Source organism: Phyllobates terribilis, unplaced genomic scaffold, assembly GCF_046119375.1.
Source record: "Phyllobates terribilis strain yellow unplaced genomic scaffold, ASM4611937v1 Scaffold_1__5_contigs__length_1240528914, whole genome shotgun sequence".
In the NCBI taxonomy this organism is placed as follows: domain Eukaryota; kingdom Metazoa; phylum Chordata; class Amphibia; order Anura; family Dendrobatidae; genus Phyllobates; species Phyllobates terribilis.
This window is the reverse complement of record NW_027362761.1, coordinates 537,302,393-537,424,288: the sequence shown is the minus strand read 5'-3', so window position 1 is coordinate 537,424,288 and position 121,896 is coordinate 537,302,393. Positions and strand designations below refer to the sequence as shown.

At 46.9% G+C, this 121,896-nt stretch overlaps 1 protein-coding gene across 2 annotated transcripts; it reads right to left on the bottom strand.

Moving 5' to 3' along the window:
* Positions 1–4,555: 4,555 nt before the first annotated feature.
* LOC141268775 (von Willebrand factor A domain-containing protein 5A-like) lies at positions 4,556–65,157 on the bottom strand. Of its 2 annotated transcripts, none has more exons than XM_073680351.1 (18): positions 64,843–65,157; positions 34,306–34,466; positions 22,373–22,575; positions 20,307–20,529; positions 17,461–17,630; positions 17,227–17,341; positions 16,835–17,004; positions 15,623–15,711; positions 13,885–14,029; positions 13,176–13,255; positions 12,821–12,935; positions 12,171–12,329; positions 11,929–12,032; positions 9,984–10,186; positions 9,728–9,886; positions 8,825–8,967; positions 5,531–5,657; positions 4,556–4,764 (listed from the first exon to the last, which is right to left on the bottom strand). In XM_073680351.1, the coding sequence occupies exons 2-18, from the start codon at positions 34,457–34,459 to the stop codon at positions 4,655–4,657; spliced, it is 2,469 nt and encodes an 822-aa protein (XP_073536452.1). In that variant the 5' UTR covers positions 34,460–34,466; positions 64,843–65,157; the 3' UTR covers positions 4,556–4,654. The 2 variants fall into 2 exon arrangements, with proteins under 2 accessions (XP_073536452.1, XP_073536453.1); XM_073680352.1 differs by having other exon boundaries at positions 34,306–34,373; positions 64,843–65,155.
* Between the last annotated feature and the right edge of the window lie 56,739 nt (positions 65,158–121,896).

Sequence of the window (121,896 nt, the reverse complement as noted above, 5' to 3'; positions counted from 1 at the left end):
AGCGGTTACTGATCGGTACCATCACTAGAGCGGTTACTGATCGGTACCATCATTAGAGCTTTCACTGATCGATATCATCATTAGAGTGGTTACTGATCGGTATCATCATTAGGGCAGTTACTGGTCGGTATCATCGCTAGAGCGGTTAGTGGTCGGTACTATAATTAGTGCGGTTACTGATCGGTATCATCATTAGAGTGGTTACTGATCGGTATCATCCTTAGAGCGGTTACTGATCAGTACCATCATTAGAACGGTTAGTGATCGGTACCATAATTAGTGCGGTTACTGATTGGTATCATCACTAGAGCGTTCACTGATCGGTATCTTCATTTGAGCGGTTACTGATCGGAAGCTGCTTAGTAAATTATGTGACGGCGCTTGATTAGTTCAAAGCACAAATACAATAAGACACAAGATCTTGCACTTTCACCGTGAGGGGGGGCGTGGAGGGTTCTGGAATTCCACAGCACAGAAGTTTGGACCCAACTCTTTCTAGAATGTCAGATCATTTAACCTGGCATTAGAAGCACTCTGTGCATTTTTGGTAATAGGTGATATTTAGTGAAATCATCAGTCTTGGGCTGTCCATAGTTTTCTTAAATAAAAATGGCAGCCCCAGACTTGTGATAAGAACTCTTTAGGGCTCAGACATCAGTGATATTTGTCATACGAGTACAGTCTGAGTTTCGTCATTATGGTTTTTAGCAGAGTTCTTCAGTTTGGTCAATGTCACACATGAATATCAGAGTTTCATCAGTTTGTCTCAGATAAATAAAAACAAAACTGATGGAGGTTTCTCAAGCTTCTCCTGTCGGCCTGTGAAAAACAGACAGGACAAGGATGACTGACTGCACCAATTTCACAGAGTTGGCCCAGCACCCGCTTGGAAGGTGAACGGGTTGCTGTGAGATGAAAATATTAGACATCTACGACTACAATAGGGACGTACCTGACCGTTACAAAGCATAAGCGGAGTCCTTCTCGTCAGGAACCGGATCTGGACTTTTCTCATCTGCCTTTAGTACTTTGAATGTACCAGGCTATCAGAGTGTAAAAAGGAGTGGAGTGACTCATAATAGGAATACAGTATGATATATGCATTTGTGTGAAGATGCTGCCAACCTGCCACCTCAGAAACAGTAGATGTAGGAACCTGGAAGAGAACTGGAACCAAAATGACACAAGACAAGTTGAACAGGATGAAAGCAGAAGTTAGCGTCACACGGGACATATGATCTGTTGTGATGCAGCAGAAATATAGAAAAAGTCACAGGGACCAGGGCAAGGTTAGTCATCACCTTGACTTGTAACAAATCAACTGTGAGAACAAGGCCTGCTCTGACTTACACATTGCTCCCAACTGTCCCGTTTTCGGCGGGACTGTCCCGCTTTGAGGGCTCAGTCCCGCTTCCCTTCACTGCTCAGCTGTTCTCCCGGTTGTGGAGGGTGGTGAGGGGCTTGCGGCGGTAGAGCAGCGAACACAGGTAGGAGCTGGCTGCTGCAGCTACCACGTGTACCCGCTGCTAAAGAAAAAGCATATTCACTCCTTTCCACACCCATGGGAGTGGAGAGTAGTAAATATTCATTCTTCTTAATAGCACACACTGTAAATCGCAGCCGCCGGCTTCCTGCAGCGGCTCCATGATCCTGTATGCCCGCTAATAGAGAGAATGAATAATCACTCTTCTCCGCTCCCATGGGCATAGAGAAGAGTGAATATTCATTCTCTTTAGTAGCGGGCACAGAGGATCGCGGAGCCGCAGCAGGAGTGAGCCGCAGCTTTGTGTTCTATTAAGGAGAATGACTATTTACTCCTCTCCATGCCCATAGTCCCTGCGTGGAGAGGTGTGAATATCCCCGCAGCTCACCTCTGTATCTGGAGGCGCATGGCGCTACATGCGCTGCATCGTCGTCCCTTTCTCTTCTTCAAAAGTTGTGAGGTATAGGCTCACAGCCAAACTCTACGAAATGGTGTTCAGAAATACAAGGCCATCATCGGAGGTGGATGCAGCAAGTGATGCAGAGACTTTACAGACTATAGGAGTTCCTGATTTTCGAGACCAAGATAATGACAGTGCAGACCTAATTGGAGAAACAGAACTTCGGTCGTGTGAGCAGAGGAGAACATGAGTTGTCTATCTAGGGCAGGGGTGAGAAACATTTTTTTATACCAAATGCATTTTGATACCATCCTTCAGGGACCGTACAAATCACACGCTACCACCCACAAAGTAGGTACTGATGCTGGCACTGATGTCAGGATGTAATCTTTCATTGCATGCGCCTCTAATGAACGCTGTGTGCACGTGCTCACGGAACAAGAAGAAACTAAAAAGTTGGCGGCCGTCAAAACAACTGCCGGCCCAAGCATTGCGGTTCCTGGGAAGCTGGGCTTGGGTTCCCTACCCGTGACCTAGGGATTGAAGGCAACAGGAGCATGTCAGTGGCAGAAAGAACCGTCTGCTGCCCAGACGCGAGACTTGCGGGTTAGTAGGAGTGTCTAGCTTGGCTTCTGTTAGGGCTTAGGGTGGTGACCGCCTTTACAAGTTGAAGCGGTCTGAAATAAGCCCATACGGATTTGACCCAGACACTATTGGCTGAAAGTCCATTGTATCCTTAAACTATAATATTAAGGACTGAGGCTCGACTGGATACCTGCTATGTAGATGAAATGCCTAGCTCAGAAAGGGGGCCCACACACCTGTTTGTACAAAGTACAAGAAACTACAGCAAAACCAAAGAAATTAGCTGGATCATAAGTTGGTATATGTGCAGGTGTCTGAACAGTCGGGCCGGTGTCCTGCTCTGCCCTTATCTACATTGAGGCCTGCTGACACAAGGTGAGGTTTTAATACTAGAGACAGGATAGGACAGTCCCGATTGGGTTCACCTTGTCGTGGTGGGATGGATTTTACACTTTTTTGATCAAAATAGTGTTAACCAAGTACACTATGTTATTTACATATACTATTACCATTTACTTACTACAGGGTTTATGAGAACTTAGGTTTTTTTCTTCTTTGGCTTTGTCTGTGAAAGGCCACAGTGTGAACGTGCTTACACATCGCACGTATACCAACTTATGCCCCGACTCATTTCTTTCGTTTTGTGTCAAATTAAATAGTAAAAGCGTGCTGATAGTTTTAGGTCATGTTCACATCCAGTGCTCTGGTTCCTCTTGATTATATAACATATTATACAGGACCTCTTTCTTCAACAGCTCCACACCTCCATGTCTACGAGTTATTGCAGACTAGAGGGGGTTTTCTTTTAGGTTTCTGGCTTTTTTTGATCAGCAGAAAGATAAATTAAAATTGGGTGTCACTCGACCATCCCAGGTTCAGCGTCCGCTCTGTGCTGCTGCTTTTGGCTCCCTCAGAGACATCACAACTGCAGAACACATCACCACTGCAGCCAATCACTGAACTCAGTGATTGGCTACAGCAGTGTTTCGCTTTTTAGTCGTGACGCCACCACTGCAGCCAATGACCAGACAAAGGAGCAGAGGTGATGAGCCGACACTGGACCTCAGGATATACGAGTAAAACACGATTTTATTATTTTATCCTCCTGCTGGTCTTAAGAAACTAGAAGCATGAAAGTGGAAAAACCCCTTTAAATGCCTTAAAGTGAATAGTGACAGTCTGTGGACAATAGTGCTGCTGGTTTTCAAATCCTGCAAAACCTCTTTTAAAGAAACAATACTAGTAAATGTCTTACGTTCCTAAAGTTCCTTCTGTGATAGCACAAAATAGTGATGGCATATGCCTATAGGGCAGTAAAGGCAATGGGAAAAGGGGGGGGGATGCGGCTGCATACTGTGAGGGGGAAGGGGGAATTGGCAGGAGGACATCTGATTGCTCTGAGCACACAGCTTTTATAAATCACAAGGAGCCGCACACTCAACAAGTATTTGAAAAGAAGACAAAAGATTCAATAAAAACACAAAGTTTGATGCGTAACGTTCACCGGCCCATTATGTTTTATTAATCTAACTACAGGTATAGTTCTACTAAATCAGACAGAAATCCTTATAGAGTGACCTTCATTTTAATTTTTATTTAATAAATTAAAACACATGAAAATAAGCAATTTTGTAATATATCTTATCAGAGAAATCTGCTTCTTTCTCCTCCTGGACTGATCTTTTATTCTCAATTCAGGAGTTGAAATCTGTATTCAGGAAAGAGACTCTCCCATTATTGAGATAAGAGATGACAGTTGGTACTTGTTAAATTCTATGGTGAGGGGGAGGAGTTAGAGGCAGACAGACTTTCGTTTCAGGAGAACTTGCAGCAGAATGTCTGCCTCTAACTCCTCCCCCTCCATAGAATTATAGAAGCACTAACTGTCATCTTCTTTCTTCACCGACTACAGATTTATCCCTAATTGAGAGTAAAAGATCAGTCCACGAGGAGAAAGAAGCAGATTTCTCTGATAAAATATATGACAAAAGCTTCTCATTTTCACGTGCATTATTGATTTATGAAAAACAAACTAACGGTTACTCTTTATACTTCCTTTTAAAACGTTCCAGTAGAAAGGAAGGCAGTTCTTACACCCAACATTAACATAAGAGAGTTTCCTTCTGGAGAAGGATTATATAGAAATGATAAACCGCTGCCGAGACTCCATGTAACAAGACCATTAGTCAGGAGGACGATTCGGCTGAGGGACATGAAATATTCATCCAAAGACTGAGATCTACAGAAGATTTCAGCAACTCGTTAGCAGCTTTGATAAATTCACCCAGAGAAGAACCTGCAACATTAGACATAAAATATATGAAAATAATTAAAATAAAATTCACCAATGCTCATCATCAGTGTCGGACTGGGATGCCAAAGGCCCACCAGTAACATTGACTCTGGGGGCCCACTATTCAACTACATGCAAGCACCACATTACCGTCATTCACAAATGTACCTACGCCTCTATATAATAAACTGCTTTTGTATGTACACAGCGAGTTATGTATATTCTACTCATACAGGAGGGTGGGGGGGCCTACCAGGGGATTCTCCGATTTCTCTGTGGGCCAGTCCAAATCTGCTTATGATTTACTACGCACATACCTATTTACACATGAATTTATTAGGTCTGTATGCATTTGATTTCATCAATCATATTTGACTAGAGATCTGTGGAAGGAAACAATCTTTAAAGAGAAGCTGAGCTAGGACTGTCATGGAGACATAGGCCAAGAATAACTTCTTATTAGATTTCTCTTTTCTTTGCTTTTAATCACAGAAATTGTGGCCAATAAGTAGCAGAAATAAAAAGGATTAAAAAATAAAAATGCTACTACAGGTGCAGGTATACAAAGTGGGCAGACAGTTACAAAGATCTCAGCAGTATGCCCCCTCCGATCTCACTAGGTCCATGAGCGTCAAATCTGCAGCATTTTCAAATACAGAAACGGTGCCGCTTTTCGTACCCATAATCACTAGAATGACATAAGGTGTAGCCCCAGGGCCAGTGCCCCCATTGCCATTCCTCTAACCACTTTCACTTGCTTGATACCTACCGGCTTTAGCTTTCACCAGGGCAATGGCCTTTGACTCCAGTAACTCCCATTCATCCCTCTGCTCCAAGCAGGAACTGTGAAGCCAGACCAAGGCCAGGATTGTGGCCCAAACCGACAGATCCATATCCTGTAGGGGAAAGTATTACCATCATCAGATTATTATATGTGTGATGTGTAGCGCTATATGCCATTATCTTCAGTGATGACCATGGTCACTATAGAACCACCAGAGATCTCAGAAAGTCAGTTGGATCATGACTTCCATTCCACGAGAACCTGTCACCAGCTCAAACATGGAGACTTTTTGCTCTTGTTTTATTCCCACTAGTCAAGTATTCCGTTTTTGTTTTTAAATCCTACACAGTTCCGAGGTATGGACTTATTTATTTAGTGTTGATTTTTATAGCTTTTCCAAGAGGGTGTGACTCATAGGATTTTTAGGGGGCGTGTATTTGGCTGCTCTGTACAATTACCCTGAGCCACGCCCCCTTAGTAAACACCATAAAAATTAGCATGGAATAAAAAGGAACATATCTCTGGAACTGTATGGCACATTTAAAAAAATACAACAAAAATACCCGAACACTAGGGAGCAGCGGGAAAAAAAACAAACTAGTAACTTATGACCTGGAAACAGGTTCTCTTTAAAGGGAATACTGCATGACACTTCGGAAATCTCATTCACTTTGCTTGTACTATAAAACGCTGCATATTTTCCACAACATCAGACTAGGAGCAGGGACAGAGGGATTAGTTGTGCCTCGCCGGAATCCAATATATCCTGTATTCCGCACAAATTGGCTGTGGCAGCGATAAGAGATGCTTTGTTTCAGACTAACAGGTATCCAGCAGACACAAATAAATTCATTGTTATGGCAGTTCAACATCTACTGATTACCAAATATTTTAAGTTTGATATATCATACACGTACAAGGTTGTCCAATGGGGGCGAATTTTTCGCCCTCACTGGCTAATATTTTTATGGCTCAGTGGGAAAGACAGTTTATACATAATTTTTCAAATCCATATTTAGAACATTTGGTGTTGTGGGGGAGATACATCGATGACGTTATTATTATATGGCGAGGTTCCACCAATGTGTCCCCCCACACTCCTTTGTCTGACTTCATCAATTATCTGAATGATAAATCAGGCAAACATTAGATTCACCTTTGAGGTTCATGGTGGAGAAGCTCCTTATTTAGATGTTGTGCTGATAGGTAGTATAAAATCAGGCACTATTCACACTACTCTATTTAGGAAACCAATAAGTGGCAATTCCATTTTACATGCAGATAGTTGTCATCCTCCACATGTGATACAGAATTTGCCAATAGGCGAGTTGGTGCAGGCTAAAAGTATGTGCTCCACGGATCAAGCATTAATTAGGAGAGAACTAGGGAGTCTCTGCTTGGTGATGAAAGCTGTGCAGCTAGGGTTAATGCACAGAACCCACACTATATGTGGTTGAAAATGTAACAACATTGTCGCACTAGTGTGCCCCGTATGATATTATATTCTTGACATGTAAATAAAATATTGAAGATTTTAAAGAAGAGACGCCTGGTGCTGGAACTTTTTTCTCTTTGTTATATTTTCCACAAATCTGTGAGGGTATAAGCAACAAGAACGCAATGTATGCATATAGTCTTCAAATGAATTGGGGGAGAGTCCGCGTGACTGATCAATTTATATTTATTGGGTGCCGGAGTCTATAGTAAATGGGGGGCACAGTGCTGGCTAATCAGTTTATATTTTGATTGATGCGTGGCTAATATATATTAATAGTGTAGTACATGGTTGTAGTCAGGGGCTCAGTATGGGGGGGGGGGGGGGGGAGACAAATGTACATATACAATATATGTGACCTTGTTATTTTCATGGTGGCAGTGATCAGTATGACAAAATGGGTCTTGGCTGGAAGATGTAGACATGAAGGTCTGACAAGATGGAGAAGAAATAGAAAATGGCTCTGATCAGACGAGACGTCAGCTGTCACTGGATGGAAGTATTTATTCTCTATACTGTGTGACGTGGAGTAATTCTGTTATTTGTAAAACAACTTCCCTTAGGCCACATTCTCACATTAATGTACTTTCTTGTTATATATAGCGCCATCCCTTAGTATAGAGTGTACGTTCTTGTTATACATTCCAGAGTTTCCTCTTATGTATAATGCCGTCCCTTATTACACAATATCCTCTATTTATGTATGGTGCCGTCCTTTATTATGTAACGTCCTTTTATGTGGAGTGTCGTCCATTTATTACATAGTATCAGCTAGTCATCTATATCACCATCCCTTACATTGAGTATTCTCAGCGCCCTTTCTTTATTACATAGAGTCCTCTTTTGTTAGATGTAAAATGACAGCTGATGGAGCAGCATCTGACTAGACCAGTGCATCAGCTGCCTGCATCACAAAAGAAGCTTTCCCATGTTCCAACAACAGTCATTTCAGTTTATATCTAACAAGATAAAACATTATGAAATAAAGACAGGGTGTTATAACAAGAATCCGATATGTAAGGTACGGTACTGTACATAACAAGAGGGAACTATGTAATAAGGGACGGCACTATATATAATGAGAGGAGAGTAAATATATATATTATATATATATGCTGTCCCCCTTATTACTGTGTAAGGGGTGGCAATATATATATCTATGCTGTCTGTGTCTTCCCATGGACCACACGATAATGTCCATGTGTCATTTTGGACACCTAACACCTCCACTGTGATTACAGGTTACTGACTGGTTGCCTTGCCAGGGGACTGGTGAACGCCTCCCGTCACCACCATCTTAGTATTCCAGTGAAGCCCAGCTTTATAGGAAATCATCATTTCCCCCATATGCTGCAATATTGTAGCAGGAATTATGAAAGAAAGTACTAAACCTGATGTCACAGAAATGGCTCAGTCTAGCAGAGGGAGGTACTACTTAGGAAAATGGACAGAACGCACAGCAAGCTCTACCTTCCAGTCAGCCATAATGTTTCAGCTCAATCCCAGCTATACAGGGTGGACTCTGTTTGGCTGCCCAAAGTTCTGACTTTACGGTTGCTTATTTCTGCCATCCACTCAAATAAAGATTACTCATTCACCCCCCCTCCCCCTCCCACCTTGATGGATGATTTGTGCTGTGGCCGTTTGCCCGAATAAGTACCGAGACCGCGCTCAGTCCAGCATGAGCTACAGGTTTATGTGCACTATAGTTACAGTATATATCAAGGTCACACTATATCCCATAGTTACGGTATGTACACCTTGCCATATCGTGCAGTAGTTACCTTTTGAGGGCAGCTTTCTTGGAAATCTCCTGAAGTTCCTAGGATTGATGCCAGCTCAGTGCCAGGTTTCCAGGAGCCATCTGCATTCTGCAAAGAAATCAGCCTGAAGAGTGCGGGGGTCTCCAACTTCTCAGGACTGTCATCTGTCATCAACAGCAAGATGGTTACATGTTGGTTTACCCCAAAACTGCACAATCTGGGCCAATAAACCTGTATAAAACCCATCTGCTCTTTGCTCCCCCTGGTGGCAGGCTTGTACTTAGGGAATTTCCATATTAAAAGAAGATCTCTCACTTGTCCTAAACATTTTTTTTTTTTTTTTTTTTTAATGGCAGAAACGGCGCTCTTCTCTTGAATCCAGCGATATTTTTCTTTTGTTCCTGTGACACACTCATTCTGTGATCTGGGCCCCTCCGTTCCCTGTATGTAAATCTTGTCTTATTGGTCAAGTGGGCGTCTTCCCACGCCCTCTTGACTACCAAGGTAAGATTTATACACAGGGAAGATCTCAGGAACCAGGAAGAGAAGAAACAAAACAAAACTAATCGCCAGATTCAGGAGAACAGCGGCATTTACACCAGGTAAGAACATTTACATAATTATGGCAAATGACTGGTCCGGCTTATGATTACTGTAATAACATGGAGTGGCATTATATGCTGAAAATTGTGGAATAATAATTATTAACTATTAAAGATATTCTCATTAGAATTTAAGAAAAAAAAAAAAATCTTAATACAGAAACAGTCATCTTCATAAAAACAGTGCCACTCTTCTGCAAGTGCTACAGGTGGTATTGCAGATCATCCCCTTTGAAGTAAATGAGGATGCATTGCAATACCATCCAGGACCTGTGGACAAGTGTGGCGCTAGTCCCCATAGGCGGCCAGGTGTCAGACTTACCAGCTGCTTGTCCTTCACCCTCTATCGTTAGTGTCTCGATCGCTGGCAGTGCCGCACATTCTGCAGTCCATAATATTGGACCTGCCATGTCACATAGTACCATAGGGACGGGCGCATAGTATGCTGCACCTGGGGGACAAGACATGGCACAAGCCATTGCTGGAAAGCAACAAAAGAAACCAAAGTCACTGATTTTAACCTCCATTGATCCATATCCTGCTGGATAATGTAAAAGCACAGGGCTGCTGTACCCTACCAACAGGAGGGTTGTATCTGCGCACAGGAGGAGTCTCCACGGGGGCCTTGGTGTCCTTGTTAACAGCCACAAAGGCCGTGAGTGAGGAGATGACGCCGGACTGTAGACTCGTCTCCAGGATCCTCTTCTTCACCTCCTCAGAGTCCAGGTCACTCTCCAGCCGGGAGATCAAATTCTTAGCTGCCAATCGATGGACAGTGGGTCTGTACAAGGGAATTCGAGACTAGATGACAAAAAGTGTAGGTACTACTTAAAGGAATTTGTTTTTCATAAATTAGTAGAAGTGACGACGACAAATGTTGTAATCGGCCATTATTTCTTGTCCACTCCCACTTTTTCTAGCCTAGGCCATTTGACTTTTTAAAACATGGCCATATCCTTTGGACTTATTAAAAATGGCTGCACGTTGCCACCAGTCTCCAAGTTCTCTCCCCCTGCAACATCTATACAGCGGCACATGCATATATAGATGTCACGGTGTTATTTTTAACCACCATGCACACATTGTGATGATTGATGGCAGAAACCTTATTTGGCATGATTTGCTACTTTATTGGCAATATTTAGCCATTCTATGTAAACTAAAGTAAAGCAGGTTACTGTGCACTTCCCCTTGAGAAAACAGGCAAAACGCGCGTCGGAGCAGCGTGGAGCGCTCTTGATCCTTGAGACATCATGGGTAAGCCATGTATTAGACAGTAATTTGTGCATCTTTCCTAGGGCATTCATGAATTGTCTTCATGGATTTCCTTTTCCTTTGTCCATATATTTAATATTATGAATCTGATGTGATTTGTTTTTACCCTGTGATGTACTATGGGCTATTGAAGTTTCTCCTGTTCTTTTTTTTTCCTCCTTATTAGACCATTACTATATGTACATATGACATTTTTAAATATATTTTTACAAAATATTTTATTTTAATTCATTCTGGTGGTTTGTAGCTACTTGTCCTTTTTGGTATACTATAGAAGTCTATGCAGAGAAGACAGGGAAAAGCCGGAGGGAATCAGGAGAAGAGACAGAGAAACTGGTGAGGCTTCTAGAAAAGGAAGACATTTCTGATAATATGATGTACATGGATAGCGTTAACACAAAAACACATACACACACTTATTCTGAAAAGTTACCTGAAAGTTCAGTTACATTTTAAAGGGAATGAGCAATCAGAAAATGAACTATTGCTTTAGTTTTTTTTCTGTTAAACATATTAAACAATTCATAGTGATTTTTTATTTTGATAAATATCAAAATAATTATTTAAGATTTAATATTAATGAATTATCAATTGTAATTGCTAAAACAAACAAAAATAGAAACCTTTCAGTTTTCACTTTGGCTGCCAAACTTAGTCTGATACTTCCTGTTCTGAAGAGATGACTTTTCAGCAGTCTCTATCTATATATCTATATATATCTGAATAGGTGATGTCACAGGTCACCTTCTCGCCCTCCCTGTGCTTTGTACAGAGCATGCCTAGAAAACTCCCCATTAGAAGTCAATGAACTTCTCTAGCAAACCATGGCCCATAAATCTGCTCTTACATCTCTCCGTTTGTTGCCAACTGCATAAACATGCAGAAAATAAAAGGAAAAAAAAAAATAAATAAAAAATTCCAAAATCAGAATAAATCAAATAAAAAAAAAACAACAAAAAAAAAACACACCAGTATCTGCTATTCATGAGCATTCTTTCTAAATGCATATTGCTGTTATAGGTTTTAGGACAGCTGCATAGAAAACAGGCTGTGAGTTTTAATGCTGCTGCTTGATCCAACTGTGATGCATCCTGCAGCACTCACATCACAGTGAGAATCAAGGAAAGTGTTTGAAGGACAAAACGAGCCCCATCCGTTTGATGTTGGGTGAGTATATGGAGCACCATTATGTATACCACGGCTACATCCACGTAAGCAGCAATCAGACTCACTGACCCTGGCGCTTACCTTTCTTTGACGTTGGCCTTTAAAGAGAATTTTAATTGATTTGTGAGGGTCTTGTCTTTATACTTGTACTGAAGAGAAACGTCACCTTCGTCTTCCTCCTTCAGCTTCAAGACGTAAAAGAAAAAAAAAAGTGGTTCAATTCAGAGTTTTGGGCTGATAGCACCTCCTGTATGTCCCATTAGGGACTATGGACCCATTACCAATATAAAGTCCTCATCTCCTCTTATCAGCATCCCACTTACCTTCCCCTTTAACACGGCATAGATGATAGATCGCTGACCTCGAAAGATCGCTGTGGGGGTCTGAGAAATTAAATTCACTTCCACATCGGGAGGAAGGGTCCATTTTATGGAGACATCTTTTACGGTGGCCTGCAAGGCACACTTCAAGGCTTTGAGAACCTGGAGATGAGAAACACAGAACCAGTATCAGAACTAGAGCTTGAAAATACAATCCACTTTCTGCCCTGTCCAATCAAAGGATCGGGCTGCTGTTCTATGCTTTATACTGCAGCTGCGCTTCATCAAGCACCATTATGATAAGGACTTAAGCTTAGGTGCATTTTTTTCTAAAACCACCTGATACCCCATCAGAGGCTCAGTGTGCTCCTCTATTCTTTACATTGCAGCACGGTTTGTTTAGATTGGCTCCTGTGTATAACCAGCAGGAATTTAAATATATTGGGAGCTAATTTATATTATCATTACCAATGAAGATGGACAGGTCAGAGATAGAGCATTAGATGCATGTCAATCAGATCAGGGGATGTTCCCCATGCTTTACACTGCATCTCCACTAATTGAGATGGGCTGCAGTGTATAAGCAGCAGGAAGTGAACACACAGGGAACTATTTTCTGTTACTACTACAAGTTGGACATATTAGAGATTTACCTTGGGCTGCAACCGGTCTTTCCCAGTGATAAAGTCATATGTTCCATTTGCCACCCGTGAAACCCCTTTAATGAGCGCAGTTGAGGCCCCTTCTCCAATGCCGAATGTGAAGCACCTGATCAAAAGGAAATGTTCAATTCATACATGGTTCATCCTCAAAACCAGGCCCGAGGTGGATTTACCTTGCCAAGAAGAACGGCTCCAAGGAACAGGTCTACATCAGTGGACTCCAGTGGTTGCAAAACTACAACCCCAAGGTAAAGGCCTTCGGGGCATGCTGGGAGTTGTGATTTTGCAATCGCTGAGAGCCATGGTTTGGGGGTCGGTATTATACAGGCTGTGGATGTCTCATTACCTATGACTGTGTGAATTTCGCTGGACTTCGCTTATCACTTCTTTAGTGTTCCCAACTTCTCCATCAGTGAAGATAAAGAGCTGCAGAAGGAGAAAAGGGGCAATGGTGACTAATGCCGGACAACAGTCACATCCATTCGTTCTAATGGTCAGCGAGGTCTCCAGTTATCACAGTCACAGCTTTTTATGGGAAAACCCCTTTAATTTCTGTCAGTGCTTCAGGAAACTCTCTTCGGAAAAGTTAACATGTATTAGGTAGTTTTTAGCTGCAACATCCTCTGCTGGTTCTTTTCTGATACAGATCTCCAAATCCCGAGCCTAGTCCTAGAAAACACACTGGCTTTTCACAGCAACCACTAGAGGGAGCTCACTGCATACTATGATCGATTATATGCATTGTAGTATGCAATGAGCTCCCTCTAGTGGTGGCGGCAGGTAGCCAGGAAGCAGCAGGGGTGGGGGGCTTGGACCAAAAATCGGTAACCTTTTGAAGGTTTCAAGCCACTTTAATATATGGCAGGAGGTGTTGAGCCACACCAAATCATAAAAGTCAAAAAAACTATTAAAATTACACCCTTACTCTTGATGCTAGGCATTTGATTATGGTACTAGCATCAAGGTCTATTCATGCTATGAACTCCCTGGTCCCTCTAATGCCTGCGCTCTTTAAAGAAAGGCTCACGGATGCCTTATTGGCAAATGAATATTACCTGTCTGGGATGATCTGGTCTTCCTGCTGTTTTGTAGATTTTTTGTAATGGTTCGAGGATCTCAGTCCCTCCCAAGTCTGCTTGCATTTGGTTCACCTTTTCCACAGCATCATCTAGTGATTGCTGTGTGTATTCAATGCTTTCTCTATGGAAAGAATAAGACTTTGGTATGCCACATCAAGTATGGTTACACCCACAATATAGCCCTACAAAATCTTAGCCAGAGATGTCAGTATTCCAGAACGAGCCTGGTAATCTCTTTACAATGTGCAATGACAGTGCGCTCTCCTGCCAGCTCGTTACTTCTCATCAAAGAGAGCGCACTGTCACTGTGCACTGAGAAGAATATGGCAAAGTGACAAGATCCTACATCAGAATCTACAACAGACTCATGCTCAGTAGTGCAGGGACTAGTCCAGCCCCTGAAACGGACGATGTCACTGATGACGCTTCATTTCAGAGAGGGGACAGGAGCTGTGACAGTGACCGCAGCCTCTGTCCCCGGATAATGACTTGATTGAGAATCCCAGTGCATGCTGGGATACTCAAACAAAGCTTTAATCACACAGGAAGTAGTAAAAAAAATTAAGCAGTTCTCTCTCTGTGCTAAGGATAGGGAATTTTTAAATAAAGTATATTAGAAAAAAAGATTAGATCATAACATTAAATAGAGATTTAGGACTAAACAAAATTTTAGTTTCAGACCAGCCCTTTAATATATGCGAATTTGTTCTGGAATATGACTAGTGTGTTTGCCAAAAGGGTCACAACATAGTCAGATCTAGGTCAGCCTTTTTGGACCTCATCAGCACAGGGTAGGAGTAAGGTTTAGCTCAAAACTCCTGGGCCCAAATGCAAAAAGTAATTTTTTGAGACAGCAGGGTACAACTATTATAGCTACAGCTCAGGCATAGGTGATCTAGTAATGTGAACGCTCTAGTTGTATTTCACATTGCTGATCAGATTACCCTGTCCTGTGCCGGCGAGGCCCATGAAGCTAGGGTTCACCGGTCGCTGCTGGGGTTCTTTCATTGTCCAAGACATGTTGAAGATTTTTTTTGTCACATCTTACTCTTCCTTACAGGAGATATGTCGTATGGTGACTTTCTTAATAGGCGGACACGTAAATAACACTTTAGGACTGGTTTACTTGGGTGGTGTAGTTGAGGGGGAGGGTGAGATGCACTTGCTTTTTTTTCTCCCACGAGGAGAAAAGACAAACTACATTTTCATATTTTCTAATTCTCCTCAATATTGAGGCTGTTAATATCTCACCTCAGTATCATTACCAGAGATATTGGTACTGTTCCATTCACTAGACACCGTACATTCCCGTGTTACATAAAACTTTTGGGATCCCAACATTGGGTCTGAATTTGCTAGTTCTCATGCCACCAGAAGTCCAAAAGTACCCAACAGGTCTTACTAGGAGACCTGACCGACAGATGCTCTAGCTCCATGAGCCTGATGTTAGTAACCAGCTGACCTCTATCCACTCAGTAAACCAGATGGAGGGGGTCTAACTGGGAGGTCAATCCCTCCAGTGGCAAAAACCCTATTCCTTAGGCCCAAAACATAGTTAGAACTCCAGCTTCCATAAATCCAGCTTGGCTCACTTGCTGCAAGATTCAGTCCCGATGTAGACATCCTAGATGCTTCACCTGTCTTGGAATTGCGTGACTGGCAAAAAGATAATGAAAAAAGTACCACAGAGATATTAAATCTACAGTTTACTTACGAGAAGAAAGACTCAAAGTTGGACCCAAAACCGTAGATATTGAAGTAACATCCAAGGGGCAAACTCTTCAAAAGAAGAACCAGGGTCTCCTGGAGATGGTTAAAGGATAGAAAAAAAAACAGGATTAGCAGCTCATGTGTCCTGATACTTTGGTGCAAATATATCAACCTGGATTCTTGATTGTTTATCCAACTTAATATTGCCTTAACTACAATAGTAGCAAACCTTAAGTGTGTGTGCACACATCGGTATGGGCTTTGAACACACTATACTTTATGCTGCGTCCAAAGCGCTGCACGAAGTTGAATCCGCTTGTGTTCATTGAACCAAGCGGATTCACCGCAATCAATACATTGTATTGATATAATTTATCTTGCGGAGACTAGCGACTCCGCAAGAGAAATTATAGGGATTTCTACAAATCCCATCCACTATGCTGTAACATCTGGCTGCTGTGGTTTTCACGCTGCGCAAGTGCGCTGCGTCCAATCCGCAGCGATTACTAATCGTGGGCACGTACCCTAAAAAAGGAGTTTACCATGATCATAAACCATCATATGTAAAAGATCCTGATTTTTCTATTTTAGGCTTACCCATGTAGCCTGATCAGTGGTCTACACATTTGCTTCCACCACATGTTTCATCCATCAGCATCTCCTGATCTTGTAGAGCATGCGCAGTGTATGTTAAGCATCGCTCATGACACTTATGTGCCAATCAGAGTATTCATTTGATCCGGGCACATAAAATTATTCAATGCCTACACCCTGGCCCAGATCGCTTCTTCAGTGAGTACAAGCAAGGAGTCACATTAGATTTTCTATCATTTTGCTACTGCAGACTGTCTGTAAGTACTTTATCAAGGTGAGTGGTCTACAAAAATGGTACAAAACCCATCAGAGCTGCTTAGACAGCCCTTTTCTCCCTCCTCCCTTCGCTCAGTGTTAGAGATAGCACCAGGAAAAGGGGGTTATACACAGATCTTTATAGTGTGGAGAAATGAGGAAAGCACATGAAGAAAAATAAGTGCAGGATAGAAGCTGTGTTGACATAGGAGTAGTGAAGAGCACAGCACCCTGAATACACACAGACCTCCCCCAGTCCGTATAACTGGGAGAGACGATCCCAAAAGAGAAAAAGGTCAAACTTGGATTAGGCGACCATAGCTTTTAAAGTATATTTAAGTTCTTCTCTGCTGTCATGTGCACAGACCTTAGCACTCTGAATACGTGGTTGAGCATTTGGTTCTGAATTCATTGGACACTCCATACTCCCAGACCGGTCCACCACAAAGATAAACTCTCCACATGCTGATTGTTCCTGAGTCTCCGGGAAACCAGGGTAGAAATTCAGCATAACAACAGGGTCACCCATGATGGAGCCTTTATGATGAAAAATCAAATTATTGGTTATTTTATGGTTTACGGTTCAGGGATTTAGAAAAAAACAAACAAAAAAAAAAAAAGCCACATTGGAACTTCCAGGAAAGGAGTCCCCAGATCCACACCCCAAGTGTAGTCTCCCTAAATCTCCTTTTTATTCTAGAGGAATCCATCTTGAAGAATAGCGGAGAATCATTGTTCAGTTTTCCTTCCGTGACCCACCTGCTTCAGCATCAGAAATCCCATCCTCCATCGCTACATTTGGCTTATTCACCTCGGAGAAGTAAGCCAGAAGCTGCACGTCTCGGTCAAACTTATGTCCCTCAGCCAATGACACCTGCGGGAAAAGTATGAAACGGAGAGAAGGGTTATGTTCATGGCAAATGTATAAAATTAAGAAAACAAAATCAGTAAAGATCTACAGTACATGGATATTGTCCTTAGTTATAAACTCACCTCAGCCTCGGTTTTGTCATCTTTGGTATATTTCAGAGGTGTGAGGTCACAGCTAGACTCAATCTTCGTTATACCATATGCAGACCGAAATTTAGCCGTCAGGCTCAGTGTGTATGGGATCTGACTTAGCGGCAGCTCTGGCAAAGTGGCAGTCACATTTACTTTTTGACCTACAGAAAGAGGAAAATAAAATAAGTTAAAATAAAAGTGCATTGATTATTCTTCAATTTCACAGCATTCCCGGCTTGTTTCAGGTCTACACAGAGCTTGGTCTATTGTTTTGCTTTCTGATGTCTTAAAGTTGTCTATACTAAAATGTTAGCTAAGGTTACAGTCGTGTGACATGTCCAAATGCTGTCCATTTCTTTCCTCGGACAGCACACTGACCCACAGAGTTTGATTGATCCATATACATGTAAGGAAGTGGAGGTGCTGCCCACACCCCTTGAAGATGTGACGGCTATATAATGCATTGTACGCTGTTAAACCGGATATTGTCTATTTGGTGAAATGTTGAGGTGTTAATTTTCTGCCTAGCAACAGCTAGTTGCTACAGATAGAGTTAATAGCTGGGACTAGCCCAGGATAGGAGGCGTTATATTGGCACTAGCTGAGGCAGATTTCCTGTTATGACTCAGATAGAGCCCAGCAACCAGTAGTGAAAGACCCAAGGTCTGATAGCTTGCAGACTGACATGCTAAAGAGTGTTGTGTGCAAGGAAGAAGGACATCATATACTGCGTCCTGAGGAAACGTGAGGAGAGATATTGACGGATTGGAGCCCAGACCAGAGAGGCCATTTAAATGGTACAGTACTTCGCCCAGAGAGGAATAGAAGGACCACTTAAAAGGGGATTGAAGTCAGAGGGAACTGTATCAGAAGGACGCTAGCGAACAATTCTATACATTGAAAGGAAGCCATGGTCACCATAATGGGACATGAGTTGTGTTACAGAGAACAGTAAACTTTCAAGGTTCTAGTGAGGAGTTGCACAGACGTACCTCGAGCAGTGAGATCCTCATTAGTCAGTTGGGAACTTATAACTAAGGGGCCATAGCGTTACACCTCGAGCCATGCGGCCCACACATGGGAAGACTGAGCTTCCCATAAGAGTTTGCTGGACAGTCATGATATGCAGGATTGTGAAGTGCAAGGAAAGATGTGTCATTAAATGTAACAGAGAAATGTCCATGCATGATTAATGCAATTGAAACATTCGACCCATTATCTGACATACATAATTCCTAACAAGTTACTGTTCAGTAAAAAGAAGTTTAATTTTTGGACTCGTCTCCCTCATTCATCTCCATAACATCTGGTCCTGGCCTGCCAAGCACAACAGCAGCAGGCGTTCTGCAGACTCGTATCACCCAGGTAACAAGAACATACACCTAGCCAGGACCACCATTTACATGTAGTGTGGTGGGGCGGGGAAGACTAATAGCTCTCTCACAATTACCGCCCTGCACCACATTACATACACATCAGTTTTAAAAACGGATTCGTGTGTCTGCTCCAGGAGACTCAGTAAGTGTCCGATTCTTAACCGATTTTATGGATCAAAAGGAACACAGTTTGTACTTCAGAGTTCCATCCGCGTTTAACTGATACATTAAGAGTCAATGGATAAAAAAAAGGTCAGATAGTTGTGAAAAAAGGGATTAAAAAAAAAAAAAAAAAAAAGAAAACAGAAGCTAGGATGACCCTTGAAAAAACAAAACCCCCACTTTGGTCTGTAACACTCAAATGGATGTGTAAATGCAGCCCGATTATCAGACGCTGGTTCATCTGATAGCTTCCTTCCAGGCTCACCTCAAACATGCTGGCTCCACATGGAGAAGAAAGGATCAGAGCTGAGCAAAGAAATTCGAAGGACCTCTGTCCAGTGTCCACATTAGTAGTTCATGGCCACCTTACCAGATCCCTGCAAACCTACAACATCCCTGTCGACTCTTCTGATTACTAAGTCCTCGTGACGTCATGTGTTCATCTCACCATAATATAATGGCGCAGGACCTACTAATGAGGAGAAGCGCCGTGGATGCCGGAGATCTCTGGTCTGGCAGCCAAGGACTATTGATGTGGACGCTGGACCAGGGTCCTACAAATCTTTTTGCTCAAGTGTAATCAGTCATTTAACTAAAATAAATGATATTAGGGGACGGTCAGGAAGCCCACCACAGGTATTAGACACTTGTCATCCAAAGCAACAAATTTTGGTGGGACTTTTTTTTTTTTTTTTTTTTTTTAATATATATGGTGGCTATTTCACCAAATACTGTAGAGTAATCTGAAAAGTGACTTTCCCTGCACTGCTATAATAAGAGCTCTGTTCGGCAAAAAAACAAACAAATAAGAGAGTATAAGTTGGTATACCTGCGACATATAAGAGCATGTTCACACTGTGGCCATTTTGGGGTCACCTTGTCGCTGTGGGATGATTTTTAGGCTTTTTGTTCAAAAACACTGTTTACCAAGTATCCTATGTTATTTATATTATTAGTATTTACTTACAGCAGCGTATATATGCCCATTTTGTTTCCATCTTAAGTTTATTCTGTTCAGCAATGTCTAACAAGCTGTCTGATATTGCTAATAACAACCAGCAGAATTGTAAGTGCAGCTCTGGAGTATAAAACAGGCTGAAACTCAGTACAAAATAATGTAATCTATGTCTCTGTAGAATAATTCTATAGAAAAACTGGAATATTATTGCGTTTAGATTACTACATTCACATATATAGAAAATCCCCAGAAATGTGATCTCCAGGGTATTTTTTTGGGTTGTGCACATTCTATCCAGCCATTACTCGGACACCAGTTTCTCTCTGGATGTGTAGCTGTACCTTTCGGGGTGTATCGGGGATTGAGGACTGCAGGTAAAACAAAGCGCACAGCCCCATCTGCTTCAATTTGCAGCTCTTGAACAAAACTCAGGGTCACTTCTGCTTCCTGACCGGATAGTAGATTCCCCACATTGCAGCTGAAGATGTCTCCAGAACTCTCATCTTCTTCCAGAAGAAAAGCCTGCAGGCCCTGGCTGATGGCCTCATCGTACGTTTTGTGAGCCTGAGGATTATAGACAAACCAGTCTGAAAAGGTTGTGCAAAATTAGAAAAATGAATAAAATTTTTATTATATGTATTAAGAGACAATTATTTGAGGTCTGAAAGCACGGTTTCTTTTTTAGTATTTTGACGCTTTATCATTTGCTGCAAATAAATACAAAATTTTTAGCTTTAAATTTTGGAGACATGTTGTCAGTTTATAGACTAAAACAACAATATACATTTTACTAAAAAATATACCTATAAAGAGAAAAAATCAGGAAAAATGAAAATTTTGCAGTGATCTCTTAATTTTTGCCAGAGCTGGCTGTATGTATGTATTTTAGAGGATTTCTTCCAAAAACACAGCCACATCTCTCTACAGGTTGTCCTCTTGGGACCTCTGTCAATTAAGCAAAGTGGAGAGAGTCTACAAGTGTCTCTTGCTCTGGAGGACCCAGCACATTGAATTGAATGAGAAAAGTGTAAGGCCTTATTTCCCCTGCGGGAGCACTGCGGGCACTGCAGGGAGACCAGTTCCAGTTTCTGTATAAAAAGCAAAGTCAGTTCTGAGTGAGAAAAAAAAAAAAATTAAAATAAAAGCGTAAAATTTGTCTAATAGGAAAGTAATGGCCATGGTTTTAGTTAAAGGGATCTGACAGTTTAAATGCCTCCGGGATCAAGCTGTACAGGAGAATAGTCGGACAGGTGGGTCCCCTGCGGCTTCTCCCTGTCCACTGCCAATAACTGACAGGTCTCTCCCTCTGTGCATGTACAGGTAGAGAGACCTGTCACTCACAGGGAGAAGGCGGAGAGATGCCACTGTGGACCAACCTGTCCAACTAGTTTTCCTGCGGCTCGGTCCCTGGCAGCATTTAAAAGAATGTTTTTTTTTGAGACACCGCAGCGTTTCAGAGTTAAAACAGAGTTGACAGAACTTATACATGCTGGATGTAGATCGGGCAGCACGTATCAGCTGTCAGGTTCCCTTTAATAACCATCATCACATATACACATTTTTTAGAACTCATTAAATGGAATTTCTCAAAAGCAACCTGAAGACCTTCTAAAGCCAGCCGTCCATAATAATATTATTATTATTATTATTATTATTAATTATTATTTTTATATAGCGCCAACAGATTCCGCAGCGCTTTACATACATTATCATCGCTGTCCCCATTGGGGCTCACAATTTAGATTCCCTATCAGTATGTCTTTGAAGAGTGGGAGGAAACCGGAGAACCCGGTGGAAACCCACTCAAACACAGGGAGAACATACAAACTCCTTGTAGATGTCCTTGGTGGGATTTGAACCCAGGACCCCAATGCTGCAGTGCTAACCACCGAGTCACCGTGCTGTCCAGAAAAGATTGGACTGATCATTCAACACCAATTTTCTCCATAGTCCCCTACAAAAAGCCCCATTCACTTATATAGGCAAGACTCCATTTGTCTGATCCTTGTTCCTCTTAATGGAGGGGAGTGGGATCCATTAGACAATTCAGATCAGATCAGATGGGCAGCTCAACGCACTACAGCGGGCAGTAGGCTGTGGCTTAGAAAAATGGGTCCCTGGAGAACTTCACTTGGAGCACAGCTAGAAGGGTTGCAGAGGTAGTATTTGCACCCTGCACATAATGCCAGAGGGGGCATAAAAGTTTTTCTGCTACATAAGATGACACCAGTATTATACATGGCACTTGGTAGGTTTTTGTATTGGCGTATTAAAAAGGGGTATTCACACTCCATTCAGTTTCACAGATATCTTTTGGCTCGCGTGTGTAAGCTGCTGGTGTTGGAATCCCCCTTTAAAGTTACACTTCCGACCTACAAATATTTTGTTATTGACCATTTAAAATTACCTGTTCCTTCTCCTGGAGGTCGGCTACTATGGTCTTCCCCTCCACTGTGGCTTCAAAGCTGTAGACAGCAGAGTCTTCATCCATGGGGAACACAAAGACCGCCTCCACCGCCTTCTCCTCCTCATTCTTGTACTTGAGCGTTGCAGACACATCAGCCACAAAGCCTTTCACCTGGACGTCAACTGAGATCCCCTGCAGAGGAACTGAACATAGAGAATAGGAATTCTTCTTATGCAAGTCATGTACCCTTCAGAAGTGGATATTGTACTCCAGTGCTGCAATCATAATACTTCAGGCTTTATAGATTAAAAATTCCAACATGTCATACTAGTTTAATATCTGTATAAAGCTTGATCTGGAAATCTACTGTCTGAAAAGTGATTTATTTTTCATCAGGCACCGTATGGTCATTATATGTCAGAAATACTAACTGGAGAGCTCAGCGGAGAGGGTGCCAGTCTAAAATGTTACCGACTCTCCAAAATCCAGGGGCATAACTAAAAAGGCTAGGTCCCATAGTTATGGTATGTGCACACGTTTCAGGAATTGAAGCAGAAATTTCCTGAGCATTTTTGCTTCTCCCTGGCAGAAAAAAAAAAAAAAAAAAAAAACACACATGCAGATTTACATTGGTTTTTGACACGTTTTTTCCATGCGTTTTTGAGCAGCAATAAATGATTTTTGGAGCTAAATAAAGTTGGTGGGACATTTCTTAAGCCCTTGGATTGCCATAAGAGCTGGGGTGAGTTTATTGGTACATTTAAATTATTAAAGAACGTGTCTGTTGTATTTCAAATAAAGTGTTTACATGTGTGTGTTTCTTTACTTTGTTTGGTCATGAAAAGGTCTGATTGACACCTTGACATAACCAAACTAAAGAGCTGGGCGTCAGCTAGTCCCATTCACCCAATCTTCATTAGCATTTCTATTCATGTAATTTATGCAACTGCTGTGAGCTTCAGAGGCTGCGAATCACCCGTGGACACTGACATGCGGCACGTCTTTCAGGATCGCAGCATGTCAACTTCTCTGGCGGAGAAAATCACCCCGTCAGTGTACATGCTGCAGGGGGTCACTGGGGTTCATCAACTGATGAGCCCCGGTGAGCTAGAGACTGTGGGAACATTCTTGTGAATGTTCCCACGCTAATCATCAGCTGATTGGTCAGGAGACCGATCAGCTGATTGCTGCCAACACTGATCACCTGATGGTCACGCGACCATTAGCTGATAGGTAACGTCTCCCATCACCTGATGCTCGCGTGACCCTCAGGTGACCAGTGATGTCACCGCAGGTCCTGGAAGTACACTGTGGGGCGCGAGCCTGTGCCCTGCAGTGTACCGCGAGCCCCTGAAGAGTAAGCATCACCGAGGAGAACACCAGGGGTCGCCGGACAGGTGAGTATGAAGGTTTTGTTTTTTTAAATTTTCACTCTTTATTCTTTTTTTTACTGGCGCTGGCACGAGGGCTGGGAGGAGCAGGCTGCTGCTTCTCCCATCTATGCTGCTCTCACTGTTATCAGCCAGAGCAGTGGTCGGATGACTGGAGTAGCACCCTCCTCTCCCAACCCGGGTACGAGCTGCGGCGCGATTTTGCGCCTATTGTTTTACATTGAAATGCAGAAAATCCGCATATATAGATATTATGGTCGCAGAGTGCATCTTCATACAGTCACCACTGTACTTACGAGAGCTTCAATCAGCAAGATATCTTGAGTAAACAGTATTTACTTCATACTGGTTCAACATGAGATACAATTCAGTGTCATACAATCCGTGTGCTGCTGACATAACACATTCAAGAAAAAAAACAAAGGAAGTAAGAAACAACCAACAATTGAGAGCTTTCCTCCCCACATTACAGCAAGCATATAACTTTACACACTATCGCCATCTGCTGTCTGGTTAGTATAAAGTCCTCCTTTCACTTATAATAAGTCCTAATCTGTTGCATATGCCAACACCATTTCTCAACAGTAAAGACTTATTCAATCAAACCCAACTTTTTTATTAGTCTCTGGTGTTTATCAGCATTCAACGCCTTTGTGAAGATGTCTGCTGTCATTTCTTCTGTAGGACAATACTCTAACTTCAAGACTCCTTGTTCCTGATGATCTCTCAAGAAATGATATTTCACATCAATATGCTTGGTTCTTGGATTGACTCTTTCCATCTGAGCAAGAACAAGACATCCTTGATTGTCCTCTTTCAGTTTTGTTGGTTCCAACTGTGGTTGTCCTAATTCTGTCAACAATTGTCTTAACCACAGTACTTCTTGACTCGCATGTGCTGCGGCAACATATTCTGCTTCTGTTGAAGACAGTGTCACAATTGAATGTTTCTTACTTGTCCAACTTATTGGTGAACCTGAGAGAAAAAAATATGTTCACTGGTAGATCTTCAGTCAGTTGGATCTCCAGCCCAATCTGCATCAACATATCCTGTTAAAATGCAATTATCACTTGTGGGTAATTTCAGCTTAACATTGCTAGTTCCTTTCAAATAATGCATTAACTCTCTTCACGGCATTCCAATCAGCTTTATTTGGTTTTGATACCTTTCTACTCAGGATTCCTACTGCTGCTGCGATGTCTGGTCTTGTAACGGTCGCTAGATACAGTAGTTTTCCTATTGCTGTTCTGTATTCTTCATTATTTGGTAGCATATTTTTTTCACTGTTCATCTCTTTGAGATAATTAGTTTCCTTTGGAGACTTTACTGTTTTTGCATCCTTTAATCCAAATTTTTCTGTTATGTTTTGAATCATGTGATTTTGATTCAGTAGGAAACTTCTGTCTTCTTCTCTTTCTACCTGTATTCCTAGGTACTGTTTCACATTTCCCAAGTCTTTGATTTCGAAATGTTGCTTCAGGATTTTTAGAATGTTTTCTTTATCCCTTTCTTGTTTAAAGCAAATCAAAATGTCGTCTACATATAGGAGTACATAAATCCATCTATTAATCAGCCTTTTTGTGTACAAGCATGGATCAGCTTTGCTTCTTTGAAATTTTTCATTTGTAAGTACTTCCGTGATTTTGTCATTCCACGCTTTAGCTGCTTGCTTTAAACCATATATGCTTTTCTGAAGTTTGCAAACTTTGTTTGGATTTCTTTCATCTTTGAATCCTGGAGGTTGTTCCATGTAAATGTTTTCTGTTAGATCTCCATTCAAAAAAGCTGTCTTTACATCCAGATGTCTCAGTTCCATCTGTTTCATTGCTGCAACTGTAAGTAAAGTTCTTATTGTAGTGTGTTTAACAACTGGAGCAAATGTCTCATCATAGTCTTCTCAAAAATATGGAGAATGCCCTTTAGCTACGAGTCTTGCTCGGTATCTTTCAGCTGTGCCATCTGTTTGGTATTTTACATCCTATGGCTTTTCTTCCGTCTGGCAAATCTATTAGTGTCCATGTATTTGAATCATGCATGGATTTAATTTCTGTTGCTTTTATCCATTTATTAGCTTCTTCAGGAAGTTTAGATATGTCTTCCCAAGAGGTAGGCTCATAGATTTTTCTTATGCTTGTCTTGTATGAGAGACGTTTTGGTGGTTTTCCTTTGTTCTCTCTCATTGAACGTCGTGGTTCTGTGTCTATTTGTAGTTGTGATTCTTCACTTTTAGTATTTTGTTCTTCATTGATTTCTACTTCTTTCTCATCAGATATTTCTTCAGTTATGTCACTATTGTTTTTCTCATTTTTTGTTTCAACTGAAATCATAATGTCTTCATTTAAATCTTCAATGAATGTCACACTGTTACTCACCGTAACTCTGTTTTGGGATCTAGGATTCTATATCCTTTGCAATTTTCACTATATCCAATGAATATTCCTTCCATGGATCTGTTTTGAAGTTTGGAAAGTTTTTCTGTTGGACTGAATATAAAAACTTTACATCCAAAAACTTTTAAATGATTGACACTTGGTTTCATACCTTGCCACAGTTCATATGGAGTTTTCATCAGTTTTCTGGAAAAAAGTCGGTCCTGTAGATATGTAGCTGTCATTGCTGCCTCACCCCAACATTTCTCTGGTAGTTTGGAATCCATCAGCATACATCTTATCATTTCTGTTAGAGTTCTGTTTTTGCTACTCCATTTTGTTCAGGTGTGTATGGAACAGTTTTCTGGTGTTCTATTCTATTTTGTCTTAAGTAGTCTTCTATTCTGTGACCTGTAAATTCACCTCCATTATCACTTCTGATGACAATTGGCTTCCTTTGAAATTTGTTACTTGATCTTGTTACATAGTCTACAAGTTTATCAAAAACTTCACTTTTGTTCTTAATTAAGTATGTGACTGTGTATCTTGAGTAGTCGTCTATAAAAGTCAACATGTATCTATTGCCTCCTGATGTAGTCACTTTCATGGGTCCACATACGTCAGTATGCACCAAATCAAGTGGTCTTTCGCTTTTCATCTCACTTTCTTTTGGAATAGATATCCTTGTGGCTTTGGATTTTATACAACATTCACATCTTATAGTAATTGAGCAATCTGATATCTTTAAATCTTTTGTCAATTCTTTTCTCTTTAGTTCCCTTATACTGTCAGGGTGTCTATGTCCTAGATGTCTATGCCACATGTGAATACAGTTTTTGTGATCATGTGTACATACCTTCATCTGTTCCTTTGGCGTGTCAAAATGATATAATTGTTCATCTGCCTTAACTTTGGTTATCACCTTGTTCCCTGCAATAATTGCACACTCATTGTCTTTGAATTTTACTGCAAGTCCTTTTGCTGTTAAACATTTCACAGATAATAATCCGCCTTCCAATTTTGGAACATACAACACATCCTGTACAAGTATCTTTGAATCTTGTCCGAACTTGTTTGAACAATTTAGCATACCTTGTCCGATACCTTCTGCGGTTATTTTGCTTCCATCTGCAAGATAAATGGCTTCTTTCTTATCTACTGTAGCATCGGCGTCTCTGCCCCTTTCTAGGCAGAGACGCCGTCCCTCTCACCTCCCCGCTCCTGGCGCGGCGTCCTCCAGCGCTTCTCTCCCCGCTGCTTCCGGCACGCGCTCCTTCCCCGGCAGTATGCTTAGGGCGCGCGCGCTCCCCCTCTCTTAAAGGGACCGCGCGCGCCATCCTAAGGAGTCCCCGGCCATATAAAAGGCACCTCCTCCAAAATGGAGGTGCCCGAGCAATGTTGTAGCACTGTTCACTACTCTGCTTCAGCCCTCAGGTCCCGTTGCCAGTTACCTGCCAGATACCTGCCAGTCTGCTGTCTAATTCCTGCCTGATATCCTGCTACCTGCCTGCTAGCCTGAGGTCCGACGGTCTGCCTTCCAACTCCTGTCAGTCTGTCTAAGGACCAGCTTGCCCGCTCACCTGGGAGCGCTCATCTGCTGCCTGTCTGCTAGCCTACCAGGAGGCTCTGCCGTCACGTGCTGTGACCACCCGCCTGTCCAGAGACTCCTGCCCGCTCACCTGGGAGTGCTCATCTGCTACCTGTCTGCTGGTCTTCCTGGAGGCTCTGCCGTCACGTGCTGTGACCACCCGCCTGTCCAGAGACTCCTGCCCGCTCACCTGGGAGCGCTCATCTGCTACCTGTCTGTTGGTCTTCCTGGAGGCTCCGCCGTCACATGCTGTGACCACCCGTTTATCCAGAGACTCTCGCCTGCTCACCTGGGAGCTCAAGTCTATCATCTGCCGCCACAGGTCGTACCAATCCTTTATCCAGAGACTGCCCCGGTCACTTGCCGTGACCTCCTGCCCGTTCATCCAGAGACTGCCCCGGTCACTTGCCGTGACCTCCTGCCCGTTCATCCAGAGACTGCCCCGGTCACTTGCTGTGACCTCCTGTCCGTTCATTCAGAGACTGTCCCGGTCACCTGCTGTGACCGCCTGCCCGTCAACCCTGGTCGCCACCCGCTCCCTTACAAGGACCGCCCCCTTGCCCCCTTGTATAGTAGCTCAGAGGTTCCGCCTCCCAGACCCGTTACATCTACATCAAGATCAGTAAAGAAATTCTTGTCATTTGTCATATGACTTGTTGCTCCTGAATCAATAAACCAACCAAGCGATGATTTCTTGTCTGTTACTTTAAATGTGCCATTCCAATTATTCTCACATGAATCGGAAATTGTGTTTTTTACTTTCTGTGTATGCTTTTTATGTTGTAATTTTTGTTGTTCTGCTTTCCATATGGTACAGTCTCTTTAAATGACTTTTTTTTCTTACATCTGAAGCATTCTCGTCTCTTTATTATAGGGTTTTTTAAATTCTGTAGCTTTAAGAGCGTTTTCACTGTCCTTTTCAGCAGAAAAATCATTTCTTTGTTCTTTTCTTCTCTGATATTCATCTATTAGTCTTGTTTTCACAAAATCTAATGCAATATCAGTTTCTGGTCTCGTCTCAAGGGCATTTATCAAGGCTGTATACGAATCTGGTAAACTGCACAATAATATAGCTGCTGCATGACTTTCTTTAATGTCTTCACCAATAGATCTTAGCTGTGATATCACTTCCATCATTGAGAATATGTGCTTCTGCATGTCGTCATTTGCACTTAATCTCATACTGTAAAGCTTTCTTAATAAAAATAACTTGTGATTCAAGCTAGGTCTTTCATACAGTTTTCTTAATTCTTCCCACATTCCTTTAGCTGTTTCTTCATTTCTTATATGTATTAATTGAGCATCATCCACTAATAAGCTAATGGTGGCTCTCGCTTGTCTATTCTTCTTATCCCATGTCTGATTATCTTGATCTGGTCTTTCTGTAACAATTAATTCCCATAAATCATCCTTAGATAACATCTCTACTTTGAATTTCCACTATTCAGTTTAGCTACTGTGAATTTCAGTTCTGTGTTACTCATCATCTTTATATAGTCTTACTTGTTTAGAGAGTTGTACTGAAGATATTCTCCTGTTTTTTTCTTGCCGATAGTTCCTGTATGTCCTGCCTGTGTTGAATTCTCTGTAATTATATCCAGCTGCTGGGATCATGAATTCCTTTGTCACTCTGTATCTGGATTTATTTCCTTCTGTTTACAGAGCTTATCTGTGTGCTCCATTATCTGGGGTTATAAACCGGGATCCTGCTGCCTGGGCTTGTAGTGTGGGCCTGTAGTGTCTGGGCCCATAACCTGTCGCAGAGTGCATCTTCATACAGTCACCACTGTACTTACGAGAGCTTCAATCAGCAAGATATCTTGAGTAAACAGTATTTACTTCATACTGGTTAAACATGAGATACAATTCAGTGTCACACAGTCCGTGTGGTGCCGACATAACACATTCAAGAAAAAAACACAGGAAGTAAAACAACCAGCAATTGAGAGCTTCCCTCCCCACATTACAGCAAGCATATAACTTTACACACTATCCCCATCTGCTGTCTGGTTAGTATGAAGTCCTCCTTTCACTTATAATAATTCCTAATCTGTTGCATATGCCAACAATTATACATGCAGGTTTGCTGCGATTCAATGCAAATCAATGCGCTCGATTTCACCGCAAAAAAAAAAAAAAAATATCGCACCGGAATTGGTGATGCTGCGGTTTGTGCCGCAATGATAATCCGCAGCGGAAATTTCCGCATCATGTGCACAGCACATGCGGATCATCATTGCTCTACATGGCAGACCTATTACCAAGCGGTTTTAATGCGTTTCCGCCACAGAAAAAAACGCAGCGGAAAAGCATAAAAAACGCATCGTGTGAACTCAGCCTTAAAGGGGTATTACCATCTCCAAGATCCTATCCCAATATGTAGTAGGTGTAATATTACGAACTCCCTCCCTCCAATTACAAAATGTAGTATAGTTCTTCTAATTCGATATTTCTCTTTTCCCATATGCAGGCCATTACAGTAGCTTAGGTATCTATGGTTACAACCACTACCAACTTGCTGTCACTATATGAGTGGTCATAGCCATGGCTACCCAAGCTACTTCAATGCCCTGCGCATGGGGTAAGCGACATAGCTAATGAGAAGAACTATACTACATTTCTAATAGGAGGCATTTGCTAATATTATTACACCTACTACATATTGACATAGGATCTTAGGAGATAATATACCCCTTTAACTTTTTAATGCCACCAGCTCCATGGAGCATGAACTTTTACCAGCTCATTTTGAAACTTAAAGGGGTTGTCTGGTCTTCTGATAAAAGTCTTCAGTCAGGATTGTCTGGTATAGCCAGCGACAGTGAGCCGTAATGTGACCGTAAGTGTGCGATGCATACTTCTCTAACATTTGGACTAAACATGCTCAGTCTTGCACAATTCACTTGTGCTATTAGACTGGACGACCCCTTAAAAAGGGAATCTGCCAGCAGGTTTTTGCTATGTAACCTGGGACCAGCATGATGTAGGGGCAGAGATTCTGATTCCGGTGATGTGTCACTTACTGGACTGCTTAGTGCAGTTTTGATAGAATCCCTGATTTCTCTGCTGCAGATCTAGCAGAGCTCTGAATACTGAGCTCTGTATAACCCCGCCCCCATCACTGACAGCTTCCTGTGTACACTACATAGGCAGAAAGCTACCAATCAGTGGTGGGGGCGGGGTTACACATTCGCTGGACTGCACGTGACACCTATTGATGAAACACTGATTATATTGAAAATACAGCAGGCTGCTGAGCAATTGACATCCCTGGAATCAGGGTCTCTGCCCCTACTTCAAGCTGCTCTCTGAATAAATTGCAAAAACCTGCTGACAGATTTGATTTAAGGCCAGATTGACAATTCGAGTACGGACCGTGATGTGTGGACCGGCTCGTCTCCTGACCAGAACTCAATAGCCTCAGTCATATATGAGCCTGTTGGGTTCAGGTCAGGAGAACTGAGACTGTCCCTGCATCACGTTCTGCAAAACATATGTGAAGTTGGCCTTCAGCAGATCTGTCACAACACAAACCTCACACATTATTCAACAGAGCTCTTAAGCCTGACGGGGCTTTTCATACTTTGAAAACTCATGTCAGAATGCCCGCATAATCCTTTTTTTTGAAAGTTTTAAATTAATTTTCGTCCCAGCTATCTCAACTGACAGTTCCTCAGTGTCCCTCCTCCCTGCTGAGATCTTTCACTGCTCAGTGCAAGCTGCAGCTGGCAGTCAGGCTGGGTGGGTGAATGGAGACTTTATACAGTTAGGTCCATATATATTTGGACAGAGACAACATTTTTCTAATTTTGGTTCTAGATATTACCATAATGAATTTTAAACAAAACAATTCAGATGCAGTTGAAGTTCAGACTTTCAACTTTCATTTGAGGGTATCCACATTAAAATTGGATGAAGGTTTTAGGAGTTTCAGCTCCTTAACATGTGCCACCCTCTTTTTAAAGGGACCAAAAGTAATTGGACAGATTAAATAATTGTAAATAAAATGTTCATTTCTAGTACTTGGTTGAAAACCCTTTGTTGGCAATGACTGCCTGAAGTCTTGAACTCATGGACATCACCAGACGCTGTGTTTCCTCCTTTTTGATGCTCTGCCAGGCCTTCACTGCGGCGGTTTTCAGTTGCTGTTTGTTTGTGGGCCTTTCTGTCTGAAGTTTAGTCTTTAACAAGTGAAATGCATGCTCAATTGGGTTGAGATCAGGTAACTGACTTGGCCATTCAAGAATATTCCACTTCTTTGCTTTAATAAACTCCTGGGTTGCTTTGGCTTTATGTTTTGGGTCATTGTCCATCTGTAGTATGAAACGACGACCAATCAGTTTGGCTGCATTTGGCTGGATCTGAGCACACAGTATGGCTCTGAATACATCAGAATTCATTCAGCTGCTTCTGTCCTGTGTCACATCATCAATAAACACTAGTGACCCAGTGCCACTGGCAGCCATGCATGCCCAAGCCATCACACTGCCTCCGCCGTGTTTTCCAGATGATGTGGTATGCTTTGGATCATGAGCTGTACCACGCCTTCGCCATACTTTTCTCTTTCCATCATTCTGGTAGAGGTTGATCTTGGTTTCATCTGTCCAAAGAATGTTCTTCCAGAACTGTGCTGGCTTTTTTAAATGTATTTTGAGCAAAGTCCAGTCTAGCCTTTTTATTCTTGATGCTTATGAGTGGCTTGCACCGTGCAGTGAACCCTCTGTATTTACTTTCATGCAGTCTTCTCTTTATGGTAGATTTGGATATTGATACGCCTACCTCCTGGAGAGTGTTGTTCACTTGGTTGGCTGTTGTGAAGGGGTTTCTCTTCACCATGGGAGATTATTCTGCGATCATCCACCACTGTTGTCTTCCATGGGTGCCCAGGTCTTTTTGCATTGATGAGTTCACCAGTGCTTTTTCTTTCTCAGGATGTACCAAACGGTAGATTTTGCCACTCCTAATATTGTAGCAATTTCTCGGATGGGGTTTTTCAGCTTAAGGATGGCTTGTTTCACCTGCATGGAGAGCTCCTTTGACCGCATGTTTACTTCACAGCAAAACCTTCCAAATGCAAGCACCACACCTCAAATCAACTCCAGGCCTTTTATCTGCTTAATTGAGAATGACATAACGAAGGGATTGCCCACACCTGTCCATGAAATAGCCTTGGAGTCAACTGTCCAATTACCTTTGGTCCTTTTAAAAACAGGGTGGCACATGTTAAGGAGCTGAAACTCCTAAAACCTTCATCCAATTTTAATGTGGATACCCTCAAATGAAAGCTGAAAGTCTGAACTTCAACTGCATCTGAATTGTTTTGTTTAAAATTCATTGTGGTAATGTCTAGAACCAAAATTAGAAAAATGTTGTCTCTGTCCAAATATATATGGACCTAACTGTACATTGGACTCATGAGCTCTCAGTCTTCAGCTGGACTCATAAAATGCTCATCTGGATTGTACCGCCATTCTGATCAAGTTTCAAAGTAATGAACAAACAACGTAGCACTCTAACGCTGAGTATGTAAATATGAAGTATGAAATATGAATAGCATTACTGCTGTAGAATATAGAAATAAATGAGAAATCTTAGCACATAAATTGGCCAATTCATGTGTACCTGACAGCCGTGATAGGTCCTGACATCGAGAAACGCCTTAATGTGAATAACTCTCTAAGGGACATCCATCTGCTTATGTGTGGGAATGCAAGATCCTGATGCAATTAAAACCACCTGCGGCATGGGGGTGGAGTGCTCAGTCAAAGCTTAAATCTAGTAACAAAGCAAATGACGGCACTTCCACATGCGCTAAGATTTCTCATTTATTTCTATATTCTACAGCAGTAATGCTATTCATATTTCATATTTACATGCACTAAAATTTCTCATTTCTTTCTATTTTCTACAGCAACAATGCTATTCATATTTCATATTTACATACTCAGTGTTACAGAGTGCTACTTTGTTTGTTCATTGTACATGGAGGTAGCTCCTCTTAGTAAGCACCTATTCACACCTATTTCTTGTAGTGGAAGTGCCGTCATTTTCTTTTTTACAAGTTTCAAAGTAAGGCTGACCCATTTTAAAAGGAATAGCACAGAAAATCAGATTAGTGTACTCTTACAGGTTTAGGAACACTTACGAAGGTGCAAACACTCCGTGAGTGTCAGAACATTGCTAGCACTGCCGCACAGAAAGTCCTGATGTCTGCTAGTGTGAAGACCTGCCTAGATGCAGCTATGGCAATAGTTACACTAATATGGCAGCATTCAAAGAAGCTGAGCTGCAATACCAGAAAAACACCGTGTACGGGTGGGGTGCTGTTTTTAGAAGAAAGCAGCCATGATTTCCTAATAGTGAACAACCTCATTAATCCAGATTATGACCAGAAGGATCCAAACAACAGGAGCCCAATGGCAATATAGCCCTCGCTGATGCCCCTTGTTCTATCGATTGGGTTGTTAGCAAATCCTTTGACCTAATTATCAGATGTATCTTTGTGAAACTTTAAAAACAATGAAGGTGCCAAACGAATAACATTTTACACCAAAACATTGATCACACAGAAATCCGCAGACTTACTGGGCAGTTTTTCTGGAGTTAGAAGGCCACAACAGTTCTTGATCTCACACGACATGGTCCCAGCTGATCTAGAAGAGACAATTGATTTATCCGCTTGATTACATTGTTCCTGTAGGTTACATTGCAGAAAGGTTGTGGATTGATAATGTGACATTCAAACACTGCAATAGAAAGGGGTGAAAATCCACATTTAAAGGGGTTGCCCACAACTCAGATCACCCTTCATGAATTCCTATCTCTATACTGATGACACCCAACTATACACTTCTTCACCTGACAATTTTAATACAAAATACAAGCGATTGTCTGCTGTCTTTAACATCATGTCCTCCCTCTATCTGAAACTGAACTTCTTGTGTTTCCTCACTCTACTAACCTACCTATACCGACTTTGTAATTTAATTCGGAGGTGCAACCATAACTCCCAAGCAGCAAGTTCGCTTTCTTGGAGTCATATTTGACACAGAACTTTCCTTTTTTCCCTTTATCCGATCACTCACTCGCTCTTGTCATCTGCTCCTTAAAAACATCTCCAGAATCCGACCTTTTCTCACCTTTGAAACAGCAAAAACTATTAGTATTGCTCTTATTGACTCGCGCCTCGACTACTGCAACTCTCTTCTGATCAGTCTCCCTCTAAACAAACTCTCTCCTCTCCAATCCGTCCTGAATGCAGCAGCCAGGGTCGTATTTCTGTCCAACCACTACACCGATACCTCTACCTTTTGCCAGTCATTACACTGGTTACCCATTTGCTACAGAATACAATACAAACTCATCTCTCTCACCCACAAAGCTCTCCACCGTCGTATATCTCATCCCTCATTTCTGCCTATCAGCCCTCCCCGTGCCCTCCATTCTGCAACTGCTCTAAGACTAACATCCTCCATAATCTGAACCTCGCACCTCTATCTCCAAGACTTCTCTCGTGCTGCGCCACTTTTCTGGAACACACTGCCCCAAACGATCCGATTAACATCTAGTCCGTAGGTTTTTAAGTGCGCTTTAAAAACACATCTGTTTAGACAAGCTTATCACCTCAACTCACTAACCTAACTCTCCCCTGTTCCCTCCTTCTAAATATTAATCATAATCTGCTCCCTCCGTCTCCACATCCTCCATGCACACAATATCACATGGTAACTGCACTTGGATACTGGCTGATGACTGGATCATGCAGATTTATATGAAAACCCTTATAATGATGCCTGGATCGTAGATAACAAACAGGTTCTACCTATGGTGCCCCCACTATTTTCTAATAGATTGTAAGCTTGCGAGCAGGACCCCCACTCCTATTGTAACTGTTGAAATGTTTTACATTGTTAAATTGTCTTGGTCTGTACATGTCCCCGCTTAATTGGAAAGTGCTGCAGAATATTTTGGCGCTATAGAAATAAAAAAATAATATATTATAATTCCTGTGTTTCTCTCCAGTAAAATAATAGCACTTATACTAAATTCTGATGCGGGTTCAGTTCCAGTGGAGTATCACTGGCTCTCCTGGGGCTTGCGTGACATTCTTATGTTATTTGTCCCTGTGGCCAATCAATGTTGGCTTCACTTTCCCCTCCTTCCAAATCAACACATCCGGAGGAAGCGAGAGGGCAGGCGCAGCTTGAAATTACATCCGCGGGAAAAGAGAATGAAACCATAACCGATTGGCCACATTGATCGCGTGACATAATGATACGTAAGCCCCTGGAGATCCAGTGCTGATCTGCCTGAATGGCACCGGTATAACTGTTATTTTACTGGGGTGGGGGAACATAGGGATTCAGAAATTTAGAAGGGGGTTGTCCAAGTAGTCCCCCTTTAACACATGGGGATTAAATTTACTAAGAGAAACATCCCTGTGTTCCGATTCAACCTGCATTGCATCACATTTATTATGTGGTTTAGACAGTTTGTTCTGCTCTTGACAAGGGGGTGTAGTTTAATAGATTGGGGTGTATCATTATTTAAAGCAAAAAAAAAAACAAAAAAACACCAAAATGTTAGCACAAAATATTGGTAGTAAGGAAGCCAACCAATAGGTGGTATAAAATTATACAAAATTCTGACAACTAGGAAGTTTATGCTACCGAAATGATAGACCAGATTGGACTACCTCCTCCATTAAGGGTGGTTTTCCACAAACTTTTTTTTGGCTGACAAAAAAAATCAAAAAACAAAAACACTTAAGTATATTTTTAATTGTAAGCATGTTGTGCAATTTGTGAAGTTTTTCTTTGCCCTTTTCTTCATAAGCTTTTCAAGTCCTATAAACATGAAGTAAAAAAAATATATATATTTTTTTTCTCTTGAAAAAGGTAAGAAAAATAAATAAAAATATTAAAGTCTATAGCAGAACACAGAAGTCACTACCTACACAGTATTTTCTTTGTGCCATTTTTACACTATGTGCAGATGGAGCTTAGTGAAGCCACTCAAAGAAAAAAAAACAACAAAGCCACAAAAATGGCCTAAAGAACGCTTGAAAGATGCCCTATTAATTTAAATGTAAGGCCACGTGCACACACGGTTAGTATTTCTCTTCAGTGTCTGTAAGCAAAAACCAGGAGTGGGTGATAAATGCATAGGCGGATTATAATGAGGGCAATCCGGACGACTGCCCGGGGCCCTGAGCCTGCAGGGGGCCCGCGGCTCCGGGCGGGGTGTCTAATGCCGGATTGTCCTCATTATATGTGCGGGCCGCCGCGGCACATACCGGCAGAAAGTGGCGGGGGGGGGGCCCGGACCGCTCCCCCAGCAGCGGCCGCTACTACTTCTTCATCGGCCGGGCCAGCACTGCAGCAGTTAACTTCCCTGTGCTGACCCGGCCGCGTCACTGCTAGGAGACACGGCCCTGTGCGCGGCCGTGTCTCCTAGCTGTGACGTCACGCAGTGCGCACCCGGCCTGTACTGCTACTTACCACTGGAGAGGAGAGAGAGCAGGCAGGAGGAATGGAGCCGGGGGATGGTGTGTGTGTGTGTGTAGATGTGTGTGTGTGTAGATGTGTGTGTGTGTGTGTGTGTGTGTGTGTAGATGTGTGTGTGTGTGTGTGTGTGTGTGTGTGTGTGTGTGTGTAGATGTGTGTGTGTGTGTGTGTGTGTGTAGATGTGTGTGTGTGTGTGTGTGTGTGTAGATGTGTGTGTGTGTGTAGATGTGTGTGTGTGTGTGTGTGTAGATGTGTGTGTGTGTGTAGATGTGTGTGTGTGTGTGTAGATGTGTGTAGATGTGTGTAGATGTGTGTAGATGTGTGTAGATGTGTGTGTGTAGATGTGTGTGTGTGTAGATGTGTGTGTGTGTAGATGTGTGTGTGTGTGTGTAGATGTGTGTGTGTGTGTGTAGATGTGTGTGTGTGTAGATGTGTGTGTGTGTAGATGTGTGTGTGTGTAGATGTGTGTGTGTGTAGATGTGTGTGTGTGTGTAGATGTGTGTGTGTGTGTAGATGTGTGTGTGTGTGTAGATGTGTGTGTGTGTGTAGATGTGTGTGTGTGTGTAGATGTGTGTGTGTGTGTAGATGTGTGTGTGTGTGTAGATGTGTGTGTGTGTGTGTAGATGTGTGTGTGTGTAGATGTGTGTGTGTAGATGTGTGTGTGTGTAGATGTGTGTGTAGATGTGTGTGAGTGTAGATGTGTGCGTGTGTGTGTGAGATGTGTGTGTGTGTGTGTGTGTAGATGTGTGTGTGTGTGTGTGTGTGTGTGTGTGTGTGTGTGTGTAGATGTGTGTGTAGGTGGGTGTGTGTAGGTGTAGATGTGTGTGTGTAGGTGTAGATGTGTGTGTGTGTGTGTGTGTGTGTAGGTGTAGATGTGTGTGTGTGTAGGTGTAGATGTGTGTGTGTGTGTGTGTGTAGATGTGTGTGTGTGTGTAGATGTGTGTGTGTGTGTAGATGTGTGTGTGTGTGTAGATGTGTGTGTGTAGATGTGTGTAGATGTGTGTGTGTGTGTGTGTGTGTGTAGATGTGTGTGTGTGTGTGTAGATGTGTGTGTGTGTGTAGATGTGTGTGTGTAGATGTGTGTAGATGTGTGTGTGTGTGTGTGTGTGTGTAGATGTGTGTGTGTGTGTGTAGATGTGTGTGTGTGTGTAGATGTGTGTGTGTGTGTGTGTAGATGTGTGTGTGTGTGTAGATGTGTGTGTGTAGATGTGTGTGTGTGTGTGTGTGTGTAGATGTGTGTGTGTGTGTGTAGATGTGTGTGTGTGTGTGTAGATGTGTGTGTGTGTGTGTGTGTGTAGATGTGTGTGTGTGTAGATGTGTGTGTGTGTAGATGTGTGTGTGTGTAGATGTGTGTGTGTGTGTGTGTGTGTGTAGATGTGTGTGTGTGTGTGTGTAGATGTGTGTGTGTGTGTGTGTAGATGTGTGTGTGTGTGTAGATGTGTGTGTGTGTGTGTGTGTAGATGTGTGTGTGTGTGTAGATGTGTGTGTGTGTGTGTGTGTAGATGTGTGTGTGTGTGTAGATGTGTGTGTGTAGATGTGTGTGTGTGTGTGTGTGTGTAGATGTGTGTGTGTGTGTAGATGTGTGTGTGTGTGTGTAGATGTGTGTGTGTGTGTGTGTGTGTAGATGTGTGTGTGTGTAGATGTGTGTGTGTGTAGATGTGTGTGTGTGTAGATGTGTGTGTGTGTGTGTGTGTGTAGATGTGTGTGTGTGTGTGTGTGTGTAGATGTGTGTGTGTGTGTGTGTAGATGTGTGTGTGTGTGTAGATGTGTGTGTGTGTGTGTGTAGATGTGTGTGTGTGTAGATGTGTGTGTGTAGATGTGTGTGTGTGTGTGTGTAGATGTGTGTGTGTGTAGATGTGTGTGTGTAGATGTGTGTGTGTGTGTGTGTAGATGTGTGTGTGTGTGTAGATGTGTGTGTGTGTAGACGTGTGTGTGTGTGTGTAGATGTGTGTGTAGACGTGTGTGTGTGTGTGTAGATGTGTGTGTGTAGGTGTGTGTGTAGATGTGTGTGTGTGTGTGTAGATGTGTGTGTGTAGATGTGTGTGTGTAGATGTGTGTGTGTGTGTAGACGTGTGTGTGTGTAGATGTGTGTGTGTGTGTAGATGTGTGTGTGTGTGTAGATGTGTGTGTGTGTGTGTTTAGGTGTGTGTGTAGGAGTAGATGTGTGTGTAGGTGTAGATGTGTGTGTGTGTGTAGGAGTAGATGTGTGTGTAGGAGTAGATGTGTGTGTAGGTGTAGATGTGTGTGTGTGTAGATGTGTGTGTGTGTAGATGTGTGTGTGTGTGTAGATGTGTGTGTGTGTGTGTGTGTAGGTGTGTGTTTAGGTGTGTGTGTGTGTTTAGGTGTGTGTGTGTGTAGGTGTGTGTGTGTGTAGGTGTGTGTGTGTGTGTGTAGGTGTAGATGTGTGTGTGTGTAGGTGTAGATGTGTGTGTGTGTAGGTGTAGATGTGTGTGTGTGTGTAGGTGTAGATGTGTGTGTGTGTGTGTAGGTGTAGATGTGTGTGTGTGTGTGTAGGTGTAGATGTGTGTGTGTGTAGGTGTAGATGTGTGTGTGTGTAGGTGTAGATGTGTGTGTGTGTAGATGTGTGTGTGTGTAGGTGTAGATGTGTGTGTGTGTAGGTGTAGATGTGTGTGTGTGTGTGTAGATGTGTGTGTGTGTGTGTAGATGTGTGTGTAGACGTGTGTGTGTGTGTGTAGATGTGTGTGTGTAGGTGTGTGTGTAGATGTGTGTGTGTGTGTGTAGATGTGTGTGTGTAGGTGTGTGTGTGTGTAGATGTGTGTGTGTAGATGTGTGTGTGTGTAGACGTGTGTGTGTGTAGATGTGTGTGTGTGTGTAGATGTGTGTGTGTGTGTGTTTAGGTGTGTGTGTGTTTAGGTGTGTGTGTAGGAGTAGATGTGTGTGTAGGTGTAGATGTGTGTGTGTGTAGATGTGTGTGTGTGTAGATGTGTGTGTGTGTAGATGTGTGTGTGTGTAGATGTGTGTGTGTGTGTAGATGTGTGTGTGTGTGTAGATGTGTGTGTGTGTGTAGGTGTGTGTGTGTGTAGGTGTGTGTGTGTGTGTAGGTGTGTGTGTGTTTAGGTGTGTGTGTGTAGGTGTAGATGTGTGTGTAGGTGTAGGTGTAGATGTGTGTGTAGGTGTAGGTGTAGATGTGTGTGTAGGTGTAGGTGTAGATGTGTGTGTGTGTAGGTGTAGATGTGTGTGTGTGTGTAGATGTGTGTGTGTGTGTGTGTGTAGACGTGTGTGTAGACGTGTGTGTGTGTAGATGTGTGTGTGTGTAGATGTGTGTGTGTGTGTGTTTAGGTGTGTGTGTGTAGGAGTAGATGTGTGTGTAGGTGTAGATGTGTGTGTAGGTGTAGATGTGTGTGTGTGTGTAGATGTGTGTGTGTAGGTGTGTGTGTGTTTAGGTGTGTGTGTGTGTTTAGGTGTGTGTGTGTGTAGGTGTGTGTGTGTGTAGGTGTAGATGTGTGTGTGTGTGTGTGTAGGTGTAGATGTGTGTGTGTGTGTGTAGGTGTAGATGTGTGTGTGTGTGTAGGTGTAGATGTGTGTGTGTGTGTGTAGGTGTAGATGTGTGTGTGTGTAGGTGTAGATGTGTGTGTGTGTAGGTGTAGATGTGTGTGTGTGTAGGTGTAGATGTGTGTGTGTGTAGGTGTAGATGTGTGTAGATGTGTGTGTGTGTGTGTAGATGTGTGTGTAGACGTGTGTGTGTGTGTAGATGTGTGTGTGGATGTGTGTGTGTGTGTGTGTAGATGTGTGTGTGTAGATGTGTGTGTGTAGATGTGTGTGTGTAGACGTGTGTGTGTAGACGTGTGTGTGTGTAGATGTGTGTGTGTGTGTAGATGTGTGTGTGTGTGTAGATGTGTGTGTGTGTGTTTAGGTGTGTGTGTAGGAGTAGATGTGTGTGTAGGTGTAGATGTGTGTGTGTGTAGATGTGTGTGTGTGTGTGTAGATGTGTGTGTGTGTGTTTAGGTGTGTGTGTAGGAGTAGATGTGTGTGTAGGAGTAGATGTGTGTGTGTGTAGATGTGTGTGTGTGTGTAGATGTGTGTGTGTGTGTAGATGTGTGTGTGTGTGTGTGTGTAGGTGTGTGTGTGTTTAGGTGTGTGTGTGTGTTTAGGTGTGTGTGTGTGTAGGTGTGTGTGTGTGTAGGTGTAGATGTGTGTGTGTGTAGGTGTAGATGTGTGTGTGTGTAGGTGTAGATGTGTGTGTGTGTGTAGGTGTAGATGTGTGTGTGTGTGTGTAGGTGTAGATGTGTGTGTGTGTGTGTAGGTGTAGATGTGTGTGTGTGTAGGTGTAGATGTGTGTGTGTGTAGGTGTAGATGTGTGTGTGTGTAGATGTGTGTGTGTGTAGATGTGTGTGTGTGTGTAGATGTGTGTGTGTGTAGGTGTAGATGTGTGTGTGTGTAGATGTGTGTAGATGTGTGTGTGTGTGTGTAGATGTGTGTGTAGACGTGTGTGTGTGTGTGTAGATGTGTGTGTGTAGGTGTGTGTGTAGATGTGTGTGTGTGTGTGTAGATGTGTGTGTGTAGGTGTGTGTGTAGATGTGTGTGTGTGTGTGTAGATGTGTGTGTGTAGATGTGTGTGTGTGTAGACGTGTGTGTGTGTAGATGTGTGTGTGTAGATGTGTGTGTGTGTGTAGATGTGTGTGTGTGTGTAGATGTGTGTGTGTGTAGATGTGTGTGTGTGTGTAGATGTGTGTGTGTGTGTGTAGATGTGTGTGTGTGTGTAGGTGTGTGTGTGTTTAGGTGTGTGTGTGTGTAGGTGTGTGTGTGTGTGTAGGTGTAGATGTGTGTGTAGGTGTAGGTGTAGATGTGTGTGTAGGTGTAGGTGTAGATGTGTGTGTAGGTGTAGGTGTAGATGTGTGTGTGTGTAGGTGTAGATGTGTGTGTGTGTGTAGATGTGTGTGTGTGTGTGTAGACGTGTGTGTAGACGTGTGTGTGTGTAGATGTGTGTGTGTGTAGATGTGTGTGTGTGTGTGTGTGTGTGTGTGTTTAGGTGTGTGTGTGTAGGAGTAGATGTGTGTGTAGGTGTAGATGTGTGTGTAGGTGTAGATGTGTGTGTGTGTGTAGATGTGTGTGTGTAGGTGTGTGTGTGTTTAGGTGTGTGTGTGTGTTTAGGTGTGTGTGTGTGTAGGTGTGTGTGTGTGTAGGTGTAGATGTGTGTGTGTGTGTGTGTAGGTGTAGATGTGTGTGTGTGTGTGTGTGTAGGTGTAGATGTGTGTGTGTGTGTGTAGGTGTAGATGTGTGTGTGTGTGTAGGTGTAGATGTGTGTGTGTGTGTAGGTGTAGATGTGTGTGTGTGTAGGTGTAGATGTGTGTGTGTGTAGGTGTAGATGTGTGTGTAGGTGTAGATGTGTGTGTGTGTGTGTAGGTGTAGATGTGTGTGTGTGTAGATGTGTGTAGATGTGTGTGTGTGTGTGTAGATGTGTGTGTGTAGATGTGTGTGTGTAGGTGTGTGTGTAGATGTGTGTGTGTGTGTGTAGATGTGTGTGTGTAGATGTGTGTGTGTAGATGTGTGTGTGTAGATGTGTGTGTGTAGATGTGTGTGTGTAGATGTGTGTGTGTAGATGTGTGTGTGTGTAGATGTGTGTGTGTGTAGATGTGTGTGTGTGTAGATGTGTGTGTGTGTGTGTAGATGTGTGTGTGTGGGCTGGTTAGAAAGTCTTGCCCTGTTGAACACTACACCTGACTTGAGGCCACCACCTCTTGGTTGTCCAATGTTGTTGCTTCTCTAGGGCTCTTCTCAGATATTCATTATACCAGCTCCCCAGAATACCAAAGCTAGGGTGGGTGACCGCGAGCCCTGGTGGTGGTCATAACTGCGGCCACCCAGGGGCAATACTCCATAACAACAATACCCTGAGGTGGTGTAGGATGTAAGGACCTATTCACACTACATCCAGCGCTGCATTCAGGTCTTTACACAAGGCTTACAACTGAATCCCTGAAATTCAGGATTGTGCTGTCTGAAATTAGACATCTGAAAGCAGAGCAAATGGAGCCTAAAGATTCAGACTTTAGCCTCGGTTTGCCTTTGTTCAAATCAATGGCTATGTCAAGGCCCATCTGAATGCCATTTTTCAGGGATTTAGATAGAAGCCTGGAAAGAGGAGATGAATGCATTGCAAAATTCAGTGTGAATAGGCCCTTATATCTGGAGTCTTGATATTGATGCCACATGCATTTTACTTGTTTTTAACTTAAAAAAAAATACACACACACACAAATTATACACACACACACACACACACACACACACACACTTGTGTGTGGGCAGGTTGTGTGTGTGGGCAGGTGTGTGTGATGTCTGTCTGTGTGTGTGTGTGGGCAGATGTCATTGTGTGATGTCTGTTTGTATGTATTTTTGTGTTTCAAATGTGTTTATGCGTGTCTGTATATGTTTATGTCTGTATGCTGCCTCCTGCTGTGTATAGTTGGCGCCGTGCGGCCTCCTGATGTCTCTGGGGGGGGCGCCATGCGGCCCCCCGCTGTGTATAGATGGCTACGTGCGCCCCCCTGCTGTGTATAGATGGCCACGTGCGGCCCCCCGCTGTGTATAGACGGTGCCGTGAGGCCCCCCGCTGTGTATAGATGGTGCCTTGAGGCCCCCCGCTGTGTATAGACGGTGCCTTGAGGCCCCCCGCTGTGTATAGACGGTGCCGTGAGGCCCCCCGCTGTGGATAGACGGCGCCGTGAGGCCTCCTGCTGTGTATAGATGGCTACGTGCAGCCTCCCGCTGAGTATAGATGGCGCTGTGCAGCCTCCTGCTGTCTCTGGGGGGAGCGCCATGCAGCATCTATACTCAGCAGGAGGCCGCACGTAGCCATCTATACACAGCGGGAGGCCGCACGGCGCCATCTATACACAGCGGGAGGCCGCACGGCACCATCTATACACAGCGGGAGTCTCAGTGCTTTGCAAGAGCAGTCAGTAAATTCTGCTTGACTAATTCTGAGCACCATAAAGTCTGGTTCGCTTCTAACCTGCTGTCTTCATTTCCAGCTTGCTGAATTCTAACTCATTTACTGTCATTCGAGACGATGCCTTTGCTGGTCTCTTTCACCTTGAATACCTGTAAGTGCTCCACTTAATGTCATTTTTGATTCTGTTCTTCTTCATCTTATGGCATGTGCAATTGTATGAGCAAGTATTCATATGAATTTATGACCTACTTAAACCTTCGAGGACCTTAAATTTTATTCAATTTTTTTTCCAGTTTAAAACTATGGGACATATATGTGCCTTGGTCCTCAAAGGGTTTTTAAAGGGGCTGCAAACATAAATACGTAAAAAATAATTCAATTAGTGCTTTTTGTGTTCATTTAATTTTTATTTGAAGTCCAATTTTTTTTATATACCTTGAAATTAAGCCCTACCCCATGGAATGAAGCCCTACCTACATGACATCTGAGAGCTACATGGATCCCGCTTGTGAGGTGCCTGTCCGTCACTACTATTCAGTTTTAGGGACCACTCACTAAGCCATATATTCTCTCATGCAAGAGAATAGGGCCAATTATGCTAATGACACTCGGCTCAAACTCTGTCAGAGCTTCAACTGAGTGTGATCCGATTCTCTCGCAGCACAGATATGGAGAAGATGGAGAACTTAATTTCTCCATCTTCTCCATAGTCTCTGTGAGTGTTCATCGGACTGCACTTGGATGACATCCGAGTGCAGTCCAATGTTTTACGTGCACCCATAGACTTGTATGGGTGCACATGGTCCGAATATCGAATGAGATTATTTTCTCATGCCAATAATAGCAGATCTGCACTGTCCCATAGTATAACATAGGGCCGAGTCCTATCCGATAAAACATCACATAGCATTCGGCCGTGTTATACGACAGTGTGAGCGAGCCCTTAGAGTCAAGGAATATTTACATGCAGATGATGATATTACTCTCTCAGTGTATATTTTTTTAAGCGAGTTCATAGTAAATGCTTTGCCTTTTTGACATGTGATCAACTAAAGAACAAGAAAGATTTAGGACCTCCCCTATAGAGAAACGGAAAATAGTTTGGAGGACTTGCATGTCCTTTTTTATTTATTATGAGAAAATCATAAAAGATCCCGTTTTTTAACCATGCTGTGACTTTCTGCTGAGGGAGAGGGAGAGAGCTGCCCTATTCAGAGTCTGTAATAAGACCTGCTGACAAAAGTGTTGAAGATACAGTCTAATGTGAATTAACAATGAAAAAAAGTTAATTTCACAAATGGCTTGTATTTTTTTAATACAAACTTTTTTGTGTTTACAGCTCCTTTAAAGGGAATCTGTCATCAGGTTTTTGCCACCTAATCTGAGAGCAGCATAATGTAGGGTTAGAGGCACTGATTCCAGTAATGTGTCACTTACTGGGCTGCTTAGTGTTGTTTTGATAAAATCATTGATTTGTCAGAAGGTAATTATCACTAGATGACTAGTAAGTTCTGTAGGACCCCACCCCCATCACTTATCAGTAAATTTCTGTGTACACTGAGCATGGGCAGAAAGCTGCCAATCAGTGGTGTGGGCGGGGCTATACAGAGCGCAGCATTCAGAGAGCTGCTAGATCTGCAGCAGATAAAACGGTGATTTTCTCAAAAGGACAACAAGCAGCTGAAAAAGGGACACATTGCTGGAATCAGGGTATCTGCCCCTATATTGTGCTGCTCTCAGATGAGGCAGCACAATTAATATTGTGCCAAATTAATTTCCCGTGAACTATCACATGATCTATCACAGGGGATCATGTGACATGTCACGTGATAAATCAGGTGGGGGGGGGGGGAACCCGCGCCTTCTAAACTGCCCGGGGCCGTTGCTACTCTTAATCCACCCCTGGATAAATGCATTAGTGATGACGGGTTTCTATTATACTTTTCCTCTGATTGTTCCATTCCTGGTTTTGGCTTACAGATACTGAATGTGTGAATGTGGCCTAAGGCCGGGGTATGTGCACACAGCTTCTTTAATCAAGCGGCTGAACCGCCTGAGTTTATGACGCGCCCCCTGGGCCATATTCTTTAGGGGAATACCCGGAGCCGGATCAGATGGGGGTTGTAGTCTCCGAGTGGCTGTGACCCGGTCCGTGCCCAGGGTGTCAAACTCAGTTGTATGTGGCAGTCCTACAGATGTTATTAAGTTCTTTATTGTCGACTACGCCACCCGTTGTATTGCGGTCACTATGGCCGCCGCTGCAGCAGGGTCCGCTGAGGCTGATGGTGTTGGTGCAGCTTTTGGTAGTATAACCCCCAACGGGTGGGGTATAGCCTCAGGGGGTCAGGTGCAGAGGATGGGGGTTGTGGTGGTGCAGCGTAGATGTTAAGTGAAGACAGAGTCGGGTTGTGCAGTTTAGGGTATTTACTCACTGCTGATGTTCCGGTCACTCCAGCTTCAAGTGACCACCCGAGCCGTGCTGCGTCCACCAGGTCCTGGATTCAGCAAACCCCCAAACAAGTCCGGAGCGTGACCCTGAGCTCTCCTTCTGTCCTTTCCTCTGGCCGTCCCCACTAGTGATCCACCTAGGTCCAGCTCCCTCGGGCCCTCTGTTGGGAGACCCTTGGCCTTGGGTTCCCTGACCCTCCACGTGGTCTGCCTTCGGGGTGGATGTGGTGGGTGGCCGTGGCAGACGCTGCCCACGGCCTCCGGTCTCTGGCTAGGGTGTGCTTTTGCCCCCACCAGTTTGGGATCCGGTACCCTATCGCCGACTCTTCACCCGGGGATTGAATTTGGGTTCTCAGAGTCCTTTCTTTTTCTCTGGGTCCTTCTGGCTCTCCTCTCTCACTCTCTCTGGGACTGCTCTGCTCCTCTTCCTCTGACTTCTCTCAGACTGACCCTGATCTAAGATGGTGCCCACCTTATATACTCCCTCTATGTGTGAGCTCAGGTGACCAGCACCCAATGAGCTCCTAACTTTACCCAGGCTGCTCCCCCTATCTGCCCCTACACTACTGGGATGTACCACCCCCCTCCCACTCCAGCCAGGAACAGACTCGGTCGTACCTGCACATTTCTAAGTGGGAGTACCGTTGGTCTGCTCCTCGGAAATGGGATGTGTGTAGTGCATGCAGCCTACCGAGCTCAGTTCCACACTCCATCCTTATCCGGGAGTGGAATATCACACCTCTGGGTTGAGGTGCAATACCCCTGTAGCAGCCGAATCCTCAGGGTGCTACATTTACCTTCACAAAGACACTTCAGGAACAACCAGCGGCTGCAGTCTTCGTGGTGACTCCGCTGGTGGAGTCTTTTTCTTACATCGTTTATTATAGAGAGAGTGAACCGCTTCCAAAATGAAGCTGGCCAAATAATGAACATGTTGCACCTTTTAACCGCTTCATGGTTTTGGCCTCATGAAGGGGTTAAAAAAAAAAAAAAAAAAGACTGAACATGTGCACAGCAATATCAGTTTCACATTGCTGTGCATTAAGTTCATTTTTTTGCCTTTTTAGGTGGAATCCGCTGAAATACGTCATGTGAACATAACTTTTCAAGTGTAAACAGCGTAAAGGGTTTCAAAAGTAACAAAAAACTCCATCTGCACATAGCCTTAGGGCTGAAGTACACAGCATTTTATAGAAGCTGGGTTTAACTGGAGGAAGACAAATGCTTTATAGAGAATCTGTCAGTTTTTTTCTGTGTAATCTGAGAGCAGCAAAACGGTAGGAACCCTGATTCCAGTGATGTGTCACTTATTTGGCTGTGTTTTGCTTCTTCCATACAATCAGTGTTTAATCACCAGATTATCACTAAAGGACAACTGGCTTTGTGCCTCCAGGTCCAACCACATCCCCCACCTTTAACGGCTTTCTGCCTATGCAGTGTACACAGAAAGCTACCAATCAATGGTGTGGGTGGAGTTATACACAGCTCAGCATTCAGAGAGCTGCTAGATCTGCAGCAGAGAAAACTGATAGTTTACTGGGTGCAGTAGTTGTGATACATTATGGAGCCTTTGTCCCGATCTCATGCTGCTGTCAGATTACATAGCGAAAACCTGCTGGCATATTCCCCTTAAGACTGGCTCATTTTATGCCTGTCATAGCTGAGGTAGCTGGAGAATTTTGAGCAAAATCTATTTACAGGTACAGATAATAAATGCTGACTTTTTAACCTCTCACATATATAAAAAGTAAATCCACATTCCTTATGAGCAAGTATAGATTTGCCCTTAAAAGTCATGCCAGCTTATTTACTTAAAAGGGATTGTCCACATTATGTATAATATTTACAAATGTGTTGGGAATGAGGCCAGTGTACTAATATACTGCCAGTACTTGCGCAAATGAAGGCTTGTGAGTAAGAATACCAAACTGCTTCACCTGAGCTAAAAGGTCAGCACAAAATGACTGTTCAAACAAGTTGCACCATTGGCATGGCCAAACATTTAAGTGCAACCAACCCACCTCTCGCTGCAGTTTCCTGGCTCTTTAACCCCTTCACCCCCTGGGCCATTTTCTGTTTTTAGCTCCTCTTCTTCCCAGAGCCATAACTTTTTAATTGTTAGTCAATATGACCATGTGATTCGTGGACTGCGTGTCAACAGAAAATCACGACATGTCTGTTTTTTGATCAGTGTCAGGATAAAAAATTACCAATTCAAAATCTATGGGTCCTTCCTTGATTAACATTGCAATGGATGGAGAAGCATAGCCATTTGTGACGATACAACTTAAAATGTTAATTAGACAGATGATTAGATTTGTTAATCCAAGAGAAATACCTTAGCGTTTTTATCAGACATTGCTGACTGTGTTTTATTAATGTTCTGCTTGTTGGTCAGTTTATGTACACTAATTTAACTTGCAAAGTGTCAAGCATTCCACTAATCTCATTAGTATCTCAGGAGCCTCTAACCATTGTTCAAAAAAATCATCTAGACCCATTGTGTTGAAAGAAGACCCGGTGGAGCCTTCACCACAGGGAGTCTCACATGTAGACCCAGGTGATGCGGTCGACCTGAGAAAGATATCTCCACTAGGACACACTTAGCTTTAGGGGGGGGGGGTGAGGGTGAGAGCAGTTCTGCCATTCAGGATGGTGAGCCCAGAGAAGCAGAAGGGACATGTGTTTTTGTAGCAGTCAGACTTTATAAGGAGAATGAGGGACATCCTTCAGGATAGCAGATGGATTGCATGGCATTACCCAAAGAGACTCAGATTTGAATTCTATATGATTCTAGCCTAAGGGTACCAGCCCTGACTGGAAAGATTCGGATCTGCTCCATTGACCATCGATACATTTTGAGTAGGCCGGGGTAGAATGAGGAAGTCACCTGCCCCATGGATGTGTTGTTTGCGGTTGCCAGGAGGGACCCACTGGTCGCCTGCAACACACGGAAACTGTCAGAGAGACCAGGTTGGGACCCTTGGGTCTCCTGGCCTTGTACCTCGATGGACTGCTAGCTTTCTAAGCTTGCCGCTACCTTCTCTCTGTGGGGGCCCTCCAGAAGCGGGGGGCCGCTGGTTGAGCCCTGGAAGTCTCCAAAGTCGCAGCTGTTCTATCCCAGGCAGGTGAGAATGAAGGGTGAGGCTGTGTAACGTTGTACCTTCTTGGGCATTTGCTGGGCCTGTTCTGTGTGTTTATTGTCTGCTTTGTGGTTCAATAAAGTGTTGCCACTCTGTATTACCCTCACCCTGTGTTGTCTGAGTAGCCTTACACCCATGGAAGACCCCGGGTCTTCACTCCATTACATATCTTCTTGTAAAGGTGAAAAAACAAAACAAAAAAAAACAAAAACTGATGAACAACGGTGTGCGTTTTTACATTTGAGAAAAATCCCAGATGTTTGAATAAGCCATAAGAGGTTTTTTTTCTCCTCATGTAAGTGGTGCCAATGTAGGAGATGTGGAGGTGATGTTCTGCTCCCTGTCACTCCAAGGGGTTAAGTGTATTTTATATTAATGTGTGTCTGAAAATAAAACCCTCTGAGGTTGCAGTTTAGCCTAAACAGGGTTAACTAACGGCCAGCCCAGGGAGGGGGAACTGAGAGTTAGTGCCATGCTCAGGAAGTGACAGTTCGGTTAGGAGAAGTAAGGAGAAGTGACAGCAGTAGTCACAGGAAATAGGCTGCTAGGGACAACGCAAGCCTAATACTCGGGGCAGTGGATTGCTAAAGAACCCTTCTGTGCGAATCAGTCTGTCTGCCTGGGTACCTCGAGATGGGCGTCGGGGCCCTTGGGCACATGCAACCTGTGAAGCTGGAGGAAAAGATGGACTCAAACTCTCAGAGGCAAGGGTGATGGAATCTGGGTGCACTGCTATTGGTGGTGAAGAATTCCTAGTGGTAGGGAAATTAACAAGAAGGATGGTCTGCTCATACCGAGCACCAGGGCTGAAGTTGTGTCCGGTAACTGTGGGAAAGACCATAACCCCCATTGGGCCCTATCTTATATGCCTGATTGTAGAGACTGCAAGCTGTCAAGTAAAGTTTGATTGTTATTACAAATTCCGTGTCCCCTGGATTGTTTGCAGCAAAGGCCCTGGAAGAGGAAAACCTGTAGTCAGTGGAGGCCTGTGGGCCAGAAATAAGTGTGATGCACCCCACCACCGGGACACATTTTGTCTGTAGGGTGTCGGAGCAAGCAGAGGCAGCAGCTGGCCCATGACTACCTCGCTCAGGCACCTTACACCAACAAAGCCCAACATGAAACAAAATCCTATGGCTGTCTGACATAAAGACATCGGGAATAGACGGAGTTGGCAAGCAAGTAAGGTTTCGCTTGGCAGAGTGCGATTTGGAAACCCTAAACGCCAGTGAAGCTTGAGGACGATGTCTTCCCTCACATTTATGGTACTGCACCCTTGGGGGCCGATGGCTACAATCTGTGACATAGTGTAGTAGTTAACAGAAAATCCCTTATTGAGGTAGTTGATGATTGAAAAACCTAAACACATGGCATCAGACTGGTTGGTATTAACAGTTTTCATACATGTCAGTACTTCACATTTCAACTTCAACCCAATCTCACAATCATACAGTTCCATATTAAAACAATCCTTCAGTGCTACTGTACTTCCTGGACACCGGCTGCAGCAGCTACATTCACAGATGCTCCCATGAGGCAAGACATAGAATTCCTTCTCTAAATCTTCCCCCCAGGTTGGCAAATTGCAATCCATCACTGTATCAGGATGACCTTGTCCTGCCCACAACAACCTCAGGACCAGGGTCGGACTGGCCTGGCGGGGTACCAGTGGAATGCTCGGTGGGCCTCGCTCCAGAGAAAGAGGGAAGAAAAAAAATTTTTTTTTCTTTTTTTTGGGGACGCGGGCCGTTTATAAGTGCGGGAGGCAGGGGTGCTCTAACACACGCAAACCTGACCCGCTGCGATGGCCGGCGTCACCACCCGGCACACCAAGGCAAGTACTGGGACCCCGGGGGGCTGAGGAGGGACACTGGCATGATATTGGTCCCATCAGTCGGGGGAGGGAGAGTCCCCGTCCCCCCCCGGAGGAACTATGAGGACCCCCCCCCCCCATGCTCCTCAGATACGCACCTCTCCTCGTTCCCCGCAATTCAAGTGACGTCAGCGCCTTCTGATTCTGACTTCTCAGGGCAGAGGGCAAGGTGACATCACTACCGCCCTCTGCTCTGGGCACTGCAGAGTCAGAAGATGCGCTGAGTACACCGGACCTGCAGTGAACGGGAAAGGTGAGGATTTTTTTTTTTTTTTTTTTTAAATGTATGGGATAGATATTTGGGGGAGGGGCCTGGATGGACACATGGGGGACCTGGATGGATGGACACATGAAGGGGGGGGGGTGCAGGCTGGATAAGGAACTTAATTACTGTTTGGGGGCCATATTGAGGAACATGCATTATTAGTTCATGGTGGAGAGTGGGGAACATTATTACTTTAGGGTCCAATTAGGGAATTACTTTTGTAATATAATTTACTTTTTAGGAAACGGTTTTCCATGGGGGAGGGGGACAAAGGGGGGGTCCTGTTACTGTGCAGGGCGGCATTATGCCACTTTTTTTCTTCATCTGGTGCAGTGTAGAAGTTGGGGAAAAAGTGTGGAATGTGCTCTAAAAGAGATCACTTATTGATAACTGTGTGTTATTTTCTGTAGAGATGAGTCTTGGCTGGAAGAAGTGGCGGTCTGTGCCAGATGAAGAAGAATGAAGATGAAGGACTTAAACTAGAGACATCATTGGGGAGTCAATGTATTACATGTACACTTACACTATACAGTATATACAGCGCTCCTGTATATAATGTGACTGGTGATCACTGTATTACCTGTACACTGACACTATATACAGAGCTCCTGTGTATAATGTCACTGGCGATCACTGTATTACGGTTTCACACGTCCTGATTTTTCTGGTACCGGAAAAAACAATACTGGAGATATCCTTATCAGTGTGTGGCAACCGTGTGCCGCATCAGGAGCACACGTACCCGCACTTGGGAATCAGTGTACAGTTAGCGCTGTTCTTAAGTGCCGAGTACTGAATGCTACCCTCATCATTGTCCCTTGCTCGCACTGTGATCAGCATGAGCAAGGGACAACGTTGAGAGTAGTATTCTGCTCCCGCAGTGGCCATGTGTAAAAATAAAATCCTTATACTCACCTGTCTGGGAGATGTCCCCTGCTGTAACCAATCTGACCGCTGATGCCAAGGAGCTGGGGAGAATGAGCCCCGGAGCCTGTCACTACACGTACCGGACACACTGACATGTGAAAGAGCCCTAAGCCTTCTACCAATCTCTTTGGATTCCTGTCTGGTAGAATTTGCATTCTATCTGGCTGATGCTCACTGTGCTGTACTCGGGCTCTACTTCTGAAGCCCCTGAGCTTCCCACCCATACTCCTTCAGCTAGCATTAGCTTTCGCAGTACACTCGCATATAATTGTGGCATACCAATTCCTGTTCTACTGCTGCTAAATGAGACAGTTGTAGTGTTGTATTAGATTTGTTCTATTGTGTGTACCGAGTTAGGGGGATAGAATACATTGCATTGTAAATTGTACTTTCCTGCCATCTGTTGGCCAATGTGTCTATATGAAGTAATGATTATTCTCCTCACAACAAGTGGTGGCCATAGCAACGGCTGGGCTCAGGGCTCTAGAGACTGTACCCTGTTACCTCATTCAGTAAAATTGTTATGTTTACAAGTTCACCTGCATGTCTGGCTGCTTGAAATTGCACAAACATCACAGGCACTCCAAAATCTGCACCCAGATACCACCACTACAGGAGTGCCCCCGGGGGGTCCTATACCATCTACAAGTGCCACCTCCCGCTTTTGAAATTGTTGTGGACACGAGGCAAGCGTTGAGGGGTCCAGCGATCCACTTCAGCTACTGTGACATCATTATCTGCGGCCAGTGAGGCTACAAATCCCAGTGACCCTTCTGCAACATCTGGTGCCTCCCCAGTCGCCCACCACATAATTACATAGTGCACCTGTACTAAAAGTGCGAGAAGGCAACAGAAATTGACTTATGTGAAAAAGATCAGCTTACATGAACAAAGCAGAAAGAAAAGGGAAAAGACAACAAATATGTAGGATAGTCAAATCTCCTATAAAGATGGATTACAAAATGGGTCACTACTCTCGTCAACCATTAGAAATCTTGCAAAATCAGTCTCTACCTTGTGTTGGAGAGGTTCTTCAGCTCCATGATACATGCCTGATGGAGCTCTGCATATTTTAGTACTATGAAAGTGTGACGCCCTGCGGCTGCAGGCTGTCACAGAACTCCTAGGTGTTGCACAGATGGATTCTCCCCAGTGGCCTCAATACATGCAGACACCTCCACCCAAGTCCACTAGATGGAGCCCTGTCAGGTATATACACACTGGGGGGTGGAGTTCAGGAAGTCAGTCTGTGGGAAGCAGTGAATGTGACATGATGCTGCAGCACCAGACAAGCTGAAGTCTGTGTGGCTGAAAGCCAGGCTAGGCCCAAGCTGCAGGCTAGTTTGGCCAGTGAGAGCCTAGAGTGGGCTAGAAGGCAAGGAGAAGAGAAGAGCCATGAGGGACAGAGGAACCACAGAGGGTTCGTCCCCTGATGCAAGCCAGGCACCGGGCCCGAGCCTATTGGGACCTCTATGCCCATTAGGGAATCCGGCATACTGAGGAGGATTTCATATCCCTCAGTCCACCCGTGAATACCGCACATTCAGAGGACTAGGTACCATGAAGGCCCCAGCGTCCAGGGAGGGTGGTAACCAGTGGGAAAGCCCTCGCGGCCAAGCAAGACGGGTGAGAGAAACATCAAGGGAGCTAGACCCTGTTCCAGGCAGGTCAGAAGCTCCAGGTAGAGAGACAGGAAGATACAGAAAGGAGGCCTTACACCCGCTCACTGGGGAGCAAGACCAGAAGTGCACACCACCTACAAGTACCCCGGACCGTACCTGACTACCATCTGCAGTAAAGGTACTGAAACTAGCCCCGGTGTGTGTGTCTGTTCTTCCTCTGACCCGGCTGGGTCCCATCGCTCCTGCATCCCTTCACACCACCCTGCCCCGGGGGCCCGCTCCACCTGTGGGGAGCAGAAACACCTCGGCTGCAGTCCCAACACCCCCCGGAGGTCTGAAGCAGCGCTGGTAATCCTTACCAGGTACCACAGGTGGCGTCAAACTATTTATTTTATTTTTATTTTTATCCAAGTTTCAATCCCCTTTCTCAAGAGTGACCCCAGGATACGGGCCTGGGAGCCGACCACCGCGACATACCCAAACCAGGTAAAGGCCCGGGTACCGAGTCGTCCCCATCCCCTGGGCGCGTCAAAACGAGATTTCTTCACGTTATAACGTGTTGCCACACTAATCCCCGAAATGACTCGAGGTGGCATTGCTTTTCCTGTGATCAAATATGGGCGACTAAGACACTTGTCTTCTTGCAATGAGCCAAATCATCGCCAGACAATGAAAATCCTCATCACCCCCTTCTTTGCTTTTATCTCTTCCGTGCGCATTATTACATTTAATGCCTCGACCCATAAAAGACAAGGATGATAATAGAGCAAAAGTCTCCTTTGACACATTGTATCCCTGGTTGGGGTTTAGGTTTCACCAGGATTCAATACCATTGGAAAAGCATCTTAAACTTGACTTCCTGCAATCTACAGGAGACTGATAATTTGTAAGATATTGTATATCCAAATTGCCTCTTCAGAGAAAAAGAGGACTTGTACTCTATAGCGCCACCTATTGGAAGTAGCAATCCTACAAGTCACAATCAACCCTTTAACGAGTCGTGCAATATGACTTAGGATAAAAGCCAAATCAGAATCTCAATTTGTAGACAGTGGTTCGGGCTGTTGGCCCTCGTCAATGCAAAGTATGAGAACTGATTTGGCTAGGCGAGAGGCTCTGGACTGAGGTCTTAGGCTATGTGCCCACGATGCAGAAAATTTCTGCATCTCCCTGGCAGAAAAAACGCATGCAGATTGTGCATGCGTTTTTCCTGCAGAATACATGCGGAATACATGCGGATTCACATGCCGATTGACAAGCACTTTCCAGGCGATAGTGACGCGCCCCCTGGGCCAGTGTTGTTTGGGGGATACCCGGAGCCGGATCAGATGGGGGTTGTAGTCTCCGAGTGGCGGTGACCCGGTCCGTGCCCAGGGTGTCAAGCTCAGTGTGTGGCAGTCCTACAGATGTTGCTGGATGTTCTTTAGTGTCGACTACGCCACCCGTTGATTTGCGGTCAATACGGCTGCTGCTGCAGCAGGGTCCGCTGAGGCTGATGGTGTGTGTGCAGCTTCTGGTGGTATAACCCCCAACGGGAGGGGTATAGCCTCAGGGGGTCAGTTGTAGAGGGTGGTGGTTGTGGTGGTGCAGTGAGGATGGTATTAAGACTCAGAGTCGGGCTGTGCAGTTCAGGGTTTTTACTTACTGCTGTTGTTCTGGTCACTCCGGCCTTGAGTGACCGCCCGAGCCGTGCTGCGTCCACCAGGTCCTGGACTCGGCCAACCCCCAGGTAATTCTGGAGCGTGATCCTGAGCTCCCTTTCTGTCGTTCCTCTTCTCTGGCCTTCCCCACCAGGGATCCACCTATGTCCGGCTCCCTCGGGTCTCTTGGGTGGGTACACCTCTTCTGGGTTCCCTGACCCTATACTTGGTCTGCCTTCCTGGTGGATTTAGTGGGGGGTCGTGGCAGATCCTGCCCACAACCTCCGGTCTCTGGCTGAGGATTAGTGCCCTCCACCAGCTTGGGATCCGGTACCCTTGTGCCAACCCTTCACCCTGTTGCTTGTATTTGGGCTCTTGGGGTTCCCTCTTCTTCCCCTCTGGGTCCTTCTGACTCCTCTCTCTCTTCTTTCAGGACTGCTTGACCCTCTATCACAGACTGACTAGTAGCTGTCTGCCTGTCTGACCCTGATCTAAGATGGTTCCCACCTTATATACTCCCTCTATGTGTGAGCTCAGGTGACCAGCACCCAATGAGCTCCTAGCTTTACCCAGACTGCTCCCCCTATCTGCCCCTACACTACTGGGATGTTCCACCCCCCTCCCACTCCAGCCAGGGACAGACACTATCGTACCTGCACATAAACTGGTGGGAGTACCGTTGATCTGTCCCCCGGAAATGGGATGTATGTAGTGTATGCAGCCTACTGAGCTCAGTTCCACACTCCATCCTTACCCGGGAGTGGAATATCACACCTCTGGCTTGAGGTGTAATACCCCTGTAGCAGCCGAATCCTCAGGGTGCTACAATAGCATCACTTGGAAAGTGCTTGACAACTAGGTCACACGGTATAAATCCATGCAAACAGCATGGATTTATATAGTGTGACCATAAAACAATGTTTAAAATAAAGCTATACTCACCCCCGATGCCCCGGCGTGTGCTGCAGCGCTCGTTCCTGTCTGGTTCCTGGCTGCCGGCATATCGCGAGACACAGCGGTGAAGGGCCTGCGGTCACATGACTGTGACGTCACCGAAGGTCCTTCAGCGCTGCCGGCTTGCAGAGAGAAGCCGCCGGACAGGTGAATATAAAACTTTATTATTTTATTCTTTTTTTACAGGTACAGTGGTACCCAGGTCTGGATGAGAGTCTCTTCTCCTCCAGAACTGGGTACCATCCGCACATTGAATCGCATATTATCCGCGTGTACAAATGTACAGATACGGATTCTATGCATCTCAATGCAAGTCAATGGCGGCGCTTCTGCTGCGCTTCCGCAAAATTAATGAACATGCAGCGGATTTATTTGCGCTGCAGAAACGCTGCGGAAAAATCAGCAGCATGTGCATTGACATTGCGGAATGCCATTGGGGACCATGGGGTGCGGATTACCATGCGTTTTTGATGCGTCTCCGCTGCGGAAATTCCGCAGCGGAAACGCATGAAAAACGCATCGTGTGCACGCAGCCTACGGGGTAGCGTTTCTCTTTATGGAGAGAAACACACCAGCTCTGGCACGTCAAGGTAAGGAGGCTTATTCGCCATGCAATAAGATATTATAGAAGACTTGTCCCACAGCTCTGGCAGAAGTGTTTGACCAAGTTCCTTCTAACATTCGAGAACAAAAATGGGTTTAGAGATCCCCGGGACCAACATGTTGTAAACTTCAGAGGCCATCAACAAGTTTTCAAATGGTATAAGTGAAGCTGAAAAGACCAAACATGATGTAAGTACTGCAACAGGGGGATCATGGTTATGTTTGCCAACCAGAGGGTAACCACCTCATCACTGATCCTTTGTAGGAAGTGATAGAAGCGAGAAGGAATTCCCAGCTTACCTAGTTTGCGATTTTCCAGTAAGAGTCAGAGTACCTGGAGAGGAAACCAGACCTCAACATGTACCAAATTAAAGAGAGGTTCTGAAGGGTCAGGGATAGGTTTATATTGGTTTTATGGATTGCTGAAGGCAGCCATAAAACTCATTGAGCTCTGTTAAGGTTCAACACAAATTCCATCTCCACTCATCTGCTTTCATGAAATTTTTGGGTTGCTTCCCCCCCCCCACCCCAATGCTTTTCAATTTCTTTAAAAAAGCCTATGGAAATGCTTAACCCCTTAGTGACCGGACCAATTTTTTGCTGGTAAATTTAGGTTGATATATCATTTTTTTTTTTTTTTTTTTATAAATAAACGCAAAACATATCAGAAATTTGACAAAAATGTTTTAAAAACAGGCCGCTATAGCCCGCAGACTCTAAGGCTGTTATTTGGCCATAAACTGCCATGGAAAACATCAGGACCACACAATCAAGATCTCAGGGTGCCAATGAGATTAAAAAGGAATCCCCCACACTCTGTTAACTCTTTAGGTTCTGTAGTCACTATTGACAGCAGAATCTAAGGGGTTAAATTTCCATGGTCGGCACCCACACTGATCATGGCTGATGCAGCAAGTTGTCAGTTATAATGTACAGGTGACAGCTACAGGATTGTTACCTGTCGGGGAACGATAGTCTCTTATATCGCAAGTCAGTAAAAAGACGTCTATTGGTCACTAAGGGGTGGGTTAGTCTCAACATTATAAATAGTTAACATTGCAAAGTGCTTGTCAAAATAGGCAGCTTTGCAATTTACTTTTAAAAAAATCCTCCCTCTTCTCATGAATGGAGAGGATTTTTAATTCTATAGTTTACTGCTCGTTGCCTCTGTTACCGGCCACCTCTGCTGTCTAACGAAGGTGGCTGGTTTTCTAGGCAAGGAACTTAGCGCTTACAAACTCTTTCTAATAGAGCTGCATTGTTCATACCAGTGGTGCAACCACGCCACTGCTCTGAACTATCAATCAGGAGAACTTCGACTCTCCCGGCAAGCAGGAAGCCTGGTGCCAGAGGAGTGGTGCACTCCTGAAGATGAATGTTGAGAACAATTCTTCAGAAAAAGCCACAGTAGCATTTTTTTATGTTGCATAAATCACCAAGGACACAAAATTGCACTTAGGCTACTTCTCCATGATGAGAGTTTTGGTGAGTTTTTGATTAACCCATTATGTATATTAGGTTACTTTGTTTTTTACATGCTTTTCTCTACATGTGACACTTAGATTGCACACAGGTGGACATCCTGTCACTAAGCATGGTACTTACGAAGGGAATTGCTTGCACCAGTAATTTTTAGGGGCAACTATATTTGATCCCATAAATGTAATTTATTCCTATTTTTTTCCCACTTCACCAACTTAGACTATTTAGTTCAAATCAAATTACGAAAATATATAACCCCTTACAGACTTTGGACGTACTGAGTACGGCAAGGCAATTTTGCGGGCACACGGGCTGTGCAGTGCATGATCTAAGTAACTTGTGTCAGTGCAGAACTGACAGTTACAAAGCATAGCTCCTGCATTGTTATACTTTATAACTGCAATCAGACTGCTAAAAGTGAAAGTTCCACAATGGGACTAAGTAAAACACTAAAAAAATTTTTATGAAGAAATCAGAAAATATAGATATATCCCCCCCCCCCCCCCCTTTTACATAACACCCACATTTGGTATTGCTGCATCCAGAACGACCTGCCCCATAAAGGTGACACTAGTTAATGCCTTCATTGAACACCATAAAAAAAAACTATGCTTTTTCATCATGCCGCCAAAAAAAGTGGAATAAAATGCGATCAAAAAGACGAATGTAAATAAACATGGTACCGCTGAAAACAAGCCCTCACATGACTGTCAGCAGAAATATGGAAATATTATAGCTATCAAAATATGGCAGTGCAAAAACTATTTTTTTTTTTAAAGCTTTTTTTAGTGTGTGACAGCAGCCAAACATAAAAACCCAATATAAATCTGGTATTGCTGTAATCTCACCAACTAGAAGAATAAAGTAGTCTAATCACTTATACTGTACGAGGAACGGCATAAAAAATAAATAAAATCAATTCACCTGTTGATTGGTTCATTCTCCCTCCCAAAGATCACAGTATGGCTCGGTGCACATTTATCCTGTGCTCTGCGCTGAGCGCTTACACCAGGGTTTCCTTGTAAATCTCTGAAATACGTGATTCAGACAGAACCCCCTGATGGAAGATTACCTATAATGAAGCAGATGGAGACACTGTGGACACCTTCTGGCCTGTGATCCGGTGGTGTCCGTCTTAGGTGTGCATAAAAGCATCGTCGACCACAATTTTGTGCACTTCTGAAAAGAAGAACATTGCTGAACAGAGGCCAGACGGAGTCCAGAGTAACTCTGCTGCTTCTTTATAGTGAATGGATCCCTCGGGGATTTCATCTGAATCACGTCACTTGGAGATTTAGATGGAAACCCCGATGTAAGTGCTCAGTGTAGGGGGCAGGATAAATGTGATCCAAAATGTTGTTATGTAAAATATTCCCAGCAAAAGCTTCAACTCAATCCACAAAAAAAAAAACCCACTCAGGCCCGTCATCTGTTAATGGAAATATAGCGGGCTTCCAAGTTACTGATAGTACAAAGGTTCTGGAAAAGTGCTAGGGCTTCTTGCCCCCCAAAAGAAATCAACAAATTCTACGCTCCCAAATCCAAATGTGCCCCTCCCTTCTGAACCCCAGTGTGCCTAAATCACATTTAGCATCTACATGTTTGGCATTTCTGAAGCAATGAGAACCCCCCCTAATTTATGGGTGTATGTCTCCAGAAGCACAAGCTGGGCATAATATACTGGGCACTACAACAGCAGTTTGCAATTGTCACTGCTGCTTGTTTCTGGAAAACACTCATGGATTCAAAATCATCACAATACCTGTATATAAATTCCCAAAGGGTTATAATTTCCAAAACGGGATAATTTGAGGAGGGATTCTATTCTCCAAACTATTCTAGAAAAATATGCGCTCGAGGAGGCAAATAGTGCTCCATCCCTCCGGAGTCTCGCCGTGTGGCTAAGCAGTACTGTACAGCCACATATGTGGTATTGCCACGTTCAGCAGAAATTGTGTGAAAATTTTGGTGCCATTTTTTACCCACTTCCCTATGTAAAAATGTAAAACCTGGGGTTAAAACAAGATTTTGGTGGTAAAAATGTAATTATTTTTTCTTCACCGCCCAATGGTATAAAATGTGATTTTTTGTTTTCACAGCTCAACATTATAAACTTCTGTGAAGCAGGGTTTCAAGGTGCTCACCACACATCTATATACATTCCATGAGGGGGTCTAGTTTCCAAAGTGGAGTCACTGTTTAGGCACATCAGGGGCTCTCCAAAACGTGACATGGCGGATGCTAATTATTCCAGCAAATTTTACATTCAAAAAGTCAAATGGAGCTCCTTCCCTTCCGAGCGCCTAAAACAGTAGTATTCCCCCACATATGGGGTATCCGTGTGCTCAGGAGAAATTGCACTACAAATCTAATTTTTCCTGTTACCCTTGCGAAATTAAAAAAAAAGTGGATCTAAAGTAAAATTTTTGCAAAAAAAAGTAAAAAAAAAATGTAACACATTCCAAAAATTCCTGGGAAGCACCTGAAGGGTTAATAAACTTCTTGAATGTGGTTTTCAGCACATTGAGGGGTGCAGTTTTTAGAATGTTGTCACTTTTGGATATTTTCTGTCATATAAATCCCTCAAAGTGACTTCAAATGTGATGTGGTCCCTGAAAAAAAATGGTTTTGTCAATTTTGTTGGAAAAATGAGAAATCGCTGGTCAACTTTTAACCCTTATAACTTCCTAACAAAAATAAATTTTGTTTCAAAAATTGTGCTGATGTAAAGTAGACATGTGGGAAATGATATTTATTAACTATTTTGTGTGACATATCTCTCTGATTTAAGGGCATGAAAATTCAAAGTTTTAAAATTGAAAAATTTGCCATATTTCTGTTTTGTTTTTTTTTCAGAAATAAATGCAAGTCATATAGAGGAAATTTTACCACTATCATGAAGTACAATATGTGAAGAAAAAAAAACAGTCTCAGAATCAGTGGGAACCATTGAAGTGTTCCAGAATTATTACCTCAAAGTCACACTGATCAGAATTGTAAAATTTGGCCTGGTCACGAAGGTGCAAACACCCTTGGGTGGTAAAGGGGTTAAACACAGGTTGTGATGTAACAAAATAGGTAAAAAGCGGAGGGAGAAGGAGTGTGAATACTTAAGCCACTGTAGGAAGCGCACACCCACTGTGCATCCTTTTTTTACGCAGCGTAAATTGACCATGGTGCGGGTATAAAAGCTGTAAAATGTCCTTTTCTCTTGTGGGTACGCTGAGTTTTATGTGTGGATTTTCCCTATAGACTTGTATCCGATGCGGAAAATCTGCAGGAAAAAGAAACAAAAAAAAAAAAAGAAACCCACAAGTAACCTAATAGGTGCTGCAGAAATTCTACATCATCAAAAAGTCACCAAAAGCTCATGGTGTGAACGTAGCCCGAGTGGTAAAATCCAATCAATGTAAGAACACCCATATGAAAAAAACAGAGTGAATGAGCCATCTTGGCTTTTCATGGACAGCAGTTTCTTGTACCTTGGAAGTCTATGGGACTGTTAACATGTCCATGATCTTTTTGCAGACTGAGTGGTCCATGCAAAGTCACGGAGACATGTTCAATATTGATCTGAGTGTCGAATCAAAGTTGGCAATGCAAGTCTGTGAAAAAAAAAAATAGGACAGTACTCGAAGGCCGTCTGAGTGGTAGCCATTTTTCAGAGACTGCTAGACGGGAAAAGGTGGAAAGTTGTTGTTTTTTTTTTGCTTCGCACCAAAGATGAAAAACTTATGTAACTTTGACCAAACTCTGATAGTAGTGTGGCACCCCTGAGGGTTCGACCGCCACAGGGATGCTGCACTTCTGTAATGGAGTGTAGTGTTCCTCCTCGGAGGTAAGGATGGCGTGATGATCAGGACCCTTCCTGCACATCCAACACCACACTTCTCCACCAGAGGGAGCTAGAATACACTAGGTGCTGCCCTCCTGGTTACAGGGAGACTGGGGAACACAAATTGGTAGGAACCAGTTAGTGGGTGAGGGTGGAGGACTCACAATTTAGTGTCACTGAAAATCTAATATTTAATAGAAAGCCATCTTGGCTCTAGGTTCTTCGACTGTTTCCTGACAGTACTCGGTTGTACTATGCCTGTACCCCGACTGGTGTCAGAACGTGATCTCCTACCCTGGAAGTGGATCCTGTGTGGGCCTGCAGGGGATGGAGACACGGCCCTAATCCCTAGGCCTTGGGATGATGGGCAGGCGGGAGATAAGGAATATCTCAGCCCGGTCGAGGACCATGAGCAAGAAGGCCCGGAGCTCTAGAGTGTGGCTCCCCAGCAAATGGGTCCTGGGGAGGATGCAGACGGAGCGGTGTACGCCACCTGTCCTCGCCTACCTGATCTATTCAGAGGGATTCCGGCTGCAAGAGGGGTACCGGCCCCTACACCAGAAAGCCCGGTAGGCCCTGAGGATCCCACCGGGTATCGGACGGAGCGGAGCTGCCACCCGTGCCCTTGTTCTGAGAGGAGCTCAGAGGGAGACCCGGCCTATCTACACACACACACACACACACAGACGGGAAAGGGATGAGGTCTGTAGTTCAGGAACACTCTGGTGCGGGGTCTTGATCGAATGCTGGACTTTCTCGGAGGTAGTCGGACCCCCGTCCCTGGTAGCCGCAGGACTCCGCAGGGAGTCGCCTTCCCGCTGTCATCTCTGATGTGAGTAAAGCCTTGGAAGTTCACCCCTATGGCCTCCGGACTGTTATTTCTGCGCCACACCACACGACGAGGCGCCCGTACTCCTCTACTACTACCCCTTCCATCCTGTCTGTCTGCCCTGAGGCCTTGCTCCGCCTGTGGGGAGTAGTAATAACTCTGGCCGCCAAGACACTGGGCCTTAGCGGACTGCGGCGGCGCTGGTGGCTTGTCACCAGGTGCCACAGGTGGCGTAGTCGGATTCAGCCACTCAACCCAGATAAGCCCACAACATCATTTTAAATGTGACGGCCCTGGGCACGGAGCGGGTCCGGGCCACGGCTGCACCCCATCTCCGAGTCCCCATCTTCCCAGGGCGAGGGCTTCGAGGCGTCACAGTAGAAATTGATGAAACTCTGATTATATATTGAAATCCCCCACCCCAACTCAAAAAAACCCAAGAAAACACACTGATAAAACTGGGACTGATTTTCTTGATCAGGAAAATCACTGACATCTGAATGAGCCCCAACCAAGAGTGTTCTCCTGTGTACATGCCCCCATCATTTGTTAGGGCTGTCTCTCTCATATATATATATATATATATATATATATATATATATATCTATCTTTGTGTAAGCTTGCAGGTGACATAATACATTATCTGTACTCGGAGAGGCATCACTGTCTTCTCTACCGTGTTACATAGGACTGACGGTGACATCTACAATATTAGCTCTACTTGGAAAGGTATCACTGGGATGACATAGGACTGCAGGGAATATCTACTACATTATGTGTACTCAGAGTCATCACTGTGATATCTGTGTTGTTACGTAGGACTGCAGGTGACATCTACTACATCATCTGTACTCAGAGTTATCATTGTGATATCTGTGTTGTTACATAGGACTGCAGGTGACATCTACTACATCATCTGTACTCAGAGTTATCATTGTGATATCTGCGGTTTTAGGATTTATCACAAGGAATACATAACAGTTTTTATACATATTCCTCTATTCTGAGCCTGGAGAAAAGCAGGATCATCTCTGCCACCAAATCCATGTCCCTTATTCTGCCTCCAGCTCCGTCCTTACCTCATAGGACTCAGGATCTGCTCTGCAGTGAGGGGATGATGTCCGCACAGTCTTTAAGGTTGTAATGGAAGGAAGGGCGTGCACAATGCAACACACAGCTGGGTGTGTCAGGAGATCTGCAGCCAGGATTATACTGCCCCAGGCATTGAATGGTTAAAAGAGAAAAAAAAAAAAGAAAAAGACAAATTTCTATGTCAATGCACTGAGCTGGTTGTAATCAAGACAGTGTCTGAATACTGATGAAAGGTCAGTGGTGAAATAAGAGAATGTGATGATGGCAGTCACATGTACGGATGTAACTCTGAGCCCCGGAGACATCTCATGTAAAGTGGAGACCGTGGCTGTTGAGCAACTTCCTGTCTGGAGCGACGAGACCTCGGGGGGCCCTTTTATAACATAGGTGCCAACATTTCTGGGATCTTTAAAGCATACCTCCCAACTTTTGAAGAACAGAAAGAGTGACAGATGAGGCAAGTTTTGCCCATGCCCCTGGCCACACCACTATTCACACCCATTTGCCATTTCTCCCCAGGCAGGAGGAGATGTCAGAGGGGCGGTGGCCCCTCCGACTGCAGCTGTGACAGGGCGCTCTGCTCTGTGACAGGTCGAGCTCTAATGTCACATAGCAGTTACGTTAAATGGCTGCCGGCCCATCAGAGGCCGCACGCTGACACCTGCAGCCTTTGATAAGCCAGCGGCCTTTCAATGTTACTGCTATGTGACATCAGTGCGCGGCCTGTCATAGTGCAGAGCGCCCTGTCACAGCTGCAGTCGGCGGCCATTTTAACGACCACGCCTAATATGAAGCTGTAACACAGGTACTTTAGATGCAATGACACAGAAGCAGAGTAGCCAATACAGGGTTAATAAACAGGGAAAGTTTATGATAACAAGATGAATCTCCTCGCAGGGAGTAACAGGGGAAAATATGGGGAAATAGCAGATATTAGTCTGTAACTGACAGTTTACAGTTTAACTAGATGTAGCAGAGTCAAACCGGTAACAAACGACAGTTTTTTCACTTAGCTGACTTGAATCCTCTACAAGGCAGTTGTCAGCTGGCGTACGCAATCACGCGCTCTTTCCCCTCCTGTACTTGGGATAACACGGCTCCCAGACCATGTAGGCTCCCATCAGTGTGGAGTATGAAGGGTTGGGAGAAATCCGCATAGGCAAGTATTGGGGCCTCGGTCAGGGCCATTTTTAGGGCACGGAAGGCCTCTTCCTGGCTGCTTCCCCACCGAATTGCCCGATTCTTGGAGCCCGCCAGCACTCCCTTAAGTAGCTCCAGCAATGGGTTGGCTATGCGGGTGAAGTTTTTCACGAATCTTCGGTAGTACCCAGCAAGTCCCAGGAAGGCCCGAACGTCCTTCACTGTCTTCGGGGTAGGCCACTCCTGTACCTTCTCCCAGGTGGGCCTGACTCCTTCACCGGATACAGTATGACCGAGATATTCGATCTGTTTGCGGAACAGGTGGCACTTCTGGGGCTTCAACTTTAGGCCATGACTCTGTAGGCGACTCAGTACTTGCTCCAGTCGCTGGAGGTGCCCCTCGAAGGTGGCGGCATAGACAATTATGTCGTCAAGGTAAATCAGTGTCGCCTCGAAGTTCAAATCACCCAGGCATCTCTCTATCAGACGCTGGAACGTCCCGGGGGCGTTAGTCAGGCCGAAGGGCATCCGATTGAACTCGAACAGTCCCATGGGTAATATGAACGCCGTCTTCGCACGGTCATGTTCGGCCATGGGCACCTGCCAGTACCCACTGGCCAGATCCAAGGAGGAGAAGTATCTTGCCTTCCCTAAGGCCGACAGGGACTCTTCGATTCGGGGTAGTGGGTAAGAGTCTCGTACTTTACAGGCATTCAGTCGTCTATAGTCCACACAGAACCGCAGGGTCCCATCTTTCTTCCGGACCAGGACAATGGGGCTGCCCACGGACTCTGACTCTCCCGTATTACACCATTCTGTAACATATGGGCTAGCATCTCCTTAACCTCTTTATACATCTGGGGAGGTATCTGCCGGTATCTCTCCTGCACTGGGGCAGTGCTCCCAGTAGGAATCTCGTGGGTAATGGCTTCGGTGCAACCAAAATCATCCTCATGGCGAGCAAAGACTTCCTGGTACCGCTCCAGCACATCCTCAACCTGCTGCACCTGTCGAGGTGTAAGTCCCGTCAATTCAGCCCGCATTCGTTCTAGGATTCTTCGTCCCCCCTTTGCACTAGCCCGGTGGGGTTCCGGCAGCACGGTGACCGCCAGAGTGGGGGGCTCCTCGTACAGCGGACAGCTGTACCACATCAGGTCGCACCAACTTCTCTGGCATTCCCAGAATCTGGGCTATTTCCGCCCTGAGAGGGAGTGTGAGATCATCTTCGCCCAGATTAACACACCGCACTATAACATTGCCATCCTGGACGGTGGCCAGTGTCCGAGCCACCAAGAGTCCGGGGGGTACTTTGTCTATCGATGTTGGTTCTATCTGAACTTCGACCCCCTCAAGAGGTGTGCAGGCCCGTGCGGGTAATGTGAGTACAGTTTATCCGGGCGGTAAGGTGAGCGCCGCAGCTGCTGGCACTATTATTTTCCCAAGGATCTTCCCTTCACTCGATGTCTCCTGAGCCTGGGCAGCTCGGATTAGTTGTTGAAAGACCCTCCTTTTGAGGAGTTCGCGGGTCCCACTGGTCTAGAGGAATCTCCTTCGGCTCACTAAGCAGAATTTGCCCGATCTCTTTCAGCACATTCATTCCGAGGGTCACCGGGGGTCCACTTCCGGTTCCCCCTGCGACCAGGATGACTCCTTTTTTCCCACATCTTTTCCACACACTCGTATCTTCATCCACACCACCCCTGTGACCGGGATAGGTAATTGATTAGCTGCCGTGAGTCTAATTACTGGTCCCCATTCTGAAAATCGCTGTTGAAAGTAGGCTTCTGTCATCGTAGTCACCTGGGATCCCATGTCAACCAGGCAGTGAACAGCCCGACCGCTTATTTCGGCCCAGACAGTCGGGCTGCTGGAAACTAGGTCCTTGGGACTTCCTTTTTTTCTTTCCCCTTCCTCAGGCTCCGTGCTATGTCCCCCGAACACGGAGCCCGCTAGTTTAACGGCTGTCGCGACAGGGGCCGCCCTCGGCTAGCACAGCCCCTGGCGTAATGTCCTGTGCCTCCACACTTCCAGCAGGTCGTGTCTCTGTCTGTGTAGGGCTGCCTCCCTCCTCTATGGAACTCTCCTGCAGAGGGGGTCCTGAATTCAATTCTTTCCATAACTGGGGCAATCGATCTGGGTATCTCTGGTGTCGGGGCAGGGGTCTTCTTGAGACTGGACCATTCATCCCGCATCTCCTGTATCTCCTTCCGCATCTCTCGAGCCCATTCCGGTTCAGCTGCAGGCGGGGTGGATACCTCATTACTCCGGACCATCCCTGCCAGGGCCGTCACCCCTATCTCCTGCTCTCTCACACGTGCCTCCGCTCCCACTTCTAGAAAAGTCATACGTGGGTTAGCGCGCAGGCGCTCCCGCAAGGCCTGTTTCAGCTGCATATCCCTGAGGCCTGCCACAAACTGGTCCCTTAAGATGACATCAGGGGGGCCCATTCCCAAATTCCCATGTCGTCTTTTCTAGTGATATAGGCATGCACCTCTGTAAGGCATTAACATACTGCGTCACAGTCTCCCCCTCCTGCTGCACTTGGTGAAACAGCCGTATCCTCTGCTTTCCTACATTGGTGGGATCCCCATGCATTTCCTCCAGTATCCGCACCACTTTTTCTACAGTATCCCGGTCATGGGGAGGGCGGTACATTACGGACTGTCGGGTCTCGCCGTCCAGAGCCAGTAAGGCTATTTCGACTTGCATAGCTGGGGTCATCGGGTGCATACGTAACATACTCCTAACTCTCTCAATCCAGTCCCACAGCATCATATTGTCCCCGGTGAACTTTGGGAGATTGCTTAGCATGGCCCCCAGCGGCAAGCTAGATTTAGGGGCTCCCACGATTGACTACTCTGCAGTGTCTGTGTCTAACGACTGCATCCTGCCGACTACGCCAAATGTAACACAGGTACTTTAGATGCAGTGACACAGAAGCACAGAGCAGCCAATACAGGGTTAATAAACAGGGAAAGTTTATGATAATAAGACGAATCTCCACGCAGGGAGTAACAGGGGAAAATATGGGGAAATAGCAGATATTAGTCTGTAACTGACAGTTTACAGTTTAACTAGATGTAGCAGAGTCAAACCGGTAACAAACGACAGTTTTTTCACTTAGCTGACTTGAATCCTCTACAAGGCAGTTGCCAGCTGGTGCTGGTGACGCTGTCTTCAGGCTTCCCCGCCCAAACAATGCTCCGTCTTCTGGCGGCAGCGGGCGGTCTCCGGTTTTACCCGCTGAGCCCCTAGTCCATAACACGGCACCTCATGTGCCCAGCTCCACGGACCCTGCGTCTCTTCTCCCTACAGTCAGCTTGTCTCTCCCTCTCTCTCGTCACACCTGGAGTGCTTCTGTCACCTGACCTCCCAGCTCTCTCTCTCGACACACCCTCTGCTTCCCTGTCACATGACTCCTCTGCTTGCAGTCTGTCTTCCCCCTACAACAAGAGGTACGGCCCCGGCAGTTCCGGATCCCTTGCTCTAAAAGCACTTACACCCCGGTTTTCCCCCTTACAAAGCCACAAGAAGACGCCAGGGGAGCGCAGGATGGTGAGAAGAATCTTTTTTTTTTTCCCCTCTGTGATTGGGCTGAGTAGTGGACATACGGTCTGACTTAGGGGCCAAGGATTGGGATATTATTAAAGTGGACTTAGGGGCACAGAACGGGGCGACATAGGGGCCCAGGATGGGGACATTATTACTGGAAGGGACCCAGGATGGGGAAATTATTACTGGAAGGGGCCTAGGATAGATATGTTATCAACTACCTAACCTGTAGATCAGTGATAACTTGTTTTCATCAAAGAACCCTTTAATGCAAACTACTGTAATTGTAGCTGTAGCATGGGCCTCTAGAGTACATTCCCCCTGTGGGACCCAGACACCCCAGTCCGACCCTGTAGAGGACTATGGGTTGTGTATTATATTATCTAGAAGCCTATGGGGAGTGCATTATACTATATATAGAGGCCTATGGGGAGTGCATTATACTATATATAGAGGCCTATGGGGAGTGCATTATACTATATATTGAGGCCTATGGGGAGTGCATTATACTATATGGAGGCCTATAAGGAGTGCATTATACTATATAGAGACCTGTGGGAGTGCATTGTAATGTATGGAGGCATATGGGGAGTGCATTATACTATAAATGAAGAACTATGGGGAGTGCATTATACTATATGGAGGCTTATGGGGAGTGTATTATACTATATGGAGGCCTATGGGGAGTGTATTATACTATATAGAGGCCTATGGGGAGTGCATTATACTATATGAAGGCCTATGGGTGTGTATTATACTATATAGAGGCCTATGGGGAGTGCATTATACTATATGAAGGCCTATGGGGAGTGCATTTTACTATATGGAGACCTATGGGGAGTGCATTATACAATATGGAGGCCTATAAGGAGTGCATTATACTATATAGAGACCTGTGGGAGTGCATTATAATATATGGAGGCATATGTGGAGTGCATTATACTATATGAAGAACTATGGGGAGTGCATTATACTATATAGAGGCCTATGAGGAGTGCAGTATACTATATGAAGGACTAAGGGGTGCATTATACTATATGAAGGCTAATTAGGGGGCCATCATACAGTGAGGGGATTACAGTGAGGGCCAACATACAGTGAGGGGGCCATCATACAGTGTGGGAGCTAATGTGGGGTCTTTGTACAGTGTCGTGACCATCATACAGTGCTTGAGCCATCAAACAGTTTGGGGGCTACTAGGGGGTGTGTGACATGCAGAAGTAGTGCTGTTTCAGAGTGTGACATGCAGAAGTAGTGCTGTTGTTTTAAAAGCATTCAGCAACTATTATAAGTAACACAAGCACATTAGACAGGAAGTGCTGTGCTCCAGAAGCATCTAGCAACTAGAGGGGTTAACACAGTCTCAGGAGAAGGGGAGTGTTTTAGCAGAGCCCCAGGGATATTGTGCAGAAGTTGTTTACTGTCTGGTTGGAGCCGAAGAGAAAGGTGGTGTGTGTTCTGTATCTCACAGAAGCGCCCCTGCAAGTGAAAAGGATTCAAGTCAGGAGTGAAGCTAAGCACAGGTCAGGTAGAGTTCCTGAACTAACAGTGCAGAGTATTGTCAGGCAAAAAGATAAGGATCACCTCCCTCAGCAACCCCCCCCCCCTCCTCCATCTCACTGTGCTGTAAAGAATGCTGTGTTCATTAATGTGCTTTTGCCTTAGTACTGTGCTGTCCTGTACTACTGGGAAGATTGTGAACTGCTGTACTGCTAAGGAAACTGTACTGTTTGTCACCGGAGCCTGTTGCTCATACGACTTAACTTGCACTGACTATATGGCTTCTTATTAAATGCTACTGTTCTAACGTTTATGAGGACTCTTGTCAAGTGTGTCTGCTCAGCAAGTGAAACAACCTATATGTCGGTGAGGGTCAATAACCCCGTGTGCCTGAGAGAAGCGGCAGCACATGGTCTATGGTCGCCCTAAGTAATGGTTCCCCAGGATTCCAAAGAATTCATGTAACCTGTCTCGCCCCTATCTGAACCTAGCGGCGTGCGTGTAACATTGGTGGCCCATACGGGGAATTCTGAGAGGGAATTAGCGTGTAGAGGGAGAAGAGGAAAAGTGTCTGCTACACCAGCCCATAAAAGAAAAACTCACTAGCAGCAATGGATGTGGAAAAGATCCTGGCATTTTGGACGAAGTCCTAATTGAAAAAATGAATGAGGCCGCTAGTTTGGAGTCAGAGACCGAACAGAAGTTAAAGAAAGGCTCTGCTCCTAAAATCACCAAAATGAGTCAGCTGAAGTTGGAGACCCCCGGTGGCCAGTCCGAAGATCATAATAGAGGCCCTCCAGTGCCACCTCCGAGAGGGAACCTTAAATCACCAACCAAAGAGAGGCCTGCCAGCGCTGACTGAGAGGAAGTAATAGGAGAACTGCAAGCCGAGTTGATGGAGGTGAAAAAGTTGATTCGTTCCAGGCCAGAATCGGTATCCCTCAGACCCAGGAGTCAGTTACAAAACAGAAGATACCAGGCTTGTGAAGCGTGCCATTCATCAAATCTGAGTATGGTGTGTGTCCACTGTCTAAGATGTGGTGAGGAAGGACATTGTGCCAAGGAATGCCAATGGTCACCATCGTTTGCGTTAAAAGACAGGTGGTTACCAGTGCGGGGCGACTGGTAACTGTGACACGGAAGAGGCCCCAGAAGCAAATCCAAATCTCACCAAACCCCAGAACGGCGCATGAGGTAAAACGGCTGCGTCAGTACTATCCCCAAGTGTGTTCCTGTCTACAACAGCTGCAAGGGACACAAGGGCATCAGTTACTTAATGCCCAGTGCGGAGGTCAAACGATGTACTCCTGGGAGGAGGATTCCTCAGTCAGTAAAGATAGCCTCATCAGCCTAATCGATGAAAGGTGCTTTATACAGTGCCAGCTAGATGGACTCCTAGTAAAAGCACTGTGGGACACAGGATCCCAAGCGAGCCTTTTAAATGAAGAATGGAGAAGGTGCTACCTGCCCACACACTAGCCTTCGGTCAACTAAAAGAACTCTTGGGACCAGTGGAACTCCACTGCAAAGCCGTCAACCAGACCGAAATCTCTTTCATAGGCTGGGTGGAAGTGACTTTTCAACTCAAGGCCACGAAGAACAGCAACACCATTGAGCTTTTGGTACCTTTTCTCGAGACCAGTGATCAGAACGTGGCAGAGGATCCTATCCTGGGTTATAATGTAATCAGTGAGGTCATCACGAAACACAAGACAAGGGCGTTTGTGGTGGATGCAATCGCCACTTCACTCGCCATAGCCAATGCTGTGGCGGAAAGCGTGATTTATAGAGTAAAAAAAGCACAGAATACAATGGACCTAAAAGAAGTCAAGGTAGGCTTGCGCCCAACCATCATCCCTGCAAACCAAATGGTGGGAGTGAGGTATGGAGTCCGGGTAGAACCGGGAAGAAAAGTCCAGAAAAGACTGTTCATGCCAAAAGACTCCTTAGAACTTCCGTAAGGCGTAGTTCAAGGTGAGACTGTGCTTACGATTCCTACTAGTGGGTTTGCTTGAGTGACAGTACCGGTGATGAATACTGCGAAACACAAAATTAGACTGGATCCAAAGACTGTGTTAGGTCATATCGAAACCATTAAAACGGTATATCCAGCCAGTGTGAGACCAGCCCAGGGGTCTACAGTGAATTCAGTCTCCCCACCAAGGAACAGGAGTTGCCCAGGGGAGGAAATTGCGCCACCCACCTCAGGGTCCTGGGATCCCCCAGTACCCGCGGAACACTTGTGTGCTGAAGATCTAGCGGTAGGAAAACAGATGCTGAGAGAAGAGTGTCATGCATTCTCCAAAGATGACTGATATAGGCTGTATCCTGTCGTTGCATTTAAAATAAATTTGAAAGACATGACCCCAGTAACCAGAAGTTACATGTCTGTGCCAAAACCATTACATCGTGAAGTGAAAGAATATTTACAAGATCTCATCAACAGAAGTTGGGTCCAAAAGTCGAAGTCGTCTTATTCCTCTCCTATTATCTGTGTTTGGAAGAGGGACGGTACGTTGAGAATATGTTGTGATTACCGGGAATTAAACCGAAAGTCAGTACCTGATCGACACCCAATACCAAAGATTCAAGATAGGCTATCCAGCATATCAGGAAGCACCTGGTTCTCTGTCCTCAATCATGGTAAGGCATACCACCAAGGGTTTGTCGAAAAGTCCAGTAGACCCTTGACAGCATTCATCACACTGTGGGGATTATATGAGTGGATCTCCATACCGTTTGGGCTCAGTTCAGCTCCAGCAGAATTCCAGAGGAGCATGGAGACATATTTAGAAGGATTGAGGGACGATATATGCCAGCCATACTTGGTTGACAATGTGGTACACAGCAAAACCTTCCTGGAGCATGTTGAACACGTGAGGACCGTATGACAAAGGTATCAACAACACGGAGTTAAGTTGACCCCAAAGAAGTGTCAACTGTTCAAAAGACAAGTCCGATTTCTAGGGAAAATTGTGTCCGGAGAAGGATATACCATGGACCCAGCAGAAATCGCTCCGGTACTGGCCTTAAAAGACAAGCGTCCCTCTACCGTCGGGGAGTTGAGGCAGATATTAGGATTCCTCTTCTACTATCGTACTTACGTTTGGAACTTCTCCAGGATTGCTGCCCCACTATACCTCCTTTTGGGGGGGATGGCAGAGACAACACCCATGGAGAAAAAGAAGAACGCGGGTGTAACGGGTCTGGGAGGCGGAACCTCTGAGCAACTTATACAAGGGGCAGTCCTTGTAAGGAAGCGGGTGGCGACCAGGGAAGACAGGCAGGCGGTCACAGCAGGTGACCGCGACAGTCTCTGGGCAAACGGGCAGGAGGTCACGGCAAGTGACCGGGACAGTCTCTGGGTAAACGGGCAGGAGGTCACAGCAAGTGACCGGGACAGTCTCTGGGTAAACGGGCAGGAGGTCACAGCAAGTGACCGGGACAGTCTCTGGGTAAACGGGCAGGAGGTCACATCAAGTGACCGGGGCAGTCTCTGGGTAAACGGGCAGGTACGACCTGTGACGGCTGAGCCTCCAGGTAGGCTAACAGGCAGGTAGCAGATGAGCGCTCCCAGGTGAGCGGGCAATAGTCTCTGGACTGGCAGGTGGTCACAGCACGTGACGGCGGAGCCTCTAGGTAGGCTAACAGGCAGGTAGCAGATGAGCGCTCCCAGGTGAGCGGGCAAGAGTCTCTGGACTGGCAGGTGGTCACAGCACGTGACGGCGGAGCCTCTAGGTAGGCTAACAGGCAGGTAGCAGATGAGCGCTCCCAGGTGAGCGGGCAAGAGTCTCTGGACTGGCAGGTGGTCACAGCACGTGACGGCGGAGCCTCTAGGTAGGCTATCAGGCAGGTAGCAGGTGAGCGCTCCTAGGTGAGCGGGCAAGCTGGTCCATAGACAGACTGACAGGTGTCGGAAGGCAGACCGTCGGACCTCAGGCTAGCAAGCAGGAAAGCGGATGACAGGCAGGAATCAGGCAGCAAACTGGCAGGAGACTGGCAGGTAACTGGCAGGTAACTGGCAACGGGACCTGAGGGCTGAAGCAGAGTAGTGAACAGTGCAACAACATTGCTCGGGCACCTCCATTTTGGAGGAGGTGCCTTATATATGGAGGGATCCTCCGGCCATTGGCCGGGGACTTCTTAGGGCGACGCGCGCGGCCCCTTTAAGAGAGGGGGAGCGCGCGCGCCCTAAGCACAGTGACCGGGGGAGAGCGGGCGCTGCAGGCAGAGCGGGAGGAAGCCGCCGGGCACGGAGCAGAGAGGTGAGGGGAACAGCGTCCCTGCCTAGCAGGAGGCAGGGACGCCGACGCTACAGTACCCCCCCCTTTAGGCCCCCCCTTTTTTAGGCCAGACAGAAATTTAGCAAGGATGAGAGGGGCATGGATGTTCTCCCGGGGCTCCCATGTTCTCTCCTCAGGACCAAACCCCTTCCAATCCACTAGAAAAAAGGTCTTTCCTCTTACCCTTTTGGTGGCCAGAATGTTCTCTACCTCAAACTCGTCTTCAGCAGAAACCGGAGCAGGAGGCGTACCTGTAGACTTGGAAAAGGAGTTAAGTACCACGGGTTTGAGAAGAGATACATGGAAGGAGTTAGGGATCCGTAAGTTGGCCGGGAGTTTCAATTTATAGGCCACCGGGTTGATCTGTTTGATAACCTCCAGTGAGCCGATGAACCGAGGCCCTAACTTATAGGAAGGAATCTTGAGCCGGACATATTTGGATGAGAGCCAGACTTTATCTCCGGGACGAAATTGTGGGGAATCCAGGCGTTTTTTGTCGGCGTGTCTCTTCATCCGCTCGGATGACTGAAGGAGTGCGGTTCGGGTGCTCTCCCAAATGGAGGAAAATTTGCTAACGAGAGATTCCGCGGCCGGATTGTCCACAGAGGTGGAGACAGGAAAAGGGATCCGAGGATGCTGACCGAAGACTACAAAAAACGGGGATTTAGAAGAAGATTCGCTCTCGTGATTGTTGTAAGAGAACTCGGCCCATGGTAGGAGATCCACCCAGTCTGAATGGTGGGCATTAACGAAGTGCCGGAGGTAACTGGTCAAATTCTGATTGATCCGCTCCACTTGACCATTGGACTGTGGGTGGTAAGCGGAGGAGAAGTCCAGGGTGATGTCGAGCAGTTTACATGTGGCTCTCCAGAAGCGTGAGGTGAACTGAACCCCACGATCCGACACGATGTGGAGAGGCAGACCATGGAGACGGAAGATGTGGCGGATAAAGTCCTTAGCTAGCTCGGGAGCAGACGGGAGGCCTGGCAGGGGAATAAAATGAGCCATTTTGGAAAAGCGGTCAGCGACCACCCAAATGACCGTACAACCGACAGAGACGGGGAGATCTGTTATGAAGTCCATAGCTATATGTTGCCACGGGGCAGCAGGCACAGGCAGAGGAAGAAGGCGGCCGGCAGGCAGGTGTCTCGGAACTTTGTTGCGGGCGCAGGACACACAGGCAGAAACAAAGTCAATTACATCCTTGTGCAGGGTAGGCCACCAGTAGTGCCGGGTAATAAGCTGGAGGGTCTTTTTCTGACCGGCGTGCCCAGCTAGCTTAGACGAGTGACCCCAGTGTAGAATCTTCTCCCGATCGGACTCCGTTACGAACGTCTTACCGGGAGGGAGACGATTTAGGCCCACGGGGGCTACCTGCATTACTCTGGCGGGATCGATGATGTGTTTAGGCTCCTCCTCAAGATCAGACACCAGAAAGGATCGGGACAGGGCGTCAGCTTTGATGTTTTTGTCAGCCGGACGAAAATGAAGAATGAAATCAAAGCGGGCAAAAAACAAAGACCACCGGGCTTGGCGCGGGTTAAGTGTCTGGGCGCTCTGGAGATATGCCAAGTTCTTGTGGTCAGTGTAAATTATTACCGGGTGGAGAGCCCCCTCGAGCAGGTAACGCCACTCCTCCAGTGCCATCTTAATGGCCAACAATTCTCGGTCTCCTATAGAATAATTGCGCTCAGAAGAGGAGAAAAGTTTGGAGAAAAAGCCGCAGGTTACCTTTCTTCCGGAAGAAGATTTTTGGGTAAGTACTGCCCCAGCTCCGGAGGAGGATGCGTCAACTTCTAGGAAGAATTGTTTGTTGCCGTCCGGACGATGCAGCACCGAGGCGGAGAGGAAGGCCTGTTTTAAGGAAAGAAATGCCTCCTCTGCTTCGGGCGGCCATTCTCTGGGGTTCGTACCTTTACGGGTGAGAGCAGAGATAGGGGCGGTCCGGGAAGAGAAGTGCGGTATGAACAGGCGGTAATAGTTGGCGAAGCCCAGGAACTGCTGAATAGCCTTCAACCCCTCTGGTCGGGGCCACTTCTGGATGGCAGACAGTTTCTCAGGATCCATTTGTAGACCAGTCTGAGAGATTATGTAGCCCAGAAATGGAAGAGAGGTCTGTTCAAAGATGCACTTCTCATATTTAGCGTAGAGGTGGTTCTGCCTGAGCCTGAGCAGGACCTGACGAACGTCCCTCCAGTGAGTAGGAAGATCCGGAGAGAAGATCAAGATATCGTCCAGGTACACCACCACGCAGGAGTAGAGAAGATCACGGAAGATGTCATTGACCAACTCTTGAAAGATGGCAGGAGCGTTACAGAGACCGAAAGGCATCACAAGGTACTCATAGTGGCCGTCCCGGGTATTGAATGCCGTCTTCCACTCATCCCCCTGACGGATACGGACCAGGTTATATGCCCCACGGAGATCCAGTTTGGTGAAGATTCTAGCCCCCCTCAGACGGTCAAATAATTCAGGAATAAGCGGAAGGGGGTATTTATTCTTCACAGTAATCTGGTTTAGGCCTCTATAGTCTATACATGGGCGGAGTGAGCCATCCTTCTTTTTGACAAAGAAGAAGCCTGCTCCCGCCGGGGAGGTAGATTTCCGGATAAATCCCCGGGCCAGGTTCTCCTCAATATATTCAGACATGGACCGGGTTTCAGCAGCGGACAAAGGGTAGATTCGCCCACGGGGAGGAGTAGAGCCGGGCATCAGGTCGATTGGGCAGTCGTATGGTCTATGAGGAGGTAAAGTCTCTGCCTTTTTTTTATCGAAGACATCCGCATAAGACCAATAGGGAACCGGAAGACCGGGCAGATTGGCTGGGGTAGGAGAAGGACGGGCCGGATGAACGGGAACTAGACAAGTCTTATGGCAGTCCTGTCCCCAGCGAAGGACCTCTCTGGTCTGCCAGTCAAGCACGGGTGCATGTCTCTGGAGCCAAGGCAGGCCAAGCAATAGTGCGTGAGAGAGTCCAGGCAGAACATGAAAGGAGATGCTCTCGGAATGCAGCATTCCCACCTGTAGAGTCAGAGATTCGGTGATGAGTTGGATGGGATGTGGTAAGAGGCCCCCATCCACGGCGGCGACAGATATAGGTACGGCCAGAGGTTTGGTGGGAATGTGGTATTTTTCTACCAGGGATTGAGAGATGAGATTTCCAGCAGCTCCAGAGTCAAGTTGAGCCAGTTCAAAATAGCGGTTCTCTCTGCAGAGGATAGAAACAGACAGCATCAGGGATGGAGAGGGTTTACTTTTGTCTAGGGCGACCTCTCTGAGCGATCCTAGACACAGGCGTTTCCCGACCTCTCAGGGCAGGAACGGATCCGGTGCTCCTTACTGCCACAGTAGAAACAGCTCCCCTCAGCACGACGTAAGTCTTGACAGGTCTTGACCATCTTGGTCTGGTCGACCTGCATAGGCTCAGGTGAGTGTGCCTGGGGAGTAACAGGGGGAGTGACGGGTCTCTGGAAGGTAGGGACTAGACGTGGAATCCTCTTCTCATGGGTGACCTCCCTAGCGCGCTCCTGGAACCGGATGTCAATCCGGGTGGCAAGTGTAATCAAATCGTCGAGAGTGGTAGGAATGTCCCGACCGGCGAGTTCATCTTTAATACGGCCGGACAGACCCTCCCAGAAGACGGACACCAGGGCGTCGTTATCCCAGGCCAGCTCCGAAGCTAGGGTACGGAACCGTATGGCATATTGGCCCACGGTGAGACTCCCTTGACGGAGGCGTAGCAGAGATGAGGCGGATGAGGTCTTCCGTCCGGGTTCGTCGAAGACCTTCCGGAAAGCCGTGAGAAAGGCTGGCAGGTCGGACACCAAAGGGTCTCCTCTCTCCCATAGAGGATTTAGCCAAGCCAGTGCCTCTCCCATGAGATGGGACATGATGAAGGCTACTTTGGCCCGGTCGGAATTAAACTGGTGGGACTGGTGTTCAAAGTGCAGGGTGCACTGGTTAATGAAGCCCCGAGCTTGAGCGGCGTCGCCTCTGAAGCGAGGAGGTGCAGAAAGCCGGATTCCAGAGCAGGATACTATGGTATTGGTGGGCAGTGGAGCAGCCGGGCTGCGAGTCATGACACTAGCGGTGGTTGCTGGTGGGGCAGTCAAAGTGTCCAGGCGAGTATTGACATTCCGCAGGTGACACAGGATGGACTCCTGTTGGGACCTCTGTCGGGACAGTTCATGACAAAGGTCCGAGAGCGAGGGAGCTTGGGTGCCACCGGATTCCATGGCCCGAGCAAACTGTAACGGGTCTGGGAGGCGGAACCTCTGAGCAACTTATACAAGGGGCAGTCCTTGTAAGGAAGCGGGTGGCGACCAGGGAAGACAGGCAGGCGGTCACAGCAGGTGACCGGGACAGTCTCTGGGCAAACGGGCAGGAGGTCACGGCAAGTGACCGGGACAGTCTCTGGGTAAACGGGCAGGAGGTCACAGCAAGTGACCGGGACAGTCTCTGGGTAAACGGGCAGGAGGTCACAGCAAGTGACCGGGACAGTCTCTGGGTAAACGGGCAGGAGGTCAAAGCAAGTGACCGGGGCAGTCTCTGGGTAAACGGGCAGGTACGACCTGTGACGGCTGAGCCTCCAGGTAGGCTAACAGGCAGGTAGCAGATGAGCACTCCCAGGTGAGCGGGCAAGAGTCTCTGGACTGGCAGGTGGTCACAGCACGTGACGGCGGAGCCTCTAGGTAGGCTAACAGGCAGGTAGCAGATGAGCGCTCCCAGGTGAGCGGGCAAGAGTCTCTGGACTGGCAGGTGGTCACAGCACGTGACGGCGGAGCCTCTAGGTAGGCTAACAGGCAGGTAGCAGATGAGCGCTCCCAGGTGAGCGGGCAAGAGTCTCTGGACTGGCAGGTGGTCACAGCACGTGACGGCGGAGCCTCTAGGTAGGCTAACAGGCAGGTAGCAGATGAGCGCTCCCAGGTGAGCGGGCAAGAGTCTCTGGACTGGCAGGTGGTCACAGCACGTGACGGCGGAGCCTCCAGGTAGGCTATCAGGCAGGTAGCAGGTGAGCGCTCCCAGGTGAGCGGGCAAGCTGGTCCATAGACAGACTGACAGGTGTCGGAAGGCAGACCGTTGGACCTCAGGCTAGCAAGCAGGAAAGCGGATGACAGGCAGGAATCAGGCAGCAAACTGGCAGGAGACTGGCAGGTAACTGGCAGGTAACTGGCAGGTAACTGGCAACGGGACCTGAGGGCTGAAGCAGAGTAGTGAACAGTGCAACAACATTGCTCGGGCACCTCCATTTTGGAGGAGGTGCCTTATATATGGAGGGATCCTCCGGCCATTGGCCGGGGACTCCTTAGGGCGACGCGCGCGGCCCCTTTAAGAGAGGGGGAGCGCGCGCCCTAAGCACAGTGACCGGGGGAGAGCGGGCGCTGCAGGCAGAGCGGGAGGAAGCCGCCGGGCACGGAGCAGAGAGGTGAGGGGAACAGCGTCCCTGCCTAGCAGGAGGCAGGGACGCCGACGCTACAGCGGGTAGGACATGGCTTAAAAGAAACAACGCCGTTTCGTCCCAACAGCCCATTCTCTGGACAGCAGACCACCAGGAGGTATTGGAAGAACTAGTAGACTACCTGGTAAAACTACCCATCTTGGGATATTTCAATTTACCATTTGTTCTTCATGGTGATGCTACTCAAGTTGGACTGGGAGCTGCCCTGTATCAGCATCAAGATGGAAAATTGAGGTTCATTGGTAACGGTTCAGGAACATTGACAGACGCCGAGAAGAATTACCATCTATATTCCGGAAAATTGGAGTTCCTGGAATTGAAATGGGCTATCTGTGAACGATTTAGAGATTATCTCTACTACAGCAAAGAGTTTGAGGTATACACTGACAACAACCCTTTGACCTATGTCTTTACTACAGCCAAACTGAATGCAACTGGTCAGAGATGGGTCGCTGAACTAGGTGACTTCAATTTCAGCATCAAGTACAGGCCAGGAAAATGGAATGCGGATGCTCACGGATTGTCAAGAATGCCAATAGAGCCTGAGAAGTTCATGCAAGAATGCTCAAAGGAAGTCAGTCTGGAAGCAATTGAGAGAACTACTCAAGCAGTACAAGGAAGAAAGACACCCCATTGTGGTGTCCGTTGATGGTGGAAAACACCATAAAAGCGAGAGAACAAGATCACCCTGGTCTATTCAATGACTACCAAAAGGGAAAATCCGTAGAGCACAATGGGAAGATCAGATAATTGGTAGAATACTACTTTATGTGGACCAAAATCGGTTTCCAAGTAAACGAGAGAGAGACAAAGAGTCACCAGCAGTATCTGTTTTAATTAAAGAATGGACGAAGCTCTACCTCAGTGAAGATGGTATCTTGTATCGTAAAGGAAGACAAAACCGGCAATTGATGCTACACAGAGTATTCCATAGGTTGGTCTTCAAAGAACTCCATGAAAACATGGGACACCTGGGAGTGGAAAGGACAACAAATTTGATCCATGAACGTTTCTTCTGGCTGTACATGCAGAGGGATATTGAGAGGTACATGACCAGGGAGTGTGGGTGTCTGAAAGATAAGTGTCCCAACACATCAACCTGGCACCTATGGGCAACATCCAAACTGCGTATATGTTTGACATGGTCTCAATAAACTTTCTACATCTCTAGACGTACAAGGGTGGTTATGAATACATCTTGGTGGTGATGGACTATTTCACTCGATTTGCTCAACCATATGTTGCTACCAATAAATCAAATCGAACAGTGGCAGAGAAGATCTTCAATGATTTTGCTTTGAGGTTTGGGTTCCCTACGAGGTTACACCACGACCAAGGAAGAGAATTTGAGAACATGCTCTTTGCCAAACTACAGTAGGAAAGTACTGTAGAATTTAGAGATCCCACACAACGCCTTATCATTCAGAGGGTAATGGACAAGTGGAACGCTTTAACCGGACATTATTGTCGATGTTGCGCACTTCAACAGCTGATGAGAAGAAAGACTGGAAGAGTTCTCTGTCAAAAGTGGTACATGCCTATAACTGTACAAAAAGCGATGCAACGGATTACTCACCCTTTTTCTTATTGTATGGATGATCAACAAGACTGCCAATCGACATCATGCTCGATACTCCAGTGTCAGAGACTTACAGAACGTATCCGGAGTATGTTCGGAAATGGAAGAAGCGGATGGCAGAGGCATACAACATAGCGTTCAAAGTGGTTACGCAAGGACAGAGCAAGAGTAAGGAGTACTATGATCGAAAATATTATGGAGCAGAATTGGCTCCTGGAAGCAGGGTGCTAGTCAAGAACGTATGTGAGAAAGGCGGTCCAGGAAAACTTCTTTCATACTGGGAAGACAAGGTGTATGTGGTCGTAAGGAGGAAAGCTGATGACAGCTCAGTGTATGAAATCCGATTGGAAACGGGAGACAAGAAAACCAGAACAGTCCTTCGGAATTTACTACTACCCTGTGATTATCTCTCACCACAACAAATCTTCCCAGAAGTAGACCGACATCATCCGAGATCGACTAAGGGACCACCACAGACTGAAGCTCCGGAGGTGGATAGTGACCTTGAAAGTTCAGATGGAGAAGAACACACCATTGTATTTCTCGGACCGACAAGGAGAGGGATGTGCCATCCTCAGGAGAGTGAACGAAGTCCTGAGGCTCCAGAGTTCGTACCAAGGAGTACAGATGAAGTCCAATTCAGATCGAACAACGGCCACTGAAGAGACCGATCGACACTCAGGAGGAGCGGAATTACCAGACCGTGCGGAAACAAGCGACTCAGGAGAAGTACAGGAACTTACAGTGGCAGCTCCAAGAGCATCTGAGGAAGCACGGGAAATGAGTGCGGCGGAAGAAACTTCTGTGACCGAAGAACCCGTGGTCTCTGAGGAACAACCCACCAGGAGGATGTCGACTCGAGAAGTGAGGAGGCCCATGATGCTGAGGTATGAGACAATTGGTGAACCAAGACAAGTGCCAAGGACTGTCTTCTGGAAACAGGTATCTCTGCCTGTGGACCACGTAAGCCCACTTGAGTGGTATTCACCACCGAGAGGCAGTATGAAAGATGTTGCCTGGTGGAAAGACTTGTTTTCATGCTTTGATTTTCCTTAAAAGACTTTGTAGAAACAAAGAACTGTTAAAGCATAGAGAGAGAGAGCTGGTTGAAGACGTACGAAAAGCTCCAGCTGAAGAGATGCTGATTGTTTTAATTGTTAATTTCTTACAGGCATCCTACAAGAAAAAGATCGCAAGATTAGGTTGTTTATGAACGTTATACCAATTTCACAATGCCAATTTGTATATAAAGTTATCCAACTTTCACCACTGTCTCAGAATTGGTCAGATTGACCAATTAAGACAAATGTCGAGGACGACATTCAAAAAGGAGGGAAGAGTGTGATGTGCAGAAGTAGTGCTGTTGCTTTAAAAGCATTCAGCATCTATTAGAAGTAACACAAGCACATGAGACAGGAAATGTTGTGCTCCAGAGGCATCTAGCAACTAGAGGGGTTAACACAGTCACATGAGAAGGGGAGTGTTTTAGCAGAGCCCCAGGGGGATTGTGGGGAAGGTGTTTACTGTCTGGGTGGAGCCAAAGAGAAAGGTGGTGTGTGTGTTCTGTATCTCACAGAAGCGACCCTGCAAGTGAAAAGTATTCAAGTCAGGAGTGAAGCTAAACACAGGTCAGGTAGAGTTCCTAAACTAACAGTGCAGAGTATTGTCAGGCAGAAAGATAAGGACTGGAAGAAATGGTGTCACAGGGATCATATCCCTCAGCAACCCCCCCCCTCCTCCATCTCACTGTGCTGTAAAGAATGCTGTGTTCATTAATGTGCCTTTGCATTAGAACTATGCTGTCCTGTACTACTGGGAAGACTGTGAACTGCTTTGCTGCTAAGGAAACTGTACTGTTTGTCACTGGAGCCTGTTGCTCATAACACTTAACTTCCATTGGCTGTGTGGCTTCTTATTAAATGCTACTGTTCTAACGTTTATGAGGACTCTTGTCAAGTGTGTCTGCTCAGCAAGTGAAACAAGCTACATGTCTTTGCCTGAGGGTCAATACCCCTGTATGCCTGAGAGAAGCTGCAGCACATGGTCTATGGTTGCCCTGAGTAATGGTTCCCCCAGGATTCCCAAGAATTCATGTAACCTGTCTTGGCCCTATCTGAACCTAGCGGCGTGCTTGTAACATCAGTATACTGAGTGGGGGTACTATATAGTGAGGAGGCATTATACTGTGTATTAAAGCATCATACTCTGTAGAGGGGAGCTGTATGGGGGGAGACTCGGCACATTATTAAATGTTAAGTGGGCACTTATTGTTATAAGGGTTATTGTGCCTGTATAAGGGACACACAGAGGGCATTATTACTTTCTAGGGGGCAAAATGTGGGCACTGTTTTCTAGGGCACTTGCACAGGGCATTAATATATTCTAGAGGTTTTTTTTACCATCTAGAGGGCACACAGTACCACACAGCAGGGGCAGTAATAGGGACTCATACGGCAGCAGCGGCTCAGTATTGGAGTATCAATAGGATGAGGAGTTTTTTGCTGGTTGTGGATAGATGGGGCCATTCTGGAAATGTGAGAAGTCAAATTTGTCTTTGTTGTAATCTCTGCAGATCAGTTCTGGCTTGAAGAAATTGTCATGTCGGTCTGGGCCAGATGGAAAAGACTGGAAAAATGAACAATTCCATCAGAAAGAACGTCGGCTGTTAAGTTATTATATATAACTGTACTGTAATCTCCTATATGTTCTGCAGAACTGGTATCTACCACTATATGTCACCATATCGCAGTATTACTGTCATGGGTGTGTCGGGTGTGACAGACAGTCGTTCTGGATCCAGCTGTAGAAGGTCATTGCGTTTGGCTCTGCAGGCACCTTCTTGATCTTTTCATCTCTGTAGTGTAGTGATATCCTTCTTCCTCTAGGACCTAGCAGTTACCTCCACCTTCTGCTGCTAATTGACACACCCTTGCTGGATGTTTAACTGCCTTCAGTCTTTCCAGAGAGTCGCCGGTGATAGCTCTATTTCCCTCTGTGCTATCCTAAAGTACTAGTAGTTGGCTAGTGTCTTCTTGGAGTTCCCTTGGAGGACAGTTGGCATCATCTCTCTGCTGTCTTCTCAAGCTAAGTGTATTCCCTTGTCTGTTTACCTGTTTGTCTTTAGTTGCAGTGGGGTCAGACTAGTGCTCAGCCCGTCACCCTCCCTATCTAGGGCCTCTCACTAGGAGCAGTCAGGGATTAGGTTTCCTGCTCGGCGATAGGTGCAGAACGTATTAAAGGACATTAGAGCAGTCAGGGTGTTGTCAGATCTGCCTAGGGGTCTTCACTCTCCCTTTCCCTAGTGTTTGGGCTTCCTCCCCCTCTTCCCATTGTTGTGCACTTAGTCTTTCCCTCACCTTGCTTTAGACTACTGTATCACATTAATAACAGAAAAAAATATTTTTTTTTACTGTGGATGAGGCCCGTATTAAATAGAATATATGCTCCAAACAATTTCACACTGAGATTTGGCCTACTGTATCACATAAGTAACAGAAGAATTTTTTTTTTACTGCGGATGAGGCCTGTATTAAATAGAATATATGCTCCAAACAATTTGAAACTGAAATCTCCCCTACTGTATCACATTAGTAACAAAAGACATTTTTTTTTTACTGTGGATGAGGCTTGTGTGGCACCCCAAGGGGTCTGGTTGCCACAGTGGTAGTAATACCATGTCTGGGAGCAAAACAGGAGTTTCCTGGTCAGGGAACACACTACATGCAACACCTCCTGCTCCAGACCAGAAAAGGGGAGGATCCTGCCCTATATAACTGGATCTGGAGGCGGGGTTAGTCAGTTTAGTCCAGACAGTGTCAGGAGTCAAGCAGGACACAGGAGCAAGAAGCCAGGGACTGGAGCTGTGCAGAGCTCGTCCTGGCCAGAGTACATACAGAGAACCGGACACCGGAGTCCGAGGCTGTGGGACCCTTCAAGCCCAGCAGCAGATACCGCAAGGCAGGAGATTGCAGGTCTCCTGGCCCCCAGAAGCCCGGAGGCTCAGCCACACGAAAGGACCAGTACCGCCACAGAGGAGCGAGGAATACACGGGATCCGAGTCGCCAGCCATACGGGTGAGCACAGCACGTCCCACTCAGGGACGTGGGCTACAACACGACTATAAGCGGGATAGCCAAAAGAGTACAGTCAGAACGGCAGGCCTACAACTCCACCTGGCCAGAGGAATTCTAGGATTGCTCCCAGACTGACCAGGCCCTCGTCCCTAGCAAGTACTCCCGTTGGGGCCTATATAATTACCACCAGTAAAGACCCTAGGACTGCACTGCAAAGACTCTGTGTCATCATTACTGATCCAGGTACTATCACCACCATCATCCATACACGCTGCCCTGAAGCTACACTCTTCCTATGGGGAGTTACAATACCTTGCTGCACGTACCACCAGCTTCAGCGGACTGCTCCGCAGCGGCGGTTACCAATGACCGTGTGGCGCCCCTGAGGGTTCGACCGCCACAGGAATGCTGCACTTCTCCAATGGAGTGTGGTGTTCCTCCTCTGAGGTAAGGCCAGTGTGATGGTAGTGACCTAGCCTTTTGCATCCAACACCACATTTCCACCAGAGGGAGCTAGTATGCACTAGGTGCTGCTCCCCTGGTTACAGGGAGACTGGGGAACACAAAGTGGTAGGAACCAGTTAGTGGGTGTGGGTGGAGGAACAACTAGTTGGTTACACTTCAAATTTCATATTTAATAGTATGCCATCTTTGATCTTGGTTCTTCGGTGGTTCTTCTGCTGGTTCTTTTTGGTCCATCAGTCTAGCCCTTGCTAGTCTGTCGGCTGTCACTGTGCTGTCAAAATACCGTGTGTAATGTGACTTCCCTCCGGGAGCGCAGATCCTGTGTGGGCCTGCCCCGGCATGGGACACAGCCCTCGTACCCCGATATTTGGGACGAGAGGTAGGTTGCAGACAAGGAATGTCTCAACCCGGCCGAGGACCAGGATCAAGAAGGCCCGGGAGCTTTAGAGTGTGGCTCCCTAGCAAATGGGTCCCGGGGAGGATGCAGACGGAGCGGAACCTGTCCTCGCCTACCTGATCTATTCAGAGGGATTCCGGCTGCGAGAGGGGTACCGGCCCTCGACACCCGACCTCGTACTCTACGTCCAGGACGGGAAAGCCCGGTTAGGCCCTGAGGATCCCGCCGGGCGTTGGATGGAGAGGAATTGCTACCCGAGCCCCACACCTGAGAGGAGCTCAGAGGGAGACCCGGCCTATCCACACACGCACAGACGGGAAAGGGTGAAGTCTGTAGTGCAGGAACATTCTGGTGTAGGGTCGCTACCGAACACTGGACTTCCTTGGAGGTAGTCGGACCCCCGTCCCTGGTGGCCGCAGGACTCCGCGAGGAGCAGGGAGTCGCCTTCCCGCTAATACATCTGAGTGAGTAAAGCCTTGGAAGTTCACCCCTATGGCCTCCGGACTGTTCATTACGCGCCATACCACGCGACGCGGTGCCCGTACTCCCGCGCTACTGCTACCCCCCTTCTTCCTGCCTTGCCTGCCCTGAGGCCCTGCTCCACCTGTGGGGAGCAGCGAGAACTTTAGCCGCCATGACACCGGGCCTCAGCGGACTGCTAGCGGCTCTGGTAGCCTTTCACCAGACACCACAGGTGGCGTAGTCGTTAATCAGCCACTCAACCCGGAATAGCCCACACCATCTCTTTCTAATGTGACGGCCCTGAGCACGGGTCAGGCCCAGGCCACGGCTGCATCCCATCTCTTCAACGCAGGGCCCGACACCGAGTCCCCCAACACCCAGGGTAAAACACGGGCTTTCTGAGTAGAGGCGTCACAACCTGGCGTAGTCGGCAGGATATCGTGCCCGCAGCAACGGAGAAGAGTGCCCATTGCTATCGGGTACTGTGTGCCTTACAACTTCAACTGTTGTTTTACACTTAAAATGGCGCCCTCCCAAGAAGAACAGGCGCCATAATGCTGTGAAAAGACTGTCTTTGAATGCCTCCCATCGTGGACTGGGCTCCCGCTTGGCGCCAAAAATGTGGACTGCCCCTTCCATCAGAAACTGTCCGCGGGGTAATGCCCGTCAAACTGGATGGGCTGAACGAAGGCGGGCCTGTCAGCATTCCGCCCAGGAACCGCCCGGAAAGAGGAGGAAGAAGAAGGAAAGCAACAAGGTGCGGCCATGTCAGTCGGAGCTTGGCAGTCAATGGAGGCAGACATGGATGCCTCTGGGGAGCAAGACCATGCAACTACTGAAACCGTTTCAGGCCCTTCACCCGGTAGAGAGCAAGGCGGCAGCTTGTTAACTCCAGGAGATATTGAGTTTCTCCACTTGGAAGCTCCGGGACTCGCTAAGAGACAGAAAGAGGCCCAGGAGGCGGCCACGGCAGCGTGGAAAGAGGAGATGCTGCAGCGTATCCGAGACCGCCGCCGAGGAGTAGAGGTTCCAGGACCAGTCGACTCGGAGACAGAGGTCGAGGGTGACCTCGCGGCGGGTGAGTGTGCAACCCCTGCCCCGGCTGCGGAGCCAACAGAGACTATCCTGGACCTCATGGCGGAGTACATAGTCCCCCACGCGGTCACCTGGGAGCAAGAGCTAGCTCCTGAGCTGCAATCGGCAGCCGTCGGTGGGGACCTGCGGTGCCGCCCAAGCTCGGAAACGGAGGTGCCTGAAGCTGCGGAGGAGGCTACCGGCTCCAACCCGGACTGGTCCGCGTCAATCGAGGACTCGCAGCAACCCTTTCTCACCCCGCTACCTGCACCAGTGGTAACCTGGCCCGAGGCCGAGGAGTGGGCCTGGGAAAACCAGGGGGGGGGACTTAATGGGCTTCCCTCGGGAGACCCGATCGGAAGCGCGAAGGAGTAGCCAGTGGTGCAGCGGTCAGATCTTCCAGCTGGCACGGGAGCAACGTCGGCGGGGGCCGCGCTGCGAGCGCCTCGAGGTTAGGACCAAGGCTGCAAAGACTCGGGCGCGTCAGGAGGAGGGCACCCGTCCCAGTCCCCAGTACGAAGGCCAGATTGTCCGATTTCACCATGAGGCGGGGTGGGGGATTATCCGGTGTCCCCTGTTCCAGGACGATGTGTTCGTCAGCCGACGGGACGTCGAGCCACGCCTTAAGACGGGACACCCTGGTCGGAACCTTTTCCCGGGTGACACGGTGACTTTCTCTCGCCACCAGGGGGAGCGTGGATGGTACACCCTGGACGTCCACAAAGTGTCTCGGAGCGACGCCACCCCGCCCTCAGCCTCAGGTGACCGGCAAGCCTCCGTCGGGAGGAATGAGCCTTTCCCAAGACGAGAGCCTGAAGTCTAAAGTAGCCCCCAGCTGCTGTTGTTGTTTAAGTTGAAAGCTGCTATTTTTGTGTTTTTACGTTTTACAGAGACTTTGGTCCCTGCGGACTATGGCAGGCAGCGGACTGTGCATTGTATATAGTTATGCATCTATTTAGGTGCTTCCTATTGGTTTTATGCAAAACCGTGCCTTTCTTTCTACCTCAGACCTCAGAAGCAAAACCTGTCTGGAGTGGCTTGTGTGGGGGTCCAGCTCCGGATCTTCATGCCCTGCAGCCACCCCAGGGCCCACGTAGAGGGTTTAGGGCTGGTCCCTCTTGCTACTGAACTGACCGTCGCCACTTTTAACCAGTCTGCTGCCATTGTCAAAAGTCTCTTGTCCTAATTTATGCTTTATACTTTTATACTTTTGCACTTTTACACTTTTATACCTTGTTATGTAACGTTTATGAAATGTGCCTCCCATAAAGGGATGATAGTTTTACTTGTTATATAAAAAGAAATTTTCCTGGGTGTTGCTTCCTTTGCAGCCCGCGGATGTGCTGTGTTTTACCAGGGGGGAATCTGGCGCCCCTGAGGGTTCGACCGCCACAGGAATGCTGCACTTCTCCAATGGAGTGTGGTGTTCCTCCTCTGAGGTAAGGCCAGTGTGATGGTAGTGACCTAGCCTTTTGCATCCAACACTACATTTCCACCAGACGGAGCTGGTATGCACTAGGTGCTGCTCCCCTGGTTACAGGGAGACTGGGGAACACAAAGTGGTAGGAACCAGTTAGTGGGTGTGGGTGGAGGAACAACTAGTTGGTTACACTTCAAATTTCATATTTAATAGTATGCCATCTTTGATCTTGGTTCTTCGGTGGTTCTTCTGCTGGTTCTTTTTGGTCCATCAGTCTAGCCCTTGCTAGTCTGTCGGCTGTCACTGTGCTGTCAAAATACTGTGTGTAATGTGGCTTCCCTCCGGGAGCGCAGATCCTGTGTGGGCCTGCACCGGCATGGGACACAGCCCTCGTACCCCGATCTTTGGGACGAGAGGTAGGTTGCAGACAAGGAATGTCTCAACCCGGCCGAGGACCAGGATCAAGAAGGCCCGGGAGCTTTATAGTGTGGCTCCCTAGCAAATGGGTCCCGGGGAGGATGCAGACGGAGCGGAACACGCCACCTGTCCTCGCCTACCTGATCTATTCAGAGGGATTCCGGCTGCGAGAGGGGTACCGGCCCCTGACACCCGACCTCGTACTCTACGTCCAGGACGCGAAAGCCCGGTTAGGCCCTGAGGATCCCGCGGGGCGTCGGATGGAGAGGAATTGCCACCCGAGCCCTACACCTGAGAGGAGCTCAGAGGGAGACCCGGCCTATCCACACACGCACAGACGGGAAAGGGTGAAGTCTGTAGTGCAGGAACATTCTTGTGTAGGGTCGCTACCGAACACTGGACTTCCTCGGAGGTAGTCGGACCCCCGTCCCTGGTGGCCGCAGGACTCCGCGAGGAGCAGGGAGTTGCCTTCCCGCTAATACATCTGAGTGAGTAAAGCCTTGGAAGTTCACCCCTATGGCCTCCGGACTGTTCATTACGCGCCATACCACGCGACGCGGTGCCCGTACTCCCGCGCTACTGCTACCCCCCTTCTTCCTGCCTTGCCTGCCCTGAGGCCCTGCTCCGCCTGTGGGGAGCAGCGAGAACTTTAGCCGCCATGACACCAGGCCTCAGCGGACTGCTAGCGGCGCTGGTGGCTTTTCACCAGACACCACAGGTGGCGTAGTCGTTAATCAGCCACTCAACCCGGAATAGCCCACACCATCTCTTTCTAATGTGACGGCCCTGAGCACGGGTCAGGCCCAGGCCATGGCTGCTTCCCATCTCTTCAACGCAGGGCCCGACACCGAGTCCCCCAACACCCAGGGTAAAACACGGGCTTTCTGAGTAGAGGCGTCACAACCGCAATCCACAGGTGGCGTAGTCGGACTATTTAAACCAGATACGCATAGACTACCCTGGTTTGACCGCCCTGGGTCACGGACCGGGTCATCGCCACGGTGACTACTACTCCCAGCATCTACAAGGCCCGGCTCCGGGTATCCCCACGGCCCAGGGGGCGCGTCACTTGTATAACATAGAATATATGCTCCAAACAATTTCAAACTGAGATCTGGCTACTGAATCATGTTAGTAACAGAAGATTTTTTTTTTTCTGTGGATGAGGCAGATATTAAATAGAATATATGCTCCAAACAATTTCAGACTGAGATCTGGCCTACTGTATCACGTTAGTAACAGGAGAAATCATTTTTTTTCACTGTGGATGAGACCTGTATTAAATATAATTTATGCTACAAACAATTTTAAACTGAGATCTCCTCTACTGTATTATGTTAGTAATAGAAGATTTTTTTTACTGTGGATGGGGCCTGTATTAAATAGAATATATCCTCTAAACAATTTCAAGCTGAGATCTGGCCTGTTTTATCACGTTACTAACAGAAGAAACTAGATTTTTTTCCTTTGAATGAGCTCTGCATACAGCTGAATTTCACCGCTACTAAATGACAAGCTGAGATGTGGCGTGCTGTATCATGTTAGTAACAAAAAAAAATAGATTTTTTTTTACTCTGAATGAGCTCTGCATACAGCTGAATTTCACTGCCAGAAAATGACAAGCTGGGATTTGGCATGCTGTATCAGTAAAAATTAGATTTTTAAAGGTATACTCGTGCATGGAGCACAATAGAAGCAGTGCGCAACAGAGTTCTATGCTGAAATGTGCCTTGCTGTATTTGTCTGGACCTCACTAATACCACAAAAAAAAATCTGCTAGAAGGTCGATTCACAGCCACACTGGACCCTATCTATCTAAACTATCTGACTTAGAAGCAACCGCCTAGCTAACTATCAAAAATCGCTCAGTATGCAGAAGCAGACCAGGAGCAGCCTCTCTGACCTGTTATACTCACAAAATAGTGCTAAAACAACATGTCCGCTCTTTATATAGAGGGGGACGTGATTCCAGCAGCCAATGGCCCAAGCCCTTCTGTCTGGACATTGTGGATGGTTCCTGCGCTCTGATTGGCTAGCCGCAATTTGCACAAATTAAGTTAGAAAAAAAAGAAAAAAAAGTAGATTACAAGCACGCCTCTCCTCTGACCTCTCCCCAACCCGTCCCCTCATCAAACACGTCCCCCCCACTCATCATACAGCACCAGTATCCTAGCCAAAGTGATGAAAATACTGTAGTGAAAACGCAATCATTTTCCGGACTTTTACAGAACTTTGCCAATTTTAATTAAAAACGCTCGGGTGTCCGATCACGAATCCGAATGTGCAACGTTCGTGCTGAATTTGAAATTAGCGAACAATTTTCAAACATGTTCGCTCATCTCTACTATTTCAGTTCGGCCATTAGGTGGCACTGGTGCTATTTGTGATGAACTGCAAATGGAACGTCTGACAGAAGAGATCAGTGGTCAGGGCACAGGAGGAGGGGGAGGTAGGAGAGGGCTAACATTAAGTTGTGTGTAGTCCTGCAGCATGGGCTCAAACTGCGACTCATCTCTGCTGTTATATCAATGCTCTAACCCAATTCCTGTCACAGAATGAGACCTGGCAGCAGAAGTCCTTGACGCTCCTGCCCTGGTGTGAATAGGGTGCTCAGCTATTGATCTCATCAAATGTTTTTTCCTGCTTTGAGCAGGAGGAGAAAGGTTAAGTCGGACAGGTGCCCTGCAAGTATGCTGCAGGTGTGTAGATGCCAGTTGGGTGCTCAGAGCTCTCTCACCTGCATCTGTGCCCAACAGGGGTGTAAGCCAGCTGGTGCCTTCCTTGTTAAAGGAGTATTTCTATCTCTAAGATCCTATCCCAATATGTAGTAGGTGTAAAAATAATATTAGCAAATTCCTCCAATTAGAAAAGTAGTGTAGTCCTTCTGATTCCCTATGTCACTTACCCCATGTGCAGGGCATTGCAGTAGCTTAGGTATCCATGGTTACTTACAACCACTAATATAGTGACCGTTAGCTGTGAGTGGTCGTAACCATGGATACCTAAGCTACTGCAATGCCTGCACATGGGGTAAGCAACATAGAGAATAAGTACTATACCATTCCTCCCAAATTTTGACCAGGGCCACACCCAAATCCACGCCCATTTACCATTATCTTTCTCCCCTGGCAGGGTGCAGACCCAAATCCAGGATGGTCCGCTGTATCCAGAGCAGTTGGGACTAGAGATGAGCGGATGGATTCTGGGGACTCCAGTCCAACATCCAGGTCAGTGGTACCAGGTTAAGTGTCTGTGTCAGTAATGAATTAAGGTTGTGGGTTCATGACCAGGGACTCACAGAAAAAGAAAACACATTTTTGTAATTGCTTATAAATTTACTACTTTTATTTATGGGATCAAAAAAATTATTTTCTTCTGCTCATTAGACAGGTACCATAACAATACATTGTTATACACCATGTATTTCTATGGACTGCTTCTGGAGTCATTGACTGCATTGTAGAGTCAAGATGACTAAATCCCCCTATGTTCACCATTGAGAGCTGTAGCTCAGTGCTTAGAGCTGCAGCCTCTGGACACTGAGTTTGAGTCCTGGGCAGGTGCAGTCACAGGAGAGAGAAGAGGTGAGTAATTTAATTTAATTTATTCACTGACCAGTGAGCGGCCCCGCCCCCTGAGGAGGAGGAGCTAAGGAACAACATCGGAGAGGTGAGTATAAATAGAACTCGGGAGAACAGCTGAGCTGTGACGGGACAGTCCCGCAGAATACGGGGGACAGTTGGGAGCTATGCTATACTACATTTCTAATTGAAGGTATTTGCTAATATAATTATTATTACACCTATTACATATTGGGGTAGGATCTTGCAGATGGGAATATCCCTTTAATCTTCTCTTTTAGTAACACCAGAAGTGCTGTATTGTCGGCCATGAGGCCAGTAACACAGGGGAGAGGATTTCTCTCTTCCTCCTGACGTGCTGCGTCTTAGCAGATCACAAGCTTAAGAGAGTGAGTGCATCAGGTGCACTAAGTTTTAAGGCCCTTTGTAAACCCCTCCCATCGGGACATACTATTGACTTCGCAGGAGGGGGGAAACAGACGCCACTAAGTGAAGCCACATGCAGCTTAGGACAGCAACTGTGGTTACAGGGGGCATGTCCAGGTCACAGCTGGAGGCCGCCACAATGCAGGAGATGTAGTCAGAGAGTGACCGCAGTCTCCTATGTACAGGGGGCTGCCGTATTTGAGGTGTGTAAGTGTCGTGCTCAGACACTTACGCACCAGCAAATGAAAATGGCAGCCCCCAGTGGTTGAAAAAAAAAAATAAATAAAAAAAATATTAAAGTTGTGCATTTAATTTGGTATTAAAATTAATTGATTATATTATCAATAATTATTGATACAAAAGTATAAATCACTGCACCTTCCCTTTAAACTGTGTACAGGAGAGGGGGGAGAGAGGAAACTGCATTTTTGCCCCGGGTGCAGGAAATTTTGCCTCTGGTCTTAGCTGCTGTATCTTACTATGTGGTAAAACTACAGTTTCTAAACTCACCCAGATCAGTCCTGATTATCACCCTGTGCAATGAGCACATGCTATGCCAAGAATCATCTAGTCTTTGTAACAGGACGCCACGTATGACCTGATAATAGGAGAATAGAGGCCTAGCACGCATTTTAGAATCTCATGTAAACTACAGTAAATTGTGATTTCCTGCTATGACAGGTAGGGTCATATTTACAATAGAGACCTCCATCTCGGAAAGTGGGTGTTGGGGTAGAAGAGGAGGGGGATGGGCAGCAGAAGTCAGTGCTTTCAAATACTAGGACTGAATTGTTCAGTAAATGTCCAACTCGGCTGGAACAATGGGTCTAATGTTTGTGACTACTTTATTAGAAGTTGATTATGCTATTAGATAGATAATATCATCTTTTTTGCTTATCAGAAGAAATAAAAGTAGAATAAAATAGTAAAATAAAAAAAGAAGTAAAAAATATCAGTGAACTGGAGGCCATTGCCTCGGGAACGCTGTCAGAATCTGGTGTTTCACTATGTATCATATTTGCATCAAGTTATAACAGCCAGAGGTACTAAACTTCAACACTTGCCATGAAGGATTGAAAAATTCTGAGACTTCAGTCAATAAAAGTGTCATTTTTAGCGATTTTCAGATCCCACTTGTTACGTTAGATTTCCTGAGCTATTTACATTTTTCTTGTTTCATTGGTTTATTGCTAATAACAGAAAGTTTGTAAATTTTTACTAAAAAACCGAATTTGCAATGGGAGTTTGAATAATTTTCATTGTAACTGTACATAGTCACTGTATTGTGTCATAGTCCCCACTAGATGTCAATGTTGCAGCTAGAACCAGGAGAGGCTGACATAAGAGGCTAATAGGTCTGGGGAGAGTATGTGATCTAGAGACTGTACAAAAGAATGGGAGGAGGGTCACAGGGAAGGTATGCTGGGCTGGCGAGGCGCAGGTGGACATTCAGCTGTTTATTTTATTTCTGCTTTCTATACATTTAGAAAACAGAACATTTTGTGCTTTAATGTTTATTTATTTGTAAAACACCTTTAATTCCAGTGTGCTATACATTTAAAAAGGTGTTACATATATATAACATATATAAAATGTCTTTCAGTTTTGTTCTTGGTTATTGTACTCAGTGCATGGCCTCCCTTTCTTTGAGCTGGGAGTTACCTTTCTATAGCCTCCCATTGCTGGGTGTCCACATTTGGGCCCCGATCCTGCTCAGCCCTTATTCACATTGAGGTCATTTTTGACACATGGTAAGGTTTTAATACAAGAGGTTAGGACTAGTGATGAGTGAGTATGCCTTATCAACTCTTTTGGCGAGCACGCTCGGGTGCTCGCCGAGTATTTTGGCATGCCCAGGGTTTTATTTATTGTTGCCGCGCCTGCAAGTGTCACGGCTGTTTGACAGCTGACACATGCAGAGATAACCTGGCGGACACACTCAGGCGAACACATATAAAATAGACTTTAAAAAAAGGCGCAAATTAAATAAAGGATTAGTTACCAATGAAAAAGTGTGAAAAACACCAAAAATTAGACATAAAAAAAAACAGATGCAAATGCAATAATGAATCAGACTCTGTTTGCATTGAATCTTTGTTTATCCTGATCTAACCACATAAAGAAGATTGTTGCATCGATATTCAGGTAACTTCAGTGATGTTTCTTTGGGACGCCGGGAGGTATGTGACAGAAGACCTACTATAAGCACACAGGCTGAGGGTCTGCATCTTCTGCTTGGTCAGACTGCGCTTATGTTTGGAGAGACTATGGGGAGATTGGGTTGTGACAGGGCCATGGAGGGAGAGTGTGTAAGAGACAGGCGCTTTATATGTGTCAGGAACTGGGAGTGGGATTGTGTGACCATGCGAGGTAACACACGGTTGGTGCAGCCTATATGAAAAGAACAGAGTTCAAAGCTTGAATAATTGGACAAAACTGTTTATTTAATTTTGTTTTTATTTTGCAACGTTCAACAATTATACCTCGTTTGAGAGATGTTACCATTACACTTATTGTGGCTATGAAAGCAACAGTAACCGAAACGTATGCGCACCTCCAAGTCTCAGTGCGTGCCTCTGAATATCGTTGCGCTCCTTTGTATCTGATTGCGTGTTTCTCATTGTGACAGAAATTATTGTGCATAAGACATGACTTGGTCAGCTAGATGGGACAGTTGGTTTTATGGGATGCTCGGGACCCTATAGCACTGAACCAGTCCTGTGGTTAGGAAATCCAACTGTATGAATCTTCTAAAACAATTATACTTTATTTGGTCATAGAAAAAATATTAAAAAAGCCTTCGGAGGACATCAGAGTCCTGTGATTAGGTAAGGTGTCAGACTAAAGAACAATGGTCCAACCAGAGAATTTGATTCTGAGGGCCCACCTTTCTCCCCCGCTCAAGAGCCCCATAGCAGCTGCAAGGTTTGCGCTATGAACGCTCCTGAAGGAGAAGCCAGGGCCCACCGGAGGATTCTCTGGTTCTCTGGTGCGCCCGTCCAACCCTGGTTTGGTGAATAATGAGTTACCTTCATTTGTTTGTCAATTGAATGTGTTGGAGATGTTGGAGGGTGATGCTGTTGAACTTCCGAAAGATAGTTTAAAGGGGTTCTCCACCTTTTGGGGAAATTTCTTTTCTTTTTTTGCTTGAAAAAGCACTCCCATCAATATTTTTATCCTCCTAATATATTGAAATCAAGATATTACCATATATTACATAGCACTGTGTACTTACAATTGCTATTTTTTTCCTTCTTCCCAGTGAATTCTTCTGTTTTCCATTAGGTCTATGACTTCACGTGATTAAAAACTGACTAGCTGAATCCTTCTAAGTTCTATGTAGAAACAGCAGGTCCTTTTTCCCTGTATGACTCATGGGTCACTGCAAAAGTCCCTGGCAAGGGGAATGGCAGTTGGGACAGAAGTTGAAGAGGGGAATGATAAATTCACTGACAAGAGACTTCTTGTTTCTAAATAGAGCAGAGCCCCTTTGGATGTGATTTCATTGCTCCTTTCAGTAGTACTGGGGACTGCTGTACATATATTTTTTTATATAACTTTTTAATAATATTTATAATAAACACTTTGGTCATTTCACCTCGAACAGGTTGTAGTTACAGTCATGGCCGAAAGTGGTGGCAACCTTGATATTGTTCCAGAAAAAAAAGTATTTCTCCCAGAAACTTGTTGCAGTTACTCATGTTTTGTTGTACATATGTTTATTTCTTTTGTGTGTATTGGAACAATGCAAAAAAAACTGAGAAAAAAAGGCAAATTAAACATAATTTCACACAAAACCCCAAACTGGGCTGGACAAAATTGTTGTCACCTTTCCAAAATTGTGGGTAAACAACTTTGATGCTCATTCAAACTCAACTGTGGCAAGTAATAGGTATTGGCAACATGAAAATCACACCTGAAACCAGATAAAAAGGGGAAAAGTTGACTCAATCTTTGCATTGTGTCAGTGTGTGCCACACTAAGCATGGAGAGCAGAAAGAGAAGAGAACTGTCTTGAGGACTTTAGAACCAAAATTGTTGAAATATATCAACAATCTCAAGGCTACAAGTCCATCTTCACACATCTTGATGTTCCTTTGTCCACGGTGCGCAACATAATCAAGAAGTTTATAAACCATGGCACTGTAGCTAATCTCCCTGGATGTAAACGTCAGAGAAAAATTGATGAAAGGTTGCAACACATGACAGTCTGGATGGTGGATAAGCAGCCCCAATCAAGTTCCAAAGAAATTCAAGCTGTTCTACAAGCTCAGGGTGCATCAATGTCAGGGAGACCTATCCATTGACATTTGAATGAAATGAAACGCTATGGCAGGAGACCCAGGAGGATCCCACTGCTGATACAGAAACACAAAAAAACTAGACTGCAGTTTGCCAAAATGTTCGTGAGTAAGCCAAAATCCTTCTGGGAAAGCGTCTTGTGGACAGATGAGACCAAGATAGTGCTTTTTGGTAAAGCACATCATTCTACTGTTTACCAAAAACCGAATGATGCCTACAATATATATATATGTATATATATGCAATGGGACTTGTTCTTGAATGAAGTTCTTTTTTGGCGCCACTAGGTGGAGATATTGTTGTATATTTTAGTTGCTACACTTGTTTAATCGGATATATATATTTGATACTATTGCTATTTTGCACAACCGCTATTTAATATATATTGAATTACTTACATTTGGGATTGTGTGTAATATATGTATACATATGTATATATATGCATGCTACCATTGCTATTTTGCGCAACCATTATTTAACATACACTGAACTGTTTACATTTGGGATTGTGTGCAATATGTATACATATACAGTACAGACCAAAAGTTTGGACACACCTTCTCATTTAAAGATTTTTCTGTATTTTCATGACTATGAAAATTGTACAGTCACACTGAAGGCATCAAAACTATGAATTAACACATGTGGAATTATATACTTAACAAAAAAAGTGTGAAACAACTGAAAATATGCCTTATATTCTAGGTTCTTCAAAGTAGCCACCTTTTGCTTTGATTACTGCTTTTCACACTCTTGGCATTCTCTTGATGAGGTTCAAGAGGTAGTCACTGGAAATGGTCTTCCAAAAATCTTGAAGGAGTTCCCAGAGATGCTTAGTACTTGTTGGCCCTTTTGCTGTTATGATCTGCTACAGGGACTAAGGAAAGACAGGAGAACTGTCCCTACAATAGAACTAAACTAGATCCCTACAATGTAACGGGGAACCTGATCCTGCGATCAGACCCGCTAAAGTCCTCGGCTAGTCTGAACGAAGACCTATAAATGTGAGGGAGGGATCCCTACAAGAACTAGGGACTGGGATAAGTTGGACACCTCCTAGCAGAAATAGTAGCAGTCAAAGACAAACACACAACAAAAAGCATAGAGGTCAGAAGACCTAGCAAAACTAACAGAGAACACCAACAGAGCACCAAGCTAGCTCAAGAGTAGTAAATACAATGAAGTCCAGCAAGACCAGGAGGGCGGAGCCGGATTAAATAGGCAAAAATGGTCATGTGACCAGCAAACTAAAAAAAAACTAACAGGAGAGTTCTAACAGTACCCCCTCTTCTAAGAGGATCCTCCGGATCCCCTAGGCCCAGGCTTACCAGGAAACCTCCTGTGAAATGCTCTGACAAGTCTGGAAGCAGAAACATCATCCGCCCTCACCCATGAGTTATCCTCAGGTCCGAAACCCTTCCAAGCGACGAGATACTGCAAACTCCCTCTATACCGTCTAGAATTTAGGATGCGGGAAATTTCATATTCCCCGTCCTCCACCACCGGAGGAACAGTGGCAGAGGCGTCACCATCAGACACATCAGCTTTTTTCAACAGAGAAACATGAAACACCGGGTTAATCTTCCAGGACGTAGGAACCTCCAACCTAACAGCAGATTGGTTAACTATCTGAAGCACCTTAAAGGGCCCTACGAACTTGGGATCCAATTTTTTAGAAGGAATCCTCAATCGCAGATTCTTAGAGAACAACCAAACCATGTCACCAACAGCAAACAAAACCTCTTGCCGTTTCCTATCAAAGTACCTCTTAGATTTTTTGTTAGCCTCCTGAAGATTACCTCGCACATCCGTCCAAACTCTCTCCAAATTACCGGAAAAACTCTCCTCCTCAGGCACAGCCGAAACTAATTTGGAGAATGACCCAAAAGACGGATGTCTCCCAGAACAACAAAAAAAAGGCGAACACCCAGCAGCAGAGGATGTATGGTTGTTAAGAGCAAATTCAGCAAGTGGCAGAAACTCAGACCACCCGTCTTGATTGTCTGCCACAAAACAACGCAAGAACTGCTCAACATCCTGGTTCTTCCTTTCTGTCTGGCCATTAGACTCAGGATAATATCCAGATGAAAACGACAAATGAACTCCCAACCTGTCACAAAAGGCACGCCAAAAACGAGCCACGAACTGAGGTCCCCTATCAGAAACAATGTCAGTAGGAACACCATGTAATCTGACAATTTCCTTGACAAAGGCCTTAGCGAGTGTCTTAGCGCAAGGCAGTTTGATGAAGGGAACCAAGTGACACATCTTGCTAAAACGGTCCACGACCACCCAGATGACCGTGAAACCTTCAGAGGGGGGAAGGTCAGTAATAAAGTCCATAGCCAGATGTGTCCAAGGTGCACTAGGAACCTCCAGAGGGCAAAGCAACCCCGCAGCAGGAGCATGCGAAGACTTGGATCTAGCACACACAGTACATTGGCGCACCCACTTAATGACTTCCTTCTGCCATCCAGGCCACCAAAAACTGCGACCCACAAGTCTCTTGGTCTCAGAAATTCCTGGATGACCTGCCAACCGAGACTCATGACACTCAATAAACAATTCTCTCCTAAAGGTCCTAGGCACAAACAACCTCCCATGGGGAGTGTTAGATGGGGCATTCTCCTGAGCTTTAAGAATCTCATCCTCCAAAACGGAGTCCAAAGCAGCAATCACAACACCTTCTTGTAAAATGCTCTCCTCTTCCTCCTCAACACCGACCATGGGAGAAAAGCTGTGAGACAAAGCATCCGCTTTAACATTCTTGGTACCCGGGATGTAAGTAACGGAAAAATTAAACCGCGAGAAAAAAAGTGCCCACCTAGCCTGACGGGCATTCAAGCGCTTGGCAGCATCAAGATAGATCAGATTTTTATGATCAGTGAAAACCTGAATGGGAAATTCAGCACCTTCCAAGAGGTGACGCCAGTGTTCAAATGCGAGTTTAATCGCCAGCAATTCCCGATTACCAATATCGTAATTAAGTTCAGTCTCAGAAAATTTTTTTGAAAAAAAGGCACAGGGATGTACTCCATCCTTGTTTTCCTGAGACAACACCGCACCGACCCCCACCGAAGAAGCATCAACCTCAACCAAAAACGGCTTAGTCACATCAGGCTGCATAAGGATAGGAGCAGAGGTGAACCTCTCCTTTAGAAACACAAAAGCTTCAATGGCCTCAGAAGTCCACTGAACAGCATTAGCACCTTTCCTGGTGAGATCGGTCAGCGGTTTGACAATAATAGAAAAATTTTTTATGAATTTTCTGTAATAATTGGCGAAACCCAAAAACCTCTGTATCGATTTCAAACCAATAGGCCTAGGCCATTCCTGCACAGCTTGAACTTTAACCGGGTCCATCTCAAAACCTTCACTGTAGATAATGTAGCCCAAAAAACTAATTCTCTGTACAGCGAACTCACATTTCTCCAGCTTAGCAAAAAGCGAATTGTCCATTAATAACTGTAATACCTCACGTACGCTCCGCCAATGAGACTCCAGATCAGGCGAATAAATCAGAATGTCATCCAAATACACAACCACATTTTTGCCGATTAAAGGTCTAAGGATGTCATTAATAAGATTCTGAAAAACTGCTGGAGCATTGGTAAGACCAAAAGGCATAACCAGATTCTCAAAATGACCCACAGGAGTATTAAAAGCAGTCTTCCATTCATCACCCTCCTTCATGCGCAACAAATTGTATGCCCCCCGGAGATCAATTTTAGAGAACCACTTGGCCCCCACTAACTGGTTAAATAAATCAGGAATCAATGGCAGTGGGTAAGGATTGCGTACAGTGATTTTATTAATCTCACGAAAGTCCAGACAAGGACGTAAACCGCCATCTTTTTTTTTTACAAAAAAAAATCCAACAGCCACAGGAGACTTGGAAGGCCTAATGTGACCGGCGGCCAAGCTTGTCTGTATGTATTCCTCCAAAGCCTTTCTCTCAGGAATAGTAAGATTAAATAAACGACTTTTAGGAAGAGTCGCTCCAGGGACAAATTCAATGGTACAATCATAGTCTCTATGGGGAGGCAAAATTTGTGACTCCTCCTCAGAAAAAACTCTCCAAAAATCCTGAATAGGTACAGGCAATTCCCCTTTATCCACAGCAGCAATACGTCCGTTACAACACTTGTCATAACACTTAGGGCTCCAGGACTTAATTTCATTGGTAGACCAATCCAGTACAGGATTGTGCAATTTTAACCAGGGTAACCCCAATATTACTGGAGAAGGCAAATTATCCAATACCACCAAATCCAAATTTTCTTGGTGAATACCATTAATAGTGAGGGGAAATTCACAGACCTTATGAGTAACACTCTTCAAGGGAAAGCCATCAACAGAAACCACAGCAATAGGGGATGACAAAGTTTTAGGTTCTAATCTAAGTTTTTCCAAGAATCCCCCATCAATCACATACAGAGTAGAACCACAATCCACAAATACCCGAAATTCAATTAATTCATCCTGAGCAGCAGTAGTGTCAGATAGGAATACTCCCTTAGAATTTAAACAGGCAATACGGGCATAACTGACCATTTTTTTTTCTTTCTTCAAACGAAGCACACAGTTCTTAATAATATGACCAGAATTTCCGCAATAGAAGCACAAGCCTTCAGAAAGCCTGCGATCTTTTTCCTGAGAGCGGGGTGCCATCGCCCCAATCTCCATCGGCTCTCCATTGTCAGCACAGACCCTCTCAAGACTTGGAGCTGACATAGCAGAGGATTTGCTCTCATTAACCCTTGCACGCAGTCTCCTGTCCACCCGTATAGCTAATTGCATAGCCTCCTGCAAGTTTCCAGGTGTGGGATAAGCAATCAGCAAATCCTTAACCCTTTCACCTAGCCCTGCAAGAAACAAGCTTTTCAAAGCTGAATCGTTCCACCCCACCTGGGCAGACCACCGACGGAAGTGAGAACAATATTTTTCCACATTACCTGATCCCTGCCTCAAACGTCTCAATTCAGACTCAGCAGATGAAACACGATCAGGATCATCATACAATAAACCCAAAGCAGAAAAAAAACTATCCACTGATCTAAAGCACGGATCACTAGGTTGGAGAGAGAAGGCCCATCCCTGAGGATCTTTGCGCAAAAGTGACATTATGAACCCTATGCGCTGTGATTCATCACCAGAGGATCCGGGTCTCAAACGAAAATACAATAAACAAGCATTTTTAAAAGAAAAAAAATCTTGTTGTTCGCCAAAAAATAAATCAGGCAGACGTACCTTTTGGTTCCACAAAATGTGCTCCAGAACAGCTACTCACGTGTTGTTGGAGCTTGGCCACCTCCAGAGAGAGTCCCTGCAAGCGTTGAGCCAAATCTTGAACCGAGACCATGATGGAAAACTGGAGGTCTTTCCTTAGAGAAAATTTTTTTTTTTTTTTTTTTTTTAGGGCTGGACTTACTGTTATGATCTGCTACAGGGACTAAGGAAAGACAGGAGAACTGTCCCTACAATAGAACTAAACTAGATCCCTACGATGTAACGGGGAACCTGATCCTGCGATCAGACCCGCTAAAGTCCTCGGCTAGTCTGAACGAAGACCTATAGATGTGAGGGAGGGATCCCTGCAAGAACTAGGGACTGGGATAAGTTGGACACCTCCTAGCAGAAATAGTAGCAGTCAAAGACAAACACACAACAAAAAGCATAGAGGTCAGAAGACCTAGCAAAACTAACAGAGAACGGCAGCAGAGCACCAAGCTAGCTCAAGAGTAGTAAATACAATGAAGTCCAGCAAGACCAGGAGGGCGGAGCCGGATTAAATAGGCAAAAATGGTCATGTGACCAGCAAACTAAAAAAAACCTAACAGGAGAGTTCTAACATTTGCCTTCGCTCTGTGGTCCAGCTCACCCCAAACCATCTCGATTGGGTTCAGGTCTGGTGACTGTGGAGGCCAGGTCATCTGGCGTAGCACCCCATCACTCTCCCTCTTGGTCAAATAGCCCTTACACAGCCTGGAGGTGTGTTTGGGGTCATTGTCCTGTTGAAAAATAAATGATGGTCCAACTAAGTGCAAACCGGATGGAATAGCATGCTGCTGCAAGATGCTGTGGTAGCCATGCTGGTTCAGTATGCCTTCAGTTTTGAATAAATCCCCAACAGTGTCACCAGCAAAGCACCCCCACTCCATCACACCTCCTCCTCCATTCTTCATGGTGGGAACCAGGCATGTAGAGTCCATCCGTTCACCTTTTCTGCGTCGCACAAAGACACGGTGGTTGGAACCACAGATCTCAAATTTGGACTCATCAGACCAAAGCACAGATTTCCACTGGTCTAATGTCCATTCCTTGTGTTCTTTAGCCCAAACAAGTATCTTCTGTTTGTTGCCTGTCCTTAGCAGTGGTTTCCTAGCAGCTATTTTACCATGAAGGCCTGCTGCACAAAGTCTCCTCTTAATAGTTATTGTAGAGATGTGTCTGCTGCTAGAACTCTGTGTAGCATTGACCTGGTCTCTAATCTGAGCTGCTTTTAACCTGCGATTTCTGAGGCTGGTGACTCGGATAAACTTATCCTCAGAAGCAGAGGTGATTCTTGGTCTTCCTATCCTGGGTCGGTCGTCACGTGAGCCAGTTTCTTTGTAGCGCTTGATGGTTTTTGCAACTGCACTTGGGGACACTTTCAAAGTTTTCCCAATTTTTCGCACTGACTGACCTTCATTTCTTAAAGTAATGATGGCCACTCGTTTTTCTTTAGTTAGCTGCTTTTTTCTTGCCATAATACAAATTCTAACAGTCTATTCAGCTTTTTTCTGAGAGCCACAACTTTTTTATTTTTCGGCTGACTGAGCTGCCTTGTTTTTTGCGCGACAAGATGATGTTTTCGGAGATACTTTTTTTATTTACATCCATCTTTTTGATCGCGTTTTATTCCACTTTATGTTCGGCAGTATGATGATAACGCATCGTTTTTGTCTCATTTGCTTATTTTTTTTACCGTGTTCACTAAAGGGATTAACTAGTGTGACAGTTTTATAGGTCAGGTCGTTCCGGACGCAGCGATATCAAATATGTGTACTTTTATTGTTTATTTATTATTTTTTTCATAATAATATTTATTTATGGGTGCAATATATACTCGTGTGTGTGTGTGTGTATGTGTATATATATATATATATATATATATATTATTTTTATTATTATTATTTTGTGATGTTTAAAAAAATATTTTTATAACTTTTTTTCATTTTTTTTAAACTTTTTTTACTCACTATGGGACTTTCACTTTCTGCAGTTTGATCGCTGTTATATGGCATAGCAGTCCAGGATCACAGCTATGTCCTATAGCTGTCAGCCCTGCAGACACAAGTTAGTTAGATCATGCACTGCGCATGATTTAACTACCTTGCTAGTGCCTGATGACCAGTGTATCGTCATGAAGACATCGGGTCACCATGGCAACGATCGGGACCTCACGATGACATTGTGGGGTCTCCGATCCAAGAGCAGAGGGACTTTTTCCCCTCTGCCTGCTCACTAAATGCAGCATTTAAGGGTTCAAAGTGCCGGGAGCGGTGTGGGCTCCACTCCTAGCACTGAGTTCCGGGATTCAGCTGTCAGAATCAGCTGACACCCGGCAGCCTCTTTGCGCGCAAAATCGCCTAGACGTATCCATACGTCCCAGGTCGGTAAATATCAGGCCACAGGGACGTATGGCTACATCTCATGTCAGGAAGGGGTTAAACCCATAAAACATGATTTATTTGAACAATTTAAAAAAATTACAAAACTACAAATCCAGAGGCTGCTGAGCAAAATGCAGGTACTCTTACAAATATAAACAGTGGTAATACGTACGTATTATAGCATACGTAAAGGTATAGCCCTAATATTCCTAAGTGTTATGGGATAGAATTTTCCCCAATGAACAGAATTGGCAGACAGTTAATAGTAAAGGCAGGCTGGTGTTATGCTAGGTATGGGAAGAACCCAGCGTACGACGACGGGAAAAGGGGGAAAGCCCAGAAACTAGGGAAAGGGGAAGTGGAGACCCATAAGCAGATCTAACAACACCCTGACTCCCCTATCATCCTTAAATAGGTTCCGCACCCATTGTTGGGCAGGATACCTTAGCCCTGCCTGACCCTAGAGCTAGGCCCTAGGTAGGCAGGGGAAGGGGTGAGGACTAGTTAACCCCACTGCAACTAAAGACAAATACGGGAAACAGACAAAGGGATACACTTAGCTTGAGAAGACACCAGAGAGATCATGACTACAATCCACAAAGGAACTCCAAGGAGAATCTAGCCGACTGCTAGAATTCCAGACCCGAACAGAGGAATTAACTCTATTACCAGCAAATCTCTGGAGAAACTGAGTACATTTAAAGATCCAGAAAGGGTGTGTTAATTAGCAGCAGAAGGTGTAGATCACTACTGGGTCTTAGAGAGGGAGGGATGATGAAAGGATCAAGAAGATGTTTGCAAGGCCAAGGGCAGCAACTTTCTACAGCCGGATCCAGAATGACTGTCTGTCAAACCTGACACACCCACGACAGCTGGTCAGCACTCCGTATGGTTCTTGTGGTGCACGTGGAAGAAATGCAGATCAAACCAATTAGGATCCTGGCACTACTTGGTGTGACAGTTAATAGTACACTTACATGCACAAGCCACTGGTAACTGTGGTGTCCACGCCACCCTAATGCACGTTTGGTTCTTCCTTAATCAGAAGGCGTGTGTTAGGGAGGGGATGAACATGTTTAATGGCCAGCCAATTATAGTGCCAGGTGGGGGGACCGGTAAGTCACGAGACCGGAGGTATAAAAGTCACATGGTTGTATTAAATATGGTCCTGTACCTGTCATACGTCGCATGTGACATTGACGTCACTCACAGGGAGTGATATCCAGGCTTCCGGCCCGTGGAATGCAAGCGCATCATCGCCGTCATTTAGACGGCACATGCGCAGATGTGCCAAATTGGCCGCTTTCTGGGATACCAGTGAGGTGATAACCCAAGAAGAACCCAGAATTGACGTCCACAATCCCATCACACGAATACAGTCCCTCAAAAATACAACAAGCAGGTAAGTAGAAACTGAATAAATAATACAAAAAATCACATGTAAGTATATAACTATGTATAATGTACAAAAATAAAAAATTGGCAAGATGTAATACTACAAGATAAACTAATTAAAATCAACCCCTTCCCCTAAAATACTAGATACCCAGTTTACAAAAAAAGACCCAAACCCAAGATTCTCATTAAGACATGCTGGACTTACTGTATTTAGTCTATATATCCAGCTTCTTTCAACCTGAGCCAAAGTTTTAAATAAATCTCCCCTCAGTCCAATAGAGATCTTATCTAATGCTTATGACCAGCTTACTTTAATCAGCGTTATGAAAGCGTTTGAAATGCTTGGGCAAAGTCTTCAGTTGTCTGTCATCTTCTGCAGCTTTTACTTTTTCAATATCTCTAATGTGTTCTCTTACTCTAATCTTCAATTCTTCAGTAGTCATGCCCAGTGACTGCTATGGGGCCCATGAGCCGGGGGGGCCCCATAGCAGTCCAGGGGTGGACATGCCGCCAGTGTAGCTGCACTGGGGCCTGGAGGGTCAGGGGGGCCCTTGCCGGGCGGCTAATGTTGAGGGCAATCTGGCCTGCTTCTCGGAACCCGAAGCTCTGGGGGCCCATGGCCAGATTACCGTCATCACACATGGCGGGCAGGGAGTGATCCCTGTTGCTCCGCTGCTGACAGGAGAAAATGTCAGCTGAGCTGGAGGGATCCGTCCTCTGCTTCCTGCTCGGCGCGTCCTCCCTGACACAGACAAACGCAGTTTGATGACGTCATCATGCAGCGTGCGCCTGGGTCAGGGAGAAAGTTTCCAGAAACAAGGATGCTGCGAGGGAGTGAGCTGAGAGGTAAGTTGGATTTTTTTTACTGCTGGGGAGAGGAACAGGAGGATGAGGGGAGGTGGGGGAGAGCAATGATTGGGATGATGACAATGGGGAGAGCAATGGTGGGGATGGTGGGGCTGAGGAGAGCAATGATGGGGATGGTGGCAATGGGGAGAGCAAAGATGGGGTTGGGGAAAGCAATAATGGGGATGGTGGGGCTGGGGAGAGCAATGATGGGGCTGCGGAGAGCAATGATGGGGATGGTGGCGCTGAGGAGAGCAATGGTGGGGCTGGGAACAGCAGTGATGGGAATGGTGGCGATGGGGAGAGCAATGATGGGAATGGTGGGGCTGGGGAGAGCAATGATGGGGCTGGGGAGAGCAATGATGGGTGTGATGGGGCTGGAGAGAGCAATGATGGGGATGGTGGGGCTGGGGAGAGCAATGATGGGGATGGTAGCGATAGGGACAGCAATGATGGGGATGGTGGCAATGGGGAGAGCAATGATTGGGATAATGGTGATGGAGAGAGCAATGATGTGGATGGTGAGGCTGGCGAGAGCAATGATGGGGATGGGGAAAGCAATGATGGGGATGGTGGCGATGGGGAGACCAATGATGGGGATGGTGGGGCTGGAGAAAGCAATGAAGGAGATGGTGGTGATGTGGACAGCAATGATGGGGATGGTGACGATGGGGAGAGCAATAATGGGGCTGGGGAGAGCAATGATGGGGATGTTGGGGCTTGGGAAAGCAATGATGGGGATGGTGGCGATGGGGACAGCAATGATGGGAATGATGGCGATGGGGAGAGCAATGATAGGGATGGTGGGGCTGGGGAGAGCAATGATGGGGATGGTGGGACTGGGGAGAGCAATGATGGGGATGGGGAGAGCAATGATGGGGCTGGGGACAGCAATGATGAGATGGGTTGGGGAGAGCAATGATGGGGATGGTGGCGATGGGGACAGCAATGATGGGGATGGTGGCGATGGGGACATCAATGATGGGGATGGTGGCGATGGGGACAGCAATGATGGGGGTGGTGGGGCTGGAGAGAGCAATGATGGGGATCGTCGGGCTGGGGAGAGCAATGATGGGGCTTATGGGGCTGGGGAGAGGAATGATGGGACTGATGGGGCTGGGGAGAGCAATGATGGGGATGGTGGGGCTGGGGAGAGCAATAATGGGGATGGTAGCGATGGGGACAGCAATGATGGGGATGGTGGCAATGGGGAGAGCAATGATTGGGATAATTGTGATGGAGAGAGCAATGATGTGGATGGTGGGGATGGGGAGAGAAATGATGGGGATGGTTGGACTGGGGTAAGCAATGATGGGGCTGATGGGGCTGGGGAAAGCAATGATGGGGATGGTGAGGCTGGCTAGAGCAATGATGGGGATGGGGAGAGCAATGATGGGGATGGTGGGGCTGGGGAGAGCAATGATGGGGATGGTGACGATGGGGAGAGCAATGATGGGGATGGTGCTGCAAAGGAGAGCAATGGTGGGGCTGGGGACAGCAGTGATGGGAATGGTGGTGATGGGGAGAGCAATGATGGGAATGGTGGGGCTGGGGAGAGCAATGATGGGGCTGGGGAGAGCAATGATGGGTGTGATGGGGCTGGGGAGAGCAATGATGGGGATGGTGTGGCTGGGAAGAGCAATGATGCGGATGGGGAGAGAAATGATGGAGCTGGGGAGAGCAATGATGGGGCTGATGGAGCTAGGGAGAGCGATGATGGGGATTGTGGGGCTGGGGAGAGCAATAGTGGGGCTGGGGACATCAGTGATGGGGATGGTGGCGATGGGGAAAACAATGATGGGGATGGTGGCAATGGGGAGAGCAATGGTGGGGCTGGGGAGAGCAATGATGGGGCTTACGGGGCTGCGGAGATCAATGATGGGGGTGGTGGGGCTGGGGAGAGCAATGATGGGGATGGTGGCAAAGAGGACAGCAATGATGGGGATGGGGAGAGCAATGATGGGGATGATGAGGCTGGGGAGAGCAATGATGGAGCTGATGGGGCTGGTGAGAGCAATGATGGGTCTGGGGAGAGCAATTATGGGGATGGTGACGATGGGGAGAGCAATGATGGGGATGGTGGGGCTGGAGAGAACAATGAAGGGGATGGTGAGGCTGGGGAGAGCAATGATGGGGATGGGGAGAGCAATGAAGGGGAGGGTGGCGATGGGGAGAAAAATGATGGGGTTGGGGAAAGCAGTAATGGGGATGGTGAGGGTGGGGAGAGCAATGGTGGGGCTGGGGACAGCAGTGATGGGAATGGTGGCGATGGGGAGAGCAATGATGGGAATGGTGGGGCTGGGGAGAGCAATGATGGGGCTGGGGAGAGCAATGATGGGTGTGATGGGGCTGGGGAGAGCAATGATGGGGATGGTGTGGCTGGGAAGAGCAGTGATGGAGATGGTGGCGATGGGGAGAGCAATGATGGGGATGGTGGAAATGGCGAGAGCAATGATGGGGATGGTAGCAATGGGGAGAGCAATGATGAGGATGGTGGCAATGGGGAAAACAATGATGGGGATGGTGATGGGGAGAGCAATGATGGGGATGGTGGGGCTGGGGAGATCAATGATGGGGATGGTGGGACTAGGGAAATCAATGATGGGGCTGTAGAAAGCAAAGATAGGGATGGTGGGGCTGGGGAGAGCAATGATGGGGATGGTGGCGATTGGGAGAGCAATGATGGGGATGGTGGGGATGGAGAGAGCAATGGTGGGAATGGGGAGAGCAATGATGGAGCTGATGGGGCTGGGGAGAGCAATGATGGGGAAAGCAATGATGGGGCTGGGAAGAGCAATGATGGGGCGGGGGTAGAGCAATGATGGGGCTGGGTAGAGTAATGAGGGGTTGGGAAGGGCAATGATGGGGTTGGGGAAGGCAATGATGGGGTTGGGGAGAGTAATGATGGAGCTGGGGAGAGCAATTATGGGACTGGGGTAAGCAATGATGGGGCTGATGGGGATGGTGAGGCTGGCGAGAACAATGATGGGGATGGGGAGAGCAATGATGGGGATGGTGCGGCTGGGGAGAGCAATGATGGGGCTGGGGAGAGCAATGATGGGGATGGTGACGATGGAGAGAGCAATGATGGGAATGGTCGGGCTGGAGAGAACAATGAAGGGGATGGTGAGGCTGGGGAGAGCAATGATGGGGATGGGGAGAGCAATGATTGGGATGGTGGCGATGGGGAGAGCAATGATGGGGTTGGGGAAAGCAATAATGGGGATGGTGAGGCTGGGGAGAGCAATGGTGGGGCTGGGGACAGCAGTAATGGGAATGGTGGCGATGGGGAGAGCAATGATGGGAATGGTGGGGCTGGGGAGAGCAATGATGGGGCTGGGGAAAGCAATGATGGGTGTGATGGGGCTGGGGAGAGCAATGATGAGGATGGTGTGGCTGGGAAGAGCAATGATGAAGATGGTGGTGATGGGGAGAGCAATGATGGGGATGGTGGCAATGGGGAGAGCAATGATGGGGATGGTAGCAATGGGGACAGAAATGATGGGGATGGTGGGGCTGGGGAGAGCAATGATGGGGCTGGGAAGAGCAATGATTGGGATGGTGGTGATGGGGAGAGCGATGATGGGGATGGTGGTGATGGGGAGAACAATGATGGGGATGGTGTGGTTGGGGAGAGCTATGATGGGGCTCTGGAGGGCAATGATGGGGCTGATGGGGCTGTGGAGAGCAATGATGGGGATGGGGAGAGAAATGATGGAGCTGGGGAGAGCAATGATGGGCTGGGGAGAGCAATGATGGGGATTGTGGGGCTGGGGAGAGCTATGGTGTGGCTGGGGATATCAGTGATGGGGATGGTGGCAATGGGGAAAGCAATGATAGGGATGGTGGCAATGGGGAGAGCAATGATGGGGATGGTGGGGCTGGGGAGAGCAATGATGGGGCTTACGGGGCTGCAGAGTGAAATGATGGGGCTGGTGGGGCTGGGGAGAGCAATGATGAGGATGGTGGCAAATGGGACAGCAATGATGGGGATGGTGGCAATGGGGAGAGCAATGATGGGGATAATGGTGATGGGGAGAGCAATGATGGGGATGGTGGGGCTGGGGAGATCAATGAAGGGGATGGTGGGACTGGGGAAATCAATGATGGGGCTGATGGGGCTGTAGAAAGCAATGATGGGGATGGTGGGGCTGGGGAGAGCAATGATGGGGATGGTGGCGATTGGGAGAGCAATGATGGGGATGGTGGGGCTGGAGAGAGCAATGATGGGAATGGTGGGAATGGGGAGGGCAATGATGGAGCTGATGGGGCTGGGGAGAGCAATGATGGGGAAAGCAAAGATGGGGCTGGGAAGAGCAATGATGGGGATGGTGGCAATGGGGAAAGCAATGATAGGGATGGTGGCAATGGGGAGAGCAATGATGGGGATGGTGGGGCTCGGGAGAGCAATGATGGGGCTTACGGGGCTGCAGAGTGAAATTATGGGGCTGGTGGGGCTGGGGAGAGCAATGATGAGGATGGTGGCAAATGGGACAGCAATGATGGGGATGGTGGCAATGGGGAGAGCAATGATGGGGATAATGGTGATGGGGAGAGCAATGATGGGGATGGTGGGGCTGGGGAGATCAATGAAGGGGATGGTGGGACTGGGGAAATCAATGATGGGGCTGATGGGGCTGTAGAAAGCAATGATGGGGATGGTGGGGCTGGGGAGAGCAATGATGGGGATAGTGGCGATTGGGAGAGCAATGATGGGGACGGTGGGGCTGGAGAGAGCAATGATGGGAATGGTGGGAATGGGGAGAGCAATGATGGAGCTGATGGGGCTGGGGAGAGCAATGATGGGGAAAGCAAAGATGGGGCTGGGAAGAGCAATGATGGGGCGGGGGTAGAGCAATGATGGGGCTGGGTAGAGTAATGAGGGGTTGGGAAGGGCAATGATGGGGTTGGGGAAGGCAATGATGGGGTTGGGGAGAGCAATGATGGGGCTGGGGAGAGCAATTATGGGGCTGGGGAGAGCAATGATGGGGATGGTGGGGCTTGGGAGAGCAGTGATGGGGATGGGAAGAGCAATGATGGGGCTGGGGAGAGCAATGATGGGGCTGGTGAGAGCAATTATGGGGATGGTGGGGCTGGGGAGAGCAATGGTGGGGCTAAGGACGTCAATGATGGGGATAGTGGCGATGGGGACAGCAATGATGGGAATGGTGGGACTGGGGAGAGCATTGATGGGGATGGTGGGGCTGGGGAGAGCAATGATAAGGCTTATGGGGCTGGGGAGAGCAAGGATGGGGCTGATGGGGCTGGGGAGAGCAATGATGGGGATGGTGGTGATGGGGAGAGCAATGCTGGGGATGGTGGTGATGGGGACAGCAATGATGGGGATGGTGGCAATGGGGAGAGCAATGATGGGGATAATGGTGATGGAGAAAGCAATGATGTGGATGGTGGGGCTGGGGAGAGCAATGATGGGGATGTGGGACTGGGGAAAGCAATGATGGGGCTGATGGGGCAGGGGAAAGCAATGATGGGGCAGGGGAGAGCATTGATGAGGCTGGGGAGAGCAATAATGGAGCTGAAGGGGCTGAGGAGAGCAATGATGGGGATGGTGGGGCTGAGGAGAGCAATGGTGGGGCTGGGGACAGCAGTGATGGGAATGGTGGCAATGGGGACCACAATTATGGGGATGGTGGCAATGGGGAGAGCAATTATGGTAATGGTGGGGCTGGGGAGAGCAATAATGGGGCTGGGGAGAGCAATGATGGGGCTGGGGAAAGCAATGATGGGGATGGTGGGGCTGGGAAGAGCAATGTTGGAGATGGTGGCAATGGGGACAGCAATGATGGGGATGGTGGCTATGGGGAGAGCAATGATGGGGATGTTGGCGATGGGGAGAGCAATGATGGGGGTAGTGAGGCTAGGGAGAGCAATGATGGGGCTGATGGGGCTGGGGAGAGCAATGATGGGGATGGTGAGGCTGGGGAGAACAATGATGGGGCTGGGGAGAGCAATGATGGAGCTGGGGAGAGCAATGATGGCGGTGGTGTGGCTGGGGAGAGCAATGATGGGGGTGGGGAGTGCAATGACTTGGCTGATGGGGCTGAGGAGAGCAATGATAGGGATGGTGGGGCTGGGGAGAGCAATGATGGGGATGATGAGGCTTGCGAGAGCAATGATGGAGCTGGGGAGAGCAATGATGGGGCTGATGGGGCTGGGGAAAGCAATGATGGGGATGATGGGGCTGGGGAGAGCAATGATGGGGCTGATGGGGCTGGGGAGAGCAATGATGAGGATGGTGCTGATAGGGAGATCAATGATGGGGATGGTGGCGATGTGGAGAGCAATGATGGCGATGATGTGGCTGGGGAGAGCAAAGATGGGGCTGGGGAGTGTAATGATTGGGCTGATGGGGCTGTGGAGAGCAATGATGGGGATGGTGGGGCTGGGGAGAGCAATGATGGGGATGGTGGGGCTGGGAAGAGCAATGATGGAGATGGTGGCGATGGGGAGTGCAATGATGGGGATGGTGGCTATGGGGAGAGCAATGATGGGGATGTTGGCGATGGGGAGAGAAATGATGGGGATGGTGGGGCTGGGCAGTGCAATGATGGGGATGGTGGGGCTGGGGACATCAATGATGGGGATGGTGGAACGGGGGAGAACAATGATGGGTATAATGGTGATGGGGAGAGCAATGATGGGGATGGTGGGGCTGGGGAGATCAATGATGTGGATGGTGGGGCTGGGGAGAGCAATGATGGGTCTGGTGGTGATGGAAAGAGCAATGCTGGTGATGGTGGCAATGGGGAGAGCAATGATGGGGATGGAGAGAGCAATAATGGGCATGGTGGGGCTGGGGAGAGCAATGATGGGGCTGATGGGCTGGGGAGAGCAATGATGGAGATGATGGGGCTCGGGAGAGCAATGATGGGGATGTTGGGACTGGGGAAAGCAATGATGGGGCTGATGGGGCAGGGGAAAGCAATGATGGGGCAGGGGAGAGCATTGATGAGGCTGGGGAGAGCAATAATGGAGCTGAAGGGGCTGAGGAGAGCTATGATGGGGATGGTGGGGCTGAGGAGAGCAATGGTGGGGCTGGGGACAGCAGTGATGGGAATGGTGGCAATGGGGACCACAATTATGGGGATGGTGGCAATGGGGAGAGCAATTATGGTAATGGTGGGGCTGGGGAGAGCAATAATGGGGCTGGGGAGAGCAATGATGGGGCTGATGGGGCTGGGGAGAGCAATGATGGGGCTGATGGGGCTGGGGAAAGCAATGATGGGGATGGTGGGGCTGGGAAGAGCAATGATGGAGATGGTGGCGATGGTGACAGCAATGATGGGGATGGTGGCTATGGGGAGAGCAATGATGGGGATGTTGGCGATGGGGAGAGCAATGATGGGGGTAGTGGGGCTAGGGAGAGCAATGATGGGGCTGATGGGGCTGGGGAGAGCAATGATGGGGATGGTGAGGCTGGGGAGAACAATGATGGGGCTGATGGGGCTGGGGAGAGCAATGATGGAGCTGGGGAGAGCAATAATGGTGATGGTGTGGCTGGGGAGAGCAATGATGGGGCTGGAGAGTGCATTGATTTGGCTGATGGGGCTGAGGAGAGCAATGATAGGGATGGTGGGGCTGGGGAGAGCAATGATGGGGATGATGGGGCTTGGGAGAGCAATGATGGAGCTGGGGAGAGCAATGATGGGGCTGATGGGGCTGGGGAAAGCAATGATGGGGATGATGGGGCTGGGGAGAGCAATGATGGGGCTGATGTGGCTGGGGAGAGCAATGATGAGGATGGTGCTGATAGGGAGATCAATGATGGGGATGGTGGCGATGTGGAGAGCAATGATGGCAATGATGTGGCTGGGGAGAGCAAAGATGGGGCTGGGGAGTGCAATGATTGGGCTGATGGGGCTGTGGAGAGCAATGATGGGGATGGTGGGGCTGGGGAGAGCAATGATGGGGATGGTGGGGCTGGGAAGAGCAATGATGGAGATGGTGGCGATGGGGACAGCAATGATGGGGATGGTGGCTATGGGGAGAGCAATGATGGGGATGTTGGCGATGGAGAGAGAAATGGTGGGGCTGGGCAGTGCAATGATGGGGATGGTGGGGCTGGGGACATCAATGATGGGGATGGTGGGACGGGGGAGAACAATGATGGGTATAATGGTGATGGGGAGAGCAATGATGGGGATGGTGGGGCTGGGGAGATCAATGATGTGGATGGTGGGGCTGGGGAGAGCAATGATGGGTCTGGTGGTGATGGAAAGAGCAATGCTGGTGATGGTGGCAATGGGGAGAGCAATGATGGGGATGGAGAGAGCAATAATGGGCATGGTGGGGCTGGGGAGAGCAATGATGGGGCTGATGGGCTGGGGAGAGCAATGATGGGGATGATGGGGCTCGGGAGAGCAATGATGGGGATGTTGGGACTGGGGAAAGCAATGATGGGGCTGATGGGGCTGGGGAGAGCAATGATGGGTCTGGTGGTGATGGAAAGAGCAATGCTGGTGATGGTGGCAATGGGGAGAGCAATGATGGGGATGGAGAGAGCAATAATGGGCATGGTGGGGCTGGGGAGAGCAATGATGGGGCTGATGGGCTGGGGAGAGCAATGATGGGGATGATGGGGCTCGGGAGAGCAATGATGGGGATGTTGGGACTGGGGAAAGCAATGATGGGGCTGATGGGGCTTGGGAAAGCAATGATGGGGATGGTGGGGCTGGGGAGAGCAATGATGGGTCTGGTCGTGATGGAGAGAGCAATGATAGGGATGGTAGCAATGGGGAGAACAATGATGGGGATGGGGACAGCAAGGATTGGGATGGGGAGAGCAATGATAGGGCTGATGGGGCGGGGGTAGAGCAATAATGGGGCTGGGTAGGGTAATGTGGGGTTTGGAAGGGCAATGATGGGGTTGGGGTAGGCAATGATGGGGTTGGGGAGAGCAATGATGGGGCTGGGGAGAGCAATTATGGGGCTGGGGAGAGCAATGATGGGGATGGTGGGGCTTGGGAGAGCAGTGATGGGGATGGGGAGAGCAATGATGGGTCTGGGGAGAGCAATGGTGTGGCTAAGAGCATCAATGATTGGGATGTTGGCAATGGGGACAGCAATGATGGGGATGGTGGGGCTGGGGAGAGCATTGATGGGGATGGTGGGGCTGGGGAGAGCAATGATGGCGATGGTGTGGCTGGGGAGAACAATGATGGGGCTGGGGAGTTCAATTATTGGGCTGATGGGGCTGAAGAGAGCAATGATGGGAATGGTGGGGCTGGGGAGAGCAATGATGGGGATGGTGGGGCTGGGGAGAGCAATGATGGAGCTGGGGAGAGCAATGATGGGGATGATGGGGCTGGGGAGAGCAATGATGGGGCTGGGGAGATAAATGATGGGGATGGTGCTGATAGGAAGATCAATGATGGGGATGGTGGCGATGTGGAGAGCAATGATGGCGATGATGTGGCTGGGGAGAGCAAAGATGGGGCTGGGGAGTGTAATGATTGGGCTGATGAGGCTGGGGAGAGCAATGATGGGGATGGTGGGGCTGGAAAGAGCAATGATGGAGATGGTGGCGATGGGGACAGCAATGATGGGGATGGTGGCTATGGGGAGAGCAATGATGGGGATGTTGGCGATGGGGAGAGAAATTATGGGGATGGTGGGGCTGGGGAGTGCAATGATGGGGATGGTGGCGATGGGGACAACGATGATGGGGATGGTGGCAATGGGGAGAGCAATGATTGTGATAATGGTGATGGGGAGAGCAATGATGGGGATGGTGGGGCTGGGGACATCAATGATGGGGATGGAGGGACGGGGGAGAACAATGATGGTTATAATGGTGATGGGGAGAGCAATGATGGGGATGATGGGACTGGGGAAAGCAATGATGGGGATGGTGGGACTGGGGAAAGCAATGATGGGGCTGATGGGGCTGGGGAAAGCAATGATGGGGATGGTGGGGCTGGGGAGAGCAATGATGGGTCTGGTGGTGATGGAGAGAGCAATGATAGGGATGGTGGCAATGGGGAGAGCAATGATGGGCATGGTGGGGCTGGGGAGAGCAGTGATGGGGCTGATGGGGCTGGGGTGGGCAATGATGGGGATGGTGGGGCTGGGGAGAGCAGTGATGGGGATGGTGGGACTGGGGAAAGGAATGATAGGGCTAATGGGGCTGGGGAGAGCAATGATGCTGAAAGCAGTGATAGGGAGAGCAATGATGGGGCTCGGGAGAGGAATGATGGGGCTGGGAGAGCAATGATGGGGCGGGGGTAGAGAAATGATGGAGCTGGGGAGAGTAATGAGGGGTTGGGAAGGGCAAAGATGGGGTTGGGGAGAGCAATTATGGGGCTGAGGAGAGCAATGATGGGGCTGATGGGGCTGGGGAGAGCAATGATGGGGGTGGTGGGGCTGGGGAGAGCAATGATTGGGAAGGGGCTTGGTAGAGCAATGATGGAGCTGGGGAGAGCAATGATGGGGATGATGGGGCTGGGGAGAGCAATGATGGGGCTGATGGGGCTGGGGAGAGCAATGATGGGGATGGTGCTGATAGGAAGATCAATGATGGGGATGTTGGCGATGTGGAGAGCAATGATGGCGATGATGTGGCTGGGGAGAGCAAAGATGGGGCTGGGGAGTGTAATGATTGGGCTGATGGGGCTGGGTAGAGCAATGATGTGGATGGTGGGGCTGGGGAGAGCAATGATGGGGATGGTGGGGCTGGGAAGAGCAATGATGGAGATGGTGGCGATGGGGACAGCAATGATGGGGATGGTGGCTATGGGGGAGAGCAATGATGGGGATGTTGGCGATGGGGAGAGAAATGATGGGGATGGTGGGGCTGGGGAGTGCAATGATGGGGATGGTGGCGATGCGGACAACAATGATGGGGATGGTGGCAATGGAAAGAGCAATGATGCGGATAATGGTGATGGGGAGAGCAATGATGGGGATGGTGGGGCTGGGGACATCAATGATGGGGATGGTGGGACCGGGGAGAACAATGATGGGTATAATGGTGATGGGGAGAGCAATGATGGGGCTGGTGGGGCTGGGGAGATCAATGATGTTGATGGTGGGGCTGGGGAGAGCAATGATGGGTCTGGTGGTGATGGAAAGAGCAATGATGGGGATGGTGGCAATGGGGAGAGCAATGATGGGGATGGCGAGAGCAATGATGGGCATGGTGGGGCTGGGGAGAGCAATGATGGGGCTGATGGGGCTGGGGAGAGCAATGATGGGGATGATGGGGCTGGGGAGAGCAATGATTGGGCTGATGGGGCTAGGGAGAGCAATGATGGGGATGGTGCTGATAGGAACATCTATGATGGGGATGGTGGCGATGTGGAGAGCAATGATGGCGATGATGTGGCTGGGGAAAGCAAAGATGGGGCTGGGGAGTGCAATGATTGGGCTAATAGGGCTGTGGAGAGCAATGATTGGGCTGATAGGGCTGTGGAGAGCAATGATGGGGATGGTGAGGCTGTGGAGAGCAATGATGAGGCTGATGGGGCTGGGGAGAGCAATGATGGAGCTGGGGAGAGCAATGATGGCGATGGTGTGGCTGGGGAGAGCAAAGATGGGGCTGGGGAGTGCAATGATTGGGCTGATGGGGCTGCGGAGAGCAATGAAGGGGATGGTGGGGCTGTGGAGAGCAATGATGGGGATGGTTGGGCTGGGAAGAGCAATGATGGAGATGGTGGCGATGGGGACAGCAATGATGGGGATGGTGGCTATGGGGAGAGCAATGATGGGGATGTTGGCGATGGGGAGAGAAATGATGGGGATGGTGGGGCTGGGGAGTGCAATGATTGGGATGGTGGCGATGGGGACAACAATGATGGGGATAGTGGCAATGGGGAGAACAATGATGGGGATAATGGTGATGGGGAGAGCAATGATGGGGATGGTGGGGCTGGGGACATCAATGATGGGGATGGTGGGACGGGGGAGAGCAATGATGGGTATAATGGTGATGGGGAGAGCAATGATGGGGATGGTGGGACTGGGGAGATCAATGATGTGGATGGTGGGACTGGGGAGAGCAATGATGGGTCTGGTGGTGATGGAAAGAGCAATGATGGGGATGGTGGCAATGGGGAGAGCAATGATGGGGATGGAGAGAGCAATAATGGGCATGGTGGGGCTGGGGAGTGCAATGATGGGGCTGATGGGGCTGGGGAGAGCAATGATGGGGATGATGGGGCTGGGGAGAGCAATAATGGGGATGTTGGGACTGGGGAAAGCAATGATGGGGCTGATGGGGCTTGGGAAAGCAATGATGGGGATGGTGGGGCTGGGGAGAGCAATGATGGGTCTGGTGGCGATGGAGAGAGCAATGATAGGGATGGTGGCAATGGGGAGAACAATGATGGGGATGGGAACAGCAAGGATGGGGATGGGGAGATCAATGATAGGGCTGATGGGGCGGGGGTAGAGCAATGATGGGGTTGGGTAGAGTAATGTCGGGTTGGGAAGGGCAATGATGGGGTTGGGGAAGGCAATGATGGGGTTGGGGAGAGCAATGATGGGGCTGGGGAGAGCAATCATGGGGCTGGGGAGAGCAGTGATGGGGATGGTGGGGCTTGGGAGAGCAGTGATGTGGATGGGGAGAGCAATGATGGAGCTGGGGAGAGCAATGGTGGGGCTAAGGACATCAATGATGGGGATGGTGGCGATGTGGAGAGCAATGATGGGGATGGTGGGGCTGGGGAGAGCAATGATAAGGCTTATGGGGCTGGGGAGAGCAATGATGGGGCTGATGGGGCTGGGGAGAGCAATGATGGGGATGGTGGTGATGGGGAAAGCAATGATGGGGATGGTGGTGATGGGGACAGCAATGATGGGGATGGTGGCAATGGGGATAGCAATGATGGGGATAATGGTGATGGAGAGAGCAATGATGCGGATGTTGGGGCTGGGGAGAGCAATGATGGGGATGGTGGGACTGGGGAAAGCAATAATGGTGCAGGGGAGAGCAATGTTGAGGCTGGGGAGAGCAATGATGGGCATGGTGGGGCTGGGGAGAGCAATGATGGGGC

Excerpts from the sequence above, each read along its gene's own strand:
- LOC141268775 (XM_073680351.1), bottom strand. The coding sequence starts at position 34,459 with ATGTCACATTATCAATCCACAACCTTTCTGCAATGTAACCTACAGGAA. Across the intron at positions 20,530-22,372 it reads ACCTCCAGGAGAAGGAACAG|GCTCACAAAACGTACGATGA; the intron begins GTAATTTTAAAT and ends TATAATCCTCAG. Across the intron at positions 4,765-5,530 it reads CCTGGTGAAAGCTAAAGCCG|GTTCTTCTCTGGGTGAATTT; the intron begins GTAGGTATCAAG and ends CTAATGTTGCAG.